Source organism: Hippopotamus amphibius, chromosome 7 (assembly GCF_030028045.1).
Source record: "Hippopotamus amphibius kiboko isolate mHipAmp2 chromosome 7, mHipAmp2.hap2, whole genome shotgun sequence".
Taxonomy (NCBI): Eukaryota; Metazoa; Chordata; class Mammalia; order Artiodactyla; family Hippopotamidae; genus Hippopotamus; species Hippopotamus amphibius.
This window is the reverse complement of record NC_080192.1, coordinates 19,920,309-20,056,787: the sequence shown is the minus strand read 5'-3', so window position 1 is coordinate 20,056,787 and position 136,479 is coordinate 19,920,309. Positions and strand designations below refer to the sequence as shown.

At 41.6% G+C, this 136,479-nt stretch overlaps 1 protein-coding gene, 1 non-coding gene and 1 pseudogene across 9 annotated transcripts; all 3 read right to left on the bottom strand.

Moving 5' to 3' along the window:
- Nucleotides 1-2,376: 2,376 nt before the first annotated feature.
- LOC130857590 (ferritin light chain-like) lies at nucleotides 2,377-3,376 on the bottom strand (annotated as a pseudogene).
- Nucleotides 3,377-28,025: 24,649 nt separating this feature from the next.
- LOC130857971 (U6 spliceosomal RNA) lies at nucleotides 28,026-28,132 on the bottom strand. The gene has a single exon (XR_009054955.1). It is a non-coding gene; the product is annotated as a U6 spliceosomal RNA (small nuclear RNA).
- Nucleotides 28,133-34,269: 6,137 nt separating this feature from the next.
- GNPTAB (N-acetylglucosamine-1-phosphate transferase subunits alpha and beta) lies at nucleotides 34,270-116,354 on the bottom strand. Of its 8 annotated transcripts, none has more exons than XM_057742436.1 (21): nucleotides 116,002-116,353; nucleotides 86,383-86,468; nucleotides 77,836-77,955; nucleotides 76,726-76,767; nucleotides 73,894-74,099; nucleotides 68,642-68,706; nucleotides 68,228-68,362; nucleotides 58,333-58,494; nucleotides 57,763-57,942; nucleotides 57,386-57,556; nucleotides 55,929-56,052; nucleotides 54,585-54,788; nucleotides 52,854-53,935; nucleotides 50,316-50,515; nucleotides 49,877-50,096; nucleotides 48,696-48,809; nucleotides 45,349-45,434; nucleotides 44,998-45,096; nucleotides 41,538-41,705; nucleotides 37,892-37,982; nucleotides 34,270-35,681 (listed from the first exon to the last, which is right to left on the bottom strand). In XM_057742436.1, exons 1-21 carry the CDS (start codon nucleotides 116,116-116,118, stop codon nucleotides 35,604-35,606), a joined length of 3,750 nt encoding a protein of 1,249 aa, XP_057598419.1. In that variant the 5' UTR covers nucleotides 116,119-116,353; the 3' UTR covers nucleotides 34,270-35,603. The 8 variants fall into 8 exon arrangements, with proteins under 8 accessions (XP_057598419.1, XP_057598424.1, XP_057598423.1 ...); XM_057742441.1 differs by having other exon boundaries at nucleotides 116,069-116,352; XM_057742440.1 differs by lacking the exon at nucleotides 116,002-116,353 and adding an exon at nucleotides 114,620-114,707.
- Between the last annotated feature and the right edge of the window lie 20,125 nt (nucleotides 116,355-136,479).

Here is a 136,479-nt window from a genome sequence, read left to right as displayed (position 1 = left end):
ATGTGCCCTTAACCCTGCTTGGTTTTGTGCTTGGATAGTATAGAAAGTTGTACCATATTCTATGTAGTATTCGGTCACTCGCTTTTTTACTTAACAATATGTCACTAAGAATCTGGATGATTACATGTAGCCATAGTTCTTTCATTTTCACTGCTGCATAATATCCCATTGTGCCTCTGTTCCACAATTTATTCATTTATTTTCTTGTCTGTGGACATGTGGGTTATTTTCAGATTACAGCCTATATTAACAATGCTACTATGAATATTCTAATCTCCTGCATATATGCTAAAGATTTTACAGAGTTTCTAGGTATGAAGTTGCTCGTTCATGGGCTGGAGGACTTAATGGTTCCCAATTTATACTCTTACCAACAGAGTGAGTTCCCACTGCTCAATGTACTCATCATCACTGGATATAGTCAGATTTCTTAATTTTGCCATTCTGGTGGGTATAAAATATTTCCTTAGGCTCTTCTTTTGTATTTCTTCAATCGCTCATAACATTAAGCTCTTGTTATGATTATTGACCATTCACATGTTCTTTTCCTTAAAATATCTATTTGGGGTTTCTCGCTCATTTTTCAATTGGGTTATGTGTTTCTTATTGGTTTTTAGGACCTTATATATGGGGGGAGGGTAATATTTATGACTACTTTCTGAATCATTTCAAAGACATTTATTTTTATCCTGAAGTCATAAACATACAAAAGTTTTAAGGTTTTATTTTTCATTTTTAAGTCTCTGTTCATCTAGAATTTGTTTTTGTGCCTGGTGACAGGTAGAATCCAGTGACGTCTCCTCACACCCCCACCGTGGAAACCAATTCATTGAATAGTGCATGCTTTCCCCTTAACAGCTATGCCATCTGTCAAATTTCTATATGTTCTTGAGTCTGCTTCTCTAGCTTGTTCCACTGGTCAGTTTGCCTATCCCTGCACCAAGATCAGTTTTCATCATTCCAGTTTTATTAAAGCTTTGGCATCTAGTAGGACAAGTCTCACACCTTATTTTTTCTTCAGGAGTATCCTGTGTATTCTCAAACTTCTGCTTTTAAAGTAAGTTTTAGAATCAGTTTTTCAAGTTCCATAAAAAAAAAAAAAGACAAAACAACCTACTGGATTTTAATTGGAATGGCAATAAACCTATAAATCAATTTGGAGAGAACTGAGCCTTCCTATTCTTGAACATAGCATATTTTCCATTTATTTACTTCTTTAATATCATTTAATAAAGTTAATTTTTTTCTCTGTGCAGTGTTTGCAGTTTTCTCAGATTTATTTATAAATAACGTATACTTTGTCTCTATTTTGTTCTAATTGTTGCTGGTATATAAATATCCAGTTGATTTCTGATATGGGTCTTCTTTTTAAGTCGGCATTTTAAAAGTTTACCTTATTTATCTACTTATATACAACCTTGTTCCAGAAAGGGTCTAAGGTGGCTTAAAAAAAAATCCATAAGATACACCAAGGAATTAGTAATAGAAGAACCAGGAATGAAGCGTATGCAAAATGCTTTTACAATCCTACTCATTTACTCTGGGTGGACCACAAATTTGGCTTTTTATCAGGCAGTCAGAAAAAGAAACAATTAGTTACATCATTTACAGTGTCCATAAAACAAAAACCAATCACCCAAGTAAAGCACTGTTATTCCTAATATTAAAACAAGAAATTTCTCTTGAGAGGCTTCATGAAAAGGTCAGTGTATGATGTAACAATCAGTGTTCTCAGTAGCAACCTAATAGACACAAAGATGAATTTCACAGGGCTCTTTCTTCAATACAGGCAGATGGCCATCACATCAACTTGAAAATCAGGAAAAGCAATTTTATCATGAGTTTGGGGGTGCATGGCAGGAATACAATATGATATGGTCAAGGTACTCAGCTCTTTGCTCTGTTCAGCAAAAAACCAAAGGTACATTTTAAGACTATGAATCCAGTTCCCACAATGACTCCAAAGAAGTCCTGAAACCCTTAAAATTTTATGCAACATTTTCTGAATAGGTGTGTTTATTCTTCTTGACAGAACACATAGTTTATCAGATACTCAACATATCCAGGTGATACACACAAGTTAGGAACCATTTCTTTAGACAATCTAGAGAATTAAACAGACTACAAATCATTCACGCTGTTGAGATACTTATGTTTTTTCTTACAGCCTAGCTTTTTTCCCCCCTATGCAAAAAGAACCTTTTTGTTTCCATTTGATGCCACAGCTTGGTGAAGGTTTTAGGGTGGTTAAAAATTGCCTCCTGGCTGGAGGAAAGGGCGCAGGCAGAGGTCTGGAGATGGGGGAAGGCAGGGGAGGTCTCGCAGAGGCCTCGGGGCTCCGGGGGCTCCTAGTGCAGGGGGGCAGGAGGGCCCTTCTTAGAGACCCTCGCCCAGCCCGGCCTGGGGGGTGGGCGGTGGGAGCCCGGTCAACCTGCGCAGGTCGGTCAGGTGGACGCCCATCTTCTTGATGAGCTTCTTTGATGAGCTCCTCCTCCAGGAAGTGGCTTTCCCGGAACTCGCAGAGCTGGGAGTACGCGTTCGCAGAACCCAGAGCAAACAGGTCCAAGAGGGCCCGGCCCAGGCTCTTCTCCAGGGCCATGGCGGCCTCCCTGGCATCCACGCTGGTGCTCACTCGTCCAGGGACAGCTTCTGCCGGTCCCGGGCCAAGGCGCCGCCGCCCCACCGCTTCCGCATCTTCAAGAGAAGCTGGGTGCCCTCGCGCTTCTCCTCAGCAGAAGCGGCCCACGCCCTCCAGAGCCAACTCGCATCGCCTTCGAGGTAGAAGCTCAGAGAGAGGTAGGTGGACGAGGCCTACAGGTGCAGGTCGATCAGGCAGCTGACCGCGGCCTCCATCAAGGCGGAAGAATTCCGCTGAATCTGGGCGCCCACGGTTAGCAGCGAGGAGAGCTTCTCCACAACGTGTGCTGTGAGGCTGGTCTGGGTCTTATTATTCTATACAGCAACTTGCTAAACACTTTTATTACTTACAATAATTTGTAGAGTCTAGAATCTTATAATAATATCATCTGTGAATAATGGCATTTTAGTTTCTTTGTAGTTCTTAGGCTTTTTCTTTTTTCTGCCTACACTGATTAGGATCTTTAGTACGAAGATGAATAAAAGCATCGATTCTAAACATTCCTCCTAAGTTTAAAGGGCATGTTTCTAAAGTTTCTATCAACAACGATGATACTGAAACTGTGGGTTAAATCCATTTCACCTGCGGTCACTAATTAAGGTCGTTTTAAGACTTGCTTGTCCTCCAGGCTGCACTTAGCCTAAGCAGTACGGTGTTTGCCCGAGGTATTTTCCAGGAACTTGGTGTCAGCTGCTGTAGTTTGAGCCGAGCTGGGTTAGTCTGGATAGGATCACCCATCCTTCAACTGGGCATTCCAGAGTATCTCCCTGGTGACCTTTTGAGATCAAAGTGCCGAAAACTCTACCCTCAGAACATGCAGAGGCCTGTAGCCTAGTTACACCTGCTCAGAATGTCAGTTACCACACCTTTTTCCAGTCACCTTTCCCCATGCTCCCTGAGCCTTGAACCGCCCTGCTTCTTTACTCTTAATCCCATAAATACCCCAGCCCCTTGCCTTGGGGAGGCAGAGCTGAGACTGGTTCCCCTGTCTCCTCGCTTGGCTGTCTTGTGAATAAATACCCTCTCTGCTGCAAATCCTGGCATCTCAGTGTTTTGTCTTGCTGGGAGTCAGACAAGACAAAGCTGGTTCGGTAACGTATACCTTGTGTATATGATTTTGGTAGTTGCCCTTTTTGAAAGCTTAATTTCTATCTTTAGTTTGCTAAGAGTTTTTTGTTTGCTTGTTTGTTTTATCATTTTGTTTTTTTAAATCATGACTGTGTTGCATTTCATTAAGTTCTTTTTCTATATCCATTGACATGATCTTTTAAATTTGTTAATGTGAAGAAAAATGTGTATCATTTCCTAATGTTAAACCAAATCTACATTCCTGTGACAAACCCAAGTTGATCACATTGCATTAACTTTTTTTTTTATTGGCTGTGTTCAGTCTTTTTTTTTTTTTTTTTTGCTGTGCGTGGGCTTTCTTTTTAGTTGTGGTGAGTGGGGGCTACTCTTCGTTGTGGTGCACAGGTTCCTCATTACTGTGGCTTCTCTTGTTGCGGAGCATGGCCTCTAGGCGCATGGGCTTCAGTAGTTGCAGCACATGGGCCCAATAGTTGTGGCTCACGGGCTCTAAAGCACAGGCTCAATAGTTGTGGCACATGGGCTTAGTTGCTCCATGGCATGTGGGATCTTCCTGGAGCAGGGATCAAACCCGTGTCCCCTGCATTGGCAGGTGGATTCTCAACCACTGCACCACCTAGGAAGCCCTGCATTAACTTTTTAAACACATTGCTGTGTTTGGGTTGCTCAGCATTTTGTGTCCATTTTCATGACTGGGATTGGCTTGTAATTTTCCCTTAGCCTACTGTCCTTATCTGGTTTGTAATCAAGGCTATGCCCATGGCTTGCTCCCTCTTCAAGTCTTTTCTCAAATGTCACTCCTCATCTCAATGAGGTATCTGTGCCTCCATTTTTAGATATTGTAATTGTAAACTCTGCACCTTTATTTCTCTTCTTTCCCTAGTCTCCTTCCCCAGCTACCTTTCTCCTAGCACTTACTGCTTTCTGTTTTATGTAATTTGATCATTTACCTAACCCCAAATGTTTGAAATTCTTTTGTGAAGCTATCTGAACCTAGTGACATCATCCGGAGTACTTCCTTGATAGTTTTCTTGATGTTTTAATTTTTTCTATAGAAATTGGTCTTTTTAAGCATTTGTCTCTATTGGGGTCAACTATAGTAAACTGTTTTTTCTAAGGAATCCTGTATTTCATTTAGTTTTATAAACTTACCTGCATAGAGATGCAAAAGTTCTCCTTTGATTTTTTTTTTTAAATTCTTCTGCATTAATAGGTATTTCCCCTCTGCCTGTCTCTTCTTCCCTTCCTTTCTTTGGAGTTGAATTGATTCTCCCCCCCAATCCCGACCCCCAGTTCCTAAGCATTTTGTGGACAGGGTTTCTAGATCAAGAGCATCTTCTGTCAGTATAATGAAGTGCAGTTTTTTTAAGCAATAATGGAGTTGGGATGAGGAGGATAGGTTGATGTATCTTGTTTCACTTTTGTTTCTGCAGAATCTTTTTTTTTAAATTAATTAATTTATTTATTTTTGGCTGTGTTGGGTCTTAGTTGCTCCACTTGGGTTTTCTCTAGTTGTGGTGAGCAGGGGCTACTCTTCGTTGTGGTGAGAGGGCTTCTCATTGCGGTGGCTTCTCTGCTGTAGAGGAGGGGTCTAGGGATGTGGGCTTCGGTTGTTGTAGCACATAGGCTCAGTAGTTGTGGCTCACAGTATCTAGAGCACAGGCTCAGTAGTTGTTGTGCACAGGCTTAGTTGCTCCACGGTATGTGGGATCTTTCTGGACCAGGGCTCGAACCCATGTCCCCTGCATTCGCAGGCGGATTCCTAACCTCTGCGCCACCAGGGAAGTCCTCTGCAGGATCTTTAATTTTTCCTCTCTTGTCTTTCTTTCTCATAGCTCCAGGAGGCACCACTTTTTTTTTTTAATATTTATATTATTTAATTATTTTTATTTATTTATTTTGGCTGCGCCAGGTCTTAGGTGTGGCACATGGGATCTTCCTTGCCGTATGTGGGATCTTTTTTTCATTGCAGCATGCCAACTTCTTAGTTGTGGCATGCCAACTCTTAGTTGCAGCATGCGGGAACCAGTTCCCTAGCGGGGATCAAACCCGGGTCCTATGCATTGGTAGCGCAGTCTTACCCACTGGACCACCAGGGAAGTCCCAGGCACTACTTATCTCATTCTCTTCCAGAAGCAGTGTTTCTTTAAAGCTGCCACCACTACTGGTCCTGCTTTTTTTCAAAACCCAGCCAGTACTGTAAAATACCAAGTCCCTGGCCTGTGTTCCTTGTTTTGAGTCTTAGTATTAGAATTTCTCTTTCTAGGAGTTATTTTATCTGTGCTTCATCTGGGTCTTCTGCCCCGCCAGCCCCCTTTTGCGTAGGGTCTCTTAAGCTTCCCCTCTTGCAGGCTCGTACTGTTCCCACAGACTCGCAGCAATGGCAAGAGCTCTGTTGGAATTTGTTGTCTGTTTGCTACTCAGAGAAGTTCATTGTATTCTCTGTCTCCTGGTAATGTGGAAGACATGGGTTATGTGTGATGTCTTAGTTTTCTATTTCATTAATTTCTGCTCTTACCTTTATTACCTCCTTACTTTCTTTTATTGTTCTTTTTCTAACTTTTTATGTTTGGCCATTCGGGTGTTCATTTTCAGCCTCTCTGTCTTTTCAAGATGCTCATTTGAGATGATAAATTTCCCTCTGTATCATTTAGCTGAACCCCAAGTTATGATAGGCAATATTTTCATTCCCATCCAGTTCTAAGTATTTTTAAATTTCCATTATAAGTTCTTCCTTGACTTATTTTTATTTATTTTTTTTATATTTTTTTTTTTAATTTTTTTTTATTTTTTGGGGGGGTACACCAAGTTCAATCATCTGTTTTTATACACATATCCCTGTATTCCCTCCCTTCCTTGACTCCCCCCCCCTCGAATCCCCCCCACCCTCCCCGCCCCAGTCCTCTAAGGCATCTTCCATCCTCGAGTTGGACTCCCTTTGTTATACAACAACTTCCCACTGACTATCTATTTTACAGTTGGTAGTATATATATGTTCCTTGACTTATTTTTAAGCTCTTTATTAGAATATAATTTCTTTACACTGTTGTGCCAGTTTTTGCTGTACACCACAGTGAATCAGCTGTATTTATACATATATCCCCATATCCCCTCCCTCTCATCCTCCCTATCCTGGCTCTATAAGTCATCACCCATCATCGAGTTTATCTCCCTATGTTATGCAGCAGCTTCCAATGAGCTATCTGGTTTACATTTGGTAGTGTATATATGTCAATGCCACTCTCTCACTTAGTCCCAGCTTCCCCTTCACCCCCCCACCGAGTGTCCTCAGATCTGTTCTCTACATCTGCATCTTTATTCTTGCCCTGTCAGTGGGTTCATCAGTATCATTTTTGTAGATTCCATATATATGAGTTAGCATATGGTATTTGTTTTTCTCTTTCTGACTTACTTTGCTCTGTATGACAGACTCTAGGTCCGTCCACCTCACTACAAATATCTCAGTTTCATTCCTTTTTATGGCTGAGTAATATTCCATTGTATATATGTGCCACATCTTCTTTATCCATTCATCTGTTGATGGGCATTTAGGTTGCTTCCATGTCCTGGTTATTGTAAATAGTTCTGCAATAAACATTACAGTATATGTTTCTTTTTGGATTATGGTTTTCTCAGGGTATATGCCCAGGAGGGGGATTGCTGGGTCATATGATAGTTCTAATTTTAGTTTTTTAAGCAACCTCCATACTGTTTTCCATAGTGGCTGTACCAATTTACATTCCCACCAACAGTGCAGGAGGGTTCCCTTGTCTCTACACCCTCTCCAGCAATTTTATTTCTATATTTTTTGATGGTAGCCATTCTGACTTGTGTGAGGTGATACCTCGTTGTGGCTTTGACTTGGATTTCTCTAATGAGTTGTGATGTTGAGTATCTTTACATGTGTTTGTTGGCCATCTGCATGTCTTCTTTGGAGAAATGTCTATTTAGGTCTTCTGCCCATTTGTGGATTGGGTTGTTTGCTTTTTTGTTATTAAGCTGCATGAGCTACTTATATATTTTGGAGATTAATCCTTTGTCAGTTGCTTCATTGGCAAATATTCTCTCCCATTCTGAGGGTTGTCTTCTTGTCTTGTTTATGGTTTCTTTTGCTGTGCAAAAGCTTTTATGTTTCATTAGTTCCCATTTGTTTATTCTTGATTTTATTTCCATTATTCTAGGAGGTAAGTCAAAAAGGATCTTGCTTTGATTTATGTCATAGAGTGTTCTGCTTATGTTTTCCTCTAAGAGTTTTACAGTGTCTGGCCTTACATGTAGGTCTTTAATCCATTTTGGGTTTATTTGTGTGTATGGTGTTAGGAAGTGTTCTAGTTTCATTCTTTTACATGTAGCTGTCCAATTTTCCCAGCACCACTTATTGAAGAGGCTTTTTTCCCATTGTATATTCTTGCCTGCTTTGTCAAGGTAAGGTGCCCATATGTGCTTGGGTTTATCTCTGGGCTCTCTGTTCTGTTCCATTGATCTATATTAATGTTTTTGTGCCAGTACCATACTGTCTTGAACACTGTAGCCTTGTAGTATAGCTTGAAGGCAGGGAGCCTGATTCCTCCAGCTCCATCTTTCCTTCTCAAGACTGTTTTGGCTATTTGGGGTCTTTTGCATTTCCATACAAATTGTAAAATTTCTTGTTCTAGTTCTGTGAAAAATGCTGTTGGTAATTTGATAGGGATTGTGTTGTCTGTAAATTGCTTTGGGAAGTATAGTCATTTTCACAATGTTGATTCTTCCAATCCAAGAATGTGGTATGTCCCTCCATCTGTTTGTATCATCTTTGATTTCTTTCATCAGTGTCTTATAGTTTTCTGCATACAGGTCTTTTGCCTCCTTAGGCAGGTTTATTCCTAGGTATTTTATTCTTTTTGTTGCAATGGCAAATGGGAGTTTCTTTAATTTCTCTTCCTGCTCTTTCATTGTTAGTGTATAGAAATACAAGAGATTTCTGTGCATTAATTTTGTATCCTGCTACTTTACTAAATTCATCAATTAGTGTTAGCAGTTTTCTGGTAGCTTCTTTACGGTTTCTATGTATAATATCTTGTCATCTGCAAAGAGCGACAATTTTACTTCTTCTTTTCCAATTTGGATTCCTTTTATTTCTTTTTCTTCTCTGATTGCTGTGGCTAACACTTGCAAAACTATGTTGAATAATAGTGGTGAGGGTGGGCACCCTTTTCTTGTTCCTGTTCTTAGAGGGAATGCTTTCAGTTTTTCACCATTTAGAACAATGCTGGCTGTTGGTTTGTCATATATGGCTTTTATTGTGCTGAGGTAATTTCCTTCTAGGCCCATTTGCTGGAGAGTTTTTTTTTTTTATCACAAGTGGATGTTGAATTTTGTCAAAAGCTTTTCCTGCATCTGTTGAGATTATCATATGGTTTTTATCCTTCAATTTGTTAATGTGATATATCACATTGATTGATTTACATATACTGAAGAATCCTTGCATTCCAGGGATAAACCCCACTTGATCATGGTGTATGATCTTTTTAATGTGCTGTTGGATTCTGTTTGCTGGTATTTTGTTGAGGATTTTTGCATCTATATTCATCAGTGATATTGGCCTGTAATGTTCTTTTTTTGTAACATCTTTGCCTGGTTTTGGTATCAGGGTGATGGTGGCCTCGTAGAATGAGTTTGGGAGTGTTCCTCCTTCTGCTATATTTTGTAAGAGTTTGAGAAGGATAGGTGTTAGCTTTTCTCGAAATGTTTGATAGAATTCTCCTGTGAATCCATCTGGACCTGGGCTTTTGTTTGTTGGGAGATTTTTAATCACATTCTCAATTTCCGTACTTGTGATTGGTCTGTTCGTATTTTCTATTTCTTCCTGGTTCAGTCTTGGAAGATTGTACTTTTCTAAGAATTTATCCATTTCTTCCAGGTTCTCCAATTTATTGGCATATAGTTGCTTGTAGTAGTCTCTCATGATCTTTTGTATTTCTGTGGTGTCCGTTGTTACTTCTCCTTTTTCATTTCTAATTCTGTTGATTTGCGTCTTCTCCCTGTTTTTTCCTGATGAGTCTGGCTGATGGTTTATCAATTTTGTTTATCTTCTCAGAGAACCAGCTTTTAGTTTTATTGATCTTTCCTATTGTTTTCTTCATTTCTTTTTTTGTTTATTTCTGCTCTGATCTTTATGATTTCTTTCCTTCTGCTCACTTTGGGGTTGTTTTGTTCTTCTTCTCTAATTGTTTTAGGTGTAAGGTTAGGTTGTTTATTCGAGATTTTTCTTGTTTCTTCAGGTAGGATTGTATTGCTATAAACTTCCCTCTTAGAACTGCTTTTGCTGCATCCCATAGGTTTTGGGTCATTGAGTTTTCATTGTCATTTGTCTCTAGGTATTTTTTTAATTCCTCTTTGATTTCTTCAGTGATTTCTTGGTTGTTTAATAGCATATTGTTTAGCCTCCATGTGTTTGTATATTTTACAGTTTTTTTCCTGTAATTGATAATCTAGTCATATGGTGTTGTGGTTGGAGAAAATGCTTGATACGATTTCAATTTTCTTGAATTTACCAAGGCTTGATTTGTGACCCAAGATGTGATCTGTCCTGGAGGATGTTCCATGTGCACTTGAGAAGAAAGTGTATTCTGCAGTTTTTGGATGGAATGTCCTATAAATATCAATTAAGTTGAGATGGTCTGATGTGTCATTTAAAGCTTGTGTGTCCTTATTTATTTTCTGTTTGGATGATCTGTCCATTGGTGTAAGTGGAGTGTTAAAGTCTCTGACTATTATTGTGTTACTGTTGATTTCCCCTTTTATGGCTATTAGTATTTGCCTTATGTATTGAGGTGCTCCTATGTTGGGTGCATAGATATTTACAATTGTTATATCTTCTTCTTGGATTGATCTCTTGATCATTATGTAGTGTCCTTCCTTGTCTCTTGTGATAGTCTTTAAAGTCTAATTTGTCTGATATGAGTACTGATACTCCAGCTTTCTTTTGATGTCCATTTGCATGGAATATCTTTTTCCATCCCCTTACTTTCAGTCTGTATGTGCCCTAGGTCTGAAGTGGGATTCTTGTAGATAGCATATATAAGGGTCTTGTTTTGTATCCATTCAGCCAGTCTATGTCTTTTGGTTAGAGCATTTAATCCATTTACATTTAAGGTGATTATTGACATGTATGTTCCTATTACTGTATTCTTATTTGTTGTGGGTTTGTTTTTGTATGTCTTTTCCTTCTCTTGTGTTTCCTACTTAGAGAAGTTCCTTTAGCAATTGTTGTAAGGCTGGTTTGGTGGTGCTGAATTCTCTTAACTTTTGCTTGTTTGTAAAGCTTTTAATTTCTCTGTTGAATCTGAATGAGATTGTTGCTGGGTAGAGTATTCTTGGCTGTAGGTTTCTCTCTTTCAAGACTTTAAGTATCTCCTGCCACTCCCTTCTGGCCTGCAGAGTTTCTGTAGAAAGATCAGCTCTTATCCTTATGGGTTTTGCCTTATATGTTATTTGTTGCTTTTCTCTTGCTGCTTTTAATATCTTTTCTTTGTGTTTAATTTTTGTTAGTTTGATTAATATGTGCCTGGGTGTATTTCTCCTTGGGTTTCTTCTGTACGGGGCTCTCTGCACTTCTTGGACTTGATTTACTATTTCCTTTCCCATGTTGGGGAAGTTTTCCACTATAATCTCTTCAAATATTTTCTCAGACCCTTTCTTTTTCTCTTCTTCTTCTGGAACGCCTATAATTCAAATGTTGGTATGTTAATGTTGTCCCAGAGGTCTCCGAGACTATCCTCAATTCTTTTCATTCTTTTTTCTTTATTCTGTTGCATGTCAGTTATTTCTCCCATACTATCTTCCAGGTAACTTATCCGTTCTTCTGTCTCAGTTATTCTGCTCTGCATTCCTTCTAGAGTATTTTTAAGTTCAGTTATTGTGTTGTTCATTACTGTTTATTTGCTCTTTAGTTCTTCCAGCTCCTTGTTAAACATTTCTTTCATTTGCTCCATTTGTGCCTCAATACTATTTCTGAAATCTTGGATCATCTTTACTGTCATTATTCTGAATTCTTTTTCAGGTAGGCTGGTTCTCTCATCTTCATTTGCCTGGTCTTGTGGGGTTTTATCTTGTTCCTTCATCAGCTGCATCTTTCTCTGTGTTCTCATTTTTTTCATTTCTCATTAACTTACTGTGTTTGGGGTCTTCTTTCCTTAGGCTGCAGGGTCATAGTTCTTTTTAACTCTGTTGTCTGTCCTCAGTGGGGAGGTTGGTCCACTGGGTTGTGTAGGCTTCTTGGTGGTGGGGACTGTGTTCTTGTGTGTGGAGCTAGATCTTATCCTTCTGATGTGCAAGGCCACGTCTTTGGTGTGTTTGGGTGTGTCTGTGGGCTTAATATGACTATAGCTGTCTGTCTGCTAATGGGTGGGTTTATGTTCCTGTCTTGCTAGTTGTTTAGCTTGAGGTATCCAGCACTGGAGCTTGCTGGCCTTTGGTTGGATTTGGATCTTAGTGTTGAGAATGAGACCTCTGGGAGAGCACTTGCTGATTAATATTCCATGGGGTCAGAAGTTCTCTGGTGGTCTGACATCCTGGACTCAGCTCTGCTGCCTCAGAGGTTCAGGTCTGACCCCCGTCCAGGGCACCAAGCCCCTTGAAGTTGCACAGCATGGAGAAAAAGGAGGTAGAAAGAGAGAAAAGAAGAACATTTTAAAAAAGGAAGAAAGGGAAAAGACAGACAAATCCCCGAGACAGGTGGTAAAATCAGCTCTAAACAGTCAGAATCACACAAGGAGATGTGCACACTTGTGCTTGCAAAAAGAGAAGAAAAGAGAAAGAGAAGAGAAAACAAAAGAGAAAGAGAAAACAAAGAAGGGAATAATCAAACCCACATACAAATTTATAAAGATTAAACTAACAAATACATAAAACCAGGAACAAGTCAAACATAGCAGGAAGTCCTCTCTGCAGCTGCTGTGGGGAGATCTGTGGAGAGCTCAGACTGTAATCTGGTATTAGTCCTGTGTGTATCTGCCCCCACAGTCCACAGTTGCCTCCTAAGTCTACAGCCTCTATTGTAGAAACACTAGTCTATTCAGGTGATCCACAGATGCAGAGTCTGTCAAGCCTATTGTGGGTATTAAATCTGCTCTTCCTGCGGCTGTTTCCCTCTTTCTTCTTTGGTTCTACAGAATTCAGAGATCAGTTTTGGTTTTGGTCCCTTCTTTGAGTGTGGGCTGCTCTCAGGAGTCAGTTCCCTGCCCGGGCAAGAGGGGGCAAAAGAGGGTGATTGGGGCTCACTTGCAAATTCAGGTCGGGGGGAGGGAGGGGTATGGCAGTCTAATTGAAATTTGCAGGAGTACTTGCAGCAGCAGAGGTCAGCATGAGCCTGAGGTGTGCTTTGCGCTCTCCCAGGGAAGCTGGTCCCTAACGCAGGACTCCTGGCACTGGTGGGCTGCACCCTCCGCCAGGAGGACACAGCCAATGACCTGCCCTACACACAGCACCCTTGGCAGCAACGGCGGCAGCGGGCGTGGCAGTGGCAACAGGCTCTGCATTTCAATTTAGCAGCTGCAGGTCTTGGGTGGTGCCAGCACAGGCGCTGCTCTGCAGCCTGTGAGTTCGTGGAGCAGCAAGCTCCTCTCCAGCACCCCAAAACAAAGGTCTCTTGCCTCTCAGTCAGGCCCAGGCATTCCCCCAAACTCCTTCCCAGCTAGCTGTGTCGCAGTTTACCCCCAGGCTGTTTTCTTGCAGCCAGCCCCAGTTCTTTCCCTGGTGTCTGTTCTCCCAAGCCCAAGCCTCGGTGCCCAGCCCCCACCCACCACTGTGGGTGAGCAGACCAGCGTCTCTGGCTGGCAAGTGCTGCCTGAATCCTCGGTGCGGGAATTTTTCTACTTTGCCCTCCACACACCTGTTGTTGCTCTCTCCTTTCCGGGCTTTGAAGCTCTCCGTGTCTGTCCCTGCCAGCGAGGGGGCTTCCCAGCATGTGGGAGCTTTCCTCCCTTCACAGCTCCCTCCCAGAGGGACACGTCTCCTGGGGATTCCTTTATCTCTTTTTCTCCCTTTTTTCTTTTGTGCTACCCAGTTAGGTGGGAATTTTGTTGCCTTTCTGGAGGTCCGAGGTCCCCTGCCAGCATTCAGAAAGTGTCCCCTAGGAGCTTTTCCACAAGTGGATGTATTCTCTGTGTATTTGTGGGGAGGAAGGTGATCTCCACGGCTTACTCCTCCGCCATCTTTTTTCAGTCCTCCTTCCTTGACTTATGAATTGCTTAGTATGTGTTTTTAGACTTTCAAACAAATTTGGTTTTTAAAATTTATTGTTGGGCTATTCTAACTGGATACACCTATAATCTGAATCATACCTATATTTGAAATGTGTTACCCTACACAAGGTTCTTCTTAAAATAGTATTTTATCCATGCTTCGTAAGAATGGGGATGCTCTAATTTGGAGGTGCTGAGTTCTAGATATGTCCAAGATATATCAAACCTTTTAATTGTGTTGTTCAAATCTTTCATGTCTTGGCTGATATCTTTGTCTCTTTGGTCTAGGAATAATTGAGAAGTGACTGGATATGTGTTAAAATCTACTACGCTGATAGTGGATCTATAAATTCTTCCTTATAGTTCTATTAACTTGGTTTTTGTATTTTGAAGCTATTTAATTAGGTACATACAAGTTTAGAACGTATACATCTTCTGTCAGTTGAACCTTTAATCATTACGTAATGACCCTAATAATGCTTTTTGTATTAAAATTCTATTTTGTGTGATATTAATAAAGCTTCCCTGTGTTTTTTGTTTGTTTGTTTAATATTTATCTAGGACATCTTTTCCCATCCATTTACTCTCAAACTTTCCATATACTTTTATATTCATTTGTAGCCCAGAGTGCATATCTGATTTTGTTTTATGATACAATATAATAATCTATCTTTTAACTGGTAAGTTTAGTCCATTAACATTTACTGTGACTAACTCATACTTCTGGGCTTCTTCCTACCAATTTATTTCGTGCTTTATTTTTTTTCTTACATTTTCTCTTTTGTGCTTTGTGTTGAATGGAGTGTTTTTGTTTCTATTTTAATATCACATTTTACCACCCCCCCCCACTCATTTGGAAGTTATACATTCAGTTTTTAACTCTTGTACTTTACCATTTACACTTAAAATCTAAAATTAATCAATAATTTTGTTTTGAACAACTTTGCTTTGAACACTTTGAACACTTTGATTCCAATCAAATGGATAATGGATAGCAGTATGTGTATGTGTGTGTGTGTATATACATACACACACATATTATTTCTGGCTTTAATCCCTGAAGTTAGACTACTATTAGTTGTAATAATATATATAGACAGTTGATAACTTACTTATGTATTTGCCAATTTCTGTACTCAGAAATTACTCCTTTTTGGATCTTAGACCATCCTTCTGGCATCCTTTTCCTTCTTCCTGAAATAACATCCCTTAGAAGTTCTTTTGGTAGTAAACTTATCAGAAATTGTCCTTATTTTGCTGTTTACCTTGAAAGATCATTTTCTGGGTTGGTGTTTTTTCTCAGTACTTCAAATATATGCCTCCATATATGCCTCCTTCAAATATATGCTATTAAGAAGTCTGCTTATTGTTGCTTCATAGGCAATTTATTGTAGTTCCTTTTTATATGAACTGAATATTCTGTCTGGCTACTTTGTTTTTGGTATTCTATAGTTTCATTACAGTGTATCTAGGTGTGGATTCTTTTTGTTCTCCCGTTTGGTTCTTCATATTATCTGTAGATTCATTTGTTTCATAGAAACATTTTATGGAAAATTCTTAGCTATTCTCTTTATTCTATATAGGACTCAAATTATATAGATCTTATGTCCACGATATCTGTTAACTTCTGTCAATTATCTATTACAACATAATAAACCACCTTAAACTTAGTGGCTAAAAGCAAACACCATTTTATGTGTTCAGGATTTCATGGGTCATTGCTTTGGGCTAATCTCACCTGTAACTCATGTGGCAGCAATCATCTGGCAGGTCTCTGGGGAATGGATGATCTACTGTGTCTTTGCTTACATGTTTAGGGATATGCAGGCTATTGTGTACAATGCCTCAGTTCTCCTCTAAGTGGGTTCTCCAAGAGGCTAGCTCAGGCCCATTCACATTAAGGTTTCAGGGTTCCAACTGAAGCCAAAAGAGGCAAACCCCAAAGCACAAAAACTTTTCAAGCCTCTGCCTGTGTTCCATGTGCCAAAGCCATTCAAATAGCCAAGCCCAGCTTTAAAGAATGGAGAAATGAGTTCCAATAAGTTGGTGGGAGGAACAGCATAGTCACAATGCAAAAGTCTGTGCATACAGGGACAGGAGGGATTATTGTGGCCATCTTTGCAAACAGGCTATCATAAATCTCTTTCATATTTTGTATCTCCTTGTATCTCTGCTGAGATATGGGTATTTATATTTGGTTAAGTCACTATGTAAAATGCAGCTAAATGCAATTCTGTATGATATAGAAGCACATAACTGAAATTTATTTTTTTACCTAGTTTTCATTAGCTAGAATGGACTATTATGCAACAAATAAATCTAAGCAAATCCAAATAAATGACTCAAAAATTTTTTATTTCTTCTATAATAGTACTGGGCAACTGAATAGGTCCTTGGGGCAGTTTTCATCCATGTGGTCGGTCAGGGACCCAGGCTGATGGCAACTGCAATCACCAACATGTGACTTCCAAGTCTGCCCTAGAGGTGGTCTCCATCCCAGCCACTAGAAGAGGAAAAGATTATGGAGGTTTTTATGACCTAGGCTTGGAAGTGGCATACATCATTTCTGCTCATATTTTATTGGCTAGAACTCAGTCTCCTGGCCACACCTAACAGTCAGGAAGCCTGGCAGTGTTGCCAAGCTGAGGGCCCAGGAAGGGAAAAACAAGGCTTTAGGTGAATAGCAGTCACTGCTTCCTACCAAGAAGAATTCCGAAAAGAATCTTAGAAGTTAAGTATATTATTATTCAAGGAGAAACTCATAAAGATGGTTTAAAATGTGACATGAAACTCTAGGATAAAATTAAACTTGGCTCTGCTACTTATTAACTGTGAGACCTTGGTCAAATGCCTTTAAGCCTCTGTGTCTTTCTTGACTAACATAATAGCTATAATAATAGTATTTATCTCATAGAAATTCTGATTTGAAAAAGTGAAATAATACATAAAAACTCTTAGTAGGCACTCAGTAGCATATAGCAAATACTCAGTAGATATAAGCTATCAACATTGATAATATTATAATGGGTACTTGTTGAGTCACTGGTATACTATTTCCTGAATATCAAATACAACACCAGACGTATATAACTTAAAAACAAAATTTTTATTTTAAAAATTAGAATTAATATTTTATCAACAAATGTATATTTTTAGATGGAAAATAAAACAGTTCTTTCAAATAAAAGAGTTACTTAGATGATTATAGAATGTCACAAGGCATTTGAATCTTTAAGGAAGTGTTTCCCAAAAAAGATCTAAGTTGACAGCTATTTAATCAAAAGGAAAACTGTTTGCATAGATTGGTTTAGAAGGACCCTGTGGTAGTCACTGCTCTCACAATCTTGAGGCCAGTCTCATCCAGTTCTACTATAATTGGCAAATTATATTGATTTTTATTAAGTTTAGTGAACTGACACTTTGCACATCAAAGAGAACAACTTCCTAGACATCCCTTTAACCAGGGAGCCCTTTCCCGCCACGACCCCATAGGAGGGCTTCATGGCAGCTGCCAGTTCCCTCGCGCTGGTCTCTTACTTCCTCACCTCCTCACTACACCTCTATTTTTTCCTTCTTTCCATTACCCTGGCTTCCCTTTTGTGTGCCTCCATCACTTTCTTTTGTAAACAAGATAACTTTCTCATGCTTTTGTTGCATCCCCCCTATAACTCCACTCACCAAAACAAAGGAGGCCCTAAGAAGGTTTGAAAAGGACAAGGTTATATGTAATTAGTTGATATTTTTGCAATCACAGTTAAAAAGAAAGCTTAATTTGGAAAGTTAGACTTCTTGGCAGACATCCCAAGCAGCCTTGATAATCGACTTCTTGGTCACCCCTCTTCATTCACTGAATGCTGTGGCATCTGGAACAATCTTCTCACATTGACTCCTGCCCTCATCCTTTGGCCCCTCAGTTCCTTAAGGTTCTTGTCTAAAGTGACCTACCCTTGCACTGCATGCAAAGTCCTCCAGCTCCTATGGCCACACCTAAAGCTGTTCCACCTTCAAAATTCCTCTTTCAGATATCCTGCCTTCAAACCTCCTACCTTTCCAGCTCACTTAGTCTTATCTGTTCCCACTATATTTGTCAGGCTCATCAGAATTTCCAAATCTTTACCTTTTTACTTTTCCTCTCTCCATGAGCCCCCCTCTCGTTGTCTTAGACTCAAATTCCATCATTTCACTCAGTCTCTTGCAGATAACAACCTGTGCTTCCATTGCATTTGTCTGGCAAAGTGTTACTCCTGCAAAAATCCAACTGTCTTTCTCTGTGCCTACCCCAGCTCTGGTGCCTCTGAAGAAAATTACCTAATGGGGCAAATGTGTAACATTTAAATTTATGAGATCTGGCTTCAGTCGGGCCCTCAGCATTGCCCCAAATTCTCCCATTTCTCTCTAGCCTACTCATTCGCTCCCGTAAGCCTTTTCTACTCTGTTCAACCTTCACCCCTGCCACCTCCCTTCATGCTTAGTATTGGATTCTCTTCCTATTTTTTTCTGAGGAAATAGTGCAGAGTGAAATCCCCAAAACTCCTGCCATCCAACCGACAACCTACTGCATCTGTGTCCCTCCTTTCCTCCTCTTATACTGAGGAAGATCTCCTCCTGTGATCTGAGTTCTGTGGCATCTTGCCTTCCAAGAATCTTACATTATCTATTATTTCTCTCTTTCTCTGCTCAGTCCCTCCCATTAATGTTTAGAAATACTCAAATCTCTCAACTTAAAAAATTCCTGAGCCTTATGCCCCACATAAACTACTCTCCTCTCTCTTCCTCTTAGCAGCCAGAGTTCTAGAAGGAATTATGTAATCTTGTTGCCTCAGTTCCTTCTCCTCCCATGTGTGCTTTAAGCCACTTTAAAACAACTTTGGCCCCTCCCGCTAATTCAAAAGGGTGATCACTCTGAAGTGACCAGGGACCTCCATGTTGCCGAATGCAGTGGACATCCTCTGGTCCTCACTCACTTGACTCTCAGCAACAATCAGAACTATCACCCACTCCTTTTCTCCCCTCATGCTGTCTTCCTTTGGCTTCCATAGCTACGCGTTCTCTTGTTACTCTCCTTTTGGCAACTTCTCAGTGCTTGGCCAGCTCTTCCTCCTCTAATGGACCTTTAGATGTTAGAGTTCCCCAGGAAATGGTTTTACTTGTTTTTTTCTTTTTTTTCCCCTCAGTTTGCACCCTTTCTCTAAATGGTTTTGTGTATACATATGGCTTCAAATAACAGGTTTTCAAAGTGTGGTTCATGGGCCGGCCTGTACCAGGATCACTTGCAGAGGATGAAGTGGGGCATGTGGTGGAGTAAGAGAAAGGGGTGTTAAAATTCAGATTCCCAGGCCCCATCCACGGCCTACTGAATTAGCTCCGTGGGTGGAGACTGGGGACCTGCATTTTAAGTTCATTCCCCAGGTTATCCCCATACTGACTAAACTTTGGAACCACTAATTTGATTTGTCACATTAACAAGGACAGCTCAACATCTCCATCTGCTGACTTATTAAAGCCATTGCCTATTTTCTCAAACGTTAGGAAACTTAAACATGTGAAAAAGTGAGAACAAAAGAGATGAAAGAATTGTCTGCCTCATGAATAATCAAGATTGGATTATGTCATCTTTTGACTTTCCTAGCTGCAGATGAGCTCTCGTCTATATTTGGGTTTCAATTTTTAATCCTTATCCGACTAAATACATAAGAATTGGAAAGATTGTTTCATCACACACAGTCTTTAAAAAGAGCCAAGGGCATTTTAAAGATTTTCAAAGTTAGCTCCCCTGGGGTTGGCTAATAAAAAGCATCATACTTTCCACTAAAAAGTTTAAACAGGTCATTATAATTCTACCTAATATTTACTGTTAAATTATTCTAGTTATAAAAGTATTCATCCTAACAACTTTGAGAAGATAAATAATTTGAGGGAAATGAAATTCACTTGTAATCTCATTACCAAGAGACAATACACAATTTAAAATTGGGGATACTATTTCCTTTCTTCTGTGTATGTATGTATTTTCCCCCAAATAATTTAAATGTATGTTTTGACTTTTGAACCTGCCTTAGTTTACTACGAATTATGCAAATTTTTTTTTTCTGTTTTTAATCATATATTTTTACCTCTTTAAGATTTGGCAAAGACTTCAGGATTTTATTGACTTTGGTCACACCTAAGAGACTGCCTAGTTCAAGTCTCTGGGCTAATTCTTAGAAGACCACATTGTTAATACTTCTCCATATATGTCATCACCCATTTATTTCCTCTAATTACCTGGATTCCTGACAAAATGTTTTCTTTCTTTTTTTTTTTCATTGTTGCACATTTTATTATTGAAGTATAGTTGATTTGTAATATTGTATTAGTTTTCAAGTGTACAGCATAGTGATTCAGAATTTTTGAAGGTTATATTTCATTATAGGTTATTATAAGATAATGGGTATAATTCCCTGTGCTTTACAGTATATCCTTGTTGCTTATTTACTTTATATATAGTACTTTGTTAATCTCAAACCCCTAATTTGTCCCTCTGCATTTTTCTCTCCCCTTTGGTAACCACAAGTTTGTTTTCTATGAGTCTGTTTCTTTTTTGCATATACATTCATTTGTATTATTTTTTAGATTCCACATATAAGTGATATTGTTGCAGGATTTTACAGAGTGAAGCAAGACACTGAGGCTATATGCAGCAAGCAGCGTTTATTTGTGCCGGAACAGGCTCAGTGGATTCATATCCAAAGGCTGAGCCTGAATACAGTGGGGCATTGTTTTTTATACTTTTTGTTAAATTTCTATACATTAGGCTTTCTTTGCCCCCCAAATAAGGTAACAAGGAAGGTAGCATGTGATTTGATTGGATACTTGTCTTTCATGGTCTCTGGGCCCTTTTAGAGTTACAAGGGCTACATAGTAACAGAGGTATGCAGGAAACATGCAAGAGGAGTTACAGAGTAAACAGGCACATGTAGATAACAACTGGACCCAGCTACATTTCTTTCCAGTTGAGTTATGGCCTCTGGGTCCTAGAGCTCCTAGAGTTCCCACCACAATATCATATAGTATTTGTTTTTCTGTCAGATTTATTCTCTAGGTCCATCCACGTTGTTGCAGATGGCAGTATTTCATTCTTTTTTAAGCTGAGTAGTATTCTAGTAAGTGTTTGTGTGTGTGTATGCTACATCTTTATCCAATTGTCTGTTGATGGGCACTTGGGTTGCTCCAGTGTCTTGGCTATTGTAAATAGTGCTGCTACAAACATTCTGGTGCATATATCTTTTTGAATTAGTGTTTTGGTTTTTTCAGGATATATACCCAGGAGTGGAATTGCTGGATCATATGGTATTTCTATTTTTAGATTTTTTTTTTTAGGCCATACTGTGCAGCATGAGGATCCCCAACTAGGGATCAAACCCATGCCCCCTTCATTAGGAGTGAGGAATCTTAACCACTGGACCACCAGGGAAGTCCCTGTTTTTAGATTTTTAAGGAACTTCCATATTGTTTTCCATAGGGGCTGCACCAATTTACATTCCTACCAACAGTATATGAAGGTTCCCTTTTCTTCAAATCCAATATTTATTTGTAGACTTTTTGATAGCTGTTCTTTTTTTAAAACATTTATTTATTTTTAGCTGTGTTGGGTCTTCATTGCTGCATGCAGGCTTTTTCTAGTTGTGGTGAGCAGCAGTTACTCTTCATTGAGTGCGAGGGCTTCTCATTGCAGTGGCTTCTCTTGTTATGGAGCACTGGCTCTAGGCACGTGGGCTTCAGTCACTGTGGCACATGGGCTCAGTAGTTGTGGCTTGTGGGCTCTGGAGCTCAGGCTTAGTAGCTGTGGCACATGGGCTTAGTTGCTCCTCGGCATGTGGGCTCTTCCTGGACCAGGGCTCGAACCCATGTCCCCTGCATTGGCAGGCGGATTCTTAACCACTGTGCCACCAGCCACCAGGGAAGTCCCTGATAGCTGTTCTGACAAGTGTGAGGTGATACCTCATTGTCCTTTTGATTTGCATTTCTCTAATAATTAGTGATGTTGAGCATTTTTTCATGTGCTTTTTGGCAATCTGTATGTCTTCTTTGGAACAATGTCTATTCACGTCTTCCTGTTTTTTTGATTGGATTTTTTTTATATTGAATTGTATGAGCTGTTTGTATATTTTGGATCCTAACCCCTTGTCAGTCACATCATTTGCAAATATTCTCTCCTATTCTATAGGTTGCCTTTTCAGTTTGTCAGTGGTTTCCTGTGCTGTGCAAAAGTTTAAGTCCCATTTTTTGCTTTCATTTCTTTGTCTTAGGAGACATCTAAGAAAACACTGCTACCATTTATATCAAAGAGTGTTCTGCCTATGTTTTCTTCTAGTAGTTTTATGGTTTCAGGTCTGACATTTAGGTCTTTAAGCCATTTCAGTTTATTTTTGTATATGGTATAAAAGAATGTTCTAATCTCATTGTTTTACATGTGGCTGTCCAGTTTTCCCAGTACCACTTGTTGAAGAGACTGTCTTTTCTGCATTGTGTCAGTATATTCTTGCCTCCTTTGTCGTAGATTAATTGACAGTAGGTGCATGGGTTTTATTTCTGGGCTTTCTGTTCTGTTGCAGTGATCTATGTCTGTTTTTGTACCAATACCATGACGTTTTGATTACTGTAGCTTTGGAGTATAGTCTGAAGTCTGGGAGGGTTATACCTGTGGCTTCATTCTTTTTTCTCAGAATTTCTTTGGCAATTCAGAGTCTTTTGCAGTTACATACAAATTTTAGGGTTATTTATTTTGTTTCTTTGAAAAATGTTCTGGGTATTTTGATAGGGACTGCATTAAATCTGTAGATTGCTTTGGATAGTATGGCCATTTTAATAATATTGGTCCTTCCAATCCAAGAGCATGAGATATCTCTCCATTTCTTTGAATCATCTTCAGTTTCCTTAATCAATGTTTTATAGTTTTCAGAGTATGTGTATTTCACCTCCTTGGTTAAGTTTACTGTTAAGTATTTTTTTATGCAATTTTAAATGGAATTTTTCTAACTTACATTTCATTATTGGTGTATAGAAATGAAGCAGATTTCTATATACTAATCTTATATCCTTCAACCTTGCTGAATTCATTTATTCTAATCATTTTGGGGTAGAGACTTTAGAGTTCTCTATAAAGAGTATCATTTCACCTGCAAATAGTGACAGTTTTACCTCTTCCCTTACAATTTGGATACCTTTTATTTCTTGTCTGACTGCTGTGGCTAGGGCTTCCAATATTATGGTAAATAGAAGCAGCAAGAGGGGTATTCTTGTCTTGATCCTGAATTTAGCAGGAAGGCTTTCAGCTTTTCATTGTTGGGTATTGTGTTGGTTATGAGTTTCTTGTAAATGGCCTTTATTATGTTATGTTCCCTCTATACCCACTTTGATGGGAGTTTTTAATCATGAATGGCTGTTGAATTTTGTTAAATGGTTTTTCTGCATCTGAGATGATCATGTGATTTTTGTCTTCTGTTAATGTAGTGTATCACATTGATTTGCATATGTTGAACCATCCTTGTGACTTTGGAATAAATCCAGCTTGATCAGGGTAATGATCTTTTTATGTATTGTTGGATTCAGTTTGCTAGTATTTTGTTGAGGATTTTTGCATCTATATTCAAAAGATATTGGCCTGTAATTTCCTTTTCCTGTAGTATATTTGGTTTTGGTATCAGGGTGATGGTGGCCTTGTAGAATAAATTTGGGACTGTTCCCTCCTCAATTCTTTTGGGATAATTTGAGAAGGATAGATATTAGCTTTTTTATATATTTGGTAGAATTCCCCTGTGAAGCTGTCCAGTCCTGGACATTTGTTTGCTGAGAGTTGTTTTTCTGTTTGTTTGTTTCAGATTCAATTTTACTTCTAGTGATTGGTCTGTTCAAATTGTCTTTTCTTGACTTAGTCTTGGCAGGCTATATGTTTCTAAAAATTTGTCCATTTCTTCTAGGTTGTCCAATTTGTTGGCATATAACTGTTCATAGTATCATCCTATGATTTTTTTTTTCTCTGTGGTATAGGTTGTTATTTCTCCTCCTTCATTTCTTACTTTATTTGGATCCTCTCTCTTTTCTTCTTGGTGAACCTGGCTAAAGTTTATCAATTTTATCTTTTCAAAAAAAAAAAAAAAAAAACAGCTCTTGGTTTCATCTTTTCTAATTGTGTTTTCTATCCCTATTTTACTTCTTCTCTAATCTTTATCTCCTTCCTTCTGCTGACTTTGGGCTTTTGTTGTTGTTGTTCTTTTTCTAATTCTAGGTTGTTTGACATTTTTCTTGCTTTTTGAGGAAGGCCTGTAGCACTATGAACTTCACTCTTAGTGTATAGATATAGCTTATGCTATATCCTAGAGATTTTGGAAAGTTGTATTTTCATTTGTTTTGAGGTATTTTCTGATTTCCTCTTTGATTTCATTATTGACCCATTGGCTTTTTAGTAGCATGTCATTTAGTCTGCACATATTCTTTCCTTCCCCTTTTTTTTCTGTAATTTATTTCTACTTTCATACCATTGTGATCCAAAAAATTGCTTGATACAATTTCTGTGCTCTTTAATTTGTTGAGGCTTGTTTTGTGACCTAGTATGTGATCTATCCTGGAGAACATTCCATGTGCACTTGAAAAGAATGTGTATTCTGCTTTTTTGGGGGGGTGGGGAGGAGATGTAATGTCCATATATCAAGTCCAGCTAGTCTGTTGTGTTATTTAAGACCTCTGTTGCCTTATTCATTTTGTGTCTGGATGATCTGTCCATTGATGTCAGTAGGGTGTTAAAGTCTCCTACCATTATTGTATTATTGTCAATTTCTCCTTTTATGTATGTTAGCATTTGCTTCATCTGTTTAAGGTGCTCCTATATTGGGTGTATATATGTTAACAAGTATAATATCCTCTTCTTATATTGATCCCTCTATCATTATGTAATGACCTTTTTTGTCTTTAATTATAGCCTTTGTTTTAAAGTCTATTTTGTTTGATATGATTATTGCTACCCCCACTTTCTTGTCATTTCCATTTGCATGAAATATCTTTTTACCATCTCCTCACTCTCAGCCTGTGTTTCTTTTGCCCTGAAGTGAGTCTCTCACAGGTAGCATATTTAAAGGTCTTGTTTTTTTATCCAATTAGCCATCCTATGTCTTTTTTTTTTCCATCCTATCTCTTTTGATTGGAGCATTTCATTGACATTTTTTTTAAATTGTCCAATCCCATACAATTTTTTTGACATATAATAAACTGCATATATTTAAAGTGTACAATTTGATATTTTTTCTTATTAGTAATGTATATATGGCAATCCCAATCTCTAAATACACCCCCACCCCCAGCTTTCTCCACTTGGTGTTCATATGTTTGTTCTCTATATGTGTCTCTATTTCTGCCTTGCAAACAGTTGATTTGTACTATTTTGCTATATTACGCATATATGTGTTAATATACGATATTTGTTTTTCTCTTTCTGACTCACTTCACTCTGTATGACAGTGTCTGGGTTCATCCACATCTCTACAAATGTCCCAATTTCGTTTTTTTTTTTTTTTTTTTACTGCTGAGTAATATTCTATTGTATATATATACCACATCTTCTTTATCCATTCATCTGTTGATGGACATTTAGGTTGCTTCCATGTCCTGGCTATTGTAAATAGTGCTGCAGTGAATATTGGGGTGCATGTGTCTTTTTGAATTATGGTTTCCTCTGGGTATATGCCCAGTAGTGGGATTGCTGGGTCATATGGTAACGCTATTTTTAGTTTTTCAAGGAACCTCCATACTGTTCTCCATAGTGGCTGTATCAATATACATTCTCACCAACAGTGCAAGAGCGTTTCCTTTTCTCCACACCCTCTCCAGCATTTACTGTTTGTAGATTTTCTGATGATCCCATTCTAACCAATGTGAAGTGATACCTCATTGTAGTTTTGATTTGCATTTCTCTAATAGTGATGTTGAGCAGCTTTTCAAATGCTTTTTGGCCATCCATATGCCTTCTTTGGAGAAATGCCTATTTAGGTCTTCTGCCCATTTTTTGATTGGGTTGTTTGTTTTTTTTGATATTCAGGTGCATAAACTTTATATATTTTGGAGATTAATCCTTTGTCTGTTGATTCATTTACAAATATTTTCTCCCATTCTGAGGGTTGTCTTTTCATCTTCATTGACATTTAAAGTGATAATAGGTATGTACTATTATTTTATTCCTTGATAGGTATGTACTATTGCCATTTTATTCCTTGTTTTCCAGTTGTTTTTGTAGTTCTTCTCTGTGCATTTCTTCTTTTTGTTTGTCCCATTGTGATCTGATGGTTTTCTTTTGTAGTATGCTTGAGCTCCTTTCTTCTCAGTTTTTGTGTACCTATTGTTAAAAAAAAACATAAGATGATACAATAGGTTTTTGATTCGTAGTTACCATAGGGTTCATATATATTGACCCATAATTATATCTACTTGCTTTAAACCGATAATCATTTAAGTTCAAACACATTCTAAAATATCTATATTTAAATCTTTTTAATTTATATATATATGTATATATACACACACATTCTTTTTTTTTAAAGCCCTTTATTGGAGTATAATTGCTTTACACTGTTGTGCCAGTTTCTGCTGCACAACAAAGTGAATCAGCTGTATTTATACATATATCTCCATATCCTTTCCCTCCCGTGACTCCTTCCCACCCTCCCTATCTCACCCCTCTAAGTCATCACCAATCATCAAGTTGATCTCCCTGTGTTATGCAGCAGCTTCGCACTAGCTGTTTTACATTTGGTGGTGTATATATGTCAATGCTACTCTCTCACTTTGTCCCAGCTTCCCCTTTGCTGTGCCCCACCCCCCACCCCACCATGTCCTCAAGTCCATTCTCTGCATCTACATCTTTATTCTTGCCCTGCCACTGGGTTCATCAGTACCATTTTTTTTAGATTTCATATATCTGTGTTAGCATATGGTATTTGTTTTTCTCTTTTTGGCTTACTTCACTGTGTATGACAGACTCTAGGTCCATCCACCTCAACTACAAATAACTCAATTTATTTCCTTTTTATGGCTGAGTAATATTCCATTGTACATATGTGCCACATCTTCTTTATCCATTCATTTGTTGATGGGCATTTAGGTTGCTTCCATGTCCTGGCTATTGTATGTAGTGCTGCAATGAAATTGTGGTACATATATCTTTTGGGATTATGGTTTTCTTAGGGTATATGCCCAGGAGTGGGATTGCTGGGTCATATGGTAGTTCTATTTTTAGTTTTTTTAAGGAACCTCCATACTGTTTTCCATAGTGGCTGTACCAATTTACATTCCCACCAACAGTGCAAGAGAGTTCCCTTTTCTCCACACCCTCTCCAACATTTATTGTTTCTAGATTTTTTGATGATAGCCATTCTGACTGGTGTGAGGTAATACCTCATTGTGGCTTTCACTTGCATTTCTCTAATGAGTTGTGATGTTGAGTATCTTTTCATGTGTTTGTTAGCCATCTGCATGTCTTCTTTGGAGAAATGTCTGTTTAGGTCTTCTGCCCATTTTTTGATTGGGTTGTTTGCTTTTTTGATATTGAGCTGCATGAGCTGCTTGTATATTTTGGAGATTAATCCTTTGTCAGTTGCTTCATTGGCAAATATTTTCTCCCATTCTGAGGGTTGTCTTCTTGTTTATGGTTTCTTTTGCTGTGCAAAAGCTTTTGAGTTTCATTGCATCCCATTTGTTTATTTTTGTTTTTATTTCCATTTTTCTAGGAGGTAGGTCAAAAAGGATCTTGCTTTGATTTATGTCATGGAGAGTTCTGCTTATGTTTTCCTCTAAGAGTTTTATAGTGTCTGGCTTTACTTTTAGGCCTTTAATCCATTTTGAGTATTTGTGTGTATGGTGTTAGGAAGTGTTCTAATTTCATTCTTTTACATGTAGCTGTCCAATGTTCCCTGCACCACTTATTGAAGAGCCTGTCTTTTCTCCATTGTATATTCTTGCCTCTTTTGTCAAAGATAAGGTGCCCATATGTGCGTGAGTTTATCTCTGGGCTCTCTATTCTATTCCATTGATCTATATTTCTGTTTTTGTGCAAAAATATGGAATGCTTCATGAATTTGCATGTCATCCTTGCACAGGGCCCATGCTAATCTTCTCTGTATCGTTCCAGTTTTAGTATATGTGCTGCCAAAGCAAGTACACACATTCTTTTAAAAACTCTTTTACATTATGGTTTATCACTGGATATTCACTATAATTCCCTGTGCTATACAGTAGGACCTTGTTGTTTACCCATTCTATGTATAATGGTTTGCATATGGCAACCCCAAACTCCCAATTCAACCTTCACCAACCCCTCCCCACCCCCACAACCACAAGCCTGTTCTCTATGTCTGTGAGTCTGCTTCGTTTTCATAGATAGGTTCATTTGTTTCATGTTTTAGATTCCACATATAAGCGATATCATATGCTATTTGTCTTTCTTTTTCTGACTGACTTAGTATGATAATCTCTAAGTCCATAAAAGGTCTACATTTTTAAAAATAAATTTATTTTTGGCTGTGTTGGGTCTTCATTGATGCACACAGGCTTTCTCTAGTTGTGGCAAGTGGGGGCTACTCTTCATTGCAGCACATGGGGTTCTCATTGCAGTGGCTTCTCTTGTGGAGCATGGGCTCTCAGCGTGTGGGCTTCAGTAGTTGTGGCACATGGGCTCAGTAGTTGTGGCTTGAAGGCTTAGTTGCTCCTTAGCATGTGGGATCTTCCCGGACCAGGGATTGAACCCGTGGCCCCTGTGTTGGCACGCAGATTCTTAACCACTGTGCCACCAGGGAAGACCAAATATCTACATTTTTAATTCCCTTCTACTATGTATTGTTTTTCATGTCATATTTTATATCTTCATGCTTATCCCTTTACTGTCTATTGTAGTTGTAATTGCTTTTCCATTTAAAAAATTTTTTAAATCTACGTACTGGCTTATTTAAGTGATCTTCAATCCTTACTACATATTTGCCTTTCCTACTGGGATTTTTCCCTTTCAGAGAAGACCCTTCAACACTTCTTTCAAGGTGAGTTTAATATTGCTGATTTCTTTGTTTTTGCTTATCTGAGAAATTCTTTATCTCTCCTTCTATTCTAAATGATAATCTTTTTGGGTAGAGTATCCTAGGTGGCAGTTTTTTCCCTTTTAGGACTTTGAATATACCATGTCACTCCCTTCTGGCCTTCAGAGTTTCTGCAGAGAAATCAGCTGATAACCTTATGAGGATTCCCTTGTATATGACTCTGTTTTTTTCTCTTGATGCCTTTAGCATTCTCTTTAATTTCTGCCATTTTAATTATGATATGTTTTGGTGTGGGTCTGTTTGGGTTCATCTTGTTGGGGACTTTCTGTACTTTTTGTACCTGGAAGTCTGTTTCCTTCTTTTAGATTTGGGAATTTTTCAGCCATAATTTCTTCAAATGCATTTTCAATCCCCTTCTCTCTCTCTTCTCCTTCTGGAACCCCTATAATGTGAAAGTTGGCATGTTGTATACTATCCCATAGATCCCGTATGTTGCTTTCATTGTTTTTGTTTGTTTTCTTTCTGTCTGCTCTTTCGATTGGGTGATTTCCATTATTCAGTCTTCCAAATCACTGGCATGTTCTGTGTCATTTAGTTGTCTATTTACTGCTTCTAGAGTGCTTTTTATCTCAGAAATTGACTTATCTATTTTTTAAGTCTTAAGTTTCTAGTTCTTTGTTAAAATGATCTGTGCTTAGATTGATTCTCTTAATTCAGTTAGCATTTTTATTACCAACTTCTTGAATTCATTGTCTGGTAGACTTTCTGTTGCATTGTTTTTTCAGGGGTTTTCTCTTGCTCTTTCAATTGAGAGTAGTTCCTCTGCCTTTTCAATTAACTTTCTCTGTCTCTATGAATTTAGGTTAAACAGTTATCTATTGCCTTGAAGACGGGGGTGGAGGGGGGATGTAGGAGCATCCCTGTGTAGATTGCATGTGCCCAGGGTTTTTGATGTGAGGACTGGAGTTGATGTGGATGTCAGCCACATCTTTCCTCAGGGTGTGCTGTCCACTATCACTTTGATAGAGGGTGTGGCTAGTGTTGGCAGACTTAGAGCCTGCACAGGGTGTGAGGCAGACTTCCTCTCTGTTCAGTGGCAGGGGCAGAGTCTGCTCCCAAGTAGCTGGAGTGGCTGCCTTGAGGGTCAGGCTTGAGTTGGCTCTGCTCCTTTTGTGTGTTTTTCCCTCTCCCTGCACTGGGGCCTTTGCCCCAAAGGTGGGCAGTGTTAAGTAAGTGGGGCTTGTGTACTTACAGAGGTCCCATGCATTGCCTATATAGGTTTGTCTGCAGCCTCACTCAGACGTAGCCCAAGGTCACATCTTTTCCCCTGTTGTGGTTGTCCCAGATCTAGTGCAGGGTTGTGGTGTGGAATGGGCAGGGCTCAAGCATTCGCTTGGCTGGGGCTTGTGGCATTCTGGTTGTGGGAACTGAAGCAGCTGGGCTGCTGTCAGAGGTCTGGGCTGCTTCTGTGATGCTGTTTAAGTAAATGCCAGTGGCCTCTGCCATCCCACCTGGACCATAGCCCAGGCACCCCACCCCCACCCCGCCCCGGCCAAGTCTTTTCCCAGGACCTGGCTGCCCTAGATCCAGTACCAAGCTGTGGTGTGGAGTGAGCGGGGCTGGAGTGTTCATTAGCTCAGAATGGGGACTGTGGTATGATAGCAGCCATTAGGACAGACCTCTCTCCACCTGTCTGGGGATGAGCCAGCACCGGTGTATTTCTCAGGAGTGAAGTCTAGGCTTCTCTCCTTTGTGTGGGATGCCCAGTCTGTGGCTCCACCCACTCACCCCCCAGGACAAGTGCCTGCCCTTGTGAGTCCCCTCTTAGGGGCACAGGTGTCGACCCAATGCTTTTTTTTGGGGGGGTGGGGGGCACATTGTGCAGCTTGTAGGATCCTAGTTCCGGGATTGAACCTGGGCCCTCCATTTTTTTGATTTTTCTTTCCGAGCTGCTGTTTTTCTTCCTATCCTACCCAACCACGTGGGAATCCTTCTTGCAGCCTTGACGTACAGGAGTTATTCTGCCAGTTTCCAGTAGTTTTCCATGTGAATTGTCCCACATGTCAATTCATTTTTGATGCGTTTGTAGGAGGTGAGCTCCACATATTCTTACTCCATCTCGATCCCCTTCCCTCTCATTTTTAGTTAGCAGTGCTATAGAATCTTGTCAAGGTTGTTTGCAAGCCTAAATATTATATCCTTAGTCATAGTCTCAAAGGACTCAGTATGATATACCCAGTCTTTTAGAAAATTTCTCAGTAGATCCACTACTGGTGATGGACCCGGAGGTATAAGCAGGGGTTTAACAGATAAGGAAAACACAGGTCAAGCAATAAGAACAGCATCTACAAGGGAACAGAGGCATAAAAGTGCAGAGCATGTTTGGGAAAATGCCATGTGGCAGCACAGTATGTGGCCAGGGCGAGAGGGAGAAAAAGCAGAAGGAAGATCAGAAAGAGAACTCGGGACTAATTGTGAACCATTCTGGAGCATTTACTATGTGACAGGTACTTCACTGATGCTTTCCATACATTTCTTTGAATCCTTTCAATAATGAAAAAAAATAATGTTCACTGTATTCTAATCAACAGATTTGATTTTTCCTATTGCTTTCAAATATGGCAGCTTGCCTTCAATTTGAGTTATTAGTCCAGAAACTTGGTCGTCCACATGCACCCAGTCTTTGTTCTGTGAAGCTGGAGTGGTGTTTTTATCAGCCCAACATCCCTCCCCTTTCTTTTGGTAAAAAGTCTCCATCCCCTGGCCACAGAAGTGGGGACAGAACCCAGACTGAGCCAATCATAGTAACTCATCTCCACCAGGGTTTTCAATATTAGAGCCAGAGAGAAAGTGCCCTGCCTCTCTGTTGGATGTGCGCCAGGAGCTGCCACAACCCCATTGTGGGGAGAAAGCTGACATGCAGAGGGGGCAAGGATGGGCAGTGCTGAGCCACAATCCAGGCAGGGTATCTGCCTCCCGTACCCCTTTCTTTTTACTTAAGCACGTTGTTAGATTTGTGCATTCAGCACATAAAATGTGCTTAGTAAGATGCAGCTGTTACCAGGGCAGATGGGAAGGAGAAGCAATTAGACTGACAAGCCCCTTCACCTCCCCTGTCCTCCTATCTCCAAGAAGTCTCAGATTTACTTTAAAATATATCAACAAAGAAAAACAATAGCGAGAACAAATGTGGCAAAATGTTAACTATTGATGGAGGGAAAGTCATTATGCTAGACCCGACTTTACTTTCTTTAAAAAAGATTATGCAGTTTCCCCTTTTGGTTCTACTGATGTGAACTGCACTGATTTTCAAGTGTTGGGCCAACCTGCAATCCTGGCATGGACCCAGCTTGATCATAAAGTGTTGCTCCTTTGAAGAATGAACTAACCTGGCTTGCTAGTGTTTCGTTTGGGATTCTCATGAAGTAGACTCTGGTTTTCCTTTCTTGTGGTAACTGAACCAGGCTTTGATGCGGGGTTGTATTGACCTCAAGGGAAAAATTGGACAATGTTTTCCTTCTGTTTTCCACACTTGGGGGACTGGTGCTATTCCTTCCTTAAATGTTCTGACCTAAGTTGCAATTACATTTTTTTCCCTGATTTATTTTATTTATTATTTTATTTTTGGCTGCATTGGGTCTTCATGCTGTGTACGGGCTTTCTCTAGTTGTGGCAAACGGGGGCTACTCTTCATTGCAGCACACAGGTTTCTCATTGCGGTGGCTTCTCTTGTTGCGGAGCACAGGCTCTAGGTGCATGGGCTTCAGTAGTTGCAGCATGTGGGCTCAGTAGTTGTGGCTCACGGGCTCTAGAGCACAGGCTCAGTAGTTGTGGCACATGGTCTTAGTTGCTCTGTGGCATGTGGGACCTTCCCGGACCAGGGTTCAAGCCCGTGTCCCCTGCATTGACAGGCGGATTCTTAACCACTGTGCCACCAGGGAAGCCCCACATTTTCTTTTAATTCCTTGATCATTATTTGTATGCTTTCTTGGTATATGTAGCAACAATTTAAAAAATAAACACTTGAAGTAGGAAACAATATTTTTAATTACAAAATGTATCACTTTCTTAGCTAAGGGCAGTGTAATAATTTTACCCTGAAGGCTACACTGGAACCCTCACCCCTGACCTGGATAACAATCCTTTGCACACTTTCCTCACTATCATCCTCACCACTGACATTTATCAGGCAGGAGTGTTTGCCAGGCATTGTGCTGGGTATGTTGCATATGTCATTTCTTCCATTCTCACCAGAAGCCTATGAGGTAGGTAGACACCAGTATTGCCTTCCGCGTTTCAGAAGAGAAAGCTGAATCTTGGCAATCAATGTCTAGGAGCGAGGACTTGAGCCCCGTAAGTCTGACTGCACAGAGTGTGCAATTCACCCACATGTACCACCGCATCCTGGGGAGGCAGCACGGCCCAGGGGGGACTGAAGAAGGAGGCAAGCTGGGCTCCAGCCCACTTCTGCCTCTAACTGGCTGTGAGACCTTGGACAAGTCACATAATCTTCCTGGCCTTGGTGTCCTTGGTGATAACATACAAGATGTGGGGCTTTGAAACTCTGCCTGTGAAGCATGGGGGTTTTGGAGGAACCACCTTGAGCTCAGGTAGGATGAGCAGCTTTCCTTCTTCTGGGTTACATACTGGTTTTCCAGAGGATTTCATTTGAACTATTGGTTCTGAGGCTTTAAAATTCTTGAAGACCATCTGTCTACTCATCAACTTCCTAGGTTCTTTTGTTCTGATGATTCTACTGAATCATGAGATGAATGATTCTACCAATATTCTGATTGTCATCCATCTCATTACCTATTCAGGTCCAAATACGGTGTGGATTATATTCACCTGACCAGAAATCTCCATCACACCCAAATGTTCATTTCTCTAACTTTTCTAGAGTTCTTCACTTTAAGAATGAGACCCAGATAACCCCTAACTTTATTTTCCCCCATATAGAGACATTCTTCAGGTTGTAATACTACCACCCTCTCCTTACACTGCTTTCCACTTAATCTCAGTTGTGCTGAGGCCAGACCCTGACATGCCATATAAGCACTCACATGATTGCTGAATCTGGAGAATAAACTCACGCCTCAAAGGTTAAAAATCAAAGCAGGGGCTTCCTAGGTGGCACAGTGGGTAAGAATCCGCCTGCCAATGCAGGGGACACGGGTTCGATCCCTGCCCCAGGAAGATACCACATGCTGCGGAGCAACTAAGCCCGAAAAAGAAAGGGAAAAAAAAAAATCAAAGCAGCAGATAAAATTTAACTTTTTATGAGACTTCAATTTTTGAAATACATAACTCTTACAGCACAAACACAGTTATTTACACGTTCTTTTTACAAAATATGTATGCCATTTTGAAAGAATACTGTTAAGATCATGATCTAAAATTACCTGTCAGTTCAAGAAGGACTCATGGAATCTGATCTCCAGAAATCCACAGTACAATGACTTAAATAAAACATCAGGGCTGAACGTCAGGGCTTACCAACACATAAAAATACTAGTTCTCTATCTCAGTGGTCAGCAAACCATGGCCTGTGGCCCAAATCCAGCTGGTGGCCTGTTTTTGTACAACTGCAAGCTAGACATGGCTTTAACAGTTTTAAAGGATCGTTAAAAACTAAACAAAGGCTAAACAAAGAATATGCAACACAGACACATGTGGGCTTGCAAAGTTTCCTGACCTTGTATTATATGAAACTGACTGAGAGAGACAACTACTGGGATATACTGATAAGTATTAAAAAGAGACACCACTGTTATGGGCCAGTACCATCAGCACTACTCATTTCTAAAATGAGGCACTTCTGTTTGAATATGTACATCTTCAAAACATAATTACATCTGGCAAGTAGCTCTGCTACTTAACTCTAGCCCTTTATAATCAGGCCTCCACATGAAATCACAGTATTCTTAGGGGCTGAAGAAAACAAACACAAAGTATCAGATGTCAGTCACTGAGCTCATAAGTAATAGTAAGTGGGTTAAGATCACAGAGTCTTAAATGTGAATAAAATCCGTAATTTAGAAACTGCCAATAGGATGTGATATTGCTGCATTATTTAAATAACATCTAAAATATGTTTACACATCCCAATTCATTGTTTTCGAAAGCAAGGATAACTTAGTTAACTTACTAGCTACTTACTTTAAAAATGAGAAATGGAAAAAAGAAACAAACGAAAAACCTCCAAAGTGTAAAACCATAGCAAAAGCTCTGGAATGCAAAAGACTGGGGACTCTTAGCAATAGCACTCAAGCTGACCTAGGCGTCTCGTATTAGTTTGCTTCTCAGTTCCCATAGCATCCATTGCTGTCTCTCATCAGTGAGCCTTTTCATTAAAGGAAAGACAGGTCCATGAGCAAACGCTTTAAAAAGTAAAACCAGAGCTGCTCAACACACACATTTTCCGTGTGTTGGTTAAGCAATTCCTGGTCAATAGGCTATCTTCACTCCAGAAAACAGGTATTGTACTGGATGTTTTTCCTTCTTCAGGCCAAGCTAGCTAAGCATCACATCATGAAGACATCTCTGATGCCGAGTTTTAAAATGTTCAGTGAATGCTGAGGTAGATTTTCAGATGAAGATCTTTTATACCCTGATTCGATCAGGACTAGCTTCTTTGTGTATCCTCCTTCTGGGAAATATCTTCCGCTTAAGTGCAATTAACTAAAGGATGAAAGACAGAAAATAAATTTTAATTCTCCAGGTTGACAAACTTTGACTTTCTTTCTGAGGGTCATATGACCTTAATCTTTTCCACAGCCCTATACATAAAAAACAGACAGCAAACAAGTCTCTATCATCCCTCCCCTCGAAACAAAACCAACCATTAATTTTGTTTGACTTTTGTAGGGTTAAAATTATTCTGATCCAAGTTTCTTTTTTTTAAGACCTATAAAAACTGTCTGTCACATCTTTCTACTGAAGGAAACTGACTTTTCGGCTATTAAGATACTGTCTCTGGGTTTGAAAATGACCACATATGTAAGCTAGAATGTTTTTTTAAGAAGTCTATCACCGTTTTTTCCCCTATACTTAGTAACCATAGCAGTAATCACTGGACATTGCCTGTATTTTCAAGTTTATGAATGGGTTGAAATGCAAAAGTTCATTTATAACTTAGTAGCTTTGAACTTGGATAAATACTTGGAATAGAAAGTTTATCCATAATGCATCTGAAATAGAAAAACTGACCATCTTTATAAGAAAATTTAAATGAGAAAAATGTGTTCTTTACTGTTTCAATTTCTACTCCTCCATCTTGAGGTGAAAGCAGAGCTCTGCCCAAGCATGGACCACAGTGGTCTGGATGATGAGCTGGGATTCTGGGGCAGCAGAAGATGCGGCACTGGCTCATTTGTTTCTGAGTGTGGTAGGAGTTGAAGAATTTGAATCAAGTAGGTAAAGAGCAGCGTGCCAGGGAGCAGAGGAGATTTATTCTTCCCTTCCTCTCCTCCTGCCTCTCTGGGCCCCTATTCTCTGCAGGTATAAACAACATCAAGGAAAGACCCTCCTGTTCCTTCCACAGTCACCAGCTGCTCCTTTCAGCCAGCGTCCTCTCCTTCCCCACTGCAGGCCAGCACACAGCTGACTCACAGGTTCCTCACTGGACCTCTGTTCTAAAAGCAGGTACAGGGGCTTCCTAGGTGGTGCAGTGGTTAAGAATCCGCCTGCCAATGCAGAGGACACAGGTTCGAGCCCTGGTCCGGGAGGATCCTGCATGCCATGGAGCAACTAAGCTCATGCACCACAATTACTAAGCCTGTGAGCCACAGCTATTGAGCCCACGTGCCACAACTACTGAAGCTCACGCGCCTAGAGCCCTGCTCTGCAATAAGAGAAGCCACCACAATAAGAAGTCCGTGCAACGAAGACCCAATGCATGCAATCAATTTTAAAGAAATCAATAAAAGCAGGTACAGACTGTTTTTTGTTTTTTTTTTAACCTAAGATTTTTACTTGCCAGGAACAATGGCAACAAGTTCAAGAGCAAGGTCTCTATTCCCTGGGAAGTGGATGAAGGTTAAATTGCATACCTGCTGGCCTGCCAGACCTTTATTTCCTGAGTCTCCTTCCATCTGCAGGAGGAAGCCCAGGGCTGTTTACCCTAAAGGTCTTGGGCCACTGCCGCCTCCTCAATTTAAGTACACTCAGTGTAAGCTTCCCATTGCGACCACCAGAAAAGCTCCATTCAAGAGTCCTCTGGAATGAGGCTGAGGCGGGTTCTCCCACCCAGCACAAGTCGGGTCGACCCAGACACCAGTCCTTTCCTTCTGAATCCTTTCTCTTCAGAGCATTTCACACCTGCTGTGGCCTAATAAGGATTCTCTTATCCCTTTCTTTTGATCTCACGAATCTCTCTCTTACTTCTGGACCATAAGCTGAAGCAGGCTGTGTGTGCGCCTGCGTGGGGAAGAACTCCCAGCAATTCAAAGGGGATGTAAGTGAGAGACAGCGTGTGTGCACAAGTCAGGCACCATCGACAGAATAGGGGAGGTCTGAAGATAAGACATTGTGGTCACTTTCAGAAAGATTAAAAGAAAGAAAATCGGAGACCAGAGAAAATTAGAATTAGATGCAGATTCTAGGTGGTTTTTTTGGTTTTAAATACTTTGACTTGTAGACTTCAGGCTACAACCAACAAGCTCCTTTTATTGAGCTCCAGGCAGTAGATTCAGAAGATAAATGGGGGAAAAAAAAGGCGATTATGATTGCTGCCTGAATATTATGAAATATTTGGCATATGACCTTATAAGCCAATAGGAGAAATAAACATTTTCTTTTTATGAATTTATATCATTTTCTTTTCAAAAAAATCAGATGCTAATATACCAAGAAATATTGTTTGACAGCCACATAAAATATATAAGGCTTACCTGTTCAGCAAAAAATGAGAATACGGTAAACATAATCAATGTTGCTAGCACACAATGAGTCCAAAACTTCAATTTGTCTCGATATGCCCTCCTGTTCAGAGAGAAAAGAAGGCAAGTATGTAGTTCTGTGTAGGGTTTAACTATCATTAGTTAGTAAAACTAAGTATAACTATATATACTACTTACTAGCGTAGCAAACTATACTAGTTTAGCAAAGACAATATTGTGAAACATAAAAACAATGTCTGGAGGCAATTCTAAAATGTTAACATAATTATACATTTATACATTATAAACATATATACATAGTTATACATATATAATTTCATAATTATATGTGAGTTCAGATTTTTTACTGTTATAGTAAATATTAGAATTAGTAAAAGTTACCCAGGCAAGGGAGAGGGCTTAAAAATTAGAATTTTTAACAAATTAAATAAAACCCCCTCTTCCATTCATTTTTATTCACATTCACTTATTCACTCAATCACCCAATAAACACTTCCAGTGGATACAGGGAGGTGATTAAGAAGCCCCTGCTCTAAAGTATCTGCGAAGCTGAGATGCTGACGTGCAGACAGCGAGCCACCACTCAAGGCGGACAGAAATATCTATTATCAGAAGCAGAGTCGTGTGGAAAGACAGTGCAATGAGGAAGGCACCACAGAGGTGGCGACACTTCACTTGAGCCTTGACGTGGGGCAGGAGAGCCTGTGGCTGCGCAGGGGACGAGCATCAGCAGGGCTGCGAGCTGGTCCTGCACAGCTGAGGCACGTCTGGCACGAAGCACTAGGGGTGCTCGGCCAAGGAGGCGCAGAGGGGCGCCAGCTGCAGCTGCTCTGGAAAACCACGTGCTGGGGCTTAGACATAACACTCCAGCGGGAAGGGGATGCGATATAGACATGTAGTGTGTGTGGGTCACAGTCGGGGTGACCATGGTGGCCACCTGAAGGATGGATGTCACAAGCAGGTGACTAGAGGCAGGCAGTCTGATGGGTCCAGGCAGAGAAAAGAATGAGGGCTGTACCAGGGCAGTGAGAAGGGAAAGAAACAAGCGAGAGAAGAGACATTCTGAGGGTGGAATCAACTGGCCTGGGAGAAAGGATATTGGGGATAAACATGGGGAGAACAGCAGTTTCCTCACCTGGAATTTGGAAATAATAATTTATGAAGATTAAATAAATGCTTAACATAAGGCTTAGAAGATATGCTAACAACTACCAGGTTCGGGCCTCTGTGCTGAGTTCCAGACTCATTCACAACTGTCTGGTAGTGGGTGTCTCTACTCCAAGTCACATATTCAAAATGGCACCCTGCCCTGCACTGTTCTTCCTGCGTTTCCTACGTTAAGAGGATCACAGCCAGCTCAGAGCGTTCTAACGTCTGCGGTATCATTCAGAATCTATGTGCACTTTGAAGAGCTAAGAAGCCAGAAGCTCTGACAAAGCTAATGAGTTGCCCCAGTGACCAGAGAACCCTGTAATAGCTGGGGGGGGGGGGACACTGAGCTCCCCTCCGTCACCCACGCACAGCCACCCCTGCACTGAGAACCTACTACGCACCAGGTAGGCAGGAAGAGACCACCTCTGCCCCTGACGGGGGCTCACGCCCTACCAGGAATGCCAAGCACACCTCAGGGATTGCTGTGCAGTGCAGAAGCTGCCATTCCCGAGGCAGGAACAGGAGCAAGGCCACTGCAGGAACCCGAGGGAGATGACAGCACAGAATCATGAAAGGAAAGAGAAGGAACGTTTCTAGGAAGTAGGGCGGGGTTGCTGGGTTAGCAGTGAGAGACGATGCAGAAGCAGAGGAGGCTGAGGAAACGGAAGCCCCCAGATCAGGGAACTGCCAGGTGCATGTGTACAACACAGAAATCAAAGCCCTCTCAAGCTACTCTTAAACCCACTCCTTTCTTATCAGTAGGACCCTTAAAGGTAAATTTAGTCACAAACAGGATTTGGGGGGGTTGACAGTTGGAACCATCCAAAGATATTTTTTCTGAGGTAAAGGAAAGTGAAAATGATGAAAAGCTGTTCCTTGCCATTGCTAGAGGACAAGTTATTTAGTAATAACTTCTCCTTATGAAAATAAAAATATGTAGATATTAGCAGTATACATGCTAATTGTCTCACCCACTGCAAGACATCAGAGTTCTAGTTGCCAGGGTCTGTTAATTTCCTCTCTCAAATCTCTCAAATTGTACCTACTGCTTTCTCTTTATTCCCTGGGCCATGTCCTTGGTTCACACCTTGACCATCTGCTTCTAGGACAACTGAAATGCTCATTACTTATCTCTCCACCTCCACTTCCCAGACAACACTGGCTCACGCCAAACACCTTCCTCACCAGTCCAGCCCCTGCAACCACTGTTAGTTATCTTTCCAAATCATGAATTCTGATGGCAACAAACATCTAAAAAAACCTCTCCTGGGAAGCCCTATTCTCTAAAGAAAAACATCTAACTCAGATACAGCCCTTCACAATTTCTTCCTTCCCTCTCCACAGCACTGTCTTCTGTACCTCAGTGTCTTTGCACATGCCATTTCTTCTATCAGGAACTCTCTCCTACTTGGAAGAGTCCTTTGCATAATTCAAAACCAAGTCAAAATGTCACTGTCCCCCCATAGAACTAGCTGCTTCCTCCTTTGTGCTCCAACAGGCCTGAACCCTATCACACTCTGTATCACAACTGTTCACCTGGCTGGTGGTGAAGGCTGGTGCTGTACTCCTTCCCTCTCTGCACAGGCACATTCCTCGTTTAATCGTGCTTCACCTTACTGCACTCCACAACCCTGTTGTCAAGCAAGTCTGTCAGCCCCATTTTTCTGACAGCCTTTGTTCACTTCATATTTCTGTATCACATCTTGGTAATTCTTGCAGTATTTCAAATTTCTTCATTATTATATTTGTTATGGTGATCTAGGATCAATGATCTTTGGTATTACTACAACTTGCTGAAGGCTCAGATGATGGTTAGCATTTTTAACCAATATTTTAAAATTAAGGTTTGTACTTTTTTTTTTAGATATAATGCTATTGCACACTTAATAGACTGCAATATAGTCTGAACATAATTTTTATACGCACTGGGAAATCCAGTGGTCTGGAACCGAACCCGCAGTATCTTCAAGGTTTGCCTGTATTCCTAGCACCTGGTGTGGCAGGCAGGCAAGGGGTCAAAAATTTCCCTAAGTTGAAGATAAAATCATTTTTATAACTAAGTGTTGGTAGTAAAATACGAGAAGGAAACATGATAAAGCAGCTTTGGAATACAGTGGAACAATGGTACGGAGGGCTAGGAATCAGGCTGGACTTGCCACTTATCAGCTGCTCCACCTTCAGCAAATCACTCACTTCTGTTACTGTGTTCTCACCTGTCACATGGCAACAAGAGTAGCACCTTTCATTGTAGAGTAAATATACTGCCCAGCACAGTGTCCGCTGTACAGCAGGTACTCAAGAAACAGGGCAGCCACTCTGATGGCAGTGATGACGGAAAAAGGCTCAGCAGATGTGCTTGGCCAGTGAGCTCAACAAAAACTATTCGTGTATTTTTAGAAAGAAATTAAAGCAAATAACACAATAAAGAAATTTCATCACTCTAAAAAAATATATACACACACATATATGAAACATGAAAGCTTACCATTCCTGTAGCTCATGCATATGAAGGAAACGGTTCCGATACTCCCTTGGCAGCTCAAACTGGGATGGGATGGGGAACATGGATTCATAGAAGTCCCTGAGAACGGCCTTCACTGTCTGGGCATCTTTATGATTGTGGTCAATGTTGTCATTCAGGCAAACGAACTTCCTGGAAATGAGAGAGACCCAGGGTTATTATTGGTTATTATAAGGATGATCCTTACCTAACAAAAGTGTGGATTCCGAATATGTGTTAAATGGACTTATGTCCCAAGTTGTTGCATTTACTTATATGATTCCCTAGGGCAATAATGTTCTGTAGAATTTTTCTTTAGATATTGCTCTCCTGTAAAACAAAAAGAACCAAGGATGATAATTTTGAATGTGCCTTCTAGCCATGGGAGTAAATTATTTTAATTTCTATTTGGCATGTCCCCAGTGAGGTGTTAACTGACTGAAGCATTCTGTTAGCATCCAGCGGAAAAAACTACTTAGTGGCTACAACTTAGTTCTCTAAACTGATACAGTTACATTACTAAGAACGGTCAAGCAGATAATTGAGACAGAGAGGGTTTCCTTTTGATTTTATGAGGTTGGTGATGACGTTATTACTTAATATGCCTCCAACCAGGCTGTAAGATGCTAGAGTTCCAGCAACAAGTGGGTGACAGCAGTGTCTCCCTACTTGTTTCCAGTTTCCTTCCAGGCAGCAGTCACTAAACTGAGGGCCCATTAAAATGGTAGGTAGGGATAATACCACTTCTGAAGTACATTTAATTTTTTTTCAAATTTTATAAAGTCTAATAAAGCCCTGAGATCCTACTACCAACTTAGAGGAAACACAGAGGACATAAGAACACACTGAACAACTGGGAGACAATCAGAAAAGTCCAAAGTTCAAGAAATCTACAAAAGATATAATCTGATTTCTTCATATACAGATGTAAACATTTATATGGTTAAAAAAAAGAGATGGGGGAACCCATGGACTTAATTGAATTTACCTGACATCATTTCAAACCAACAAAGTTATTAAAAAAAATGCTTATAAAAGACAACGGGGGGGAAGTCTCTGCTTATTGAAGATGAGTGATGAGTAAGTGAAAGTTCACTATCCTATCTCTTCTCTAAACTTGAGGAATGCTTTAAATTAAAGGATGTTAAAGAGTTATAGCAACCAAATATGATGCATAAGCCTTGACTGTTTCCTAGATTAAAAACCGACAGCAGCCATAAAGAGCATCTGGAAGCAACTGAGGAAATTTGAATACAGATCACCCATTAGATGGTATTATTTAGTCAGTGTTAAGGTTCTTGGATATGTGTTAATGGTCCTTGTGGTATGAAGAAGAATGACTTTGTATAGGAGACATATGCTAAAATACAAAGGGTAAAGGGTCTGGATGTCTGCAACTAATTTTCAAATGGTTTAGCAAAGAAAACAAAAACAAAAACTTTGTGTTTTTGTGTTTGTATAGAGAGATGAAGAGAGAGATCAAACAGACATGACAGAATGCTGACAATTTAAAAGTCTGAGTTAAGGGTTTATTGTACTATTTTTTTCAATTTTTCTGTATCTTCAAAATTTTTCAATAAGTTGGGAAAAGTTAAAGCAGGAAGTATGTGTATGAGACAAAGAGTACATGCAGACACAGGGTAACTAAAGCAGACCCTGCTGGGCACCCGGCAGACACTCCCTCTCCTTCCTGCGAGAGCTTGCATCTTGCTCAGTACCTCTCCCACCATGTGCTGAATCAAAGGGGGGCAACCCTGCCCCAACCCCAGAGTCAGCTTCTGACTAGTGTAAGTGAATCGCCCCCTTCACAGGGACCAGCACAGCAATAGAGGAGGGCACAACATACAACACACAGGAAGGGACCTTCCCTACAGCCTCAAAACATGGCTAAGTCTGCAGGGACATCGGAACTGCTGCAGCTGCCTGAGGATGAAGCCAACACAAGCAGCAGGGCAGGAGGGCAGCAGAGCCCAGATACTCCTATCCCAGATTCCCTGTTCATGCGATAAACCTGTCCTTAGAGTGTAAGTCAGAAGGCTGGTTTTCCACTCCTGACATAAAAATGAGCCCCCCAAAGTAAAATAGAACAAGAGTTAAAAATGATGAAATCTGTTCAGGGTTAAAGGAGGTACTGGGCCCGGCAGACACTGCTGGAAAAGTCTTGGGTCTTTTTAGCAAAACCCTATCCCTTTAAATATCATGAAGATGTCTGAATCCTCTCACCCAACAACTTTCAAACTGGTACAAGACATAAAAGTACAGTGTATAACTAAAAATGCTAAATTCTCACTTGGTCTTACTACAGATCACCAATGACTGAGCAAGCACGTCAACAGAATCGGAGAAGCAAAAAGCAAGTATTGACATGGGCTCTTAAAGTTATTTTTTAAAAAATTTAAGCAGGGCATTCTAAGGGAACAGCATGTATAAAAAAGAACGGCAAGCTGGGTGGTTCTTATTGTGGCTTATTTTTGCTTAGCTTGTGGGAAATATTTGTTATTTTGTAGGACACAAAGTATTTTATGAATACACTACATAAAAATATTTTCTTTTTTCTTAAAATTTCATATTCTCCCCTCCCAATTCCCTCCAAAAAAATCAAAATGGAATTTTAAGAAAAAATACCATGGTTTTAAAATGCCTAGAAATTTTACACCTATGATCATGTATAATTAAAATCATAATTTTAAATAAGGTAAAACTGAACTTCCAAAAGCATTTAAAAGACAGATGAAAATGTTCAATTTCACATGCCAAGGTTTTTTTTCTGATAAACTACTGAAACACCTATTTCCCACTGAAGTTCAAAACTCAAAAATGCAGATTTTAACCAATTTTATCAAGCTAGGGCAACTTTTAGGGGACCAGGCTGGAAATACTCAAGGTTTATGTAAACCTGAACATTTAATTCATCCCCAAAGAATGACTGCAGTTTACTGCACTAATTTTCACATCTATGGTAGCATTCCTTTTTCCTCAGAAGCTAATTTGAACTTTACTTTGAATTGCAAAAATGGGTCTAACCATCAGAACAACGTCTCTGGAAGCGCCTTTTTAGAAATGCTCTGAGAGTGCTAGCCATCCGGCCTCACCTCCCCCACGATGCTGTCCACCCCTCAGCCCAGCCCTCTGCCTCACTGAACAGTCCTGTCCCTGGCCTCTGAGATGTCCACGCTAGTCCCTGTGCACGGGGGGGCCCCAGTCTCAACTCACAACTCCCATCTCTTGGTTCAAACTCTACCTCTACCGTTAAATATTTCCGTCCGCTCCACATAGAAATAAGACACTCCCTCTTCTCTAGTCCTACTGCCTTTTTTCATGTTTACTTGCATGGTTAAAGATATTTCTAAAGTTACAGGAATTCTCAGTACTTTCTATTCAATTGTGCTGTGAACCTAAAATGCTCTAAATTAAAAACAACGGCAACAAACAACAGCAGCAGTACCTGGGGTTTTTTCTTATATCATCCAACTGGCCAACCACATGAGAAACATTGGTACGAATCATCTTAAAAGCAATTTCTTCTTCTCCCATGATTTCAAATCTAATTATCAAAACATATTTAGAGAGTTTAAATATTTATGTGGATATGTAAAATACAATTTCAATAAGAAAAGCATTTCATAAAACTTCAAAAAAGTCAACGTCCTTGGAATGACAATCTTTCTATATTACTAAAGAAAATAATCTCCCCTAAATTTCAAAGAATGCTTAATAAACTATGGTAAAATTATGAAAATACCACACTCATAATTATTCTTAAATTAAACAAAGAGAAAATGTATGTAGTACTTACCTATATTTGTTTTTGTCCTTATATGCTTTGTGGATTTTATCAGTTACTGGTTTACAGTTGGTTACTAGACTTTTAGTGACTGGTGGCTGTGAGAAAATACAAACATTACATCAGTGCAAAGACTAGGGCATGTGAAGTGAGGCAAGTGAAGCACTCATCTCAGATGCAAAATTTCAGGGGGCACAGAAAGACTCAGTAATTAAGATGAATATTTAATGCAATATTTTAAAAAATCAAATTGGCATACTATGGCCCACATGCTAATTGCCTGTTTTTGTGAACAAAGTTTTATTTTAATCACACATTACTACACACTAACAGTTAAAACAGTCTTGTAAGTTATTGTTATAGTTTTTCAAAACGAAAATAAATTTTGAAGATACACTGTAATGAACTGGTTTATATGATACTCAAAAGCTAAGCTGGCATTCTTATAGTTTAATTAAAAAATATTTTATCCTGTGTGTAACCACAGTTAATTACAGTAATGAAGCCAACACCCTGGCTAAGAGTTCACTCGAATAATGTTAACTAATGCTGTGTGTATAACTAAGTGCTTATGCTCTAAACAGTCTTGAGGCTTATGCAAATAAGCTAACTTATAACTGTCAGCAAAGCAGCTCCTACTTACTTAATCCTTAGCATTTGAAGGATATCTGCTGATTCTAAATCTCATGCCAGATATTTGGTAAAACGATAAAATACTCTAATAGATGAATATGTATGCATTTCTTAAAAAAACCCTAAAATCACTTAAGAACCTTTCATCATGCCTGTAAAAAGGAAAGATGAATAACTGTTTTCTACACACAGATCATCTTCCTTAGAAAAGAACACTCGTCTCTATATAAGTACAGGGGGTTGGTAACTGTTCCTTTCTAGGAACCCAAAGTTTATAGAGAGGGAAAGACGGGCAAGTGAACGGACAGATGTGGAAATACAGGTGGTGAAAGACAAGTCTGGAGCGAGCACTGAAACAGGCTGAGCCACTCACAAAGCTCCCTAGATCTGGGGTGACATCCGTGGCCTCTAAGGCAACCTGTCAGCACAATCACAGTGTGGTCCCCAAGAGCGTGACGACCAGAGAGGCTGAGGGGAGATGGTTTAGGAGCCCAGCACACTTTCTCTTTCCTTCCTCCTCTGTCCAATGCTCTGGGTTTGCCCGCCAAGAAGAAATCAGGGCAGCCTGGAACTCACGGCTCACTGTCTCCCTCCTGGAGAAAGGGTGTACCCAGATCTCTGATAACTGGTAGAAACTTTAGTTATTTTGACAAATACATAAAAAAAAATTTTTAAACCAGGACAGACCTCTGGATAATTTAGAGTTGATCATTTTAGCTTTGTTGGGGGTAACTCCAAAATTTGGGAAAACAGAAAAAAGCTATGGTTGTTTGAAATTTCCTAAAACTGAGGTCCTTTAGCCTAAGCAATCTAATTTTCTTTTAACTGATTCTATTCTCTCTGGAGGCAGGGAAAACACCTACGGTGATTGCAAATGTGCCTTCTTAATCATTAAGAACACACTTGTAAAGAACTACCAACATCTGTATAACAGTCTGGGGTTGGCAAAGCGTTTTTCACTGGATTGTGCCAAAGATCCAGGAGAAGCTGCCACAGCTCACAAGGCGAGCAGCTGTTCTGTTATCAGCCTGACTGCGCATCAGCTCCATGCAAGGCCTCCCGAGAACCCACAACCTAGAACCAGTCTCATTCTCTACCTGCTGATTCATGCCTGTTCACCTGTCTAGAGCAAACTCCCGCAGGGCTGACACTGGGTCTTATACCTCTACCTCAGTTTTGTTGATTTCATAGTTTTAAGTTTTAGAATATTTAGAGAACTGGCATTAAGTGACACATATCTGTATACCAACCAATGTCACATGCTAAACTAACCAACGCACAGTCAGCAATACTTGTAGTTTGTCTGCGTGTTCCTACAGCTCTGAGCTGCCCTGCACACTGTCTCATGAGGCAGCTTCCCAGGGCCCTGTGAGAACATGAGTGAGAAACACCATCCCTGCCGTGTGCAATGAATGCTAAATGAATGATTGCCTTCTTTCAGGAATCAGATTTTTAACTGATTCATTCCTCATCTCTACATCCATTTACAGGCATCTTATCTGCAGTTAATTATAGGGCTTGAACATTTGCAAGATGGCCAGTTTTTTTAAAATACATGTTATTCTGATTACGAAACTGTGCTCTATTCATATAGAAAATATGGAAAATACTAGTGTGAAAAAAAGGATATTAAAAGGGATATTCCACCACTTATGATACGGTCATGTACCAATAAACCCATCATAAGTTGAAAATATCATAAATCGAAAATGCGTTTAATACATCTAACCTACCAAACATCACAGCTTAACCCTGCCTACCTCCAACATGCTCAGAATACTTACATCAGCCTACAGTTGGGTAAAATCAACTAACACAAAGCCTATTTTATAACTGTTGAACATCTCGTGTAAAAAGAAAAAAACAACCCACTACTTATGTTCAATTACCAAAAAAAAAAAAAAAAAATGCCAGACACAAAAGACTACATATGGCATGATTTAAAAAAAACTACCTACCTATGATTTAACCTACTGTCATCTTCATTACTTTTTGGGACGTGTGTATATCTGGGAGTTTTCCATAGTTCAAACCATATTCTGTACATGGCAGTACCCATTTCCCCCCCCCACCTAATTTTATTTTGTGAACATTTTTCCATATGTATCAGTAAAAATTAACTGTAAGCATTCACATAAATGGCTGTATTATATCCTTGTTCCATCAATTCTAAATGAGTTTTTTTTTTCACATTATCATTTCTCTGAAGCTGGGATGCACCTTACAATCAACAGCCTTCCAGTCATTTCAGTCAGTGGCACGCCAGTACAATACACTGTGTGCAGCTCATCCACTGCCCCTGCTGGTAAGATCCACTAAGTGCCCGCATCAGAGCAACTGGGCTTTGATGAAAGATGGGATTCCATTTGATGACTATTTCCATGGTTAATGTTTAACCTCAGGATTGTTCTCCTAGGCCAGTGAGGCTATCTTCTGCCATCCTTAGTGAATAGGATGTCTGCTTATAGAATATCAGCAACTAATCTCAATATCAGCTTAACATCCATTGGGGAGTAAAAAAGATTTTTCCAAATAAAAATATAAATGATTCTAGATTATCTGTGCTACTAATTTCCACCGAAGACCTATAAACAGAGCCTGCTTCTAGTTTTTGAAGTGCTGTACAGAAATGATGTAACTAACACCCAATAAGGTGTTTTATATATACATATATATATATATATATATATACTTTCTACTTTACATAAAGAACCCATTCCACTTACCAGATTGGGATCATAGTACGCTTCCTGAGTTGGTGGGATGTTGTTTAGCTGAGTGATATTAGCAGGAAGCATTTTTGAACAATTTATTAACATGTGTTCCAGACCTGTTAAATCCTAACAAAGCAAAAATAAAAGGATAAACCTATATACATTACAAGTAACAAATGTGGTTTTAAAAATGGAAATGTTAGTCACCAAAATTTAAGTGCTATCTTCAAAGAGAGTTTGACTATATGATTCTTAAAGACACCCTAAAAAGAGCAGAATGAAACAATACAAATAACTCATCTTTGTCTCAAAGGAGAACATACGGGACTGCGAGGCACCATTTTACACAAGGTGGTCCACGGGATCACCAGATGGGTGTCCTGCGGGATCCACCTTGGAGCTCTCCATTAGTGAGCATCCTACTCCTGGGACTGGAGGATGCCATGACAGAGGGGGCCCTGCAGCACCACGGGCCTGGCTGAGATCTCCACTCGGCCACACCTGAAGCCACTGGATGAGCCTGTCACGGGAATCTTATCTGCAGCTACGGTCTGCCTCTTCTCCAGACAACACAATAGCAATCCCTACTGAAAGCCTAAAAAAAGTACTCTTATAAAATATGAACTTCAAATTTGATTTTAATCCTGGCATTTAAAATGGACTAGTTGTGAACCCCCTCATTAAATATGAAGAATTACTTGTATTTGCATTACACTGAAGTACACAGGGGAAAGAGAGAAAGTATCAAATGCAGAAGTTTCATTTAGAATGTCACAAAGTTTAGGGGGAAAAAAAATTATACTACCGGACTTTCTAGGTGGCACAGTGGCTGAGAATCCACCTGCCAATGCAGGGGACACGGGTTCGAGCCCTGCTCCAGGAAGATACCACATGCCGCGGAGCAACTAAACCTGTGTGCCACAACTATTGAGCCTGTGCTCTAGAGCCTGTGAGCCACAACTATTGAGCCCATGTGCCGCAACTACTGAAGTCCACACGCCTAGAGCCCGTGCTCTGCAACAAGAGAGGCCACCGCAATGAGAAGCCTGCGCACCACAAGGAAGAGTAGCCTCTGCTCGCCACAACTAGAGAAAGCCCGTGTGCAGCAATGAACACCCAACACAGCCAATTAAATAAATAAATAAATAAAGTAGGTACCACATCCTCATTTAAAAAAAAAAAAATTACAATACCTGCAAACTTAAAGGCAGATCATGAATTCTGGTAGCCAGTGTGCGGATTTCTCTGTCAGATAAGACACCAGATTGGTCTGTATCGACTTCATCAAAAACTTGAGATATATTCAGTGGCTGAACTGCACTCATGAGATAATAAAAATAAGAGAAGGCAAACTGCATGTCCTCAGAATGGCGCACTTTGTGAAATGACGTCTTATCAAATTCTTCAGGGAACCTGTCCAAACATAACATATCATGAGATCAGGATATTTAAAATATATACGGTACCTAACACGAGTGGAGTCAGAATTTTCCTTCCCACTTATTTAGATAATACCTTCGACATACTAGTCATCAAGAGTTAGAGCCATAAATGCAGCACAGCGAGGATGTAAACTTCAAGCAGCCTTGGCTCCGAGCACAAGCAAACAATTCAAACACAAGCAAGACTTACATGTCTTGCAGTTCTTGCATAACTATTCGGTCAATCATGTGAGGCATGTGTGCAGGGACTTTCCGAGATGTGAATCCAAACTTGCCATTTAGAATTTTGTTTACATATCGGAGGGAATCTGCGAACGTATCTTTTAGTTGCCTCCCCGTGTGTCTGCTATCAGTAAAGTATGCCAGTTGTGTCTTCAGTGACTCTTCTTCCTGAAAAGAGAATTCCACACAACACAGCATTCTGTTTAGTGAACAGCAGTCCTGTGCGAACAAGAGACAGAGGGACTACTTTATGTAACGTGGTAACAACGAGTCACTGTCGTGAGGGGAAAAAGAAATGAGCGCTAACAGGTCTCCTTAGCATCCCAAGAGCAGGACTAAACTGGATTTCAGTGAAAATATTGCCAACATCGGCTTGAGAACAACAGCTGTGGGGTAGGGGTCTATTTGTAGGGTATTCTTCAAGAACTAGTCATTGACAATGAGATTTCATAGCCAATTTCAATGCAATATTTAATTGATTTATGATAAATTTGACAGTGCTTTCAATATCAAGTTATTTCTACTGGTGACATCAAAGCAGCAAGTACTTGAGTTCTGAACACAAAGACTAGAATACAAAATTGGTTTCACCATATAATAGTGTTGATGTTATGAAATGTAAAGAACCCTACCAAAACCAGTAAGAGGCGAACCTGAACAAATGGGCAAAGAATATTGACAAACAACTTAAACACACTTTACAGGAGAAGAAATATTTTTGCTTCTCAAATTGATGAAAATATAGATGATATTAACTGCTGTTGGTTAGTCTGTGGAGAAACAAGCACGCTTGCATACTGTTTGTGGAAGGAGGAAGGGGTGCAGCATTTAAGGACATAGTTAAATTTTATACACACTAACCCTCTAACCTAGCAATTCTACCTACAGAAATAAAACTTCCTCCAGAGTAAGATATATGTACAATAATATTTATTGCAACATTAGGTAGTTGTACTTGCAAAACACTGGAAACAACTTATAGCTGTTTAAAAAGAAATGGCAGGGCTTCCTAGGTGGCGCAGTGGTTGAGACTCCGCCTGCCAATGCAGGGGACACGGTTTGATCCCTGCTCCAGGAAGATCCCACATGCCGCGGAGCAACTAAGGCCGTGGGCCACAACTACTGAGCCTGCGCTTTAGAGCCCGTGAGCCACAACTATTGAGCCCATGTGCTGCAACTACTGAAGCCCATGCGCCTAGAACCCATACTCCGCAACAAGAGAAGCCACGGCAATGAGGAGCCCGTGCACCACAACGAAGAGTAGCCCCCACTCACTGCAACTAAAAACAAGCCCGTGCACAGCAAAAAAGACCCAACAGAGCCAATAAAATAAATTTAAAAAAAATAAAAAATAAAAAATAAAAAAAAAAAGAAATGGCAATTTGCCCTCGTATTAGCACATCAAAGGCAACTGCAGAGCAATATATATGTAACTTCACTGCTGCAAAACAAACTATACAGTCTGTACGTTTGCATGTCTATAGAAATATACTTGGAAGAATACCCACCAAACTACATATTCATAGTGACTGTCTCAAGTAAGGAGATTAAGGAAGGATGGAGTCCTTTCCCTTTCTTTAAACTGCTTTTTTTTGTTCTTTGTATTGCTTGTGATTTTTACCACTAGCCTGCAGTGCTTTTGCAATTTAAAAAGCAGGAGGCGGCAAGAATGAGGAAATCAACATAGGCAAGAACTCTGCAGCCCCTCACTCAACAATCTGTAAATGCTACCATGTCAGGGACAAGATACTTCCTGAAGACAATGAGAGGAATGAGACAATGCCCCTCTTCATCGTTTTCCCGCCCTTCAAAGGTCAGCTCATAGGGCACTTCCTCCTGGACACCTCCCGGCAGAGTTAAGGAATCTTCCCTTCGGACTCCCTGCCCGTACCTTCAACAGACACATCACACTGCCACAATTATCTGCCCACAAATCTGTCCTCCCACCTTGCTCTTTGAGTCTCCAAGAGCAGCAACTGTTCATACCATCTTGTGCTCGCTGGCAGTTAGCACAGTGAGGGCACTTGTGAGATGTACAAAGGACCCCAAGGCACCATGGAGGTGGTAGTACAGGAGGGAGAGCACTTGGCTCACACTCTCCTGCTGTTGTGATGCCCATAAGGCTAAAGAATTTATCTGCATCTCAGGCTTTTCATTAGTGAAGTTGGAAACATATAAGATCAGACTGCACAAGGCACACAGAAGTGTGTACCAAGTAAAGATAAGATCTCATCCCTGTTCTACCATGGACTCAGGGTATGGCCCTGGCTAAATCCCTTACTCACCCACGTGAAGGCTACTTCCTAAACTGCAAAATGGGGACAAAGATAGCAAGTTTTATTGTTAGAATTACTGGAACAGTTAAATGAAACCACGTAAGAAAAGCTTTGAGTTCAGCGGCAGGCACAGGGAAGTGCGCAATAAATGGTAGCTGTTCTTATATCACTACCACTTACAAGGTTATTTTTCTTGAGCATGGGAAAGAATAAGGCTGGATGTAACTTACATCAAGAAGATCTTGGAAGTACTTTTTCTTCTCCCATGGCAAAAAGCCCAGGTAACTGTCTGTGTAATGTTGCAGCTTTCTTCCAGGTAATACTTCATCACCACCTAGGAAACTATTAGCATTTTCCTCCATTCTGTTCTTCTCTTGCTCTTCCCCTGTGATTACCTTGTCTTGTCTCTCCCTGTTTTCCAGTGGGAAAACCAGAGATGAGAGCTTTTCTTTTGACACACTTCCAGCCCCTACTTTTGGGGTCACAGTCTTGGACCTGAATCTTGCTTTGGTTTCTACGTCCAGGGGTGGAGTCTGGTTCTGGGGGTGGCCATTCACTGTCATTGTCACTGCTGGAAAAGACAATGAGCTGCTTGGTAAGATGCTTTTGTGAACCTGTTCTTCCAGTGGGGCCTCCAAACTGTCATTTCTTTGCTCTGTCACTGGAGGGTGCTTTATTGTTAACACTGCATCCTGTGGGTTCATCAGAAAAGACCTCAGCAGGGCTGACTTAGACAGATTGTATCCTTTCATGGTGATGTCTCCCCGCTCTAGTTGCAAATCCAAGTGATTAAGGCTCAACTGGGTTTCTCTTGGAAGGAGTGAAATATTGACCAGCGGAATTTCCACCCCCACCTGTAATCGTCCTGTTGTGTTAACATCATGTCTCTTGACCTTGGGGAAGCGTTTTTCTTCGGGGATATCCTCAAATAGGATCTCCACCTCTGGAAGAAGTGTTGTGGGGCTAACCACACTCTGGGGAGACTTCCGGGTCGTAGAATTCCGTTTGGGCTCCTCCCTCGTGTCAACCTCTACTGCTATCTGGATTTTGAACTCTTCATCGTTTGTACTTTGAAATGTGAGATTAAAATGTATTGTGGTCGCGTTCATTCCGCTGTGCATTAGGAGGTGGATGGTCCTCCACTTGTTGGCGATAGAAGCATGTCGGATTATTGGGTTGTCACTATAGGCGCCTTCGATTCCCCTTTTGGCTATTTCTGCAAAGCTGAAATAAGGCAGGCATTCACCTTTTGGAATAACATAGTGAGTCTGGTTTGGGAGAAGAGTTACTTTATACAATTCATGAAAATGATCTAGAGGAAAAAACACAAACATGACTTTTAAAACACTATGCATTTTCCCCCTTTTCCTTTAATTCTTAGGGTTTGAGTTTTCACTGTCTAAGAGTGACTTTAATCAGAAATTCTAACACAAAAGCTACTGTTACAGGGCTCATTTTTTACTTTCTGAAGCAGTCACTGTCATTGACATGGAACGTGAGGCTGACTCACTGGAGAGATACGGCACAATTCAGGACAGCAAATTCCAACGGTCAACTTCCATCCTTTTGTCCATTTGAAAAAATACAACTTTCTTACCAAAAGGACCTCCATTAATAAGCTATCAATAAGATCCAGTATTCAAACCATACTCATTTAATGAATTATTGGTTTCCAAATTAAACCTTCACCATATATTTTCAACTAAGATAAATCTGCTTACTAAAAAACAAACAAAGAAACAGACTAGAGCAATAACAAGAGAAGATACAGCTTTGGTGTCTACTGTTTTCTAAAGATCTGTGTCCTTCTCTTGTAACTCACAACTAGCTTGGATGCAACGCTGACAAAGGGATACCTAGAGAACTATTACTTTAAATAACAAAAACGATCCAAACCCCCTCTATTTATGAAAGACTGTTATCTTCTTATTCTAAATATGTTTTTATCACAATAAATATACCTTGCCCACAATCACCAGCATCGAACCCACAGGATAAGACATTGCAGGCTTGGTCACAGAACTTATCGGCCAGCCAGGAATTTGCGCATCCTTGATTACAGTAAGAGATGCCACTTATTCCTCCACCAAAATGCCAGGGCTGTCCGACTCCAAGGCTCCCGGTGCCCCCGCCTCCTGCAATATAGCGACTTGCACCACTGTTACCTGGAGGAGGAGGAGGAAAACAGAATCCTGCTGTGCTTATACAATCTTGAAAAAAGGCAGTTCCTTATTTCTTAATAGTGTTTTCAAGACTGACGCATGAATTTCAGTCCTGGAAAAGTTCAGCCCATTCTTTAATAGAAGAGTTTATGTAGCTTAAAAAGAGACAGACTGAAAAGGGGGCATCATTTGACAGTGGACTGGGTGTGGGATGACCAGGCCACAGCGCTTACCAGCTGTGCAACCTGTAAGTACAGGCCTCAAATGTGCTCAAGGGGGCACGTGTAGATGTGTATGGAGGAGCAGATTATTCTGAAGACTGACTCTCAGGACTGATAAGAACATGTCATAATATGGGTGCTAACCTCGTGACCAAGTATCACTGCTCTACAAGGGGCCAAGCTCTCTGGATTGCACACTCTCCTGCATGTCTGTGTTTTCTTCCTGTAGTGGTTCGTATTTTTCAGAAGTGCCTCTAATAGATCTCACTGAACACAAGCTTTGTTTCTTCCAACACTCAACACTTTCCCACACCTGTTTCCTCACATGGACTAGGAGGACAGTAAGATCTGTGCACCTACTCTCTTTCTTTGGTGACTGAGAAATTCACGTGAATAATGGATGATGCTTTATAAACTGAAAGGCAATAAATAAATGTAAAAACGTGTTATTCTCAACAAGTCTAAATATAAGTGTACAAGAAAGGGAGAAGAGATGCTGAGGAGATGAGATGTTTATTTCTTCCACATCTCTCTACTCACTCCCTGACCTGAAGCAATGTGCTGCTAAGAGCCACCGGCCATGAGCTCTGACACGAACAAGTAAGAGTGATTCTTGCTCTTGAGCTCACGTAATTAAGGGCAATAACTGATTTTCATATTTTGAATAATAAAAGCCATTTTCAAGTGCAGGGTCAACGTGGGAAAATGCCCAACAATGATACTATAAAAAACCTCAACAGTGATGCTATGAATAAACTGGGCCTCATGGGGATACCAGTCATCACCTCCAAAGAATCTATGGATGACTGACTCTTTCAATGTGTGAAGACTGTTTAATTAAGTCACTGTACATGTCCGATAATGACAACACCTGACAAAAATCCCGTCAACATGGACAAGTTACATTTGAACACATCCTCACCAGAGCAATCACCGCCATCCCAATCACAGGCCGAATTATTACAAGCCTTGTCACAATAGCCGTCTTTAATCCAGGACCCCGGGCAGCCCTCAGCACAATTTGGCACAGGCCATGTCAAATAAACCTACGATAAAACCAGAGAGAAAATAGTGGTTTCTGGTTTCTGGCACTTTTTATTCTTAAATTAGGATTCCTTTAACAGAAAAACAACACACAACAAACTGAAGCTCCAGAAAAGGTCTGCGTTCAGGGCCATCCTGTAGTAGTTTCTCAGTCCTGCCCTGCTGATGGGTCTTATCTGGCATATTTATTCTTTTCTGTTGCTCAAGGAAAGCGGACAAGGACTCAACTTACAGGTTAGTCGCACAACATGGTCTTATAAATAATCTATTTTGAAATAAAGCAGCAACATGCCAGACTTAAATGCGAGTACAACAGCGTGCAGGTGGAAAGTGTGCACACAAGTCACTGCTTTTCTGATGCTGTTCGTGCACCATCTGGTCTCAAGGCTGAAAAGGGGGCAGATGAACTCTAGATGTCCTTATCTCTGCACGAGGTCCTGTGATAAGTTCATCAGCACAGCATTCTGAGCTGTTAACTTGTCTGCTTTCAAAATAACTGACATGGTAAATGGTTGCTCTCTAAATTAAAATCATTTTTGAAAAATGCATTCCCCTTTAAAATCTCCAAGTCTTTGCATGGTCCAACTATTTGGAAGGTCTTTCTTCATCTGGTTGACTCTCACTTGTTCTTCCAAGCTCATTTCAATCCCTATCCCTGTCTGATTTCACTCTCCAGCACTTCCACTCCTTCGCACCCAGGGTACGCCTGCCGGCATGGAAATCACTGTATACAATCACTGATTTCGTCTGCCTCCCCTGTCCAGCCACAGCTTGACAGAGGCCTAGAACTCATAAGCTCATGGTGATAAGTCTGCAGCTGATCACTGAACCCTTCTAACAATGCTACCAGGGTATTCCCATTTGCCCAACACGCAGACAGGAAACCTAGAGGCCAGGTCAATGCCCAGGACAGTGCTACACAGCTGGCATCCACATCTGTGCTCATGACCACTTTCCCATCCTGCCCCTCAAAGCCAGAGTGAGAGCAGCTGCCTTCAATGAAATTTCATCCCTGTCTTTAAAGCACTATATTGAGCTAACTTTCTATCTTAGGCATTTTGCCGACATGGTAAGCAGGATTTTTTGTGTTTCACGGTGATTTGCTTTTTCTGTTGTTGTAGTAGCAGAAAATGTAGATGGTGGATCCCTGGTGTCTGGGAATGTAAGGAAGCAAAGTTCCCACTGTAGTCTTCTCACTCCCTGATTGTCAACTCTCCTGAGCTTAGCACTCAAAAATGCATGTGTGATCCAATCTGAATATGCTATATATACTGACTTCCTTATTTCCTGTAACTTCTAAGTGATTTCCAAGCCAGGTACCTCTTAGGTACTCACCTTCTGACCTTTGGAGTGACTGTAGAAATCATCCGGCCAGACATCCTTTCCAAACATGACATCATCATTCAGGTAAATGAACTTCTGGGACAGCCCTTCAATGCGATGGATGTGACTTTCAATAGCAGGTGAACTGAAGGTAGGCAAGTGGCTCAGATTTCGAAAAACATCCTTTTAACAGGAGAGAGAGAGAGAGAGAAGGCGGATGAGAGGGGTTTTTTGTTTTGTTTTTGGAAAGAAGGGAGGGAGGTGAATGGGAAGATTGAAGGAAGGTGGAAATGGAGGTGAGGAGGGTAAGGGGATGAAATCAGGGACAAGACAAAGAACAGCAAGAGCTGCAACAGGAAACCGCAGCCTTGTGACACGTGCATCGCTACCTGGTGTGTGACTATTTTCACTCGAGGATTATCAAGGTTCAGCCAGGATGGAATCTGCCCATTGGTGACGATGAAAATATTCCGAACCCACGGCGCGTGCCTCTCGACAGAGCGCAGCGAGTACCTCAGCTCCTCGTTATCCTCGAAGCGGCTGGCAGAGGCATCTTCCTCCTGCTTAGACTGAGAAAGTGTGGGGCACACAAAGATGTAGAATACCCCTAAGTCACACCTGCCCCTCCCGACTGTCCCCTCTGTGCTCAGGGAGCTCCCGCAAACTTCCAGAGACCGTGTCCAGCCTTTAAACATCACCAAAAATGCAAAACACTCAGCATATTTAAAACAACAGCACAAAAACAGCATTTCTTTCACACACTGTTTTCAAAGGTTCTTGGATCTGATACTAGGTCACTTCCCTTAGTATTAACCAATGGTGGTGACTGGAAAATTAGAAAAGTTCCAATCAAGTCACTTCTCTGTAAGCCCTCTTCCTTCTTCTAATGCAGTGACTCAAAAATCTTTAATAATCAAAACCCTCAATTCAGGTCCTAGAAGAATCTCTGCATCCCTCACCTGGCTGACGGCACTCAGGTCCCACAGTAAATACGCAGGACTTATGGTCAGTTCCTTCCCGTCGATGCTCATGTTCTTCTTCGCCTGCTTATTCAGTTCTTGGAAATCTTTGGGGTTATGCAACTTTAGAAGTGCTACACTGGCCTCTGAATACAACTGCAACTGTAAAATAACAAGGTTACATGTGGGGAAAAACTGAACAAAGAAGAGCTACCTTCAACTTCCCAGTCTGATCCCTGATCTTTAAATATATATGATACATATATACACTGCACATTGTGTACTGTACTATGTGCTGTATATTGTACATATTAAATATATATTACATACATTTAAAAGATTAAAAGTTTCATATACATGTATGAAATAGCATGACAGTCAAAAAAAGAAGACATAAACAGGACAGACACATTTCTCAAACGAATGCAACAGGCCAGGTAATAAGAAACAAGAGGGAGGGGTTTACCTGGTGGCGCAGTGGTTAAGAATATGCCTGCCAATGCAGGGGACACAGGTTCAATCCCTGGTCTGGGGAGATCCCACATGCCACAGAGCAATTAAGCCCGTGCACCACAACTACTAAGCCTGTGCTGTAGAGCCCACGAGCCACAACTACTGAGCCCACGTGCCACAACTACTGAAGCCCATGCACTGCAACAGAGTAGCCCCCCCTTGCCACAACTACAGAAAGTCTGCATGTAGCAACGAAGACCATATGCAGCCAAAAATAAATAAATAAATAAAATTTTAAATTAAAAAAAAAAAAAGAAACAAGGAGGAGTCGGGGGCTGTGGCAAATGGGACATCTCAGGCCCCATCTGAAAACTGCAGCCACTAGTCAGTAGGGATAAAGGCTGCCAGATTTCTGGGGAGATCAGAATCCCCAGTGTTACATGACATCTCCCCATTTTCAACAGTAGCTCAAATATTTTTGATTTTCATGCATTCAGACAAAACACATCTATAGTCACCAGTTTGTGACCTCTGTTCTAGAATATCACCCATCTGCCTACACTGGGGAAAGTTCTGCAAGGTAACTTCACTGGAGAAGTGGAGGGTGCACCTGCCAGCAGGTGTCTAACTGCTCTTGTGCCTACACCTATGAGGGGTGTCCTGGCAGGGCTGCTTGAAGTGCTCCCACAGGAGAACCACCATAAATCCAAGAGGGAACATCACAGACATCAACACGTTTTACAGGCAGGCTTCCCCACCCTGACCAGACTTCACACCACCCTTGACAGGTTTTTTGTTTTAACAGTATCATATACAGATAGGATTAAGATGGCGGAGTAGGAGGACGTGCGCTCACTCCCTCTTGTAAGAGCACCGGAATTACAACTAACTGCTGAACAATCATCGACAGAAAGACACTGGAGCTCACCAAAAAGGACACCCCACATCCAGAGACAAAGGAGAAGCTGCAATGAGACGGTAGGAGGGGCGCATTCACGTTACAATCAAATCCCATAAATGCTGGGTGGGTGACTCACAAACTGGAGAACAGTTATACTGCAGAAGTTCACCCACTGAAGTGAGGGTTCTGAGCCCCACATCAGGCTTCCCAACCTGGAAGTCCAGCAATGGGAGGAGGAATCCCCAGAGAATCAGACCCTGAAAGCCAGCGGGATTTGATTGCAGGACCTCCACAGGACTGGTGGAAGCAGAGACTCCACTCTTGGAGGGCACACAAAAAAGTGTGCTCACCAGGACCCAGGGGGAAGGAGCAGTGACCCCATAGGAGACTGAACCAGACCTACCTGCTGGTGTTGGAGGGTTGCCTGCCAAGGTGGGGGGCGGCTGTGGCTCACAGAGGAGGCAGGGGCACTGGCAGCAGGGGTTCTGGGAAGTGCTTATTGGCGTGAGCCCTCCCAGAGTCCGCCATTAGCCCCACCAAAGAGCCTGTGGGCTCCAGCGCTAGGTGGCCTCAGGCCAAGCAACCAAGAAGGTGTGAACACAGCCCTACCCATTAGCAGACAAGCAGATTAAAGCTATACTGAGCTCTACCCACCCAGCCCTACCCACCATCAGTCCCTCCCATCAGGAAGCAAGCACCAGCCTCCTAGATAGCTTCCTCCACAAGAGGGCAAACAGCAGGATCAAGCAGTATCAGCAGTATTTTGTCTTGTGGAACTGAAAACCACAGCCACAGAAAGATAGAGAAAATGAAAAAGCAGAGGACTTTGTACCAGATGAAGGGACAGGATAAAGCCCCAGAAAAACAACTAAATGAAGAGGAGATAGGCACCCTTACAGAAAAAGAATTCAGAATAATGATAGTGAAGATGATCCAGGACTTTGAAAAAAGACTGGATGCAAAGATTGAAAAGTTTACCAAAGACCTAGAAGAATTAAAGAACAAACAAACAGAGATATGCAACACAATAACTGAAATGAAAAATACACTAGAAGGAACCAATAGCAGATTAACTGAGGCAGAAGGGCGAATGAGTGACCTGGAAGACAGAATGGTGATAATCACTGATGTGGAAAAGAATAAGGAAAAAAGAATGCAAAGAACTGAAGACAGCCTAAGATACCTCTGGGACAATGTTAAACGCACCAACATTCGCATTATAGGGGTCCCAGAAGGAGACGAGAGAGAGAAAGGACCTGAGAAAATACTGGAAGAGATTATAGTTGAAAACTTCCCTAACATGGGAAAGGAAATAGCTCCCCAAGTCCAGGAAGCGCAGAGAGTCCCAGGCAAGATAAACCCAAGGAGAAACACGCCAAGATATATAGTAGTCAAGCTGACAAAAATTAAAGACAGAGAAATGTTATTAAAAGCAACAAGGGAAAAACAACAAATAACATACAAGGGAACTCGCATAAGGTTAACAGCTGATTTCTCAGCAGAAACTCTGCAAGCCAGAAGGGAGTGGCATGATATATTTAAAGTGATGAAAGGGAAGAACCTACAACCAAGAATACTCTACCCAGCAAGGATCTCCTTCAGATTCGATGGAGAAATCAAAAGCTTTACAGACAAGCAACAGCTAAGAGAATTCAGTACCACCAAACCAGCCCTACAACAAATGCTAAAGGAACTTCTCTAAGTGGGAAACATAAAAGAAGAGAAAGACCTACAAAAACAACAACAAAACAGTTAAGAAAATGGTAATAGGAACATACATATCGGTGATTACCTTGAATGTAAATGGACTAAATGCACCAACCAGAAGACACAGGCTGGCTGAATGGATACAAAAACAAGACCCATATATATGCTGTCTACAAGAGACCCACTTCAGACCTAGGGACACACACAGACGGAAAGTGAGGGGATGGAAAAAGATATTCCATGCAAGTGAAAATCAAAAGAAAGCTGGAGTAGCAATACTCATATCAGATCAAATAGACTTTAAAATAAAAAATGTTACAAGAGACAAGAAAGGACATTACATAAAGATCAAGGGATCCATCCAAGAAGAGGAGATAACAATTATAAATATATATGCACTCAATATAGGAGCACCTCAATCCATAAGGCAAATGCTAACAACTATGAAAGAGGAAATGCAAGGCAGAAAAAGAGACACAGATGTAGAGAACGAACACATGGACACCAAGTGGGGAAAGCAGGGAGGGTTGGGGGGGAATGAATTGGGAGATTGGGATACCAAATTGTACACTCTAAATATATGCTGTTTATTGTCTGTTAACTGTATCTCAATAAAAGTTCTTAAAAAAAAAAAAAAAACAGTATCATACAATTTCCTGTGAAAAGAGGCTTTCAGAGCTTAAAAAGTGGGAAGAGGTTGAAAACCACTCATCTAGGACAGCAATATCCTTCTGCTAAAGTGGCTCTTCTAACAGGGCCAGTTTCTTTCATTTTTTAGCCTTCTTTCTTAATTTATAAAACAGAGCAAACACCAATTACTTTGGGCTCATGCTGAGCTCTTGTACTCGTATATGCTACATGACTATTTAGCTCACCTTGCACAGTTTCCTGAGTTTATACAAGCCAAAAGGAGAGGTCAGAGTTAGAATTTTATTTATCTCTCTTCCCCTTTTTATTACGTAGGCATTAACTCTTAGTGCAAATTGTATGTGTGTGTGTGTGTGTGTTTGGGTGTAGGTGCACGTGTGTGCTGTTTTTTTTCCTGACTGATTACTTTCTCTCACCTCAACAGTGCCTGGTACATACAAAGCACTCACCCAAGGTCAGCTCTCCTGCTGTCACTATCCTGCCTCGCTATGTGCGGGGCGGAGGGAAGGCGGGCCACGTGCGGCAAATATTCTTCTGTCTGTTTTATCTGGGTACCTAACAGTCTCGCTGCTCTCCCCCAGCCTCCCCTCCCATGGTGGCTCCCCTAGAACCTCAGAGGGTTCCCTGGAGTGCAAAAATTACTATTCTAGGATAAATAAATGTAGTACTTTAATATCCTAATTTTTTAATTTATTGGGAAAATACCCTTATCTCAATTAATCTCGTCTATCCTTTCTTGCTTTTATTCTGTCTCTTTCTTGCTTTTATTCTAGAAGACTTTTGAAATTTCATAATTTTTTTTCCTAAGGTAACTATGCAATAACTGGAAAAGAGATGAAAACTAAAGAACTTAAAGGAATATTTATACGTATGAAAAAAATTTTCTGTCAATCAAGTCTTGAGCAGCGAGCGGCGTTAAGGGTGGGAAGGAAGGGTCCTGTGCTAGCCGCTAGGTGGCACCCTAATCCTGGACACCGTAATTACTTTTTTGGGAAGAGACAGGAAAATTGGTTGGGTAAGTGCCTACGGCTGGAGTTCTGAGCTTGGGGAACTGTGGGCTGTCTCCATATATAACTTCTTACTTGAAATTACAAGTCAATCTAAATTCTTTAAATTATAAGTTTCTCAAAGAGAGAACAACTTCTACACCCAGCCTCTGCAGACCCATAACAGACATGTAACATGACTGAGAAATAAAGCTTTGCTAATTTTAAGCCACTGAGACTTTGGGGTGTTTGTTACTGTAGCATTACCTAGAATGATGTGACTGATATACCTTTATATGGTAGTGTGAGGTTAGGGAAAAAACACACCAGGTAACACAACTGAAAAACGAATTAGCTATTTCTAACAACTTCAAAACTCAAGCAACTAGGTCTTTTTTTTTTAATTTATTTATTTACTTATTTATTGGCTGTGTTGGGTCTTCACTGCTGCACACGGGCTTTCTCTAGTTGTAGCAAGCAGGGGCTACTCTTCCTTGTGGCGGGCTTCTCATTGCGGTAGCCTTTCTTGTTGCAAAGCACGGGCACTAGGCGCGTGGGCTTCAGTAGTTGCGGCACATGGGCTCAATAGTTGTGGCTCACGAGCTCTAGAGTGCAGGCTCATTGGTGTGGCGCACAGGCTTAGTTGCTCTGCGGCATGTGGTATCCTCCTGGGGCAGGGCTCAAACCCGTGTCCCCTGCATTGGCAGGCAGATTCTTACCCACTGCGCCACCTAGGAAGTTCCAAGCAACTAGGTCTTAATATGTCCTGGTGGTTTTCTAAAACTTATATCAATTCCAGAGTTGCTTGTTTAATCTACCAAAGTGCTTACTTGAGGAACAAAACCAAAAGAAAGGGTGCCACATTTTAAAAGATGCCTAAGATGGCTTCAGGGAAATCACTGGAATAAGGGGCATTAGTACAAATATTACAATTTATTATGACCTTGAACGTGCCATGCCTTGAACAGAAGTTTGAATGGTCAGAGTCCAGGTGGGATGATATGCCACTCCCACCCTGCCACACTGTCCTTCCTGCAGGAACAAATTACCCGGTCAGCCTTCAAGGCTCCCACGCAGCCTCCTTCTCTTTGACAGCTACCTGCCACCACCCCGTCTCTAATCCACGCAGACCGTTCTTGTCTCTAAATGCCAACTCACCCTTGAAAGCTAAGCTTGTACTATCTCGTTTTGCTACCTGACCACTGCATACGCGCACACACTGCCTCCAAACCGTGAGCATCACCAGCCTGAGGACCAGTGCTTGTCCTCCGCTGCTCCCGCACCCCCAACCCAGCACCCAGCATCACTCCACCCACCCAAATGTGAGGATGCACTTGACAACCTGGGGAAGATTTTCTGCCTGCTCTAACATATGTTAAAGTAGTAAACAAAAACAAAAAAAACAAACGAGAAACTCACCATGAATGAAAATGTGAGGAGGAAATGATTTAGAGGAAGCTGAAAATAAAGACCATGGATATACTCCAATATAAAATAAAAATTAAAAAAAAAAAAGGATAACCTGACGTCTCAAAAGGTGAACTCTGTGTCCATTACATTAAAAAAAAATTCTACAGCTAAATTAGAGGGTAATCAATCAGACCACAAAATGACTCACCTCAAGGTATCTCAAACTGGAAAGCTTTCAATAGAAAAGACTGATTTGTAAGACTATAGTCCACAGAAAAGTTTTTATGAATTCAAATCTATTATCTTGAAAACAAAACCATTTTCAGCTCCCACTTCTCCTGCTGGGGGTGGGGAGGGATTTTGGTTTTGCTCTAAACAGAATGATAAAGGCCAAGTTGTTGTACATGTACAACCATGGTGCCAAAAACCTAAATGACTCCCTTGAGAAATCATACCGCTGAGGTGGTTCCCTTTATATCCCAAGACATCATATCTGGCGGGTGTCAGAGCCTTGCTTCCTGCTCCTTCTTCCAACAAGGCCACCTAGATGCCAGGCCCAGAGGTGACCACTAGGGTACAGGATGAGCAGGCAATACCCATCTGAGATGCTCGCAGCCTGGCCAGGGTCTCTGGGAAAGAACTGACCCCTAGGTGGCTTGGAGTCCACAGGCCTTGGCAAAGGCCCCCATGGAGGAGCCTGGGAGGGCAGAGAGGTTCAGCTGTTCAGGTCCTGAAGCCCAATCCCTAACGGCCCTTCCTCCCACGTGCCACAAGGCACCTCCAACATAGCACGCCAAACTGAGCTCTCAGTTTCCTTCCCAAAATCTCACTTCTCCCATGAAGCTCTGAGTGTAGTTAATACCATCCTGTCCATCTTCACTGGTCACATCCACTTCCCCTTTCATTTCTCCTTCCATCTGCTCCAGTAGCTAGTAAGTCATCAGGCTGTGCTGAAGGTTTCTCTCAGATGGTTCTGGAACCACTGGCACCACTGCCAAGGCACTTGTGGAACCTGAATGTCTTGCTGGGCTATGGCAACAGTGGCTAAACTGGTTTTCCTGCCTCCGGCTTCCTGTTTAATGTTTACTTGCTACACATTCCCCTCCCATGTCCCATAGGACCAGACCAGGCCCTCCTCCTCAAGATGCTCTCTGCTTCCAGGATAAAGTCCAGGCTCCTCACCAGTGGATCTTTCTCAATCTGGCCTCAGCCTAACTTCCCAGTGTCAGCATCAGGAAAATCCTCACCTTGGTTCTCTGAAAACACCATTTACTTGCAAGCGAGCCCCCAGCCCTCTGCTCAAGCTGTTCCCTCCTCTGGGAAAGGTCTTTCCCACTCCCTTCTCCGCTGGGAGAACAGCTGTTCTGTACAGGGCCCCAGCCAAAATGCTTCCTATTCTGCAAAGGCTTCCTTGCCTACAGTACAACCGAAGCCCACGTGTTCTCTCAGCACTTTGTATAAACACTTTATTTGGAAGTGATCGCACCCAAGTACTATTTAAGTGATTCCAGTCACTCAGTGATTCTTGGCACAGTCACTGGTACACAGCAGGTTTTTAATCAATGCTCACTAAAGGGACTGGGAACTCAATGATTGGAAACTTCATTTTCGGGGTGCCCTTAATAGAACCAAAAAGTGGGACCCAAAGAAAGAGAGTCCCTTGGAGAATCAGGCTTTGAATACTGATGCCCTCCTGTGCTTCTTCTTTCTTGTTTTCTCTCTAGCCTCCAAAACTCACAGGTCCTCATCCCTGGGGGCAATCGCAGGTGCTGGCACCATGACAACGAGCTGCAGTGAACACTGTGAATAACCAGCTGGACCCCCCAAGAGGTGCCGGCCTCCACAAAGACAAATCTGCGGAATCTAGATCCACCTCCAGCCAGGTGAATGCCGGAGGAGGGGGCATCCCCGTGTACAGAGCCTGGTGTTGCTACTGCCCAATTCAAGTTCCTGCCTCTCCCAGCACACACCACTCCACGCTGCCCAAAACCAGCTTGCTGAACGGGTGACCATGACCTGAACTGGAGATCTTTGGCAGGATACGCCCACTCGGCAGCAGACGCCCTGGTCAAAAGTATAGATACACATGCTATAACTGCAAAACTAACAGCTCAGAAGCCAAGAAGCCAAATAAACACTAGCTGAAATGAATGCTAATCTATGGTTTTATCTGCCCAAATCCATATTAAAAATAATTCAGGGGAAGGAAGAATATAATATCTATTTTAAAATAACTGCAGATTAAGAAATAACTCAACCCTATCTAGCTGGGCATTACCATATTTTCAGGTACCATAAAGTTACGGAGAAAAATATGAAAAGAAAAAACATAAATGTCATTCAGATTATCATGGTATTTACAAAGGTAAAACACTGTATCTTAAAACAGTGAAACACCTAAGAGGAAAAAGAAACAAGTTTAAGGGAACTTTGACAGGCAGATAGAAAACAAGGTCCAGACATGAACTAAATAACCCCCAGTTTCAGATATCCCCACCACTACCTCCAACTCCATCCTTTCACCTCCCACCTGTTAAATGACATCAACAGAAGGAAATGAGAAGCAGGAAGCTAAACACAGAGGCAGAATTTAAAGAATGTCTCTTTGTAAAATCAAGAAAAGCACAGCCCAGCAAATTCTGAGCCAAGAACTTTATGCCCTCTGTTCTGAGAGAAAAAATATTCACATCTTACAACCTGGACTGTTTCTGACAGAACAGCAGGCATCTTGACGTAAGGTGAAAAAGAAAGTACACCCGGGACTTCCTAGGTGGCGCAGTGGTTAAGAATCCGCCTGCCAGTGCAGGGGACACAGGTTCGATCCCTGCCCCAGGAAGATACCACATGCCGCGAAGCAACTAAGCCCATGCACCACAACTATTGAGCCTGTGCTCTAGAGCCTGTGAGCCACAACTATTGAGCCCATGTGCCACAACTACTGAAGCCCACGTGCCTAGAGCCCATACTCTGCAGTAAGAGAGGCCACCACAGTGAGGAGCCTGTGCACCACAACAAAGAGTAGCCCCCACTCACCACAACTAGAGAAAGCCCATGTGCAGCAATGAAGACCCAGCACAGCCAATAAAAATCAATTATTTAAAAAAAAAAAAAGAAAGAAAGAAAGTACACCCACACAGATTGTGCCCTACATAAATCAGACAAATGCCTCTGAGAACAAGAAATATTAAGGAAAGACCTGTCAGTCTCCAAAGTCAACTCTAATGAATGGCCTCGATAGTCAAGTGTGAATAAGAAGAAGTATAAATACTAAATGCATCAGTGGCTCAACTAGCTATTCATGAATGACGGTTTCCCATTATCAAATGTTCCAAATACCTGAAGCATCCCCCCTCGTGAGTGGAAGCTCTTCATAAAGCTGCAGGTTGGAGCCTGTGTGTACTTACCACCCCATGTTTGTCTCCCCCCATCCCCTCCTTCGGTGCTTCCACTGCCATCAAGGCTTTTGTCTCTTTTGTCCACTGCTACATTCTCAGCAGCTGGAACAGCACCTGACACAGGGCAGAAGCTCACTTGTTAAACAAATGAATCCTGCTTCTGGCTGGGAAACCAACAAACCAAGTAAGACTCTTAGAATTTTGCCCAAACTAAGAGTAAAAAGTGAGGATCGTCTACAAATAAAGAGCTGTCTTCATGACAACACTGTGCCAGAACGAAGACCCTCTTTGCTGCTCATGGCTATCGGCCATACTATAAGGAAAGGGGCCACAGAGAAGAGGCACGCGGGACATGGGATGTGCTACAATAACTGCCCTATTTTCTACGCTCTTACCAGTTTTATTTTAGAAGAAAGATTTTCTGGCAGTTTTGTTTTTAGCTGCTTTGTTTCCTTGAATGTCGGTGGAAATCCACTCAGGAAGGCCAAATCTTGCATTAGCACTAACCCAGGGACTTCCTTATCTGTTGTCTAAAATAAAAAGAGGAAAAACACAACTCACTTTCCACATCATAAGACTGGTGAAAACTGACAGCTGAGAAAACTAGCAAAGATATTGCATCACACAAGCTTCAAAATAAGAATGTTTATTTAAATCAATACTCACCCGTACTAGAAAGCTAGGCTTAGAGGAAAAGTAAACATTAAAAAGCCTTTCAAAAAAAAAAGCCTTTCAAAGTACAACAGCTTTATTTCTCATACTTTTATTCTAATCTACTGCAAAAATACAATTAATTTAAAGTAACATACCAAATAGCCTCTCCAAACTGTCTGTTTGCTGTTTCCTTTAAAAAGTCCAGTGTGGGCATCTTCAACTACAATAAAGAACACAATAAACAAGCATGTTTTTAATGAGTACTTAACTATGATGTCTGGCAAGACACTGTACAGGCATTTGAGAGCTGTTAAACCAGTATAATACACAGTCTCAGAGAAAAGGTAGTTGGGGGAGACAAAATTAATCCAGCCAACTGCTGTACAATTAAATGTTCAATTTTGCAATGCTGAAGCACAGACTCATGTGGGCAGAAGAAACACAGACATGACAGACTGACAGAAATCACAGAGGTAGAAGCAAACATCAAACATCGACACGTTTAATTTAAAAAATAAGTTTGACCAGAGTAAAACATTTGGGAGTGGGGGGCACTAGGAAAAAAGCGCAACCAGAAGGGGGCCCCTGAAAGCCAGGCCAGTAGCATTTAGATTAGCGCTAGGGAGCCACTGTAGGTCCTGGGGTTCTTCCAGAGTCACAGTGAATTCCTAAGATTCATCAGGTAGTGCGATTAGAGCAGATTAAGTTGGGGGATGAGGAGGGCCATGACGCAGCCCTACTGGGAGAGAGTTCTAAAGTGATGGGGACAGATGAGATCAGCAAACTTGCTGACATTCGGGGACCATGGAAAACAGGAGAGGTCACAGAAAGCAGGGTCTGCGGATTACAGCCTGCAAGACGGGTGTCAATCCTGGGCAAGAGTCTCAAACGTACCATAAAAACACAGTTGGTGAGCACTGGAGAAGAGAAAGTCTTCACAACATACTGTTTATCTTCAAAGGAATCAGTGAGCGCTAAGAGCGCGAGTTCATTATGGGTAAAGTTATCAGATACACACCTCACTCTGCCCCCGTCTGTCTCTCCCCATTGGTAAGGTGGATTCTATACAGGCAGATCAGACAATTGGAACAGATGCGCAATATGTATCTGTACATATTACAAATCTCGGAAGGCAGCTAAACAACACCACGTGTCATCTTTATGGATTTAACAGAGACTAGATCTCAAGTTAGGTGGATTATAGCCAATTCTGACCAGAGAGTGTAAAATTACAAAAGCCACAGTCAACCTACAGGGCGGTTTTGGAAGTCTGCTATAGGTTCTGTCTTGTTAAACAATCAAGGTTTTGGAAGATACGGAAGGCATGCTTGTGAAAAGTGTGGGCTTACACGAAGTGAATAGAAAAGCTATTATCCTGGGTAACAAACTAAGGGTTCCCAAAGTCCTGGACTGTTTGGAGCAATCAGTCAAATCTAGCAAAATAAAATCTCCTACAAACAAAGGCAAGATCTTTAACTTGGAAACAAAACCAAACCAAGTATAAATTAAAAGGAGTATTTAAAAAAAATTAAAAAAATAAATATAAGGGGTATTTGAGTATTAGCACATGTAAGTTTTTTAAAAAGACGTAGGAATTTTAGTTGGCAGTGAGTTCTGTATGAGCCAATAATGCTAAGGCCATACTGAATTTCCATCCCAATGTTGTGCTTTTAAGCAGAAGTAGAGGGCTTAGAGTAAGAAGGGTGACATTCCCCAATACCAAACAATCAGGAAACCCTGTTGAGTTGACCTTCAAAATTGCCAGAGTCCCAACCACTTCTCACCACCGCTCTGATCCAAGCCCCCTTCCTTCCTGCCTGATTTATTACAACCTTTGCCCCTCCTCAGTCTATTCCCACCACAGCAGCCAGACTGATCCTTCTGGAACGTAAATCAGATCACATTACTCCTCTACTCCAAACTCTACACTGACTGATTCCTCACCACACCCTGATTTAAAGCCAGAGCCCGTCGTGGTTACCGGGGCCTATACCCTTTGGTCCCTGTTACTTCTCTGGGCTCATCTCTTGCCCTCTCCCCCTGTTCACTCTATTCCAGCCACACTGGCCTTCCTGCTCGTTTTCAAGCATGTCAGACACACTCCTGCCTCAGGGCCTTTGCACTGGCTATTCCACTTACCTTACATATAAGGAATATATGGGGAATCACTCTTTCCCCACATACTTATGTTGCTGGCTCTCTCACCTCCTTCAAATTTTCACTCAAAAATCACCTTCTTGGGGAGTCTGCCTTACCACTCAATTTCCCCTGCTCAGTTTTTCTCTACAGCAATTATCTTCTACAAACTATATAATTCACTTGCATGTTGTATCAACTGCCTGCCTCCCTCTGCCAAGATGCAGATGTGATGAGGGCAGAGATGCTCACTGCTGCATCTTCAGCACTGAGAACAGTACCTGGCACATAGTATGCACTAAATAAACAGTTACTGAATGAATGGTCCTGATCTCTTTGAAGACTGAACCACACTGAAACAGAATGTTCAATTCCAGTTGAAACACTTTTAAAGTAACAGAAACTATAGCTCATTCTGAGAACAGCAAACTAGGGTGCAGAAAGCCCTCAAGAGACAGCTAAAGGAAGACGAAATGTCACACAGGAAAGGGATTACATTAGTTCTGTAGGATCCCAAGCGGTATAAATTTAATCACTGTGAGAGAGCTATAAGGAGGCACTTTGTAATTCCTTGTATAAGTCAACGTAGTCCAGAGGTTAAAAACGATTGTCACAGGAGGAAATTCATTTCTTAAACATCAAAGAGGATAAGCTTGACTGGAAAAGACATTTTGCTGAGGAGATGCAAGCCCCGGCCGCAGGGCTGGATGGTGTGACTGCTGAAGTACTGTCTAATCGGTAGTCTAGGACACAAGGGAAGTGGGAGGATAGTCAGGAGAGGGGCAGAAATGACACGTTTGAGAAGGGAAAAAAAAAAATCAACAAATCTCGATGATTAATTGGAAAGAGGTTAAGTGAGATTTTTTTAAAATGCCAAACATGGTTAAAATTTTCTAACCTAAATCAGGGTTTGCCAGTCTATCGTCCAAAATCTAGCCACTGCCAGATTTATTATGGTCCCAAGCTAAAAACAATTTTGACATTTTAAAATGGTTTAATGTTTATACAAATACCTACATAATACCTGTCATTTTGCCTCTAGGCCCACAAAGCCTAAAATATTTACTACTTGGTCCTTTAAGAAAGAATTCTGCAATCCTCGGATCTAGATAACTAAGGATGATAAGAGTGAGTCTGTGACCCACTAAAAGTGGAAGCTCCATGAAGGCAGGAATGTGCCTGTTTTTCTCTGCTGTGTGCCTAGAACAACCAGCTCAGCAGTGGCTTAACAAATCTTTATTGAATGCATCAATACAATGAGTGGGACAGTCAAATAAAAACCCAAGTGGAAATTCAAAAACAGTGTTTAGAAAACTATCATTTAATATGGACTTCACTTATATCGAAACTTACCATTTTTTACATCTTTGATATGTTATAAAATTCGTAGAGGAAAGGCCAAGATTCTCTCCAGAGCCATTCTAGCGGAGTTAAAATTGCTAACATGATGTCATTCCTCCTCCTCTTCAGGTGAAGGCATATCAGAGCGCCTTAATTTCAGGAAACCCCGATTTAAAACGCAAAGCTAAGTGTAGCCAGACAACAAATCATAAAACTTGTTAAATTTGTCAAAAATGACCCCTTTCCTTTCCCTATATATTTAAAAATATAACCTAAATTTTAAAAATATGTTATTTATACAAAATAGTTCAGAAACAGAGTACAGAGTGAAGGGGGAGATATCTGTCCTTAGAAAAGTTAGTTTTCTTTCAAATCACAAATAATAAGTACCAGAAAAAGCACTATGTTAGACACTGTTCAGGACACAAACTGGTGAGGATAAAGTTTCTACTTTAAAGAAATTAGATGAGAACACTATAAACTCCCGTGCAGTCAAAAACTAAGTTGTGAGTTAGGTTACAAGTACTACAGGGATATAGAAAAATAAAATCATTGTGAATGTGCTAGTTCAGGATCTTCATGGAGACAGAACTTGAGATGGGGCTGAAAAGAACAGGAGATGGTGGGAATTCCCTGGTGGTCCAGTGGTTAGGACTCTGCACTTTCAGTGCTGAAGGCCAGGGTTCGATCCCTGGTCAAGGAACTAAGATCCCACAAGCTGCAAGGCGCGGCCAAAGAAACAAACAAACAAAAATAATAAATCAAAAAAACCCACAAACAGGAGATGGGCTGGGAGAGGAAGAGGATCGGGACAGGCAGCCCCACATCCGTGAGAAGACGCTGACGGCTGCAAGGAGGGCAGGGATTTGAGGGCCAACAGGCAGGACCAAGGCAATTAAAGCTCAGTCTGGAACACCAGCAAGAGGAGTTTGTATCCATGTGAAAAACAAATACATACTACCATTATTCTCTCCAAAGAGACAACAACTGTAAACAAATTGGAAAACTCTGATTTTATCAGTTGCGTGCTAGACAGATCAGAGAACTTTAGAGGTAGGAAGAGCAGGTAGGCCTCTATTACTGGAGTGAGCCTGGGTGAAGAAATTCAGTCTGGTGTAGATGAAATCTGAGGAGCATGAAAGTTAAGAATCCAAGATTCTTGCAAAAAAGCAGGTCATAGGATGAGGTTGATTACTGATTAGAGTAAGAAAAGGTGAAAGATGATTCCAAAGATTTAAGCTGGGAGCTACGATATTGAAAGATTGGGAATGTGAGAACAGGACTGTAAAAGGAACTCAACAGTTTTCATTTTACACAAGTGAATACAGAGCTTCCAGGGAGAGCCACTCAGTGCAGAGGAAGGACAAGAGACAAGAATGGTGACTGAAGGAGACGCAGGTGTGGGGCTCAGCAGTTCAGTGGCTGAAGGGAGGACGGGATCTCTAAGGATGCAGGTACAGTTTTATGCCAAGAATTACAAATTTAATTCTATTATCTGGTCAAGTCAACTGCATAACCCGATGTTTCAGAACTTAAAGTATGTTCCAAGTATGGTCAGTCCAAGCTGCAGAAAACAACCTTGCTGAGGAATTTAATGCTTTGTTTTGTTTTTTTAATTAAAAAAAGAAAGAAAGAAAAAAGAAAAGCCTCCTGAATAATTCACAGCCAAGAGAATACAGTCAACGTGAGCACCAGGTTTAAGGTCCTGACCACAGCACAAGAAGACAGGTCCATTTCACAGAGTAAAACACGTGCAATCCCTTTCTGAGGGCAGGGCTGAAATACAATGGCAGCTCTTTTGCTTCCCTTTTTATGTTTTTAGTGTATCAGGCATTTCTTTAAAAGTAAACCAATTCTGTTCCATTCAAAATTTTGTTATTCCAACATCCAATGATAACATGATTTTAAAATACCCACAAGAAGATCTTACCATTCTTAGTACTGTCGAAAACAACAACTGAGACATTAGTGGAAGGGTTTTTTGGTTTTGCAACGTTGAATATGTCACTGGCAGAATGAAAAGAAGGATAGAGAGATGGCAGGTCCTTCAGTGTGATGTTGGCTGGGAGGGCTGGGTCCAGGACAAGCATTGGCACCTTAATGCAGTGTGTCAGCAAACACTCCAGCTGCTTCTCACTGGAAAGAGACACCAACAGGCTCATAACTATACGCTTGAAAATTTAATTGACGCTGAAAGGCTTATCGGTACTACTAAATTTTACACGTCTCTTCTATATTTTTTATTTAAAAATCATAATCTTTCAATAAACAAGGAAATTTACCTCAAATTTCAATAAACAAGGAATTTTACCTCAAGATATAAAAATTTAGTAATTTAGCAAGTATAGTATACAATTATTAAACAAGTTCAACTTGAAAGACAGAGCTTTCAAAATCTTAATAAGACTGCCACAAAATTGGCTAACTCAAAGGTGTACAAGAAATTAAGTATTCCATTACTATTGTTTTAAACATTATTTGTAATTCCAGTAAAGCCCAATATCAGATTAGGAAGTAGATAAATTCTGGTTAACAGAGTATCATCTTACCAGATACAGTTTACCGATTCCAACTAGAATACAATTAAGTACACTGAATGTAAAAGGACACGGATGCAAACAAAAGCAAATGTGACAAAGTTTTATGAATGTATGTGAAATATTCCTGTCTAAACATAAGAAACACCTAGAATAAACAAATGGGCAAAGGACACAGCTAGAGAAATGAGAAGGTGGAAGCTATGACCAGTTAATAAACAATACATGAAACTGCAACCTCACTAACACTCAAAAGAAATGCAAAAGAGAACAATGACCTTTTGTTTAAATTAGCACCCCTCAAAAAATGATGACACAGGGCCCTTCTCTGGTGGTCCAATAGTTAGGAATCCGCCTTCCAATGCAGGGGACATGGGTTTGATCCCTGGTCGGGGAACTGAGATCCCACGTGCTGCAGGGCAGCTAAGCCCGTGCATCGTAACTACTGAACCTGAGTGCCACAACTAGAGAGAAGCCCACTCGCCACAATGAAAGATCCTGCATGCCTTAACTAAGACCTGATACAGCCAAAAATAAATAAAATAAATAAATATTTTTTTTAAAATGATGACACAATGTTAGTGCAAGTGCAGCAAGCCTCTCTCTCTCAAACTCTGCAGGTGTCCCTCCAGATGGGTTCCCCATTTCCTCTTTGGAAAAGCAGTTATATTATGTACACATACAAACTTCTTCAGACCCATGAAAATATATGTATGCTTCTTCCTAAGTAGTTTATGACCAGAAGCCTAGTCCAAGTAGAAGAGAAACAGAAACAGGAAAAACAAACCCACATACAGGACTTCCCTGGTGGTGCAGTGGTTAAGAATCTGCCTGCCAACGCAGGGGATACTGGTCCGATCCCTGGTCCGGGAAGATCCCACATGCCGCAGAGCAACTAAGCCCATGCGCCACAACTACTGAGCCTGAGCCTGTGCCCTAGAGCCCGTGAGCCACAATTACTGAGCCCTAGAGCCCGTGCGCCACAGTTACTGAGCCCACAATTACTGAAGCCTGCGTGCCTAGAGCCCATGCTCTGAAACGAGAAGCCACCACAATGAGAAGCCCGCATACTGCAAGGAAGAGAAGCCCGTGCACAGCAGTGAGGACCCAACACAGCCAATAAATAAATAAATAAACTTATTTTTAAAAAAAAACCCCACAGACGGAAAATGCCATAGACCCAAATATAATATCACAAAATGTTCACAACAGTGAAAATATGGCCATGCCCAACATTTAGCAAATTATAGTACAGTTACTTTATGGAATATTATATAGCTATCAAAATTGATAAGTAAGAAGCATTAAGATAATTTATCAACAGAAATATGTATGATTATGTAAAATAAAAAGGATACAAAATTGCAAAGATCATAAATTACTATAAAAACATACATGAAAAGGGAGTAAGAAAATGATCATAATCGTTGAGTGAGGGCCAAAGAATTATGTGATTTTTTTTCTTTTCTTTCCTCTCGACCTTTCTGTAATGTTGCATCACTGCTTTAATTTAAAAGTCATTTAAAAATAACAGTATTAGCAATAGGTATTTTTAAATAAATATGCATAATTAACAGTAAGAGATGATTCAGAAGGCACTTCTGGATCATTTCTACGAATAACTCTTCTATTTTAAGGCTAATGGTTCAGTGGGGAAGTGGCAGTTAGAGATTTCCGCTTGTTAGTGAGATAGTCTTGTTTTAAGGACCTATCAGTCAGGCGTGATTCAAATCAAGAGAGAACATCTGATTTTTGTCATTGGGTTAAATCTCCTTCCCAAGTCCTTCAGTATAAGACGTATAATTAGGACAGCTTTTAAAGATAAGGAAATATACACTGAACACATAATTAAACAGTGGACACAGATTCTATAAATGAAAACACTGAGTGTGAGTTAGACTTAAGTGAACCAAGAGAACAGCACATCAAGACACATTAATGGAAACGACAAAAAAGAAAAACCTTACCTAACTCTACTAGAAACAATAAAGCTTTGGTTAGCTACAATCAGAATAACCAGAGTTCTCAATCAAATGTGCCCTTGTTTTCTCATCTAATGGATGCACTTAGTTTGGGGGTCGAAAAACAAAAGAAGAGGGACTGAACAGGAGCAACAGAGTAAGTAAAAAAAAACTGTGTACCCAACAAAAGCAAGGAAGAAGAACCTGGACGTTTCACTTCACTCCTTCGATTTTTATTACCGAGAGGAAAATCAAAATGCTTACCTCTTCTTAGTTGGTTCCGTTGTGTTCTTCCCAAGGATTTCTCTAGTGAAAGCAAATAGATTTCATTACATATGCATGGACTAGTGCTAGCCTTACATGGGAATATGAAGGAACTCAACAACATTGATTTTCCTGGTTACTCCATGAGAACCAACCAGTAAGTTAGGAAGTAGTGCACTATGTACAACATTTAAGATGCATAATAAATTATACATTTTAATGAGCTATAATCAACAAATATTATCATGTACCACCCACAGTAATCACAAATGTTTACTTAAAATATAAGCTTTTACATTTTACTAGTAAAACATGGTTACGAGGCTATCGAAGTCATTTTCATGCACTGGGGAGGAACACAGAGAGAGAGAGATAAATGTGTTGCAAAATAACATGGCCAAAGACCTGCAAGTGGGGGGGCACCCATAACATTTACAAAGCAATGACGGGGGGAGTTCTCAGTAAAGACTCCCGAGGAAGCAGAAGGGAAGTTACATCAGCCAGATCTCCAGCTCCGAAGGCTCTCCAGAAGCCCACTGGTACTTTTCCCAGATAAAGTAAATAAAATAATCAAAATTCCATATTTAAAAAAACTAACAAAGTTCCTAGTTTCATAGTATTCTATTTGATATTAAAAAGGTAACAAATATACTTTTTACTGCCTTTATCAAATGGAAAAAACTTGTATCTGTAGGCCTGTTTTATTTTCAAGGGACTAATCCACCTTACTGTGTAGCTATTTTGCATAATAAAACCTTACTTCATGAAAGCTATCACACCTGGGACTCAGACTGAGTGAGCAGGAAGCCCAGGGCTCCCTTGGGCAGTTCCTCTACTTTTAAGCCCTTCGGGGACCAAGGCATCACCAGAGCACGTTCATGAGACGGCCCCTGACAGGGTGAGGCCAAGATCTCACCAAAGTGGCCGAGTCCTCCTTGGGCACCAAGAAATAAGGGTCGGGTGCGTGCCTGCCAGAATCTTGTACCGGCATGAATTTGAGATGCAGATCCTTGTTTGAACAGCAATGTGAACATCATCTTAGCTTCTGAAATGTACCGATACTTATAATTGTGAAACTTTGTGTGTTTGTTTTCCAACAATCAGTTTTACCTCATTGCTTTCTGCTCCTCCTCCATCTGTTCTCTGACTTGCTGCAGTTCCTTTAGTAGTTCCAGGTCTGTGCCATTCACCCAGGTGTAAACCACGTCGATCGGCATGGGCAGACAGAGCCTAGGGTAAACCCACAAATCCTCCAGCTTACATGCATTTTTCCAATATATTTGGGAGTAAGAGCATAACAGGGTTTAAACTCAGAGGTTATGAGAAAAATAATCAACAAAAAGGTAATCCAGGGCTTCCTAGGTGGCACAGTGGTTGAGAATCCACCTGCCAACGCAGGGGACATGGGTTCGAGCCCTGCTCCAGGAAGATCCCACATGCTGCGGAGCAACTAAGCCCGTGCACCACAACTATTGAGCCTGCGCTTTAGAGCCCGTGAGCCACAACTATTGAGCCCATGTGCTGCAACTACTGAAGCCCATGCGCTTAGAGCCCGTGCTCCACAACAAGAGAAGCCATGGCAATGAGGAGCCTGCGCACCACAACGAAGAGTAGCCCCCACTCACTGCAACTAAAGAAAGCCCGCGCACAGCAAAAAAAAGATCCAACACGGCCAATAATATAAATTAATTAATTAATTTAAAAAAAAAGGTAATCCAACCATGGCGTATATCACAGACTTGCATGTTTTCAAACTGGGGCTGGGCACTAGTATTTACTGAGGACCTTCTCTGCAAGCTGCATTCTGCTAGACACTGTCTGTAGTAATGTATCATCACAACCACCCTGTAAAGAGGCAGCTGTCCCTTCAATTTTAAGACTGTAGGGGAGGTCTTGGAAGCTCAGTTTAAACTGCTACATTCTCAGTTTAGCAAGTGAGGAAGCTGGGATACAAATGCAGCCAAAGATAGAAAAATTAGAAGCTTAAACAAAATTACCAAAAAAAAGTCAGCCAGCAGTCCACAATGAAGACCTGGCCCTATTTAATGCTACAGGCTTCCCATTTCCTGCTGCCCCCAAGCCTGGCCCCTCCCGATCCTGTGTGCCCTACTGCTTTTTCTTTTTTTCAGAGCAATGATCACTTAACATGTGAAATAATTAACGTTACATACACTGGTAATTTATATGTCCCTCCCCTAGAATGTAAGCTCCAAGCGGCAGAAAACTTACCTGTTTTGTTCCCTAAAGTACTCAGAGGATTAGGATTTGTGCCCGGCAGAAGGAATTCAATGATTTACTTGAGACACTAGCACAGATGACCTTCCCAAACCTGCTTGATTTCTCCCTATCTTACCCTCAACCTAGGGAGTCAGGCAGGCTTTTAATTCTTCAGTATCCTAAGCTCCACCTCAGTGTTTGTGTTCAGGTTTAACCCCTGCTGAAAACTTTCTTCTCCTTTCCTTCATCAACTTACAAAATCCTACCCATCTTTCAGAACCTGCTCCAGACCTACGACACGGGAGTTCATAGTGACACGAGACATATTTTGGATGATTCTGTTTCAGGTTTGATCTTTTCCAAGAAATAGTACAGGATTTTTTGGGTTTGTTTTGTTTTGGGGGAGGGGTGTTGTTTTGCTCCGTTTTCATTTTAGGCCAAACACCCACCTTACCCTCCTTTTGTCTTCCTCACAGGCCAGGCACAGGATCGGGACCCTAGCAGCATAAAGGGCTCCAAAGACTAACTGATACATGACAACTTTTCTTTTGGCCATGGGATTAATTATCTCAGGGGAAAATAAATGCCGTTTGGTGGATAAATCTTTCAAATTACGGAAGGGAAAAAACAGAGTAACAACCACTTCTAGCTTAAAAGAAGTAGGTAAGATGACTGGATGAAAGGAGTGGTTATCCATTTGTTGACTATTCACTGAGCACTAGTATGTGCTAGGCACGGTTCTAGGTGCTGGGCATGCAGCAGTAAACAAAAAACCAAAGTCTATGCCTTCATGAAGCTTACATTCTAGAAAGGTGAAGACAGGAAATAAACCAAATAAATGAAGTCAGACGATGTTCAATGTTACAAAGTAAAGCAGAAAATGGGGATACACAGTGTATCTACGTGGGGGGTTAGTTTTAAATAGGGAGATCAGAGATGGCCTTACTGGTGGCATTTCAGCAAAGAGATGAAAGAAGCAAGGAAGCAGGCCATGTGGGCAACTGGAGAAGAAGAGCCCAGAGAAAGGAAACATCAAGTGCAAATGCCCTGAGGCAGCTGCCTGTCTGGCATGGTTAAGGAACTAGAGGCCAGTGTGGCAGAGACAACAGGAGCAAAGGGAAGAGCATAAGAGCAGATGAGGGTCTAAAAGGTGCCAGGGGACCCAGAGCTTCATGGGGATAATGAGGAATCAGTCACCTCATACTAAGGTACAAGTGACAGCTGAGGATCTACCAACCCTCTTGTCAAGGTACACCACTTCCTGCAGAATAAAAAATAAACTCCTTCATAATCTGTACCTCTTGCTCTAGACGCTCCAATTGTATGCCCTTACCCGAACAGGATAAGAACTTGCAGGCTTCTGTGCCTTTGAACATGCTTCTTCCTCTGCCTAGAATATCCTTTCTTTCATGCTTCTTTTAACCACTTCCTCATTCCCCAAAGCCCTCTTCCCTCACCTCCCACAAAGAAAATGTACTGCTGAGCAGGCAACTTCCACTGTACTTTGTACTCTAAGCTCTGAAGTCTAAGGAATCCTTAGCACACCAGTTCTAGTATTTTTTATAATGTCTATCTTCTACTACCTCAAGTATCTCTAAGGTAGAAATGGTGTCATGCATTCTGGGCCCTTCTTCACTAATCACTTCCTGTCCTTCCCATACACACTCAGGCTCTTTCTCCCTACTGTAAACAATATGCAAATGCTTCCTCACCTACGTGTTCCTCTGCGTGGGTCTATACAGATGGTTCCCAAATGTTAGCGGACATCAGAGTCGCCTACAGATGGCTGGGCTCCATCTTCAGAGTCTCTGATTCATTAGGTCTGGAGCAGGGCCCCAGAATCTGCATTTCTAACAAGTTCCCGGGTGATGCCAGTGCTGCTGGTCCAGAAACTCACTCTGAGAACGACGGATTTACATGCAGATTAGAATTATAGCTCACGTTTTTAGGTTTAAAAAAAAATTCCCCCACTAAAATATCAGTTCTATATGAGGGCAAAGAGCTCCTCTTGCTCATCACTACATGCCTAGGAAGAGTGCCTGGGACACAGTGGGGTTTAATATGTATTTACTATCTAAATAACTATTAGTTCATTCCTTCAACAGAAATATCAGTCTTTTCCATTAAAAAAAAAAGTCTCACATTACCCACATGTAAATTATCCAAAGTCATCTCACTCCCAAGTTCACAGGTGGTCTATGCTTGGACTAAAACTTAATTTGAAAAAACAGGACTTCCCTGGTGGTGTAGTGGTTAAGAATCCACCTGCCAATGCAGGGGACATGGGTTTGGTCCCTGGTCCGGGAAGATCCCACATGCTGCAGAGCAACTAAGCCCGTGTGCCACTACTACTGAGCCCACATGCCGCAACTCCTGAAGCCCATGTGCCTAGAGCCCGTTGTCTGAAACAAGAGAAGCCACTGCACCGAGAAGCCGGTGCACCTCAGTGAAGAGCAGCCCCTGCTTGCCACAACTAGAAAAAGCCCGCACATAGCATTGAAGACCCAACACAGCCAAAAAATAAATTAAAAAAAAACAAAAAAAAACCCTGCTTCAGTGACATATTTAGAAAGAAAAGGCTTTTAAAAGGGGGAGGAAATTTGCACATTCCAAAGCTTTCCTGTAAAAGTAATTATCTGCCATTAAAGATTGTTTTAATAGAGTCCAGAGATAACCATGCAAGTTTAACTGAGGAAAACAACGTTTAAGTATATAAAGCATTTATGTCCTGGCTCTTCAATCTCATTCTCTGGTGTTAAACTGACAACCCTGAGGCGATCGTGTGATCTGCCCCGGTCAGTGAGTCAGTTGTTTTTCTACTTATTAGACATGGTCACAGTGAGTATGAGTCTTTCGTTCTAACCACAGACCGCTATCTTAGTTTCCAGATGAGAAGGAAGCCTTTATCTTAGAGCTGAAGACTAAGTAAGTTACCTATGATTCAGAACCAAAGCCGTGGTATAGTGATACAACTTTTATTTTAATCAGTTTACTTTAAGTGAATATGAAGGCGCTTACTAGTCCCTTGGTTCTACATCCCACAAAGCAGAGAAGGAAACTTAGAACATAAATAGTATCTTAGAACCAAAGTTGGAAGAGATTTTACACTTAATCTAATATCTACATTTTAGAGATGACAAAACTGAGCACCAGACTAACTTAATGCCTCACAATTAGTAGCAATAGATTATTCACATATTCATTTGTTACTGGCATATGGAATGGGATTTTTTTTTTCATTCAGGGAAGCAACATAAAAAAGATATGTAGAAACATTGGCAAAACAATGAAACCTTCCTATAAACATTATGGTTATTTTAAAATATATTAATTAATGTAATTATATACAATCCATTTTCTTGTCATCATCAAAATTAGGTAATTTTTAAGTATCCCTATGTAAAAATCAAACCATATTTTAATGCAATCTAAAATTAGAAGACATATTTAAAACATACACACACTCTCTTCAGAAAGAGAACAAGAGTGTTTGATTAAAACAGCCGACCTCAGTTTCTAGAGTTCGTGAGCTAGTTTTCCTTCTAGAAGTTTTGAGGCTCCGTCAAGGGAGACATTTATGCATCTGTGCACCATGAGCACACAGCACAGCGTCAGACACAGTAGGCTGAGTGAGTACTCATAAATGCTGGAGTGAAAAAAGACAGGCCATTTTGAACTTTTCTTAGGAAAATCAGCATTGTTAAAATAAAAGTTGGAGGGACTTCCTAGGTGTAGCAGTCGTTGAGAATCCGCCTGCCAATGCAGGGGACACGGGTTCCAGCCCTGCTCCAGGAAGACCCACATGCCACGGAGCAACTAAGCCTGTGCGCCACAACTATTGAGCCTGGGCTCTAGAGCCCGTGAGCCACAACTATACTGAGCCCATGTGCTGCAACTACTGAAGCCCGAGCACCTAGAGCCTGTGCTCTGCAATAAGAGAAGCCACTGCAATGAGGAGCCAGTGCACTACAATAAAGAGTAGCCCTGGGCTTCCTAGGTGGCGCAGTGGTTAAGAATCCGCCTGCCAATGCAGAGGTCACGGGTTCGATCCCAGCTCCAGGAAGATCCCACATGCCGCGGAGCAACTAAGCCCATGTGCCAAAAAAACAAAAGAGTAGCCCCCTCTCGCTGCAACTAGAGAAAGCCTGTGTGCAGAAACGAAGACCCAACGCAGCCAACAAATAAATTAATTAATTAAAAAAAATACAAGTTGTAGAAGCAGGAAAATTATGTTTCATTAAGAATCTGTTAATGCAACAGTTCACAAAGTGTGGTCACCAGACCAGCAGTTTCAGTTTCACCAGTGAATTTGTCAGAAATGAAAATTCTCTGCACCCTCTAAGACCTACAGACGCAGAAACTCTGAGGTGGGGAGAAACTGTACTTTCTTAAGCCCTCTGTGGAATTCTGCTGCACACTGAAGCTTAAGAACTGCTGCATTAAGGAATGATTCTCAAACTTTTTAGGGACTAGACACTTCACACTTAAAAATTCTTAAGGAACCCCAAAAGCTTTTGTTTATAGGTTATAACTATCCACACTTGCCACTTTTGAAAATAAATCATACACTCAAAACAATTAATTCATTTTCAAAAAATAAACCCCTTCAAGTGTTAACATAAATAACTTTTTAAATGAAAGTAGCAGTATTTTTTGAAACAACAAAAAAATTTAGTGAGAAGCACTGCTTTACATTTCTCCAAATCTCTTTAATGACTTAGTAGAAGCAAGCAAGAATCTCAAATCATTTGTATTCAGTCTGTTTCCATATGCTGTTTTGGTTGAAGAAAACCCAGACTCACAGATATGTAGTTGGAAAGCAATATTTTAATAGCCTTTTCAAATAATAGTGGATATTCTTCTTTGATACTACACCAAAGTAAGTAGTAGTTTCTTAAAAAATTAGTTGAAATGTGTAATGTGAAACCACATTAATGAACTTTTTGTGCTTTTACATTAAAATCTTTCTTGCACTTTGGCTTTCGCCCATGTAAAATTCTATAACATCAATGCACTGGTTATCTAGAAAACAACAGCTTACTGAGTTATGCAGCTCTGCCAAATGGTGACATAGTTCCTTAATTTTCTTACACAATACTAACATGCAATTTTCTTGGATAATGCTGCCAATCTAATCGAAGTCTTTACAATATTGTGAAGCTGTTAGGCTCACAGTGGTGGAAACAAGTTTTCCAAAATTCTAATTTTCACTTGAAAGTTCAAATTTTATCATTGGTGACAAATACTATTATTTCTTTCCTTTCTAACACAGGATCGCTTTGTTCACTGCCAAGAAAATACCTGCCAAATATAACCAAGTCTGAGTACTATCACTGTCATCTGTCCTTTCAAGTCACAACAGTGGTGATCCACAAAACAGAACAGCGAGTTTGGGCTGTAACTCAAACAACCACGTGAGGGCTTTTCCTCAAGCAGGAAATCACGCAGTCCGGGGCTTGAGGTGTGCTTCCCATTGCATCACACAGAACATTAAGAAAATGTGCACTCACTGGGTCAAGACATAATCAAATTCATGATTCGTACTGTTTCATCAGGAACATTCTTCAGCGAACCCCGTTCCTTTCTGCCCCATGCAGATATGTGGTGGTGGTGAATATAATGGCTCGTGCTAAGGTGTGGCAATTTTACCCACCATGGCTTTTACACGAATCGTGCAAATGTCAACACAGTAAAAAAAAAAAAAGGCAAATAACACCTTAGTGTTGTTACAAAAATAGCTTTGAATTCGCAGACCCCCAGGGTCTTTGGAAACGGCTTTTTTTTTTTTTTAGAGATCCTAAGAGAAACATCTAGAGTTTCCCTACTTCACCAGGTCCTTGCTTACAAGCTATCTCCCCTACTTGACTGCCAAATTCTTCACAGCAGAGAGTCAGATCTCTGCGACTAAAACAGAGTAGGGCTCAAAGATTCAATCTTAACTGAAGGAGCAAACTCAGGATGTTATTCATATACAGGGCGCTTTAAGGACTAAAGAGTAAAGCTCTAGGTCAACTCAAGAAATCCCACAGGCCTTCTTCGCTGAGATGTTCAGGACTATAATGGTGCGTACATCTATGTCTAATTAGCACAGCTTTCTAAAAAAAAAAAAACTATTTATTTGATAGAAACCACACAGGCACTCATAACAAGTGGATGGAGGCACAAAAAAGTGCTTCTAAGTTGGGACAAGAGCTCCAGAGGAACTGCCGATGCAGTCTAGAGGCTCCCAGAAAATGGTCAAGGTCCACCAATCGACACCAATTACTAGTTACCCTTTCACTAGGTTTTCTGGTTCAGTGAAAGTAGAGAGGAGGACTTACAGGGTCTATTCTCGAGGGAAAATGGACAGTCGGGGTCTAGGGAAGTTTCTGATTATGGCCTCTGACAGACCAACATCTCCTATGAGGTTAACTACCTCTGTTAGCTACTCCACACTTGTTTTCGGTCATCCCCCCGCCACCCCCCCACCCCCGCGCCCCTTGCCCTGCAGTGATCAGCTGTGCATCATCACAATGGATACTGCATAAAGTGAGCAAATCAAAAAGGAGAGAACTCCATTTGGGGGGTTTTGTTTGTTTTTGTTTTTAAGTTAAAAGGACAGTCACCAGAAGAATCCGAAACAAAAATTCATTAACAGTGGTTCTTCTGGATAAGGGGAAATTCAGAATGGAACAGAGAGAGGCTTTACTTTTTCTGTAATGTTTGAACTGTTTTCATCCATAGACATATACTGCTTTTCTGATATAAAACATTGTAAGTAACAGTTTTGCATACAAAAAATGAAAAGAGCCTGTGTGATTCACTTTAGCTGTGAGAAGGGAAGGAGGATGTTGGAAAAGATTGCTTCCAGTCTGAGGTCTGTCTTGGTGAGGGAGAAAAAAATCTCCAAGGAAAAGGGTGAAGGCAGCATTCAGGAGTGGCTGCACCAAGAAGCTTGGCCTTAAGGAGAAAAAGACGCAACCTGTGAGGTTGTTTGCTCCTCCCCACAGCGAGGCAGCAAGATGTGGTGACCACAGAGGTGGGTGGGAGTCCAGTCCTGGTGGATACCATGGCAGATGCCCTGGTTAACACAGTGATGTCAACAGAAGAACACTGGCCAGGGCTCAGAACTGGCTGCACATAGCAGCCTGGCTTCCTCATCCTATAGGGGGATGGAATTACCGTTACCTCACAGAACTGGGGCAAGGACAAAGTGAGATCATGTAACTTAAAGTACTCAATACACTGCGAGGCAGGACTGCTCTTTGGGAATCAAACTTTTCATCCATGAAACGTGAGGATGGATTACAAGGCTCCTTCATATGCAGGTGGTCTTGAACAAGCTAAACCATACCTACAACTTGGAAAGACCTCTTCAACTGTTCTATTTCAAGCATGGTGATTTCACAACTTATCATTTAAGCCCAAATAAGCTACTCTCCAAAACAGATCTCTTCTCACCGATTCTGAAAGGACTTCCCAGCAATATTGTCTCTGTAGGAATCAAACAAAACATGGTATTGATCTCGGCTCCATTCCAGAACCACCTAGGGAAAAAAAGAAAAGAAAAAGAAAGTGTTTTCTTTGCATCAAATACTGAGAGTACATAACTTTCATTTCATTTAATTTCATTAGGAATTGCTAAAGGACCAAGGCAACAGAAATAAAAGGAAAAATAAACAAATGGGACCTAATCAAACTTACAAGCTTTTGTACAGCAAAGGAAACCATAAACAAAATGAAAAGACAATCTACAGACTAGAAGAAAATATTTGCAAATGATGCGATTTGTTGACAAGGCCTTAATTTCCAAATTATACAAATAGCTCATGCAACTTAACAACAAAAAACCAAACAACCCAATCGAAAAATGAGCAGAATTAAACAGACATCTCTCCAAAGAAGACATACAGATAGTCAAGAGGAACATGAAAAGATGCTCAGCATCATTAATTATTAGAGAAATGCAAATCAAAACTACAGTAATGTACCACCTCGCACTGTCAGAATGGCCATCATTAAGAAGTCTACAAATAACAAATGCTGGGGAGGGTGTGGAGAAAAGGGAACCCTCCTACACTGTTGGGTGGAATGTAAATTGGTGCAGCCACTATGGAAAACAGTATGGAGGTTCTTTAAAAAACTAAAAATAGAGCTACTATATGATCCAGCAATCCCACTCCTGAGCATATATCCAGACAAAAAAAAAATTCAAAAAGATACATGCACCCCTATTTTCACAGCGGCACTATTCCTAACAGCCAAGACATAGAAACAATCTAAATGTCCATCAACAGATGAATGGATAAAGAAGATGTGGTACATATATACAATGGAATATTACTCAGCCCTAAAAAGGAACGAAATAATGCTATTTGCAGCAACATGGATGGAACTAGAGATTATCATACTAAGCGAAGTCAGAAAGAGAAAGACAAAGACCATATGATATCACTTATATGTGGAATCTACAATATGACACAAATGAACTTTTATGAAACAAACAGACTCACGGGGACTTCCTTGGGGGTGCAGTGGTTGAGAATCTGCCTGCCAATGCAGAGGACATGGGTTTGAGCCCTAGTCCAGGAAGATCCCACATGCTGCAGAGCAACTAAGCCCACGTGCTTTAACTACGGAAGCCCACTCACCCTACAGCTCGTGCTCCGCATCAAAAGAAACCACTACACCAAGAAGCCCATGCACCGCAATGAAGAGTAGCCCCCACTCGCCACAGGTAGAGAAAACCCCACATGCAGCAACAAAGACCCAACACAGACAAAAAAATAAAAAATAAACAGTTAAAAAAATAAAAAAGAAAGAAACAGACTCACAGACATAGAGAACAGACTACTTGTGGTTGCCAAGGCGGATGGGGAGAGAGATGGAGTGGGAATTTGGGGTTAGCAGATGCAAACTATTATACACAGAAAGGATAAAGAAGGTCCTACTGTATGTGACAGGGAACTATATTCAATATTCTATGATAAACCATAATGGAAAAGAGTATTAAAAAAGAATGTATATTTATTCAATAACTGAATCACTGTGCTGTACAGGAGATTTACATTGTAAATCAACTATATTTCAATAAAAAATTAAAAAAAAAACTGCTAAAGGAACAGGTAAAGCAATAAAAATTCATCTAGACACTGTGCTCCATCCAGATGAATAAGCTACAAGGATAGTTACACAGATATATAAATAAAAGCTGCAGTTTCTGGCCTGTAGAAGGGGGAGGGGAGTCAAAGGGATTTAGAAGTAAAACTGTGCACCTCAGATTGGGACTTGAACCCACATGCTGGGACTCAAACCCAGCCTACCCAGACTGGGACTCAAACCCACACAGCCCAGACTCAAACCCAGCCAAAACCCAAGATCTTCCAACTGAGATCACACACCTGGTTTCAGGACTTAATGAAGCTCAGGTTCTTGATGTCTCATCACAGAAAGAAGTCAGTGAGAGACAAAGTGATAGGTAAGAAGTTTGTTTAGAGATCTAGAGAGAAACACACACTGCAGGCAGAGTGTGGGCCATCTCAGGTGAGAAAGGCACCAGGGTATGGGGTTGTCAGTTTGTGTAAGGGTGGGTAATTTCATAGGCTAATGAGTGGGCAGAGTATTCCAGAACTGGGCCACAGCCCACTTTCTGGTCCTCACACTCAGTCATGGCGCCTGGAAGTTGACTTGTCCACCATCTTGGACCCATCTGGGTCTAATCAGTTTAAGTCATATCCTCAGGCTATGTCATTCTTTCAAAGGTTGTGCCCTGCCCCCTTCCCTCCTGTTTCAGAAGGATGTGATATGAGAACTGGGTCTTGTATAACACGTTCACCAGGCAGGGAGAAAAGGCCAGTGCCAGAAGGGCATGTCCAAAGGTTGAGAGGCAGCAAGGAAGTTGAGGGCAACTGTTCCACTGGCTTTGGCTGGGGCACAGGTAGTAAGTGCAGAGAGATGGTGCTGGGAAAGGGAGCGGGGCCCTGGATGTGCCGTGCTGTGCGTGCCATGGGAAATGGAGGCACAGAAGGATTTTAAAGCAGCTACGTGAGCCATCCAAAACATGGGAAACTCTTCTCCCAGCACAGCAGAGCACAAGCTAAACAGAAGGGACTGACATGGTATGGGTGATGGTGACCTTACTATCTGTGAGGTTTCAGCCGATGACCTTGCTAACATTTCAGGAGAAAACGGAGAGCTTTAGATAGGAGTTCCCTCATGTCTGCAGCCCAAATCTATAAACCTACCCACACACGCCCCATTTTCTTCTTCATTCCCTTTACCACACAGCAAGTGTCTCCCCTCTTTGCAACATCTAATCTCTGCCTACTTGCTTTGGATCTCATCAGCTCGGTCTTCTCAAGACCTTGCCTTTCTCTTTTCCTCTCAATAGGATTATTCCTATCAGCATATCAATATATTCCAGTATCTCAGAAAAACCTTCTCTTCCCTCCATACCCCCCTCCAGCTAGTCACTCTACTCTGAATTTTCTGTCTCTTTCAAGGGCAGGTATCCTTAAAGAGTCATCTCCTATTCTCCCATTCACCCTCCAGCCGCTCCAATATCACTTCTGCCCTCACCACTTCAGTGGCCTTACCAAGGCCTCCATGTTGTCAAATCCAATGACATTTTCCTGGTTGTGATCTTACTCAGTTGGTAGCGGTCACCCAGTGCCTCCTTCCTGAACCACCTTCTTGGTTTTCCTCCCATCATGTGGTGGCTCCTTTTCAGTCTCCTTTGCCAGTTCACCCCTTCATGTGACCTTTTAATGTGTCCTTTCACTCTATTCCTCTTCCTGGAGTGCCTTCCTTCCTGCCAAGGCTTCTTCTGGTCCTATTCTACCAACCACAGGATGTGGCCCTGCTACACTGAGATGACTGTGGAGCCCCAGTCATTCAGATTTCATTCCAGCCAGAGAGGAGAGAAAGGGAATATATGCCCCTCTTTTAAGGAGAGTTTTGGAAGCTGTACCTACCCCTTCCGTTTTTATTGGCCAGAACGTAGTAACGTGACATCTGGTTACAGCAGAGGACTTGCAGACCTATATGAGCTATAATTGTTCATTTCTTTTCGTAACATTCAGGTGTTTCAAGATCTGGCCTCTGCCTACCTTTACAATCTCACTTCACTGGGATGGTTCATAAACACCGCAGGTTAAATTCAACGCATTGATTTAAAAACAATTTCTTTTATTTAGGTATGTACATATGTATGCATGTATGTACTCCCTCATTTATTTACTTATTTATTTATTTATTTATTTATGGCTGTGCCGTGCAGCATGCAGGATCTTAGTTCCCAGACCAGGAATTGAACCTGTCACCCCTGCAGTGGAAGCACAAAGTCCTACCCACTGGACTGCCAGAGAATTCCCAAAACGATTTTAATAGTCCCACTTGATGTATTGATTTAAAAAGGATTGATTTTAAAATAAGTTAGGTCTAATATGCCTGGTACTAGATTTATAAAGAGAAATAAGCTAAGTTACCAGACTTCAAGGAACTAGAGTTGATTACTTTTAATAAAGGAATTTATTGCTAGCCACAGCTGCACTGAAGGAGTACCTGACTCTTTTGGAAGATACCAGCGAAGACGTCCCGGAAGAAGCAACTTTAGTGGAAGAAGCAACGTTAGCAGAGTCTTAAAGGATGAACAGAAGTTTGTCAGCAGCTCAGCTGAGGAATAAGAAGTGTTAGAGGGGACTTCCCTGGTAGTGCAGTGGTTAAGAATCTGCCGGCCAATGCAGGGGACACAGGTTCAATCCCTGGCCTAGGAAGATCCCACATGCCGCAGAGCAACTAAGCCTCTGTGCCACAGCTACTGGGCCTGCGCTCTAGAGCCCTCGAGCCACAACTACTGAAGCCCATATACCTAGAGCCCGTGCTCCACAGTAAGAGAAGCCACAGCAATGAGAAACCTGTGCACCACAATGAAGAGCAGCCCCCGCTCACCGCAACTAGAGAAAGCCCACAACAACAAAGACCCAATGCAGCTGATAAGTAAATTAAAAAAAAAAAAAGAAGAAGAAGAAGAAGAGTGTTTGAGGGATTCGCTACCACACTGGATGGGGGAGTGAAGGAGAGGAAGCAAATGAAAGTGATTGCTAGGTTTTCAGTATTTGTAGAATGAGTGACTGAACAGAGAGGGGGTCATCTAATGACATGAGAGGAACAGGTATAGCGGGGATGAGAGCTGGTGGGCTTCGAGGGTCCCATTTCAGTCATGGTACACTTGAGGTTACAAGTGCATACACCTGGCCTGTCCAACTGGATCTGCAAACTCCCAGAGGAGGAGAAATGAGCTCTACCTTTGATATCACACAGTACCAAACCCAATGACAGGAACACAGCTATGAAATGCCATCTATTTTGCTAAATATAAACTATGTATCTATTTTCAGTAATACAATTGTATCTATCTGCATCAGCTTATGAGCTCAAAAAGAAGTGATTCTCCATCAATATCCCCCTGTAGCTTGCAAAAGGACAACCAGTGTATCTATTATTTTTGTGAAACAAACCACAAAAAGTAAAGCTCAATATAATTGTCCTTGGCTAGCAGGGCTACCTGGAAGGTGGGGAGAAAACATCAGAGAGTGTGCTTCACAAATGGCTGAGAAAAGCTGACGTGCTGTATGTTAATACAACATGCCTTCCTTTATCAGATAATCTCACCATCTCCAAACCACTCTGGTGTATTAGAAAGAAAGGCAATAGCAAAGAGTCCTTATCTAACATGTTTAGGAACAGTCTTCTATTCTAGCCCAGAGTTCTGCACTCTTGGATCTTGGGAGAGGTGGTAGGAATGCTGGTTTATTACTTGGCCTGCGGGTTTTTATCTTAGCTCTGTCACTTTTATGAGTGACCTTGAGCAAGTTACTTAACCTCTTCAGGCTATTTCTTCACCTGTAATATGAAGGGGGTCTGACCAAACTGTCTTTGAAATCCCTGCTGGTCCTAAAAGTCTATGACGTAAGGGGGCACCCGGCTGCATGGCTGACACTGCGTGACTTGCCTTTGTCCTCCCTGTGCCCACACGTCAACCCATGAGGACACCATGTCTCTTCCTATCTTCACCTCCTCTGGGTCTTTTGTCCCTACTCCTAAGCCCATCAACATTTGAACTTGATCCTCTTCCATCATAACCATTTCTCTTTTCTGCTTATTCCTGTCCAGTAAACCCTATTATGAAAATCTTTCCAAACTTTTCTGGATGAATGAGTAACATGCTGTATGAGGAATGAAAAAGGAAGCTTGTGAATCAAATAAAATTCATCGGGACTTTCCAGGTGGTGCAGTGATTAAGAATCCGCCAATGCAGGGGACATGGGTTCAATCCCTGCCCCAAGAAGACCCCACATGCTGCGGAACAACTAAGCCCATGCGCCACAACTATTTAGCCTGCACTCTAGAGCCCGTGAGCCACAACTATTGACCCCATGTGCTGCAACTACTGAAGCCCTCACGCCTAGAGCCCATGCTCCGCAACAAGAGAAGCCACCGCAATGAGGAGCCCGTGCATTACAATGAAGAGTAGCCCCTGCTCTCCGCAACTAGAGAAAGAAAGCCCATGTGCAGCAATGAAGACCCAACGCAGACAAAAAATATTTATTAAAAGAAATTTTTTAATAAAATAAAATTCATCTAAGGGTTAGCATCAGATCATTTTCTTAATACTATCAAGGATGGAAAAGAGTAGAAATTTGAATATGCGATTATAAAATTGTTTATTTTGGGGTAAACTGTAAAAATATAAACACCTTCCAAACAACAAAAAAGCCAAAAAAGACTTAAACTTGCAATTAGATAGTTTTCAGCCATTATTAGCAGTACACAAGACCAGAGGAACGGGTTTAGAGAAACGCTGACAACTGTTCTTGTACAAAGCCTTTCCTTATTCTTCAGCCCAATCTGAAAGCTTCCTTCTCAGAACTCTGAATATCTTCTATCGCTATCACTTATTTGGAAATCAGTTGCCCACTGCCTTGTAAAACTTCTTGCCCGGCATCATTTAGCTTTTTTACTGTTATCTGCCTTTCACCTGATGTTATTAGCATCCTGACAGATCAAACTGCTCAAGTGTAGAGAACTACTTACAATTCTGTTTATTATCACTTATACCCAGCACAATTCATTACATACCATCTTCTTCTTAATAAATATTACCTAATTACTGCTAGAGTGACATAAGAGAAGGCTGGATTTGGGAGCCTCCTGAGCAAACCTCCCAGTTCTCCTGCTTGGTAGCTGTGTAACTATCTTGGTAAGTTACGAATGTGTGGGCCTCAATTTCCTCAACTGTGTACTAAGTACTAAATCTATTTCACCAGTCTGCTGTGCTGCTGTGGTAGGACAGTGATTCTCCCATGATGTGGGCAAGTAAAAGGTATGGGGAGCGTGCTGGGCATACTGGAAGCTGAGCACAAACAAGCTTAACCTCCGGAAATGCCATCATGTTTATAACAGCAAGACAGTTAAAACATTCTATTGGTAGTAATGCAAAATTTTTATGGAGAAAAATGGAAAACTGATGTGATAAAAATACAAGATACAACACTGACCTTCAAAAAATGTGCTACTTGCCATTTTGAGCTATTCCCCCCTCTTAAACACACACGCGCAGGCGTGCACACACGCACACACGCACACCCCTTCTCTCTACATTACTCTCCTCAGAGGACTTACTTTTCTGTTACTAAGTGTAGTCAGTTGGTAACAATTTAAGACGCAATGAACTAAAACACTATTTATTAAAATACTACATGAGCTCTGAAATACCATATAAACAAGGTACTATTAATAAAGAATTATAACAATCAACCAAAGGTAGTTTATTCTACTATAAAAATGTTTATCACTTTTAAGACTCCATTTTAATAATCACAGCATTCAAGGTTTTCAAGGTCAACTGCTGGTTAGTCTTACAAAATGGCAGCCAAAGTCAGTTTCAACGTGCTGATCGCAGAGGAGAAGGGGTGTATACACACACTTACGAGCACCATCGTGCCAGGCGCTCCCCGCAACGTATCCCCGTAACAAGGTACCAACTGTGATGGCCCAAAGAGACGCTCCAGGCCAAGTCGCGGTGCGTGTGATGGGGCTGAGGTTTGAAGAAAACCAACTCCACGGCCCACGTTCCTGTTTAGCCTGGCCCAGGCTCTCTCAGCTTCACCCGGCTGCCTCCTCCGATGCTTATTTACACAGGGCCAGCTTTGTCGAATACACATTAAAGAATGTGGTCACTCAACCAACTGAACCTGGTATGTTTATCATCCCTAATTCAAAGGCCCATAACTGCTTCCCTGGCGTGTTTATAAATAACTAAAGTCACATAATGCATCTGTGTTTTTCCTTAGTATTTTTAGAATATCTAATAGTCCTTCAGCTGGTTTGTGCACACAAACGCTACAATTTTCAGTTGATAAACTTTTTTCAGCTATAAACCTGGTGCACACTTGTTGATGATTTTGATGATCCCAGAAAAGGACCAAATGCATGCCTGTGGTAGAGTAATAGTGAACAAGGTGCAAGCCCCATAATTCTTAGGGGATTCCTCATTAAGAAAAGGAGGAAGATAATTATTAAGAAACAAACTGGTATACAGTGTAAGGATCATAAGATTTACAATCAGAAGATGTGAGTTTAGGGACTTCCCTGGTGGCACAGTGGTTAAGACTCTGTGCTCACAATGCAGGAGACGTGGGTTCAATCCCTGGTTGGGGAACCAAGATCCCACATGCCAAGGGGCAACTGAGCCCATGAGCTCTAGAGCCCATGCGCCACAACCAGAGAGCCTGCGTGCTGCAACTACTGAACCCTGCACTCTGGAGCCCGTGAGCCGAGCCACAACCAGAGAGAAGCCTGCATGCTGCAAGGAAAGATCCCACATGCCACAATGAAGATCCTGCATGCTGCAACTAAGACCCGATGCAGCCAAATGAATAAATATTTAATAATAATAAAAGAAAGAAGATGTAAGTTTAAATTTGGTGCTTATCAATAATAAAACCTAGGGCACTTCTCCATTTTCTTCTTCTGTAGCATGAGGATATTAATACCACTTATTTCACAAGACTTTTGATAAGATCTGCAAATCCTACGGGGCTTGTACAATACTCACTGCAAACTGCTCACAGGTCTCTTTAAGACAGCATTTATATGCTGCAATATGATTAATTCATCTGTTTAAATGTCGTCTATACCTCTGTGAGCAATTCAAAGCCAGGAACTTGATCTCTCTCGTTTTTAGCCCCAGAACCTGGCAAAAAATAAACTTTCTAGAATGAATGAACATGGCCACCAGTTTTACAAGACAAACACCTTGGAACAGCTTACCCTCCATAACTTCCTGCTTTCAGACCCATTCCCAGATAGTCAAGGTAAAGTCTAAAGGCTACAGGTACAGAGAGACAACAGCAGGCTTCAGTACACAAGGATGCAAAACACTCTCTATAAAAACACATGTCCTTTTCTCAATGTTTCAAATGTAGAGATGTGACGTGCTACCCTGTAAAACTTAAGATGCCAGGGCTCTCCAAATTCAAGCAGCAAGAACTCTAACTCTGACAGAGCTTTTCATATATTGATAATCCCACCAGAAGTTTATAATACTCCCAAATTACAACAGGTTCCTCATAGTTTCTAAAAACAATATATCTTTGCAATGAGGCACTAAACGAGAGACCAAACTATCTTAAAGATATTCTAAGCTTTATCTTTTCCTACGAACCCTCCTCCTCCGATACCAATCAGGAAGTGGAACCTGCTCATCACCAGCAGTGTTCTCTAATCACATTTGATTAAACACGCTCGTCTTCCTGCCTTAGTCCGTTAGGGCTGCTCTGACAGAATACTACAGACGGGGTGGCTCATAACAGAAGTTTATGTCTTATAGTTCTGGAGACTAGGAAGACTAAGATCAAGCTGCTGGCAGATTTGCTGTTTGGTGAGGGCCCGCTTCCCGGTCCATAGATGGCCATCTTCACGCTGTCACCTCACATGGTAGAAGGGGCAAGGAGCTCTCCGGGGTCTGTTTTATAAGAGCACTGATCCCACTCATGAATGTGGAACCCTCTGACATAATCATCTACTAAAGTCTTCACCTCCTAATAGCATCACACTGGGAATAGTTTCAGCATATAAATTTTGGGAGAACACGCTCAGTTCATAGCATTTCCTAACACAAAGTGGCTAAAAGACTGACCCATTTCATATTAGGCATTGAATGGTTATTAAAACTGGGGTGATCTCCCCTTTCCACCTACAGGAAATGATCCAAACCCAAGATGCACTGACCACTATTTACTCAAACATTAACTGAACTCAAAGATACTTTTCTAGACAACTTCTACCTTCTTTGAATTCTTCACAGAATTAGATACACAACATACATCTGTTGACCATCTTAAAGGGCACAAAATGGGAACCAGGGCTTTGTCCTCAGGGAGCTGACATCCTGTTAAGGACTAATCATTTACTTCCATGAAATGACGTAGGAGTACTTATTGTTCAGCTTCTAAATGAGTACAGATTAAAATAGATTACTGTCAGGGAAAAGGAATAATCTAGGATAGGGTTAACCATAATAGTTTCACAAAATCTCTCTCCTTTTTCTAGGAGAGAAAGCTGAGATTTTTAAGGAAATAAAGGAGCAGTGACAAAGGAAGGATTGCCACTGCGGGGAGAAGGGGAGGCAAAATAATAAAGGAAATTGTGTTAAAAGGCAGAATTAAGAATGTTAAACCTTTAACAGTATACTTAACTGTAAAGAGTTATATCTGAAGGGAAAAAAAAGAACCTCTTCAATCACACTTGAATAAAAGGAAAAGGGGAAAAAAGAAACTACTAAAGATGGTTCCCAAATGTATTCAAACTGACTTTCTGGGTACATATATGTAGCTTTGTTTTACAGTTCAGTTGATAGAATCACAGAATTGTACAGGGAGGACTTTAAATCCAGTGCCCTACTTTAAATCCAGAGTTATAGCAAGTCCTGCTATAAAGTCCTTGCAAATTGTTACTCTACCTATGAGTTCAGACCTGCACTGTCCAAAAAAAATGGTATCCCTCCTAGCCACATGTGGTTATTTAAATTAAGACAGAATAAGTTAAATTTAAAACTCAGTACCCTGGTCACATTAGCCACACTTCAGGTATCCAACAGCCACATGCATTTAGTGGCTACTGTACTGGACAGCTCAGAATTACAGACTATTTCCATTACTGTACAAAGTTCTTGGACAGTGCTGCAGCTATTCAATCCTTAAAGATTATGTACGTGATTTTAGACAAGTCCCTTAAAGCTCTATAAATTCCAAAATAATTCCTTATCCCATAAGTGGTTGCTATTAAAAAAAAAAAAGTGAGCTGATATATATCCACCTATTCTAATAACTACAAAGTACTATAGGAAATATAAGGTATTAAGACTATGAAAGAACACTGAACTTATTTAGTCCTTCAAGGGACTCACAGCCTACCGGGGAGACAAATATGAAACAACTGTAATTTTTTTTTTAACTTTTTATTTTTTTATTTTTTACAATAAACTGCATATATTTAGTGTGTACAATTTGGTATCCCAATCTCCCAATTCATTCCCCCCCCAACCCTCCCCTCTTTCCCCACTCAGTGTCCATATGTTTCTTCTCTACATCTGTGTCTCTATTTCTGCCTTGCAAACCGGTGAAACAACTGTAATTTATCATGTGAAAAATGCACCCAAAGTGTAAATAAAAGTGCAATTGAACCTGGTAAATATTTCTGTTGTAACTATTAAACCAGAAGCCAAAACTAGTCAAACTAATTTTTTTTCACTTTATTTTGGTAAAATTTAATTGACATAAAAAAGTTTAGTGAAATGAGATAAAGTTTTACAAAATATCTGCTTGTGTGCTTACCATACTTATCTCCATCAACAAATGAATTTTATCTCATGCGAAGTATGAGATAAAATTTTACTCATATCTAAGTAACAGACTTAGATAAAAACATTTTTTAAAATTCACCAAGGAGGGCCTCCTAGATGGTGCAGTGGTTAAGAATCCTCCTGCCAATGCAGGGAACACGGGTTCCAGCCCTGCTCCAGGAAGATCCCACATGCCTCGGAGCAGCTAGGCCCTTGTGCCACAACTATTGAGCCTGCACTTTAGAGCCTGTGAGCCACAACTATTGAGCCCATGTGCCACAACTACTGAAGCCCACGCACCTAGAGCCCACGCTCCGCAACAAGAGAAGCCACGGCAACGAGGAGCCCGCACACCGCAACAAAGAATAGCCCCCGCTTGCCCTAACTAGAGAAAGCCCGCATGCTGCAACAAAGACCCAACACAGCCAATGAAGAAATAAATATACACACATACATACATAAATAAATAAAAATAAAACACCAAGGAGAGTTCTCTTTTTATGAGTATGAAATGCAGAGAAGTCATAAATTAGGCAAAAAGAACATTACATATTTTTTAAATGTGAGGCCATTTAAAAACCCCCTTCCTGAGGGGCAATTAGCAATATGTATCAAAGGACGAAAGAAATGGTCATGTCTTCTATTCTGGCTAATTCCACTTGAAGAAATACATGCCAAGAAGATCATCATAGGCGCACCCAAAGACTTCTCTATAAATATGATAGTAACCATTATAACTTATACATATAAAACCTGAAAATAGCTTAAAAACTAAACAATAGGTAATCGGTAAGTATATTAAGGAACAGTCAGACAAACACTATGAAGCTATTAAAAATTATGAAGTTTTTGGGACTTCCCTGGTGGCTCGGTGGTTAAGAATCCACCTGCCAATTCAGGGGACACGGGTTCCATCCCTGCTCTAGGAAGATCCCACATGCTGCACAGCAGCTAAGCCCATGTGCTACAACTACAGAGCCCACGTGCCACAATTACTGAAGCCCATGTGCCCTAGAGCCCGTGTGCTGCAGCTACTGAAGCCCACATGCCTAGAGCCCATGCTCCGCAACAAGAGAATACACCACACAGCGAAGCCCACACACCGCAGCCCACACACCGCAACAAAGAGTAGTCCCCGCTCGCCACAACTAGAGAAAGCCTGCATGCAGCAACAAAGACCCAACACAGCCAAATTAATTAATAATTAATTTAAAAAACACTCGGAAAAAAATTTTTAATTAAAAAATAAAATAAAAAATAAAAAACACTGGAAGGTGAAAAAATATTTTTAAAAATTATGACGTTTTAAAACAATTATTAAAAAATTAACCTGGGAATTCCCTGGTTGTCCAGTGGTTAGGACTCCAAGCTTCCACTGCAGGGGGCACAGGTTCTATCCCTGGTCAGGGAATTAAGATCCCATATGCTGTGTGAAGTGCCCCCCCCCCCAAAAAAAAATTAGTAACTTAATTCAGTCGGCCAACAAATATTATGTGGCACCTTTCTAGACTCTGAGGACACAGCAATAGCCAAAACAAAATGCCTTCCTTTGTGAGGTATACAGACTAATCAAAGGTTAAAGTGTTTGATAAAATATGTGAAAAAAGCAGCAATCAAAACTATCCGTCTGGAACACGACCTCAGCAAAGTGGCAGAGCAGGCAACTCAATCCCTCATCCCCTTAGAAACACTGAAAACCAAGCAGAAACTGCCAGAACAGGAAGACAAATCATGTATGAAATATCCACTGTATGAAATATCCACTATATGAAAATGTTCAAAACAAGCAAATCCATAAAGACAGGAAGTAATTAGAGGTTACCAGGGCCCAAGGGGAGAATGGAGAATTACTGTTTAATACCAAGTTTCTGTTTGGGGTGATGAAAAAGTTTTGGAAGCAGACAGTAGCAACGGTTTCACAACAACATAAATGTAATTAATGCCACTGAGTTATACACTTAAAAATCATTAAAATGGCAAATTCTGTTATTTGTGTTTTGCCACAAGATTTTGGAAGAGAAGTAAATCACCACAATACTCCTCCCAAAAGAGTAATGAACAATTCTCTGATCACAGATTTGACAACTCAGATGAAATAGACCAAATCCTTGAAAGATACAATCTACCAAAGCTCAAACAAGGAAAAATATATAATCTGAATAGCCTATACCTATTAAATAATTTGAATCAATAAGTAATAATCTTCTAAAACAGAAAGCAACAGGCCCAGATGGATTCACTGGTGAATTCTACCAAACATTTAAGGAAGAAATGATACCATTTCTACAATTACTTCCAGAAAACGGAAGCAAAGGGAACACTTTCTAACTCACTCTATGAGAAAATTACAAACCAATAACTCTCATGAACACAGATGGTGAAAATCCTCAATAAAGTGTTATCAAATAAAATCTAACAATGTATAAAAAGAATTATATAACATAACTAAGTGGGATTTATTCTAGATATACGTCTTTGAATGCTGGTTCAACATTCAAAAATTAATGTAACCCATCATATCTACAGGCAAAAGAAGAAAAATCATACGAGCATATCAACAGATACAGAAAAAGTATTTGACAAAATTCATCACCCTTTTTTTTTTTTGGCTGTGCTGCATGGCTTGCAGGATCATAGTTCCCCAACCAGGGACTGAACCCTTGGCAGTGAAAGCAAGGAGTCCTAACCACTGGACAGCCAGGGAATTCCCTCAACACCCATTTTTTATTTAAAAATAAAAAATAAAAACCTCTCTGCAAATTAGGAACAGAAGGGAACTTCCTCAACTAGCCTGTTTCCAGGTGAAATTAACATTTGAATTAGTAGACTAGTAAAGCCGCTTGCCAGCCCTAATGTAGATAGGCCTCATCTAATCAGTTGATGGCCTAAATAGGACAATAAAGTTGAGCAGGGGAGAATATCTTCTGATCCTACTGCCTTAAGCCATAACATTTCTGCCTTCTAACTTGAAGTGAAACATTAGCTCTTCCTGGGTCTCTAGGCTGCCAACCTTCAGACAGGTTCTCAGGCCTTTGGAGTTGGACTAGAACTACATCATTGGCTCTTCTGGGTCTCCAGCCTTGCTAAATGCAGATCTTGGTGACCTGTCAGCCTCCACAATCCTGTAAGTCAATTCCATATAATTGGTCTATTTCCATACACACACACACATACGTGCGCACATGCATGCATGCACACATATACATATATCCTATTGGTTTTGTTTCTCTGAAGAACCCTAATATAATTATATATCAACTAATATCAACTAAACCTATATACTGTCTATTAAGGTTCAATTTAGAAACTGATCACTTAGGTGACTTTTCCATATTTAGATACAGGGGAATAGTATCTGCACTCAACCTCTTGGTTCCAGGCTCTATCCTAGGGGTTGAGGACCAGTGGTGAATAAGACAGAAAGGCTGAGTAAGACAGAAACCCTCCTCCCACAGAGCTTACATTTGGGGGGGCGGGTGGGGGGGGGGGGGAAGAGATGGGACATTAAATATGCACATTCACATTTTCAGACTGAAATTAAGTACTATTTTAAAAAAAGAAGAAAGGGGGGATATAAAAAGGAATGACCTGCTGAAAGAGGCTGCTTTAGGTTGGGTGGTGGGGAAGCCCACCTGAGAAGGCATTCCTGAGCTGAGACCTGTATAACAAGAGCATGTCACATGGTGGTCTGGGGGCAGTGCTCTCCAGGCTCATGGGACAACAGTACAAAGGTCCTAAGGCAGACACAAACCTAATGTGTTCAAGGAACGAAAAGAAGATGGATGCACCAATTCTGAGCCTAAACCTCAGGCAGGTTTGTGTGCCTTTACCACGGCCTTGAGAAGAACATGCTAAGGTTGGCCCGCCAGTCTCAGGAGGATGAAAGACACGTGGAGCAGAGCCAACCAAGTCCAACCCAGACGAGCCAACTCCCACCGGACCTGCACATCCTAGAGAAGAAATAATTGTCATTTTAAGCCAGAGATTGGCAAAAACCTATCCACTAAACATCTTAGGCTTTTCAGGCCATATGGTTTCTGCCACAACTATTCAATGTGGCTGTTGTACTGAGAAAGCAGCCATAGACAATAGTATTTAATGAATGGTCATGGCTATGTTCCAATAAAACTTTTATGCATGAACAATGATATCTATAATTCATATAATTTTTGTGTGTTATGAATTATTCTTCTTTTAGTTTTTTAAAGCCACCTAAAAAAATGTAAACTCTATTCTTAGATTGCGGGCCACACAAAAACAGGTGTAGGGACTTCCAGGTGGTCCAGTAGTTAAGGCACCATGCTTCCATTGCAGAGGGCGCAGGTTCAATCCCTGGCCCAGGAAGCTCTGCATATGCCATGTGGTGTGGGGGCAGGGGATGGTGAGGATATACGTGTTCTTTGTGTGGGCGGGGGGGGGGGATGGATCGTAATGGAGCAAGAGTGGTGAGAGATGACAGTTGCATATATTTATATTTGCATAATAGAGGTACCATGTATTTCTTCTTAAATGCTTGGACCAGAGGTTCTCAACCTTTTCGGTCTTAGGACCCCTTTATACTCTTAAAAATTATTTAAGATTCTGAAGAGTTTTTAAATTTTATGTGGGTTGTATCTATTGATATTCACCATATTAAAATTAAAGGTGAGGAAATTTTAAAATATTTGTTCATTTAAGAAGAAATAAACCCATTATAGGGCAATATAAACATTTTTATGAAAAGTAACTGTTTTCCCAAACAAAAAAAAATGTAGTGAGAAGAGTAGCATTGTCTTTAATTTTCACAAATTTCTTTACCCCATGACAACAGAAGACAACTGGAATTTCTGTGTGTTCTGCACTCAGTCAGCTGCAACGCCACAAGTCTGTTAAGCCTCTGGAAAACTTCACTGTACTCTCGTAAGAGCGTGAGCAGAAGAAGGTAAATAATGCCTTAGTACTATTATATAAATAGTTTTGACCTTGCAGATCACTGGAAAGGATCCCAGGCTACCTGTGGAAGACTGCTGGCTTAGGGGAATGGCTTACTTTTAAATGTTAGAGTCTCAGTAATTTTGAAGTATAGCTGTCCTTCGGTATCGATGAGGACAACCACGTCACCCCACAGATACCAAAATCCACAGATGCTCAAGTCCCTTATATAAACTGTCACAGTACGTGCACATAAACTAGGCAATCCTCCCACATACTTTAAGCCATCTCTAGATTATTTACAGTACCTAATACAACGTTAAATGTTATGTAAATAGCTGCTGGCACACTTGCAAGTTTTGCCTTTTGGAACTTTTTAGAATTTTTTTCCCCCAATTTTTTTTTTTAATGGCTAAGTAGGACTTTATTTTTAGAGTTGTTTTAGGTTTACAGAAAAATTCAGCAGAAGGTACAGAGAAATATTTCCCTTACTCCTTATCTCTCATTTTTTTTTATTATTAATACCTTGTATTAGTGCGGTGCATTTGTTACAATTCATGAACCAATATAGATATATTATTATGAACTAAAGTCCACAGTTTACATTAGGGTTCTCTCTTGGTGTTGTACATTCTATAGTTTTGACAAATGCATGATATCACATATCCACCATCTCAGTATCATACAGAATAATAGTTTCACTGCCCTGAAAAATCCCCTGTGCTCCACCTATTCATCCCTCCTCATACACAGTTTTTCCTTTATCCAGCTTTTGGGACCCACAGGAACCCAACAACCTCCATAATGAGGACTTTGCCAGCATGAACAAAGGTGGCACCTGGAATGACCTCTCTTGCAACAAAACTACATATTGGATTTGTGAGCGAAAATGTTCCTGTTGAACCCCAGAGCTGAGGTTGGGTGGGGGTCTGTACCTGGTGCCCCTCAGCTCTTGGACCTGAGAACTTCCTGCCCTTCTGAGAACTGATGTGGACGCGCCCTAGATGGAACCAGCAACCTGGATGCAGCAAGTTCCCTGGTGTGCGAGTCAGATCATCTCTAGGGTGAGGACTTGGGGGCTTGTTCAGTTGGATGGTGTCTTAGTCTGTTCAGGCTGCTGTAACAGAATACTGTAGACTGGATGGCTTATAAATAACATATTTATTTCTCAAAGTTTTGGAAGCAGGTAAGTCCAGGATCAAGGCTCAGAGAGGTTCATATTTAGTCACAACCTGCTTCCTGATTCATAGAGGCCATCTTCTCACTAAGTCCTCACATGCTGGGAGGGGTGAGAGCTCTCTGGGGTCCCTTTTACAGACACTAATCCCATTCATGAGGGCTCCACCCCATGATCTAATCACCTACCAAAGGCCCTACCTCCTAATAGCATCACACTGGGAGTTGAGATTTAACATGTGAGTCCCCCCCGGGGGCGGGGGGCGATGGCACACGACTCAGTCCATAGCAGATGGTGAACTGGAGGGACACCAGGTCTCAGTGATGGTCTCCCAGTTCTGGGGTCTGGAGGAAAGTCACCAAGTCCCTGATCATGGCTCTTAGGAAACGATACCAACTCTGGGAGCTCCAGGTCTGACACTGACTGAGCTGGAAATGAAAGCACCCTGGCTCCTCTAGACCATGATGTGCTGGGACTGGGATCCCTTACGGCCTACCTGATGGGGAAACAAATATTTTCAATGCCTGGTTGGTTGAATATGTGGATATGGAACCTGCAGATACGGAGGGCCAACTGTACTTTGATATGTTATTTTACTTTACATACCATTCAGTAAGGACAATTTTAAAACAAAGAACTTGCCCAAAGTCAAGCAATTCATTAGAAATAGATTATGCCATTTTCTAAAAGCAAAGACATTGTTCTTTCAGGCCTTTGTACAATTATAAAGATCAACATGCAAAGCCTGCTGATTCTGCAGCACTGCACCCAGTGTGGCAGGTTCACCTGGACCCCTACTACGCCCCACAGTCTCCTGCCCCCAGTTCTCCTTCACCTGCAATTCACCGCCCACATTACCTCAGAGCAACTGTCCTAAACACAGATCTGACTCATCACTCTTGCTTAAAACCATTTGAATGGGGCTTCCTAGGTGGCACAGTGGTTAAGAATCTGCCTGCCAAAGCAGGGGAGATGGGTTCGATCCCTGCTCTAGGAAGACACCACATGCCGTGGAGCAACTAAGCCCGTGCGCCACAACTATTGAGCCTGCACTTTAGAGCCCGTGAGCCACAACTATTGAGCCCATGTGCTGCAACTACTGAAGCCCACGTGCCTAAAGCCCGTGCTCTGCAACAAGAGAAGCCACGGCAATGAAGAGCCCGCGCACCACAATGAAGAGTAGCCCCCACTCACCACAACTAAAGAAAGCCCGCACACAGCAAAAAAAAGACCCAACACAGCCAATAAAATAAATAAATTTATTAAAAAAAAACATTTGAATGGTCCCCATCTTCTTGGAGTCACTCTACAGGCGAGTCCTAAACTGGCCACTGTCTGCCTCTCCAGGTTCATTTCCAGATACTGGGCTGCAGCCCTTCAGAACCACTTCTATTCTAGAAGGTGAGGGCTACCTCTCATACCCACACCCTTACACCTAGAGCATCCTTCATTTACAAGGGGGTAGGGATTCCCCTTTCTTCCCTCAGCCATCTCCTTCAAGATCAAGCTCAGATGTCACCCTGAGAAACTTTCCCTGACACCCACCAGGCCTAGCTCTTCAACTTAACTTATCACAACGCATCTTAAGTTTGTCTATTTGCTGGCCTGTCTGGAGAGTGAGTTCCTCAACAGCAGAAAGAAACTGAACCATCTTTGTGTCTCCTAAGCGGTAAAGTACCCACCTAGAGTACATACCTCCATTGATCTCCGCTGAGTGAACTCATGAAAATTTGGTAAAGAAACTTTATCCAATCTAGAATTAGTCAGAAACAAAAATGAAGTTAATGGAAAGAGGTAATGAAGGGGGGATAAACTAGAACCTAAAAAAGGAAGCAATTTTAAAGGGGGCAATTGTATGCGTTTGAGTCTCCCTGCACACAAGTATGACTCTGTAATATTTCTGAAAGATCACTTTTTTTCCTGCTTAATTTAGTGTAAGCATGAATCACACACATGCTGACTAATCACCTGCTAAAGATACTGCATGTGGATCACAAGACTGAAACAATCTAAAGACAGTAAGAGCTTAAAAAGATATATTGTGAATATACATAACCTATCACAGCTACACTTGTTACATTTTAGAAGGAACTGGAATAACATGTTATTGTAAAGTGCAGGCTGTATTAAATTAATAAGGCACTTGCTCCCTATGTTTTCATATCACCCATAATAAAGCACACTCAGGTAAATAAATCACTGTGAACTTTTCTACTCTGTCTCTTAAGAAAAGATTAATTCACTCTTCGATGTGAGCTTCGACATCAGCCTAGAAGGTAGGTGCCCTGCTGTCTTCGTGAGCATTGTGGTCAAGGGAAGGACACTGCTGGGATGGAGCATCTGGCATTTAATTAGCATTTACTGAGCACCTTGCACCAGGCACTATGCAAGGTGCCTTATGTACTTGAGGCATCTCAAACCACCTTTCCTCACAGGCTCAATCACAATCACCAAGCAAAAACAAATACTTGTAAGTATTCATTCAACAAGTATTCACAGAGCACCTATAACAGGGTCTGGGAGGACAAATGAACTTGTCTATCTTGTCCCAAGATGTCAACGGAGTGTCTGGCACATAATGGAACATAAAGGCCAGATGATTTTGCCTCCTAAATCTCTCAAATCTGTCCACTTCTCCTTATCTGCCCTCCACCAGCCTAATCCAAGGCCCCTGCAGCCACTCTTTTTTTTTTTTTTATAACTTTATTTATTTATTGGCTGTGTTGGGTCTTCATTGCTGCACGTGGGCTTTCTGTAGTTGAGGAGAGCGGAGGCTGTTCTCCGTTGCAGTGTGGGAGCTTCTTGTTGCGGTGGCTTCTCTTCTTGCAGAGCACTGGCTCTAGGTGTGTGGGCTTCAGTAGTTGTGGCATGTGGGCTCAACAGTCGTGGCTCGCAGGCTCTAGAGAGCAGGCTCAGTAGTTGTGTTGCACGGGCTTAGCTGCTCTGTGGCACGTGGATCTTCCCGGACCAGGGCTCGAATCTGTGTCTCCTGCATTGGCAGGCAGATTCTTAACCACTGTGCCACCAGGGAAGTCCCCTGCAGCCAAATTCTTCTTCCCTCTAATTTAGGGTTTCCCAACTTTGGCACTACTGACATTTAGGGCCTGACAGCTCTTCGCTGTGGGGGCTGTCCTGTCCATGATAAGATGTCCAGAAGCATCCCTGGCCTCCCCTCCTTAGATGCCAGTACACAATAACCTTGAATGGCATCTACAAGTGCTGGCAACAGGGCACCACCCACTGCACCAACCTTCCCTAGATCCACACCTTCTCTTGCTCTCCAGCCTCCAGCCACATGGACCTTCGTTCATCTTCTCAAATGTACCCCAACTTCAACACCTTGATACAGTTTCCAAAGCCAGACACAGCTGACATTTGGGGCTGGATAATCTTTGCTGCTGGGGTCTGTCCTGTGCACTGTAGGGTGTATAGAAGAATCTCTAATGCTAGTAGCACCAACCTCACCCCATGCCCTAGTCACGAAAACCCAAGATGTCTCGACATTGCCAGATGCTTCAGGGGATGGGGGTGGGGCTGCAACATCACTCCCAGTTGAGAACCAATGGCCTAGAACAGACTTGCTCTCCTCTGTCCTCTGCCTCAGTAGATCTGACCCTTCAAAGTGGAGCTCAAACTGCATCAAGAAAGCCTCTCCTGGGGATATCCCACATGCCGCAAAGTAACTAAGCCTGTGCGCCACAACTACTGAGCCCACGTGCCACAACTACTGAAGCCTGCGCACCTAGAACCCGTGCTCCGCAACAAGAGAAGCCACCGCAATGAGAAGCCCATGCACCACAATGAAGAGTAGCCCCCACTCGCCTAGAGAAAGCCTGCACGCAGCAATGAAGACCCAACACAGCCAGTAAATAAACAAATAAATAAATTTATTTTTTAAAAAATCTGTCTTTCTATGCAGGGGATGCACTTCAATCCCTGGTGAGGGAACTAAGATCCCACATGTCTTGGGACAACTAAGCCCTCTCGCTGTAGAGCCCATGTGTCACAACTAGAGAGCTCTCATGCTGCAACTACTGAGCCCACGTGCCACAACTAGAGAGAAGCCCGCACACCACAACAGATCCCACATGCCACAACTAAGACCTGATGCAGCAAAATAATATTAAAAAATAAATAAAAGATGACTTGTCAGTATACATAAAAAGCCTTAAATATTAAAAAAAAAAAAAGCCTCTCCTGACCCAGTCACTACAAGAGGGGTTCTCACTGCTGGTCTCTCCCAATGCTCTCCCCTTTTAGCATTTTTCACAACTGTAATTAAGTAGCATTTAATGTCTGATTGCACAACCAGGATATAAACTCCTTTGCAGGAACCCATGGGCTTTGTTCACTGCTCTATGCTCTATGCCCAGGGGCCTGGAATGGTGCTGCAACAAAAAATTTACTAACTTAATGAATGATTTAAGTGCTCTGCTGGGGCACAGGGATTCCAAGAGAAGAAAGATAACATCTTTGTGTTCAGAACTGCTGAATGCAGAAATAGCAAATAAGTTTCATCTCCTGGGCAAGCTCAGTTAACTGGTACCTGCAGTGATGTTACCCTGTAGAGCTAAATCGGACTCCATGTTAGATGTTTCTTTGACTTTAACCTTTGCTTTTTGTTGCTTTTGTTATTGTAATCATACATGACGGCCTGCCTCAGGAAAGACTGCCCCTCTGCCTGAATGTTGAACTAAAGTGCCTCTGTTCAGCTCACAGGCAGACAATCTGCCCTGCCCACCTGTATGAATGGCTGAAATTAACATATCCCCTCACCAAGGCTTGTCATTCCTGGAGATCTTTTGTAAGACTGAACTTTACTTCCCCACAGCCTCTCTCTTTCTGATTCTGTAAAATAAACTGGCATCCAGACCCCAATAAGATGGCTTTTTTAAAGACATTGGTCTGCCATCTTCACAGTTTGCTGCTTTCCGAATAAAGTCATATTCCTTGCCTCAACACCTCGTCTTCAATTCATTAGCCTGTTGTGAGACAAGCAGAGTGAGCTTGGACTCGGTAACATTGAGAAGCTGTACATCTAGAGGTGTTTCTTCTAAGGCACCAAAATACCAGATACCACATTCCAAAGTGATGTGTAGGACTAAGATGCAAAGTTTCCTGAGGAGCTGGCTGAAAACTCATCCAAATCATGGTAGAAAGGTTCAGAAGAGAGCTTTTGGAAGCTGCTGGCATTCGGTTAATTCTGCTCCACCTCATCTAAAGGAGAGGGGTAGAGATCTCTTTCCCATGCCAGGAAACCTCAAGTCCAGGAAAAGGACTCAACCAGGATCACCAAGGGGCCAACCTCGCGTTCATGCAGTTGGGTGGATGCGACATCCGTCTCACACTTGAGAAACAGGAAGGGCGGCCAGCTATCGGCTCCAGGGACAGGGAGAGGTGGCTGCTGGGCTGGGGTCAGCCCACACTCCCCGCCTTGGAGCTGATGGAGTTCAGGATATGCTACCTCAAAATGTGGCACCTTGGCAAACTGAGTATTTCAAGCAGAAAGAATCTGAGAAACAGCAGAATAAAAAGGACTGTCTGACCCTACCCTGAAGCAGGTCAGAAGACTTTCCATGAGAGGCCCTTATCTCTGAGAAACCCTCATCTCTGAGGCAGACAGAGGAATGCCACAAGGAATAGGAATGAGCAGGCCTCTGTCTCCCCGAGCTTACTCCCTGGAGCTTACACACTTTTCGGTCCCATCACATTTTCACTACTCCACTCTTCATCAAACCTAGCACCACAACACTCGGGTTTAACTGCTTCTTTGGTCTTCATTTCCTCATGACAGCTCCAATGTCATGTAAAACTTACATTAAATAAATGTGTATCCTTTTCTCTTGCTAATCTGTCTTTTGTTACTACCCACCCCTAGCCCAACTGAGAGCAGAGGAAAAAGGTATCTTTCCTCTCTTACAGAACAAAGGATGTAGGTGTGGGCCAGGCACAAGAGAGCACTGCAGAGGGTCACCTCAGACCAGGTCCCTGGTCCCCCAAAGCAGCAGACACTGAGATGAGAGGCTTCCTGAAGAAAGAGGGAGTGAGCATTTCCACACATGGGGTGACAGACGCTGCAAAAAGGTCAGGTTAAGCTTTTCTCTCTTAATTTTCTGCTTAATTTCATTAACAAGATCAACATTATTTAGACCTCAAGAGTAAGTCAAATCAAATGCAACTATCAAATCACCCATTAAAGACATATATTAAAGGGGACTTCCCTGGTGGTGCAGTGGTTAAGCATCCGCCTGCCAATGCAGGGGACATGGGTTCGATCCCTGGTCCAAAAGGATCCCACATGCCACGGAGCAACTAAGCCCGTGCGCTACAACTACTGACCCTGCAGGCCACAACTACTGAAACCTGTGTGGGTGTGTTCTAGGACCCATGCTCCCCAACAAGAGAAGCCTGTACACTGCAACAAAGAGTTGCCCCCACTCACTGCAACTAGAGAAAGCCTGTGCATAGCAACGAAGACCCAACACAGCCATAAATAAATAAACTTTTTTTTTAAAAGATATATATTGAATCGTTACTGAAAGATTTATGAAGGCACATTTGCACTGTTTAACAGAACTCCATGCTAATATGCCCCCCCCCAAAATATAAGTTCCACAGCGTAATTAACAACACGATATTAAAAATGGAAAATGGAAACAACCCACTTTCACATCTTCTGGAACAAGGTAAAGGGCTAACAGCTAACACAGTCACAATGTTAATGTGTCAATGTTAAGGCCAAGGAAAGGAAATAGGTTTTGACTCAAGCCAGTGTCTAGGACATCTGTTGCTCTGGCCCTTTTTTTGATAACAGCCTCCTGATTTCCCTCTGGGGAACCCCTCTCAGTTCACGTGATTCAGTGGAGACAGTTCCACCTATAAGCCTAGCTCCGGGAATGATCCAGGTGGTTAACGAGAGCACAACGGCACTCAACCCCCAGCTAGGCAGGCCGTCCTGCGTCTAGCTGGCACTGATCAGAGAGAAGGTTAATAAACTGGGAGACCAGCTGCTGGATTTGCTGCCAGCAGTCTTGGCTCCCATATGGGGAGAGCTTGTCTGAGAACTAAACCCAAAGAGCTGGAGAACAGGGACAGAGTCCTGATGACATCATTTGAGCACCTTGATCTGATCCTGACAGAAATTTCACCCTATATTTTTCAATTACACAAGTCAAACAACTACCTTTTTTCTTAACCGAGGTCCAAGGTAGGATTCTATCACTTGCAACCAACTACTGCAGGCTAATACCAGCGACAATTTTAAACCACTAATAATTCAAAAGGAAAAGGCTCCTGCCTCCTTGTAAAAGTCTCAACTTCCCCTAGGATGTTCCAACCCATAATGTTCTTCCCTTTCTCTCATTTTCTAAGCCATTATTGTGTACCTACTCAGGCATTCAATTCCTTACTTTCCTATATTGCTACTCATACGTATATCATGGCCTCATCTCAACTAAACAAAGATGGCCAAGGATGAGCTATACATAATTCTTTGAATCTGATAGTACCCTTCACCACACACGGTACAACCAGACCAATCATATCTAAGAAACAAAAAAGTTAAGTACAGATGGTCTGCATCAGAGTAGAAAACTTAACTTTACTGGAAATGAGCTTAAAGGGTTGTTGGTTAAGATCACCCCAATTCATTCATTCATTCATCCATCCATCAACTATTTATTTGGCACCTACTGGGTACCAAGCACTTTTGAGGTGCTAGCAATACAGCAGGGAAAATGACAAGGTCTCTGCTTTGACAGTTAGCTGAGCTGTATATCTCTCCCAAACCTCTCAAGAGAAAGAGGCTCAGTGAGAGAATTCCCTGGTGGTCCAGCGGTTAGGACTCCGTGCTTTCACTGCTGAGGGTGTGGGTTTGATCCTTAGTTGGGGAACTAAGATCCCGCAAGCCCCCCCCCCCCCCCAAAAGGCTCAGTGCAGCCACTGGCATTTTCTCTATAGCATAAACTCCATTCCATTATACTTCATGCTTTCCCATGTGAAACATCCAATAAGTGTATATTCACAAAACATTAAAGCTAAAATGGGGATGTTAGAAATCTAGAAGTTTTAAAATATTTTTAATAATGAAAGTTTTCTCCACCCTCAAAAGAAATCTACACAGAACAGGTAAGAGTGGCTGTCCCCAACCCAGGAGGCAGCTGGGAGTAACACAGTCTGGGAACCCCTGAGGATCACAGTTTATGGTGGAGCTAGAACCAGGCCAGAGGCTGCCTCCCAGCTCTCAGGCCAGGTTCCTTTAGTGTCACCTATTTGTTGCCTTTGCCAAAGAACACACTCAAAATACATCTGCTTAATGAGTGAACTAATCAAATATGAACATAGCTAATCTCTTTCTTGAAACTGGGCCAGTATGAGAAACTGGAGCTGGACCCAGTTTTCAATCTTCTTTTTCACTGAACAATATCTAACTAACCCAAAATGGCGCGAGAAGACAGGTGAGCAACAGAGAGGAGGGAGGCCAGGGAAAACTTACTGCCTAGTAAGGGTAGATTCTATCTGAACTTGTCTGACTTCCTCACTGAAGTTAATTTTTCGATATTTCTTTGTTCCCATACTTAGTACACGTAAGGAAGTAATGTATTTTATACACACACATGCACACAGATAGTCTCACATGTACCCAGCAATGACCTACAATCCTTTATTCAACAGCCTGAAATCCAAAAAGCTCTCAACACTGAAGATCTTTTTTGGCAGCAAAACCTGACCTGAAACTCATCTGGTGGCAAAACTTGACCTAAACTGACTTGAAGTTATTTTTAGTCTTTATTTTCCTCACTGCGTGTGAATACTCACACGGTTCACTGTAAAAGATACTGATGTTTAATTCTAAGGTAATCCAGTAGAATTTTCAGATAAGGGATTGTTGATTTACATATAAAATGTAATAAATAATGATGACCCTGAAATAACAGTTTACTCCAAAAGCACATTTTAAAGTCCACACAATATCAAACTTTTAAAATCAGAAGTTTCTGAGCTAAAAAGGATAATCATTCATTTGTAGATGAGGAAACAGAGGCTCCCAGAGGCCACAAGACTCACCCAAATCGGCTAGTTTACCTGCTACCCTCACCCAAGACGATGCACTTCAGTGGCCACTGGTCCCCACTGGGAGGGCCCTCCCTGTGGGTTTGGATGTGGCTCTGCTTTTGTTTACTCAGAGTTTCCAAGGGCTCTCCAGAAAGTACCTGGCTCAACTTAAGGGGAAAATAAAAATATGTATTTTTAATACTTCCCTCCCTCAATTCCACTTTTCTTCCTCAAAATTTGGATGAGGGCACAAATGGCTTATCAAAAGACAGCAGCAAAAAAAAAAAAAAAAAAAAGATAGCAGCCAATACCACTTATCCTAAGAGAGAGAAGAGAGACAGTGCTGAATTCAGTTAATGATCCTAGTCCTTCCATTCATTACAGTTAGTGAAGTTATTAACAAGTTAGTAATCTTAACTGTGCAACGAGCATATTCTATTTCAAAGGTTTGTTTCAAAATAAGTACTAAGGGCATAAGATAGTCGATGACAACAACAACAGCAGTAGTTCTACCACTTAATGAGAGCCTGTTATGTGCCAGGAACTGTGAGAGGTGCTTTACGTACAAGGCCTATTTAATCCTCACCATCGACCCTGCAAAGACGGTATTCTTGCCTCCTTTTTTAAAGATGAGGAGGCAGAAGTTTAGAGAGGTTAAGTATCCTTTTGAAGATCATAAAAGGGACAGCCCAGACTATTTGAGAAGCCGTAGAGACATGCTTAAGAGTGCAGCTCTGGAGCCCTACACTGTCTTGGTTTAAAGCCCAGCTTTGTCATGAACTAGCTGGATTAATCTGTGCAGATGTCTCAGTTTCATCACCTGTAAAATGGGTATACAGTCGGCCCACCAGTATCCCTGATGCGGAACCGGAGGATACGGTAGGCTGAGTGTAAGGTACTTGATCACCCTCAGATTCTGGTATTGAAGGCAGGGGTAGAGAGTATTAACACTGGTACCCATCTCACAGGGGTGATGTTTTGAGGATTAAATGAGTTAATATATGTAAAACAGTCAAGGGAGTGCCTGGCATCTGGTAAGCCCTACGTATTAGCCATGATCTTGATCATTAATACTGGCACCCTAATCCTGTAGCTCCCCTTTTCAGCTGTGCTGTAGAAATTAACTACAGGCAATATACTAGTGGTACTGAGCCAGCTGTTTTCACTTCCCATGTCACCTGTTAGCATTCTTTGCCTCTCATTTCTTTTGTTTGTTCCAGACTTTAAGATCTGTGGCCATTTCAAGACTACCTCTCTTTTGGCAAATAACCAGGCATGGAATACATAAAAAGAAAAATTCTAACAGATGCCTCTGAATCACCTTCACATTGCAGGGGAGTTAATAAACAGCTAACTTAAAATTACTCAGGGCCAAAAAAAACCTTTTATCAGCAGTAAGACACTTAAGTATGCATAGATACAATCACTATATTAAGGGGCAATACATGAAACAAAGACAGAAAAGCAGGTAGTATAACATTACATACATATTCCACACTTACATGTCTGGGAGACTTTCGCAACCCTTACTTATAAGGCTTATTTTCATCAGCCCCTAGACCAAGAACTATTAAACGTGTAAACCTGGAAATCGTGCCACATAATATATTCACTCATTAGACAAATATTTAGACTGAATACTCTGGCAGTACCTGGCACAGCGCCTGGTCACAGTGGTTGTAGACAGCACCCTCTCTTATGGAGCCCACAATCCAGCCTGGGTACAGACTTCAAGCAAATGTATACTGTGACATTTCTGAAAACATTCTGTCGTCTAAAACCTTTGGTAACTTCCTACCCCCCAAAAAGAAAAAAAAATTAACACAAAGAGACGGACTTCTAACAACCTGAAAATACAACTTTCTTCCAGTTGCTAGGGACACATGGTGTTCTCTAAAATCAAATACATGTACTCTTTCCAGCTCTCACCTAATCATAGTCTCTTGTAATTTATGACATTAGACGGTTAATCATGAAATAGCTATGCAACTTAAGTCAAAGGGCTGTTTCCTTCAAGAAAATGTTTGAAGTCCCTATCCAGAGGGGCACAAAATCTATTAAGCCTGGGTGTTTCCACCTGCCAAACCTGTTGCTCAGACCCTCTGGGGGTTATGGTCTTATCAAATTACTTTATGCACGTTTACTAACAGCAGATCAAGACAAGCTGGGCTTGTGTGATCTGGGATCTAAATTATCAATATTAGCATATCCCATGACGCTGTGCTGACTCCCAAGGGATTGGGTGCTGGCGTCCAAGATGGTTATGGACATCCTGCTCACGTGAAGGGGCCCTAGGCTCAGCTGATCTCGGGATAGAGAAAACTGTTTGGATCAGCCAGGAGAACTCTCACATTAGTGTCTGCACATCTACCTGAACAGCCTCTAAGGGCTAACTCATGATATTCAGCTGTCTCAAATAAGAGTCCAAAACTGAAAGAGGAAAACACACACACACACACACTTTTTCATGTGTAAATCCTTCACATGTGGGGCCGGTGCACTCTTCCCACTGCAAATTCACATGCCAAGAAAACACCCTTCTGGGACAAAGTTTTAGGATCTGGGAAGAAACGGGATTAGGAATATAAAGGGCCTCTGGCAAAGCGGAAAGATGAGAAAGGCGACACGGGAGGAGGGAAGAAGGATTGAGAATCCAGCGGAATTGAGGAACTCTGGGTCCCGGGAGGGGGCTGCGTGCAGAGCAAGGCCTGAGGGAGAAAGTCGAAAACCTTGGGGACCCTGAAGGTGGCACCTGGAGGGAGAAAGGGCCTCGGCAGGAGCGCGGACCCCCCGCCCCCGGAAACCGTCGTGAGGGCGAGGTCTGGAACCCCAGATGCTGAAGCCGCAGCCCGGGCAGGAGCTCTGGGTCTCTGAGCTGGCGGCGTCCCCGGGGAAAGGGCAGGCCCCGGGGCTCGCGCCCGGGGCTGCGGGGAGGACGCGGAGGCAGGAGCGGAGCGCGCCGGGGCTGGGGCGCCGCGGGGTCGTGCGGGTTCAAGGCGCCCCGGGCGGCGAGCGCTCGCGAGCCGCTACTCACCTCTCCGAACTGGAACGCGGAGACGATGGTGACAACGACGCCCACGAAACAGACGTAGAGCCCATACCTGTGGGACAGGCAGGTATAGGTCTGTCTCTGCAAGAGCTTGAGCAGCATCACCCCGGCGCCGCCACGCCGCGCCGCGCCCGAGGAGCCGGAGCCGGAGCCCGAGCCGCCGCCTCAGCGAGCCGCCATTCCGCGGCCCCTACGCGGCCGCCACGCTCAGGTCACAGCCTCCGGCCGCCGCGCATTGCCGCTCCGGGGCCCGACGCCCGCTCGGCTCCACGCCGCGGCCGCCGCTTCCGGGAGCCGGGAGCCCACGCCCTCGGCGCGGCGGAGGCGGTCGCTCGGCCCGCGAGGCGGCCGGCGCCGCCCCGGTCTAGCCCGGCTCGTGACGGCGGCGGCGGCGGCAGCGACGATGGGGCCGGCAGCGCCACCTGGAGGGCGGAGGGGCGGAGGGCAGCCGCGTGCCCTCCCCGACTGCGCGTGCGCGGCGGGCTCCCCTTGCCTGGCTGGGCTCCTGGAAACCCGGTTGCGCGGGCGACGCGACGGGCCTCTCAAGGAGGCTGTGCCACAGATGGTGCTGTTCTGGCACCCATATTTTTGTGCATAAAACCCTTCCTGCATTTACAATAATTGGGAAATCGTGGTTTTTCACAGCGCTAAGAGGAGATGCTGTCATGGGCCTCCTTTCCCCTCTGGCTGTCTAACCATATTGTTTGAAAGAGGAAGTATTGGGACTATATGTGCCAAAACCGAAACTCATTTATTCATTTATTAATTAAATATGTATTTAGGGACTTCCCTGGTGGTGCAGTGGTTAAGAATCCACCTGCCAATGCAGGGGACACGGGTTCAAGCCCTGGTCCAGGAAGATCCCACATGCAAAGAGCAACTAAGCCCCTGCACCACAGCTGCTGAGCCTGCTCTCTAGAGCCAGAGAGCCACAACTGCTGAGCCTGAGTGCCACAACTACTGAAGCCCACACCCTAGAGCTTGTGCTCTGCAACAAGAGAAGCCACTGCACTAAGCCTGTGCACCACAAGGAAGAGTAGACCCTCGCTGCAACCAGAGAAAGATCTTGTGCAGCAATGAAGACCCAATTCAGCCAATAAATAAATAAATAAATATGTATTTAGTGTCTGGTGCCTGGCATGGTGCTTGGCGTCGGGTATTCAGAAGTGAACTAAATCTAGCCATTGTTGCCAGAGACTCTAGCTGGGGAGATAAACACAGAAACCACTAAATACTAAAAAAAAAGCTATGATAGAAGTCAAGCAATGTACTGGACAGGAACCCATGCAAAGTGGATCAGTTATTTCTACTTTGGCACCAGGTGATTTCTAGGAGGGCCTTCAGGTAGATCAGGGGGTTTGGACAGTACCACATAATGGAGTAAAACCAGAGGACTTAACTCTCAAGGGGTTTGCAATGACAATATTTTATTTCAACATTTTATTAACATTCCTGGTCTCTCTTACCACTCCTCATCCCAGGAGAAGAGAGAGGTACTTGACTGGTGGGGTTGCAAGGAATTGAGCTTGTCTGCCAGAGACAAGAGTTCTGATCCACTATCTGCCAGCCTCAGGAGCACCTGTGCCCCAGCCTGGGGGCTGGGCCTAGAAAGTCTGTCTCATTCAGGAAGGAAATACTGGCTGCCCACTTGTCCGAAGAGGTGAACAACATTCTGCAGTTAACCTTGTCAGCACTAAAGCTGACTTGTCCGTCTCCATCTCTCTGCACCTTATACCACATTCTCAGGGGTTTTGAAACTCAGGAGACGAGAGTTCTTTAAGTATTGGGACCTAAAACACCATCCATCTCTGAGTCACCTTTTGCTCAGTCTTGATGAAAAATGAACAACCTGGGACTTCCCTGGTGGCAGTGGTTAAGAATCTGCCTGCCAACAGCCTAAGAGGCCTCTGGGACAGTGTTAAATGCACCAACATTCACATCATAGGGGTCCCAGAAGGAGGAGAGAGAGAGAAAGGACCCGAGAAAATATTGGAAGAGATTATAGTTGAAAACTTCCCTAACATGGGAAAGGAAACAGCTACCCAAGTCCAGGAAGCGCAGAGAGTCCCAGGCAAGATAAACCCAAGGAGAAACATGCCAAGACATATAGTAGTCAAATTGACAAAAATTAAAGACAGAAAAGTTATTAAAAGCAACAAGGGAAAAACAACAAATAACATACAAGGGAACCCCCATAAGGGTAACAGCTGATTTCTCAGCAGAAACTGCAAGCCAGAAGGGAGTGGCATGATATATTTAAAGTGATGAAAGAGAAGAACCTACAACCAAGAGTACTCTACCCAGCAAGGATCTCATTCAGATTCAACGGAGAAATCAAAAGCTTTACAGACAAGCAAACAGCTAAGAGAATTCAACACCACCAAACCAGCCCTACAACAAATGCTAAAGGAACTTCTCTAAGCGGGAAACATAAGAGAAGAAAAGGACCTACAAAAACAACAACAAAACAATTAAGAAAATGGTACTAGGAACATACATATCGATAATGACCTTGAATGTAAATGGACTAAATGCACCAACCAGAAGACACAGACTGGCTGAATGGATACAAAAACAAGACCCATATATATGCTGTCTCCAAGAGACCTACTTCAGACCTAGGGACACATACAGATGGAAAGTGAGGGGATGGAAAAAGATATTCCATGCAAATGAAAATCAAAAGAAAGCTGGAGTAGCGATACTCATATCAGATAAAATAGACTTTAAAATAAAAAATATTACAAGAGACAAGAAAGGACATTACATAAAGATCAAGGGATCCATCCAAGAAGAGGAGATAACAATTATAAATATATATGCACCCAATATAGGAGCACCTCAATACATAAGGCAAATGCTAACAACTATGAAAGAGGAAATGCAAGGCAGAAATAGAGACACAGATGTAGAGAACAAACATATGGACACCAAGCAGGGAAAGCAGGGAGGGTTGGGGGGGGGGGGGATGAATTGGGAGCTTGGGATACCAAATTGTGCACTCTAAATATATGCTGTTTATTGTCTGTTTACTGTATCTCAATAAAAGTTCTTAAAAAAAAAAAAAAAAAGAATCCGCCTGCCAATGCAGGGGACACAGATTCGATCCCTGGTCCAGGAAGATCCCATGTGCCACAGAGCAACTAAGCCCATAAGCCACAACTACTGAGCCCACATGCTACAACTACTGAAGTCTGGGCGCCTAGAGCCCGTGCTCCACAACAAGAGAAGCCACTGCAATGAGAAGCCTGTGCACCTCAACGAAGAGTAGCCCCCACTCTCCGCAACTACAGAAAGCCCTTGCACAGCAACAGAGACCCAACACAGCCAATAAATAAATAAACAAATAAATAAATAAAGGCAATTAAAAAAAAAATGAACGACCAAAGTAAACAATCCTACACAAAGAAGAGCCTCTTGCCCTGGGCCTGCAAAACATAAATGTTGAATGCAGAGATGGTATGTTTGGAAGGCCTTACCTTGAGCTTGATAAGAAAATGGAACCTAAACAAAGAGCTTTAACTAGCTGATTAAGCAAAGTTGAAATAACTCCTGATATGTCTATATTTAGCTGAGTTCTTGCTTTACTCAAGGTAAAAAGATAAAACGTTCACATCATGAAATGTTTTCACTTTTTAGCTTTAGGCTTGAAAAACTTGCTTGTTGTCAGAAGACATACTTTAATGTTGCCCCCTGCCTCCTTTCAGGATATACAGTGTGTGTTCATAAAACACAGGTCTGTTGTAAGTGACCTTCTGTTTACTGTTTTTCATAAATGTTCCAAAACTATAAGCTTCCCTCTAAGTACTCATTTTATTGCATCGCATGAATGTTGGCATGGAATGCATGTGCACACTGGGAGCTGGGGCTCCACTGCAGGTGCCCCGCCTGGGGCACACAGTGTCCACATCAGGGGAACCGAGGCGACATGGTGCCAGACCTAAGCTAAGGTGGTAGCCTGGGCTCTCTGGGTGTACACTAACCCACCATGCAGTACCTGAAAGAAAAAGCGAAAACCACCCACTGGAATCAGGAAGCGCCCCCTTCCTCTTGCAGTATTCCTCCAGCGCCCTCTACTGGCAAAGTTTAGCATCGTAATCACTACGATGGAGAAATGCTTGAGTCGAAGTCCAAGTCCATTATCACAGAGCCCCATTCTGGGCCGGTGAATTGGGAGCTGAGAGGCCACAACTGATCACTGGCACATCTCTGAAACTAGGTTTCCAGGTGTAATTTAGATTCTCCTAATCAGATGAATTCACAGAAGATTTTAATCTGGGAGTGACATGGGGTGAGAAGTTAAGCAAAGGGTACCTATTTTTTGCTAGTGAGTCCGTGCAGGTGTGATGTTCTGAAACCAGCACTGCTGCAAGTGGCTTTCTGCCTCTGTAGCAGATGTCTTGGTCTGCTCTTTCCTGACTGTGGCAGAGTCCACAGCTCCTTTGGAGCTCAGTTCAGCTGAGGTTTGGGGAGCATTTCCTACAAATTCAACCTAAAATCTCTTTGTTCATCCCTCCTAATGGTTCATGAATGAACAAACTGAATCCTTTTCTGTTTAAATCAATGAGTAGATCCGTTAGTCTACAAATAATCTGGCCAAAACAAAGTAAAAGAATGTACTTTATAAGATATTGACACTTGGGAATTCATAGAGGCTTCCTTTGTTGTCTAGTACATGGTCAATTGTTGTGAAAGTTTCAGGTTTGCTCAAAAAGAATATATATTCTCTCTCTCTCTATCCCTCCTCCCCCCTCTTTTCCTGGCTCCTATACGTCCCTGTTTAAGTTCTCACCAGCCATCCGTTTAACGACAAATTCCAACAATTTCCCAGGATCAATATCAAGCCCATTATGATATATTTGGCAAAATCTATCTATCTCCAAAAACTAACTCCTACCCTTCTACTTGAAAGCTGTATCAATTTCCCGAACCTCATGCCTTTGGAACTTGCTGATCTCCCATGATTTTTTTTTAAATTGGTTTTTCATTTTCTGCTCCTTAGAGCCAAAGTAATGAGCACTTTTTTTTTTTTTAGCAAGTTGTAATTTTTTTTTAATCTATTTATTTATTGGCTGTGTTGGGTCTTCGTTGCTGCACACTGGCTTTCTCTAGCTGCGGTCAGCGGGGGCCACTCTTTGTTGTGGTATGCAGGCTCCTCACTGCCGTGGCTTCTCCTGTTTTGGAGCTTGGGCTCTAGGCTCCTGGGCTTCAGTAATTGTGGCACATGGGCTCAATAGTTGTGGCTTACAGGCTTAGTTGCTCCACTGCATGTGGGATCTTCCTGGACCAGGGCTTGAAGCCATGTCCCCTGAATTGACAGGCAGATTCTTAACCACTGCGCCACCTAAGAAGTCCCCTCTTATGTATTTGATTATCCATAAACACTGATTATCTAACTCATTGCAGTAAGTGCATAATTAATAGGAAGACTTTTGTATCTTGCACAGTCTACATTAAAAGACTGTCAGAGGTGCTCCAATTATTTTGCTACAATGCTTTGGCAATGTTCTAAACTTATTATAATTACTGTAACTGATCTTAAGGAAACAGTATAAATCCAAGTGCTGCCAACTATATAGTTAAAGGCACCAAATTCCAGAGTTAGTTTATCTAAAGTGCAAATGTTGGACTTTCCTGGTGGCACAGTGGATAAGAATCTGTCTGCTGGGGCTTCCTAGGTGGTGCAGTGGTTAAGAATCCACCTACCAATGCAGAGGTCACGGGTTCGATCCCTGCTCCAGGAAGATCCCACATGCTGCGGAGCAGCTAAGCCCGTGTGCCACAAAAAATAAAAAAAAAAAAAAAAAAAAAAAAAGAATCTGTCTGCCAATGCAGGGGACACAGGTTCCTTCCCTGGTGTGGGAAGATCCCACATGCGGTGGAGCAACTAAGCTCATACACCACAGCTACTGAGCCTGTGCTCTAGAGCCTGTGAGCTGCAACAACAGAAGCACGTGTGTTCCAGGCCCAGTGTGCCACAACTACTGAACCCTTGTGCTGCAGCTACTGAAGTCCAAATGCCTAGAGCCTCTGCTCTGCAAAAAGAGAAGCCAGTGCAATGAGAAGCCTGTGCACTGCAGTGAAGAGTAGTCCCTGCTCGCCGCCACAACTAGAGAAAGCCTGCGCACAGCAATGAATACCCAACTAAGCAAAAATATATATATGTATATATTATTTAAAAAATAAAATAAAAAAGTGCAAATGTCATAATGCCTTCTACTTATGCCTGTTACATTTCAGGCCAAAAGTGTCAGGAAATGACCATGGTAAGAATCCCTGGAGGGTACCAAGGGAAAGGGTTGATAATGATTAGCGTTATATGTGAATAGAGGGAAGCTCGTGAAAAAGAAAATCCATTTTCTTTTGTCTTTTCTTCTATCATCAAGTACAAACTAGCTGCAGGTTTCTCTCTATTGCTCCACTGTGAGGTGCATGTGAAACAAACAAACAAAACTCTAAAAGCTTCATTCTAAGTTCCCTCCCTGGCAATATGGACAGTTCTATTCCTTCCTAAGGCTGATATCCTCTTTGAGTCCTCAGTTTCAAGCAGTTTTAATTGTATTACAATTGCAATTGAGATGAGACAGGACTAGTTTTTTTCATGTGCCCCTCACCCCCACTTAGTTACCTAGATTTAATGGGTAAAGTCATTCTTCTTGACTTTATGTTCACTTCACAATGTGCAGATTTACAGCTAATTAATTCTAAGTTCCTCTAGATAAGTTAGAAATATTCCTTTTTTAAATGAAACATTGTTTTACATTAAGTTCCTCTTAACAATATTAAATAAAAAGTTATGGGTCAAAACTTCAGTGTCTATTGAGCAATCATGGAACAATGTTTTGGTTTCTGTATCCATTTACCACCCTGATTCTTTTGCCTCAATTTCCTAGACTGTTATCTATTTAACATTTTTTTTAAAACCAACTTTATCGAGGGATAATTTATACACCTTAAAACTGAGCCATTTTAGGTCAACAATGATTTTAATAAATTTACAGAATTTTTCAACCATCACAGTTATCCAGAATTTGAATTCAGAATATTTCATTACTCTAATAAAAGTTCTCTTGGGAATTCCCTGGCAGTCCAGTGGTTAGGACTCTGTGCTTTTACTGCTTAGGGGAAACTGCAGGAACTAAGATTCCACAAGCCACAAAGAGCGGCAAAAAGAAAGAAAAAAAATTATCTTGGTCTTGTTTGCCATTCTGAGTAGTATTCCATTGTATTCCTACCATGTTTTGTTTGTCCATTCATTGAACATTTGAATCATTTCCAGATTGGGTCTATTATGTGTAATGCTGCTATTAACAGTCACATACATGTCATCAGGAAGACTTATGTTTTCATTTCTCTTGGGTAAATACGAAGGAATGGAATTGTTGAGTTCTGCGGTAAGTTTACATTAACATTTGAAAAAACTGCCAAACCATTTTCCAAAGTGGCTATACAGTTTTAATTTCCCAGGGGCAATGCAAGAGGATTCCAGTTTTTCTCTCATTCTCTCCAACACTTGGCAGTCTCTCATTTTAATTATGGTCACTCAGTAGAGTTTTTTAAAATTAATTAATTTATTTATTTATTTATTATTTATTTATTTTATTGGCTGTGTTGGGTCTTTTTTGCTGTGCGTGGGCTTTCTTTAGTTGTGGTGAGTGGGGGCTACTCTTCGTTGTGGTGCGCGGGCCCCTCACTGCAGTGACTTCTCTTGCTGTGGAGCACGGGCTTTAGGCGAGTGGGGTTCAGTAGTTGCAGCACATGGGCTCAATAGTTGTGGCTCATGGGCTCTAAAGCACAGGCTCAATAGTTGTGGTGCACGGGCTTAGTTGCTCCGCGGCATGTGGGACCTTCCTGGAGCAGGGATCGTTTCAGTTTCCCTCCTTAACCTTTGACAACCTGATTTCTACCCTTGCTCCTATTAAAACTGCCCTCTGAAATAATAAAACATCATTGAAATAATGAATCCTAACACATCCAGAAGTGTTTTCTTATTCATCTTCTCCTTGACCCTTCTGCGCTATTTAGTAATATCTTCAATAACCCCCTTCTTTGACCATGTAGTGCAGCATATGGGATCTTAGTTCCCTGACCAAGGATGGAACCCTGGCCATAGCAGTGAAAGCACTGAGTCCTAACCACTGCACCGCTAGGGAATTCCCAAATAACTTCCTTCTTGAAACGTTGTCTTACTTTGGTGTTCAGAACAGAATACTTCCCTGATTCTTCTCAAGTAACTGGTTTTTTTGTTGTTGTTTTTTTTTGCCAAACCCTGTGGCTTGCAGGATCCTAGTTCCCCAACCAGGGGTTGAACCCAGGCCCTCCTGCAGTGGAAGCACAGAGTTCTAACCACTGGACCACCAGGGAAGTCCCCTCAAGTATCTTTGATAACTTCTTTTTGGGGGTTGTGTCCTCCTGTCCTCTCTAGGTAGTCCAGATCACATGGACTAGACCTTTGCCCTCTGCTCTTCTCCTTTTCCATTTTATTCAGTGGCAAATTATAATATCTCTAAGGAAATGTCTAAAAGGAAATGGGATATTTAACAATATCTTCAAGGAAATGGTGTTATCAGAATCAGGTGAGAGCTGGAGCTGTGGAAGGGGAGCTGCTTAACAGGAGTTGGATTAGTAACGCAGGCACTGTCAGAAGGGATGCAGTGCTTCCCTGGTGGCGCATCGGTTAAGAAACTGCCTGCCTATGCAGGGGGACACGGGTTCGATCTCTGGTCTGGAAAGATCCCACATGCCGCGGACCATATAAGCCCATGGGCCATAACTACTGAGCCCAAGCACCTAGAGCCTATGCTCTGCAATGAGAGAAGCCACAGCAATGAGAAGCCCGTGCACCACAACTAGAGAAAGCCTGTGCGCAGCAACGAAGACCCAACGCAGCTAATAAATAAATAAATAGATTAAATTTATTAAAAAAAAAAAAAAGAAGAAGGGATGCAGCTAGCCAGGCAGAAGCTGCTGGCAGAAAAGGCTGGGCAAAGACATTTATGGGGTCAGCAAAGGGGATGGGAATGAATCTGGGAGCAAATGGAGAATAGTCTTACTGTTCCTTCACATTCAGTGTCTAAAACATGTCTCATCATCTTAGTGCCCAAGTCACCTCCCTGTTTCACCTTCTGTGCCTGTCAGTGGTACCATTACCTTCACAGTCTCCCAGGCTGGAACCTCAGAAATCACTCCAGCCCTCCGTCAGTGATCTCTTCTGCTTGTAAATTCCCCATCCCTTATTTGACATTAACCATCTCATGAGATTGAACCAAATGGTGGTTAAGATCCTCCATAAGTATGAGATTCCATGGATTTATGGTACTCAACACTGCATCATGATTTTATGAAATTCTCAGGTGTGTACTCATCTTTTGAACAAGATTGTAAGTCTTTTTTAGGGCAGGGTCTGCTCCTTATATTTCTTAAAATCCTCTCCATGCCTGTTAGTATTCTGTTACGGTAGGGACTCGGCAGATGTTTGCAAAATGAATAAATGAATGATTCAGGCATGGGCTTAAAACTTGCCTAAATCCCTAGTTCAAATTACAGATTTTGAGAACAAATACTCAACACATTTTGTTACCAAACAGAACTTAGTTACACTCACCCAACATGCAGCAAAGCCAATGTACTGACACTGGGTTGTAGTGAAGGAAATGACAGCGTTTATTTGCAGGGCTCCAAACAAGGAGAAAAGGCAGCTAATGCTCAAAAGACCTGAACTCCCTGATACCAAGGATTTTTAAAGGAAACATTAGGGGTGACAGTTGCATGGTGTGTGGTCAGTTTATGGACATTCTTCTCATTGGTTGGTGGTGAAGTAACAAGGTGATTATTTCAGAAATCTCAATGCTCAATCTTCTGGTTCCAACAAGTCTGATTAGCAGTTTCCATCCAGGGGGGTCCTGGTTTCTATAAAACAACTCAAGGATATGCATCAGATTGTTATCTATATCCTTTCCAGAGGAACTAGGAATCCTGTGACTCCATCATTCAAGCTATTAGTATTTTTCTTATTTGACTGCGTTTCCTTTGTTTCTTCATTTTCTCAGTCATTATCTGAGTTTGCTCTTTGGGATTCAGGGAAGGCCTAGAAGTCTAAAGCTTTTTCTACAAACAAGAAGCAAGAGACATGAAAAGACTTGTACCTGGGAAGGGCCTTCGGGGTCTTGCTCAGTTTCAATTTCATCTCTAAGCAGCAGGACCCACAATGATGATTTCCAAAGGAAGTCTAATTCCAGCAAGCACATCCTTGAGGCTTCAAGTATCATAGTAATAAGAGTGTAATAAGAACAGAATCTGTTAGTCAAACTATTCTCTTTTTGGTGAAATTTACCAATGAATTATTTTCTGTGCAAATAATTTCTAATAAATGTGGTTGAGTCAAAAATGTCTGTCTGCTTAGCAAATATTTACTTTCATGCATTATGTCTATGAATTTTAATATCTTTTTGTTTTTAAACTAATTCTTAGTTTAGCTTTATTATGAAATTATTACATTCTTAGTAGGTCAAAGAAGACAAAATCTCCTATAGCTCTTGTCCTGTTTCTTTTCTCTGTAACTGTTTCATCTCACTTTTCCTTTTGCGTGTTGACCTTTATTATTTGTTTATTTATTTATTTATTTGCCATGACATGTGGCTTGTAGAATCTTAGTTCCCCAACCAGTGATCAAACCCAGGCCCTCGGCCGTGAAAGCAGAGTCCTCACCACTGAATCGCCATGGGATTCCCACAAACTGACCTTTACATTTTATTGTTCCAAAACAATGCATGCTCATAAAAATAAAAACAATAGAAGTGTATAAGATAAAAAGTTAGTCTTCCTTCCCTCCAAGGCCCTGTTGCCAATCCCAAGTGGTAACCACTGTTAACAATGGGATGCATATTCTTCCAGACAAATTTTTTTGTGTGGATTTAACTTTTTTTTTTAAAGTTGAAGCATTTTTTTATTGAAAGTACAATACCCACCCCCCACCTTCTCATCTACTGTCTAGATTCTACTATTAATACATTGCCTTATTTGCTTCTTCACATATCTATTCAAACAGCTATGCCAATTCCCATTCATCAATGTATTTTTTTCACATTTCAGAATAAGTTGCAGAGATAAGTACATAGCATCGCCAAACAACATTTCACCATTAAATTGCATTTAAAATATTATCTTATACATATTGATCTACATCTTGCTCTATATATACGTTGTAGGAAGGGGGGTCCCGAGAGTGGGCCTGAGAGTGGGCTTTTGTCTAACACCGAGAAATGAATCCTCTGAGGAGACACACATGCTGATAAAGCAAGAGACTTTATTGGGAAGGGGCGCCCAGGCAGAGAGCAGCAGGGTCAGGGAACTGGGGGAACAGCTCTGCCACATGGCTCACAGTCTCTGGTTTTATGGTAATGGGATTAGTTTCCAGATTGTCTCTGGGTTGATCACTCTGACTCAGGGTCCTTCCTGGTGGCACACACATAGCTCAGCCAAGATGGATTCTAGCCAGAAAGATTCTGAGAGGTTGGTAGGACATGTGGACTGGCATCTCCTCTTTCATTTTGAATTTTTCCCAAATTCCTGCGGTTGGTGGTAGCTTGTTAGTTCTGGGTTCCTTACCAGGACCTCCTGCTGTAAGATAACTCATGCAAGTGGTTAGTATTGGGCCTGGCCAGGGTAGGCGGTTTCGGTCAGTGGTTTCCCTAACGTAGAGATGTATAGATTGAACAAGTCAATAGTTTTTATGAGTTTACTATGCGCCAGGTATTTTGCTAGACCTTAGGTTTATATTGACAAGGGAAAGAAACACCATTCCCGAACTGTGGAGCTTACTCTAAAGGAAATTTTGAAACTCTTTCCATAGTAGTAATGTTACCCCAAAACTGGGTTCGCCTCTTGGTGGGTGTTGAGCCAATAGACACAACCAAGCCAAAAATTAGGAGAAGGATTTATTACCTGCAGCAAGTAAGGAGAACACCAGGGATCTTTCCCAAAGCATTTCCCCCCCACACCCCACTCCCACAGCAAAATTGGGAAAGTTTTAAGCTAGGGTACATGCATATTCATGAAGCAGCTTGAGCAGAGGAGAGTTAAGCATAGAATTGAGGCAAAGGTCAACAATGTCTAAGCTTTAGTTGACTGAAGTCAGAAGGGGCAATAACTTCATTCTCTCCTCCACCTCGGTGGGGCCTTAGTTCCTGCAGAACTCAAAAATATATTATTATGCGTATCCCTTGAGGAGGACCTAGAATTCTGCTTTATCACTGCACTATTGTTTGACTGCCTTTTCCCTGTTCCTGAATTCCTTTTTTCCCTAAGATCATTGATTATTGAGACCTGTTCAAGGGCAAGCATAGTGTGCATGCTTAGGTCACAAAATGCCTTAGACCTGGACTTTCCTGGCAGGCCAGTGGTTAAGACGCCATGCTTCCACTGCAGGGGGCACAGATTCAAGCCCTGGTTGGGCAACTGAGATCCGGTATGCCTTGTGGTGTGGCCAAAAAAAAAGAAAAGAAAAAAAAAAAGCCAAAATTGCTTCTCTTAATGTCAAGAAAGCCATTCCATTTTCTCTTACTCTGAGGACCCCCGTAACCTATCTGCTTACAGCAATGATAATAACAAAGGTAGTAGTAATAATTAGCAGTAGTATAACAGTATGATAACAAAATAAAAGTCTAGTATTTCCTGTGTCTGACTATATCCCTGACACTGCTTTAAGTATTTTAAATATATTAACAAATTTAACCCTATAGATTAAGAATAATTGTAATCTTCTATTTGGAAATGATGGTGAAACTGAGCAGGGTACAAATCCTTTCCATTTCCCCTGTTTCTTGTCCTAAGGAAAAAGGGTTTCAGCCTCCTAGGCCTTCCCTGCATACCAAAGGGCAGATTCAAACAGCAGTTGCTAATCAGGGAAGTGAGGGACTGCGGAAACAAAGGAGGAACAGTCAAGAAACAATAGTGCAGCCTTGGGGCAAGGTCTGCAGAACTAAAATCCCTACCCAAGTGGAGGATGGTAACTTCAGGATGAGCACAAGATCCCTGAAGCACTGCCCTGTCACCTCACCACCAACCAATCAGAAATGTCACCCTGCAGCCCTAACCTCAAATTTTACCTATAAAAACTTCTCCCCCAAAACCATCCAAGAGTTTGAGGTTTTTGAACAAGAGCCACCTGTCCTTGCATGGCCCTGCAATAAACTTTTTGTTACCAAGTCCAAGCTTGCTCTGCTCGCCGCACAACAGGCCAATGAATCAGAGATGAGGTGTTAAGGCAAAGAATATGAGTTTATTTGGAAAGCCAGCAGACCAAGAAGATGGCAGACTAGTGTCTTCAAAAAACCATCTTATTGGGATCTGGATGCCAGTTTGTTTTGTAGAATCAGAGAGGGAGAGGCTGTGAGGCAGTAAAGTTAAAGGGCCATCAGTCTTGCAAAAGATCCCTGAGAATGACCAGCCTTGGTGAGGGGATGTGTTAATTTCAGCCATTCACACAGGTGGGCAGGGCAGATTGTCTGCCTGTGAGCTGACAGAGGCAGCTCTTTTCAGCTGAATGTTAGTTTAACATTCAGGTGGAGGGGCAGTGTTCCCTGAGGCAGACCAGCATGTATGATTATAATAAAAGCAGCAAAAAGCAAAGGTTAAAAGTCAAAGAAACAGATCCAACATGGATTGTGATTTAGCTCTTCCTGGTAACACTTTCTCTGCTCCAAACTCCAACGTTTCAGTTTGTTTGGCCTCACTGTGCATTGGACATGTGAACCTGTGTTGATCAACAGAAGTATCCCCTGCATGATACTGAGATGGGGGGGTGCAAAGTCACAACATTTAAAAGAGTGACATAGCTATTGAGAACACAACAAAAACTTGTTAGAACCGATAAGGCCCAAGATGGTGGAAGGCTCGACTTCCAGTAGACTTTGAGCTTCAGTATAGCTCATTGTAATTCATTACCACATGCTAATGACACACAGGCGCCAAGACAGTTCCGACCATCAAGGGCCAAAAGTGGGTGTGGCCCAATCCTTGGAAATCCCCGCCCATTCCCCCACAATAGATGGAATAATCCTCCCACTCATTAGCCTATGAAATTACCCAACTGGTAAAAACTAACCACCCCATATTTCAGGGCCTCTCACCTTCTGAGATGGTCCATATCTGTATATGGAATGTGTATCTCTCTCAATAAATCTACTTCTTGCCTGTCACTTTGCCTCTCCCTGAGTTCCTTCTGTGAGAAGACATAAAGAACCTGAGCTTCATTAAGTCCTAAGACCATATGTGTGATTTCAATTAAAAGACAGTGGGTTTGAGAAAACTACAAGACACTAATGAAAGAAATCAAAGATGACACAAACAGATGGGGGGACATACCACGTTCTTGGAATGGAAGAATCAACATTGTGAAAATGACTATATCACCGAAAGCAATTTACAGATTCAATGCAATCCCAATCAAATTACCAATGGCATTTTTCACAGAACTGAACAAGAAATTTTATGATTCGTATGGAAACGCAAAAGACCCCGAATAGCAAAAGCAATCTTGAGAAGGAAAGACAGAGTTGGTGGAATCAGGCTTCCCAACTTCAGGCTATACTACAAGGCTGCAGTGATCAAGGCAGTATGGTACTGGCACAAAAACAGAAATATAGATCAATGGAACAGGATAGAAAGCCCAGAGATAAACTATGGTTAACTAATCTATGACAAAGGAGTCAAGGATATACAATGGAAAAAAGACAGCCTCTTCAGTAAGTGGTGCTGGGAAAATTGGTCAGCTATATGTAAAAGAATGAAATTAGAACACTTCCTAACACCATACGCAAAAATAAACTCAAAATGGATTAAAGACATAAATCTAAGGCCAGACACTATAAACTCCTAGAGGAAAACATAGGAAGAATGCTCTTTAACATAAATAACAGCAAGATCTTTTTTGACCCATATCCTACAGTAATGGAAATAAAAACAAAAATAAATAAGTGAGACCTAATGAAACTTCAAAGCTTCTGCACAGCAAAGGAAACTATAAGCAAGATGAAAAGACAACCCTCAGAATGGGAAAAAATATTTGCAAACGAATCAACAGACAAAGGATTAATCTCCAAGATATATAAACAGTTTATCCAGCTCAATATCAAAAAAACAAACAACCCAATCAAAAAATGGGCAGGAGACCTAAATAGGCATGTCTTCAAAGAAGACATACGGGTGGCCAAGAGGCACATGAAAAGCTGCTCAACATCACTAATTATTAGAGAAATGCAAATCAAAACTACAATGAGGTATCACTTCACACCGGTTAGAATGGGCATCATCAGAAAATCTAGAAACAATAAATGTTAGAGAGGGTGTGGAGAAAAGGCAACACTCTTGCATTGCTGGTGAGAATGTACATTGATACAGCCACTATGGAGAACAGTATGGAGGTTCCTTGAAAAACTAAAAATAGAACTACCATATGACCCAGCAATCCCACTACTGAGCATATACCCAGAGAACACCATAATTCAAAAAGACACATGCACTCCAGTGTTCACTGCAGCACTATTTACAATAGCCAGGACATGGAAGCAACCTAAATGTCCATCAACAGATGAATGGATAGAGAAGATGTGGTACATACATACAATGGAATATTACTCAGCTGTAAAAAGCAATGAAACTGGGACATTTTTAGAGACATGGATGGACCTAGAGACTGTCTTACAGAGTGAAGTGAGTCAGAAAGAGAAAAACAAATATTGTATATTAACACATATATGTGGACTATAGAAAAATGGTACAAATCAACTGGTTTGCAAGGCAGAAATAGAGACCCAGATGTAGAGAACAAACATATGGACACCAAGTGGGGAAAGCAGGGAGGGTTAGGGAGGGAATGAATTGGGAGATTGGGATACCAAATTGTACGCTCTAAATATATGCAGTTTATTGTAAAAAATAAAAAAATTAAAAATTAAAAACAAACAAAACAAAACAAAAAAAGACAGTGGGTTCGAGTCCCAGCCCATAGATACAAGTCACCATCTGAGTTTTGGCTGAGATCCAATCCCATCTGAGACTAGGTGTCTGGTGTCAATATGCCCAATCTAAGCATAGGCACAGAAATCACATGACTGAGACTGAGACACTCAAGATGTTCCTGGAAACGAAAGACTTTTGCTCCTATTCTTTCCCTCCTCCGCATGACCTTGTTTCATCACTTACTTCCTCTGCTAATCAGTCTTCAAATTCTCCCTCAGATTGGATTCTGTCCTAACCCATCAGTGTAAACATCTTCCCATTTTGTTTTCATGTACTTCCTGTCGTGGTCCGAGCGTGGGTTGAAAAGAATTTCCAGACACAAAGCATTTCAGAAGAGAGTGAGTTTATTGAGAAGAGCAGGGTTTAGTGAGGGGCGCTGTAAATATAGCGGGATAACTTCCTGGCAGATCAGGGAGAGTCAACCCTCTTGTGGGCTTGCAGCCAACTTTTATAACCCCAAGACAAGGAAAATTCCTGCTAAGAAAATGGCGTTAATCGATTGGTCAGTGCACCATAAGGCAGAAGGTGTCATTAGGTGATAGGCTAGTGTTCTATATGGTGCATACCTTCCCCCAATATGGGGTCGGGTTATCGGCTCACCCAAGTCATGAATCAAAGTTTGTCATGGAGGTCGAGATAACTCCACCATTTTGCCTTGCGACTTTGGTATAGGGCTCCACACTTCTCTACCTATCATCTTGGAATCAGAAGTGTAAGCCAACTGCCTTTACTCCTCAGTCCAATGCAATCTTTTATTTGTACCACTCTGCTGACATTTTTGTTATAGAGCTGTTCACTGACTGCTTATCTGCCCAAACCAATCTTTTTTCTTCCTGTGCTTGATGTCACGATAGCATTTAACTTCCTTGGTGATCTCACCTATTTTAATAATGTACACTACCCACCGCCCACCCCATTCACTGATGCCACCTAACTCAGTTTCCAACTACCTAGCAGTTGTCTACACCTAGGTTTCCTAGAGGCATCTTAAACTAGTCATTAAACTGTTATATCTAAAACCAAACTCATAATCACCTATTCCCTGGTTCAATTCACGATTAATAGGCAGTAAGCCTCTCAAGCAGGAAACAACTCCACTTCAACTTCAATTCTTCTCTCTTATTCCACCAAATCTTTTTTCTCCACCCACAATTCACTGCCTTAGGTTGGGTGATTAACATTTCTTAAAAGGACCCACCTGTCCTTAATCCCCATTGCTAGCTCTAATCCACCCACCCAAGGCCTGCAGGAGTTTTCACTGCAGATGATAAATCTGATAATGACACCACCCTACTCACGAACTTTCACCTTTTTCTTGAAAGTTTCTTCCAGGTTATATCAAATCTCTTTACCATATTGATGCAAATCCCTTCAAAATGTCATCCCAGGATCTCCCAGCCTTATCTTCATGTGTTCCAGTCACCCAGGACTACTTTTCCTCCCCCAAGCAAACTAAGTTCATTTGAACACTGAGTCATTGACTCCAGGCACTAAGTGTTCGCTTTATGTATCCTTAAACACAAAGTACTTCTGACAGCTTGTACATCTTCAATCAATGTTTATTGAATGAATTATCCACAAATCCTGGGTGGTTGTTTCTTCAATAAAACAGTAATTATTAATTAATTTTGTAAGTATGTAAAAGAATTATGAAAGGAATGCCTCCTTCAAAAAAATTACTTTTTGGGAATTCCCTGGCTGTCCAGTGGTTAGGACTTGGTGCTTTTCACTGCCGTGGGCCCGGGTTCAATCCCAGGTCAGGGAACTAAAATTCCGAAAGCCACGTGGATACGACCAAAAAAAAAAAAAGAAATTACTTCTCCAGATGGGTGGGAGGCAAACAACTGCTGACCTAGTATTTCTGTCACTAATCTAATAATTTTTAAGTCTTGTTCAATCCGTGTCAGACTATCAAAAGCAGAACAGCTGACAAAGCCTCTCCCCCTTTCCTGTAATGTCTTTACTATGTACAGAAATAAATTAAGGAGATCATGGTGAACGCAAACATATACCTCAGTTTTCCATAGATAATAACAACTGAAGCATGAACTGCCCCTCCTAAGAAAACCTTATGATTTAAGATTAGCTGAACTGAGAAAGTCAGATCATATGAGTTCCTATATTTGCAAGCTAATTTAGAAACTATTCTTAAGGGGAAGGAAAAAAAAAAAACTGACCTCTTAAAATTTTCAAGAAATTCTCACTCTCGTTGTCATAACGGAAATCCCCAAATTTCTCAAATATGTTCTTTCGTCTTTATCTCTGGGAGCCTAAAAACATCTGCCAGAAAATATTATGAAACTGAAGAAGTTTCTGGTCCCATTTCCTGAACCTGTAGTAACTTGTAATGAGCAGGTATCACTCCCACAAAGGGCTCTGGTTTCTCTCCCTTTGAGTAACCAGAAATTCTAAACATTTGTTGAGACTTTCTGTTTTCTGTACTCAGTGATATGGGGTTAACAGTGCCTCTTAGGAGATGCTACTGTGCTCATGGTATGCATGACTGTGAAAAGACCAGAGTCTCTAGGTAATAGTATTTGACTAGTATCAAACATTCACTGGCACATATTTTTTTGAAAAATATTTATTAACCATTTATTTTGTGCTAATGTGTAGTGTTATCCCCGACCATTTTTTTCTTTTTGTAATGCAAGAGCCTGACTTAAGTTTCTTTTTTTTCTTTTTTTCTTTTGGCCACACCGTGCAGCATGTGGGATCTTATTACTCCAACCACAGACTGAACCCATATCTCATGCAGTAGAAGCTTGAAGTCTTAACCTCTGGACCGCCAGGGAAATCCCCTGACTTAAATACGGCTATCTCAAATAAACACGTCATGAGCCACAGACAAAAGATCCAGGCTCCTTTGTTTTAGAGATTTTAATTGATTTCAATAACTGACCATTTGGACTATTCACCTTTTTCTCTTCCCTCAATTTAAGTTCCTTTTCTGTGCTATCTTTGCAACTTTTCTATAAATCTAAAATTACTCCAACATATTTATTAAAATTGCAGTAATCTATTCCACCTCAATAAAAGCAGAACCCAGGCTCATGTGTGCTCTCTCTCTCTTTCCCCTCGACCTCACAGGCATGCTATATGATTTCAAGGTCTTATAAGTAATAACCCCTTATCTTTTCAAAATTTCCTGATGGTTATTGCTGAAGGGCATCTTGCAATCATAACAACCACAAGGGCAGGTCCAACCACAATGGTTATTGATAGGCTGAGACCAGCACAAAACATAGTGCTTGGCACTGTAGATACAAATGTAGGAGGCTTAGTTCCTACTCACAAAGTTTTGAGTCTAGTGGGTAGACTAAGAAGTGACATTGTGAAGTATGTAATAGAAGTAGTTCAGGATGCTTTGGGATGCAGAGGAGTGGCACAGAGGGAAGACGTCCTGAAGAATATCATTGCTGAGGTGAATACATTCAGCAATTATTTATTAAGCACCTACGTCAAAGCACTGCTCCAAGCTCTGGGAATAGAGCAGTGAAAGAAGAATATCCTTTTTAGGTATTCTAGGAGAATACCCTGAAGAGTTTGCCAGATGAACAATTTAAAGAAAACAAACAATATATCTTTAAAGGTTAATTACATACATGTGAGCATCGCTTAGGCACCAGAAAAATCTGGCTCACTGTGTAATGTTTCCTGCCTTTGTATAGAGAGGTGACTTTTTTCCACACCTGGGAACATGGCCCAAAATCCATTCACAGCTAAGGAATCCCTGCCATAATAAACACACACACACACACACACACACACACACTCACGGTGTGGGTCACTCAGATGGTGACTGACACCCTGAGTTGTGACATCCCTATTATGAGAAAGTCCTTTTGCTAGAGCAGGAATAGAGGAAAGAGATTCTACTTAACCCTTACCCCTAAGAGCATATTTTAAGTTTCTTCTGAATCATAAAAGGGAGAGTAGAAGTTATACACAGAGCTTTTTTTTTTTAGGCTCTCTATTGGAATATAATTGCTTTACACTCTTGTACCAGCTTTTGAGGTACACCAAAGTCAATCAGCTGTATTTATACACATATCCCTATATCCCCCCCTCCCTCCCAAGACTCCCCCCCACCCTCCCCATCCCGGCCCTCGAAGGCATCACCCATCACTGAGTTGATCTCCCTTTGTAATACAGCAACTTCCACTTCCCACTGACCATCTATTTTACAGTTGGTAGTGTGTATATGTCTATGCTACTCTCTCACTTCGTCCCAGCTTCCCCTTCGCCCCCCATCCCCGCAACCCCGTGTCCTCCAGTCCATTCTCTGCATCTGCATCCTTATTCTTGTCCTGTCACTGGGTTCATCAGCACCATTTTTTTTTTTTTTAAGATTCCGTATGTATGAGTTAGCATACAATATTTGTTTTTCTCTTTCTGGCTTACTTCACTCTGTATGACAGACTCTAGGTCTATCCACCTCAC

What these genes read in the sequence shown, in the direction of transcription:
- GNPTAB (XM_057742436.1), bottom strand. Translation starts at nt 116,118, where the DNA reads ATGCTGCTCAAGCTCTTGCAGAGACAGACCTATACCTGCCTGTCCCAC. An exon ending in TTTCTTCTAAAATAAAACTG is followed by an intron (nt 58,495 to 68,227) that starts GTAAGAGCGTAG and finishes GTTATTTTACAG; the next exon opens with TTGCAGTTGTATTCAGAGGC. An exon ending in AAGGACAAAAACAAATATAG is followed by an intron (nt 45,097 to 45,348) that starts GTAAGTACTACA and finishes TTTGATAATTAG; the next exon opens with ATTTGAAATCATGGGAGAAG.